Below are 138,064 nucleotides of genomic sequence, written 5' to 3'. Positions count from 1 at the left end.
GCCCCAACACTGTGCTGTTTGTCCGTCACATTAGAAAATCCTCTCTCTCAGTCCTCCGAGGCAACATGAAGTTAAAAATGTTTTTTTATTATTATAAAATGTTTTGTTTTTTTCTCTCTGCTCAGGGACGTCAGGTTGTGGTTCCTGTCACACAATGAGTGTGTGACACAGAGAGAGCCTCTTACGATGGTCGTAGAACGTTTTTGATGATCGTGATTATTTGGTTAAATTATAGAAAAACCTGTAGCGAAAAAAATGTGCCGTGTTTTGTAAAGAACAATGAAACTTTTTCCATAATAAAAAAACTTGATTTTTGCTCTCAGCTGGGTGATGTCATTCAATGTTATTTCAATACTTCCAGATAAACTAATTATAATGTGTAAATTTGAATGAAATAACATCTAATGAGCGAGGACCCTAAGCTTAACCTTAACCTTACCTTAAAACATGTCTTTATCTTAAAATGTAATGATTTACGTTATTAGGATTTACTTTGTTGTGACCATATTGTTACTGTATATATGTTTTTTACACACACAGACACACAGTGCTCCACAAATTAGACTTTACACACTCTAGACTTAAATATTTCAAAGTAGAACTCAGCGAACATCTACCGAGACATATACAATTACGTAATAATAATAATAACCGATTCAAAGCTGTGTTTGTTATGCACAGAAATCTCTGAAACTCTTTAAACACCATCTGCTCGATTCATCACTGAATCTGTCCATCTCACCCTCAGGAGCAATTAAATCATCCGAAATAGTTTACTGAGAGATGATGGCCTGGATCTGGAAAACAGCTCAGTCTGAAATGAAAATACCAATATCAGAGCAATAAAAATAAAACAAATTAGCCCACATAGTATGTGTGTGTGTGTGTGTGCTGAAGTCATCTGGGATGGAGGGATGCTAATGTCGGGGATGCAAACTCATCAGGGATGAAAGAAAGACGAGAGTGGAGGGAGGGCAAGAAAAATGAATGTGGTTAATGTCGTTTTTGCCCTTGACATATTGTCACATCTGCAAAGACTAGAATGGCACCATTATGGTTAATGGTTTGTATTTATATATGTATATTCATACAATGCATGTTTGGGCAGCACTTTTTTCTAAGAGGCGCAATTTGGGGCATCTTGCCCAACGATACTGGGATCGAACCGCCAACCTTCTGGTAGGAGGACAACCGACCTACCCCTCAGCCACAGCCACCTCTCAGGGTCTCTGCAGGCTTTAACAACCAAGGGTTTAATTTCAATTCTCTCTTCATGTCAAATAAAATCCTCTCCAAATGGACTTTTTGACTAAATATGTGTCATGTAAGATTTCTAACAGAAAATGTATTTCTAATTTATATGTCACTTTAGGTTTTCATTACAGTAACATGCATACGGCTTGAATGAGTGAAGTATTAATAATGCTGGTAAAGAGACGAGCTGAGTTTCTGAAAACCTGATCCCGATGAGCTGCAGTCGCACTCTGCAGGAGGCTTATGCAGGAATAACGACAAAAACCTGCCTTTGGATTGAAAAAGCCCTTCACACGATGTGGAGCAGCCACAGCTGACCAGGAGGTCGACTGCTGTTCCTCATCTGTTACACGTGTGAACAGGGACCTCTGGTGGATTCATCCCTGAAGCACAGTTCCTACGTTTCCTTCATTTGATAAATTTGAACAAGAACTGTTTTTGTAATTTCATACGATACAAATATAACTTTTAAATTGTATCTTGTTAATGATATTAATATCAGTGGTGGGACATGACAAAGTACATTTACTTCATTAGTGTACTTCAGTATATTTTTCATGTATCTTTTCTATACTAAAGTAGATTTATTTTCAGGTACTTTTCAATTTTAATCCCCTATGTATATTTGCACGTTATACTACTATACTTATTTTTATATATTTATAAAGTAATCCATAACAAGGTAAGTGGTGAAGCAAACAATGAGGAAGTTGTACATTAAGTACTTTTAACACTTACTTTCACTTTTAAGTACTTCATTTAACCCAAGTAGAGAAGTTAATGCGATACTTCCTTTTACTTGAGTATATTTTTGTTATTTGTGCTTTTACATTCTTAAGTAACACACCATAGTGAGTGTAAAATAATCTATCTGCTTTTAAACACGAGCATGTGGCACTAGGTCGTCTCTGGAAAAAATGTCCACAAGAAATAAATCAGTTTTGCTTTAATGCTGAAAAGTTTATTAGTTCAAACATGTGCAAATTACAGACACACATGTAGCCTCACGCACACAGCTTTAAGTGTAAAGACTTAAGATGTCACTTTCCTGCAATTACAATAAGGAAATGCTGTAGCTTTTCTCAAACTGTTTCAGTAAACGCACAATCTGAATCTGTTTATTGTTCCAGCTGTTCGACAGCTCACACAATCATACAAAGTGCTCAACAAATACACAGAGCAAAGCAACATTACATTGTGTGGTTATTTTTCTTTAGAGTACTATACATGTGCTGGCTGTGGTATCTTTTCTTAAATACATTTACACAGGGTGCAAAGATTTCTTGCTCGTCCCTCAAAGAAAGATGATGATGTCACACAACGCGATGCGAAAAACTGATCTCGGGAACTTGTCTTTTTTACCATATTCAATCGTCACTGGCACTTGTTGAGAGAAGAGGACAACGAGTGTGCATGACATCACAACTTTATGTCATTGTGACACAATTACAAAAACCTTTCATGGAAAGGGGGGAAAGTGCACTGATGCATGGGTAAAAAAAAAAAGAATCAAGAGGTAGAAGTGTTTTTATGACTAAAAACAAAGTAAAAATAGATCTGTGTGTACGTAATACTCTGTACTAGCAACACACAGATGTCGATGACACGCAACAATGTTACAAGAGTGAGCAGGAACGTGTTGTAGGTTTTGGTTTGGTCATTTGGAATCATGTCTACATGAATACGCTCATATGTGGCACTGTGGATGTAATGGAAGGGCTGTAGCCGGCGGCAGGACGTCACCTCTAACCAACAGGCTGCCTCTCTTACTTTAAACAACAGATATTTGCACAAGCGGAGCACAGATTCTGCCTTTTAGTTAAAAAAAACAAACAATTGCCATAAACACTGACCTTAACTTTTCATTCTTTTTTTTTATGTCACAGAAAAGTTCTATCAACTAGGTACTGTCTTATCTTAGACTGTTCAGTATACAAACTGTACACAAAGTCTTTATTGTCTCTGCAGTTTCTCCCAAAGGCACTTTAATAGATGACTCATGCTCCAGTCAGGCACTGGATCCGACTGAAAGAAAAAGTAAAACGTCCTTTAAACTGCTTCTTTTTTCCTGTTTCATCTCGTCGTCCAGACTCTGTGTCGTATATATTTTGATGATTTGAGATCCAGCCTCTGTAAAATCAAATGAACGGGTTCGGTGTCAGTAGAACTCAATCAGGTACTCCGGGTAAATCTGATTGCTGTCGAAAATGACATAAATCTTTGGGTTGGCCATGTCGTCCACGCAGCTGTCGAAAAAGTTGGTGAAGCAGGCGTCCTTGGAGGGCGGCCTGCAGTACATGGGATGGCCGACCGTGTACTCGCCCACAAGCACTCTGGCCAGGAACATGGTCTTGTAGGCCGGCTCGCTCGCGAATATCGGCGGGGCGAATCCATGCCTCTTCAGGATGTTGTTGTGCGTCACCGTGGTGTGACAGTACTTACTGGAGTATTTGGCATGCCGTGCAAAATAGCTCCCTGGAGGAGAGACGAGTGAGGAAAAATGTTAGATTCTGACACAAAAAAACAAGCGTGTGTTAAATTATTTCATGATGCTACATCACAGCAGAGTCGTTTACCTTTGCCGTAGACGTCGCCGTGGCTTCCTGTCAGCCGCCAGTCGAAGTTGAACTTGCATATCGCTTGTACGTTGCTGCGTCCGGTGCCGTGAAACAACATTTGCTCCTCGATATCCAGCGTACGTTTGACCTTTCGCAACTGCGTTTTCTTCCTTCGGGGGGGGGGGGACAAATTATAGACAACAACGGTTTATTGTCCCAAAACAGATTGCTTGTACTCTTTAAGTCCATCAAAGCTCAACACTCTGGACACTGTGCGGCACACAACAACACAACCATTGTGTACCTGCAGAAGAACTCCCACAGGTCCAGGTTCTGAATCCTCTGGATGGATTTGATTGGATGGTCCATTGTCTTTTCGTACAATCTGGCGACTTCTTTGAACTCATACGTGTCTCTGCCGAGCTGGATGAGCTGTGGACACACAATCAATCGTGAGTTAAACAGTCAAAGCTTGGTGCGAAATTTTAAATCAAAACCAGTAAACAACTAAAAAAGATTTGATTGTTAATATAAAATCCATGATGTTGTAGCTCCTGTCACATATTGCAGAACTTCTGTATCAGTTGTGTAAAAGCTACAAACCCATAACCAACATTGTGTGTGTGAACCAAACAAATAGTGTACGTGACAGTAATGTGCGTTACTTCACTCACCTGATAGGGCTCGTCTGTGTTTATTCTCTCCCAGTGACAGGGGACAGGCAAAGCAAGATTATCACAAATAAACCTGAGAGAATAAGGGACAGATTGTTACAACAAAACAAAGGCAGTGTGTATTTGTGTTATGTCATTTAATCAGTGTCATTCAAGAAAAGTTTATTCTAAGATGTGTGCTTTTGGTGAAGAAATCCATCTTTGCTTTTTAGAGACTTAAACTGAGGGTCAGCAGCAGGGAAGCTCCCTGTGGAGCACTTGGCAGTTTAGGGTCAAATTTTAATGTATTTTGAGGGCGAGCAGATGTTTGAACCCTGACCTTTCATGTCAAGCATCCCGACCTCATCCCGCTCCCTACAGACGTCTCTCTCTTTTGTGGAGGATCAAGACGTTCACTTTAACCACCATATCTTACCTGAAGCCAGTCGCAGAGTGGAGGGAGCGTTTGATTGGCCGCTGCTTCCCTGTTGTCACATTGATCTGTCGCATCACTGGTGGGGAATTTAATTACGATTAGCGCAGCTTCTTCAACAGGATGAACTCAAACACAAGTTATCCTTTTATCTATCTTTTTTACCAACATTAAACCTCATATTGTGCGTCTGATTTAGTTTTGACTGTGCAGTGTCAGGCAGAGAAGTTGGATCTGTCATCACCATACCTGCAAAGTCCAGTCTGTAGGTGTACTTGGCCGTGTAGAACTCCATCACACCGCGTTGGTTCCTGCTGTAGCACTGCTCAATCTGAGCACTGGTCACAGAGCACGCCGCACTGGGGTCAACCTGACAGGAAGAGGGAGGAACATCTGTAAAAGTCTATTTGGAGAAGATATATATTTATTTGATTGATAACGGAGTGAACGGACAAAATAAATGAATACACAAGTGAATAGATTAGATTATTCATTATCCAACCAAAAAAGGTAAACATTAGTTTGTCCGAGCTGCTTTGATTAGTTTTACGTGATTATAAATTGCATTTCTTCCTATTTTGGTCTTTTTTCAAATACAATCCACAACATTAAGTGCAATTAATTTTAATTATTAGTTGCAGTAGTCTAACATTTAGGGCAGGAACAAATTATTATTTTTGTCTATAAAATAATCTAAAAAAAAATAAATCACAATGTCCTGAAGCACATGGACACTTCATCTTTATCCTTAAAATGTAACCAAAAAATATTAAACATCAATTTCCAAATGAACTGGAAGCCAACGAAGCGGAGCTACAATCAGAGTCACTTGATGTGTTTCAGCAGATTGGATGAGGAGACTGGCTGCTGCCTTTTGGACGAGCTGTGGTTTGTGCAGGCAGGTGAACAGAGAACCAGATAATCACCTAATTGATCATAATCAGATCATTATGAGGCGGTGGACTAGTGGCAGAAACTTGGACTACTGGCAGAAAAAGGTCTCTGGTTCGACTCCACGGTTCGACTCCACGGAGTTTCAACAAAAACTTACCTGGATAGAATCACAACATAAAGACGAACCTGGATCTGTCCAAAAGATCAAAAGACTATTCTCCCTACCCTGTCTAGTGCCCCTGAGCAAGGCACCTTACTCCCCCAACATCTGCTCCCCGCTCTACATGGCTGCCCACTGCTCTGCTCTGTGTGTCTGTCCAAAGATCACACCAGATGGGATAAATGCAGAGGACAAATGTCCCCATTGCATGAGTGTGTCTGTGCATGTGTGTGGGATAAATAAAGTGTATCTTCTTCTTCTTCTTCTAATCAATCTGCTGGTGTTCAGTGAGGTGTTGGAAACGCACTTCCTTGTTTTCACAGCAGTTATCCTTCTACAGTCAAACACAACTGATCTGCTTTTGACTCTATGTGCTTTAATAAAGTTGTCTTGACAGAAAGTGAGCGCTGGTGCTGCCGGGTGCTGTGTCCCTCGTCCCGTCCCGTCCCCTGAACCGTACCTCGAACATGTGCCACACGCCACACTCCGCCAGGTAAAACCAGCACCAGTTGGGCTCCGAGGTGTCCATCTCCTCCATCTCCACGGACTCCTCCTCTGAAGCCCGGATGGCTAACATGGCTACATCTGAAACAACAACAGGAGCACACTCTTTAGACCGGGGACGTGCAGGTGTGAGGACCGGGGACAGGTGGCTGGTGGGGGACATGGGGGACAGGGGGGGGTGTTGGGGTGTTATTCGTCGCACACACCTAATGTCAGGGTGAAGTTTTTAAGCCATGGCCGTGAGGACATTTCACCCTGTAAACAAAAGCAGGGAAGTGATCACATCCAGCTAGCTTATCATGAGCGGCCGCCGCAGCCAGACTGTCCCCGGCGCTACAGGGGTCTTACCGGGGTCCCGCCGGCCTCCTGCTGGGTCCCTGTCCTTACCGGGGGACGGAGCCTTCAGGCATTTTCTAACAAAGCACCAGAGAAGCCACGGACTCGGGACGAGGGAGGATGACTAACGCTGCCTGACATTTTCACTTCCCTATCCGTTGTTTACTTTTACTTCCTGCTTGGTCACGCGCCGTACGTCAATGCGTCACTGGGACGTACGGTGCGTGGTGGGGATTTGGCGGGCTGCCCTCAGTTTGTTCTGTCAGGCATAGAGCGGGTCCACACATCACTCACATAATCAGCTTATGATTATTAATAGTAATAGTACAACTAGCAAATACAAACAGCCAGCAAAACTACAAACACAAATAGTAGAAAACGCAAAAGGCTAAAGATAAATCTGAGTGGCTTGTATGGCTGTCTCCAGACTGCCATGTGGCCCGGTCAGTATTCAGCCGAAATCCCTCTTCGCCTGTCATAATTCATATCAGATGTATTTTCCTGGTCTAACACAGTGGAAAAGAGAAAGCTACACTCTAGAAAAGCCCCTCGAACAACGTCCGATTGGTCAAAAACCATAAGTTCCGAACTTCCTTCCACCTGTGAAATAAATACACAGTGAGAATCCGAGACTTTGCCAAACCCACAGATATATTTCTTATATTACTATTATATACTGAAATGCATTGAGACACACATAAATTACATACAGTGAATGTAGTGGTTAGTACTTTATTTATAGAAGAATGTATTGTAATGGAAATATCCACTGACCAGTGTCTAAGGTAGTGGAAATCTCCTGACCAGGTGTCTCCCTGCTGTGAAACTGTCTACCTGACAGGATGGAACCCTTATTTGGTGATGTTTTCTGGTACCGCGAACGGACGGACACAGCAGATATAGATGACATAGATGATGATGATCTCATGTCTTTCATGTCTTTGATGTCTTCTTTTTTTAATATCATCTCTTATCTAACGCCTCTTTGTATAAGTTCTGGCTTTTGTGAACTTGCAGCCAGTTGTTCCATTTTGAGCATCCGTGCTTGTTGTATAAACTCTGCAGAGCTTATTTATGATAAAGACTCAAAAGCAACTCAAGTCTGAGAATTTCATTATTTCAAATCTCAAGATAAATTATTATCAAAGTATTTTTTTAAATGACAGTAAACAACATGTCCAACATGTAAATGTGTCAGATGTAACCATGAAATCCTTGCACATAAACAAACATGAGGGTTGGGCATTTAGTTTTGTGAGCGTGTGTGTGTGTATATATAAAAGATGTGCGTGTAATTATCAGCAGATATTTGCTACCTGCAAAAAATAATAAAGACAATGCTAGAAAACTACAGATTAATCGCATTTATGTCATATTTAACTCGCCATTAATCGCAAATTTGTATCTATTCTAAATGTCCCTTCATTTATTTTTTTTCCATCATTTTCTTTTCGTTTTAATGCTCTTATCAACGTGGAAAAGTGGATTGGCTTGCTTTACGCAAATGTTTTATTTTATTGAAAAACAACATTGCCAAACAGGGCGGTACAAAATAAAATTATGAAGTGCACATTTCAGGTAAACAAGGACTCAGCCTATAGTGCAGTTAAACCATGGCTTAATATTAAAAAAATGTCAAGTTTGCTGTGAACATAGCAGTCAGGCCTCTTATTTCAGAAACAATGAACCATAACAGTTAGGTTACCAATAAAAGGTAAGCCTACTACTTCTTTGCTTTCAGCCAGCTACTCAAACAGACAAGCAACAAAATAACAAACAAACAAAATACACAGGTAAGGGTCGGCCTACTTTGAAATAAATTAAACACAGAACTTTGTAGGGCTATTTGAGTCCTCCCCATATTTGTGGAAAATGTATGAAATAAGAAGTACCCTATTTTTAAATAAATAAAACCATATAGCTGCAGCTACTAGTGTAACGGACTGGGTTTATGTTTATGTTTGGTTTTGACGTATGTTCAGTAAAACACTGTGTTGAAGGAGCGTTCTGATGTCTGAGGGTCAGTGAAGGGGTCGAACATGTGACTGTTTGGACCAATAGGATGGTTGTTCGGGGATCTGAGCTCAATGAGGAAATGAAGTGTTGTGTGCGAGTGACAGAGTGCACATGTCCGTGTAGAGGATAATAAAAGCTACTAAACCACGGAGAAGTTCCGTGTCCTGTGTAAGCGGGGACGCTACAATAGCTTAAAAATATATATTTTAGCTGGCGAAATATTAAAACAAAAAGCGAGAGCAGGTCAGACTGGATCCGAACACAGATACTGAAGCTGCAGCTGCAGCTTTACTTTAACTCGCCTTAAAAAAATTGATGGCGTTAAAATGGGTTTGCGTTAACGCCGTTAATAACGCGTTAAACTGACAGCTCTAATATATATATATATATAAATGTAACAAAACCACCAGCCTACTGTACTTTCCGGACTATAGATCGCACATGTAGGCTATATAGGCCGCACCTGCTAATTTTTAAAAGAAATTGTACATAAATAAGCCGCACTTCTCTATAAGCCGCAGGTGTCCCCGTTGAAACATGAGATATTAAGGCGGCAAGATGTTACAGGAAATATTTTTTAAAACTTTTACATCCACAACTACATATATAACGCAAATGCTTTTTTTCAGAACAGTGCTTTTAACAGAGCTAAAGTTGTCTTCTTCAGTATCGGAATTGAACAGCCTGAAGGTATGTCATTACTTTACACATTTTCTTGGCGAAAATATAGAACCTGCCAGCAAAAGTCACTGATCACTCTCGCCATCGTCCTCCTGTGCACTTAAACCATTGAAGTCCTCTTCTTCAGTGCTCCACGCTGTTAGGATCCACTGGCAGACTTGAGAAAAAGTTGCTCTTAGCATGCAACATGTAGCGCCCTACCCACAATTCTCAGGTGCACTACGTCACACACACAACATATTTCTTAAAGGGGCAGGCCATACCTGCAACACTATGAAATTATGGTATTCAACGTGATGCCCTGGAATCCTTACACATCAATGCATCTGTATTAATAATCTAATGACAATAATCCACGGAACTGAGAACGTCTATTTTGCATTATTTCATTCTGAGAATTGTTCCTCATTCTGAGTTCATTCTGAGGAACAGTTCTCAGAATGAAATAATGCAGAATAGACGTTCCCAGTTCCCTATTAGAGCGGATGTTTGTGGGAGAGAGAGAGAGATAGAGTGTGTGTGTGTGTGTGTGTGTGTGTGTGTGTGTGTGTGTGTGTCACAGACGGCAGGACACTCCCTCTTAACAAATCTTTTCTTTTCTTTTTTCAAAGTTCAGTCAGTTGAATTTCATTGAGGGAGCACGCTGCAAGCTGCAAGGGTGAGTCCTTCTTCTTTTTGTTTCAGAGGCTAGACATGTTTCTAATAATGTATAACAATGTATAAGCAGTGAATTGCATGTTGCAGCTTGGTTGGTGTTGTCACAGCCTCATTCTTCTGGAGCTGATTCAACCAGATTCCATGTTGTGTGAACTCCTGTGATAACTATGAGCACCACCGGAAATGCTTCTGTAAATAAAGTGCACGGGTATAAGAGAGCTGCAAAGACTCTGGGAGACCTGGCTTGCATTTTCACTCCAGTGTTTATTATGTGTGCATGCAACAGAGTGAGAGACCATGACCGAGGAAAAAGCCAGGGAACCTACTGCTGCAGGAGTGGGTCCAGATGATGGGCCACGTGAAGAGGGGGCTCCTCCGAGGGGGAAGTGGGCCAACAACCAGGAGTATCTACTCTCCATGACTGGGGGAATCATTGGCGTTGGGAACTTGTGGCTATTTCCTTTTTCGTGCTACAGGCATGGAGGAGGTGAGACGCAGGTTTGGTTTTTTTTGCCAGCTGAGGGTGGTGTAATAGCTTTGCATACATAACATGCAAACTAACTAACAAACAATGGACAAACAGACCAAAAACATAACACCCTTAGCGAATGGATTTACCTCCAGAGTTTCCATTGTTGTCATCATAGTCAACATTTCATCAGTTCACATTTTAGTTGGATTCTTCTCTAAAGATTCCGCTCCCCCTATACACAGTGTTTGTTTATATTAAGTACATTGCAAATTATATAATATAACTGTAACTCTATTCAATGCAGAATTAGCAGTTATTCCAACGATTCCCTAATGTTATATAACATGTACAGGAATTGTGGCTTAATATGTGATTTATTCCATGCTGGTGTTTGTGGAACCCCTTCCTCACAAGTCTACATCTTTTGTCTCCCTCCAGCTGCTTTTCTCATCCCTTACTTTCTGTGCCTCCTCTTCATCGGCGGCCCTCTCTTCTTACTGGAGACGGCGTTGGGCCAGTACACCAACGAGGGTGCAGTCACGGCTTGGAGGAAGATATGTCCCATGTTCGAGGGTAAAAACCATGCTCGGACGCATTTCTGGGGGATTGCACAATTAGTCCATTGATACAACAGGAAATGGATGGTTTTCATTGTTTTTAAAATTGGTTTTGGAGCTGTGTGAAGGCCTTCCACGCTCTTAAAGATTACGTGTTACTTTTCCATGAACCAACAATATAGAGATCACAGTTATATTTTCGAGTATTTAAACCCTGCGGAGCTGTTTTCTGAGGAAAGTGTAGGAGCCCGTCTTTGAGTTTATTCAGTGGGCTGCTCTTAGATCCTCTGCAGGAGTTCAGCAGCAGCTCAACCCTCAACAATAGCTGACTTGTACATCCTCAGTCATGCTTGCGTCAGGCTAAGTTGCTAAGGACAGAGGATTCACTAATCTTGAGTGTAAGGGAACATTTCATTGATTGTGCAAACGTCCATTGGTTAATTGTACACATCAAATGCCTGTGATGTCCAACCCAAGTGAACCAGAGAACACATGTGTGCACCAGTGTTGGAGAACTGGGATCTAAACCACCAGCCCTAAGGAGCTACGAGTGTTGCATAACACGGCAGAAGAGGGCCGCCACAGAGACTTTCACTAACTACGTGAAAACCAATTGTGTCCTGCAGGGGTTGGGATAGCGTCCCAAGTCACCACATTCTATATGAACACCTACTTCATCGTCGTTTTGGCCTGGAACATCTTCTACCTGATTTACTCCTTCAAAATCCCTTTGCCCTGGTCTAGTTGTGACAACGAGTGGAACTCTGGTAAGACGCCATCGCCAACGCATGCTGCCTTGTTTATGCACATCTGTATTTGATCAGCAGCATGGAATTCAACACACATACAGACTAAATCTCAATTTATTGCAGACCTCGGTGGACATGCACGATAAAACCTCCAGCATACTTTGGCGTTTTGACTTACGCACTATTCGTCTCAATGTAATCTCTCTCTCCTTTGTAGAGTTATGTCACAATCCAGTCAACATGATCGCAAACCCCCACCTGTTTTCCACCAACACCAGCTGGTCGTTCCTAAACAACATCTCCTTGCCTGATGACTTTGAGTACGCACCGTACTTGTAAGTTGCATCTTAGTAGTGGGAATTCATCATGTTGATGTGATACATAAGAAAATTGTATGATATATGAGATGAGTCTTGGCCTCCATAGTTCAAACTGCTGCGGGAAACACACCGACTTTTATGAGTTCGGAGCAGTAGGTTCTTGTATCTGTTTCTCTAATAGAAACAAATGCTATTAATTGCAGTCTTGGACTGTTTTGGGTTAAAAGGTTTGCACAATAAATATAGAAAAAACAAATAAGGTGCCACATTGTAGAGTCTTTTTAGTTCGGTACATGTCCCATCCACCCACATGGAGGAGGCAACCTATACTGCTGCCAGCCACCAGCTGTCAAAGGTATCTTGGCGAGAAAAAATTCAAGTGTCAGAGTCAGGATTGTTCCTTTTGCTAAATCAATTACTGTTATGAAACGTGTATTGTTATCTGATTATTTTTGAGTGTGTCTTCTCATCTATCTATTGGCATTTCCTGTAATGTTAAATCATTTAAAACATGGGCTGCAATGGAGATGAACCTGAATGGTTTTTAGCATTTAAAAAATTACTATTCATATTACTGTGATTTCAACTCACTTTTACAGCAATCAAACGGACGAATTACAGTTGGACCCTACACCGGAGGAGGAGTTCTGGAGGTGAGAGAGACATCGGCTAGAACACTTATCTACTTCTGCATGACCTGAAAACAACAGTAAAATCCTTGCCCTCAGTGAGCTTCTCTTTAGGCCAAACATTCTTCAGCAATCAGCTCCTCATGTTTCCCTGATACTGAGAGGCCATCTTTACTCTTGGGCTGCTGAGTGAGTGTGACGTAAATGATGAAATGTCAGGGTGAACCTATAGCTCTATGACTATACAGCAGGAAAATGTGCCGGGGAGTACACGCGTTGATCATGGTTTCCAACAAGCGTCATATATCAGGACGAAAAAGAGGAGCCATACACGTTAAAAGATGCCTTTGAAGATCTCAACTTGAAAAGAGGATGAGATTCGAGAGCTTTTGGGGATAAGGGCCGACGCTCAACTCTGGGAAATGTTGGAACTCACTGTTGTTTCCTCCTTCTCATTTTTAGACGTTTCTAAACACAGCTGCTCTCCACATGTTAATCTCGTGATTTAGTGTGAGAACAGATACTGTGAAATCAATCCCAACATACTATTGCTCCTCATAATGGGAACAATGCATGCTCTTCTCCCTGCAGCCCTCTTCAATATAAATTAAAGCCATCCAAGTAAATCTGAGAGCGATTATATCATCTGGATTTCACAAGAAAATATTTGCTTTTGTGTATTCACTTGTTACCGGTGTGATTGACAGGAATCGTGTGTTAAGAATGTCTGACGAGCTCTTGGGTAAGGTGCACTGGGACCTGGCTCTGTGTCTCCTGCTGGCCTGGATCATATGTTACTTCTGCACGTGGAAGGGAATCAAATCCATTGGAAAGGTGAGTTTTTGTGAATCTCTGCTGTAACTTCCGGGACAAACAACATATGACGAAAGAAAAACAAGTCAAACCTTTTACTTCTTTCTTAATTTAGAAATCAAGTGAGTTAAACCAAATTTATATAATGTGCCAACACTAAATGGCACATGGACAAAGTTAGCGAGCAGCTAATTAGCTTAGTAGAGTGTGTGCATTATAAGAGCCAGGTGTTTATTCAAGATTGAGTCGGTGGAGACCAAAAACGGAGACAAAAGTGTGAAACCTTAATGCGAAAGTTGGGCTGACTCGTATATACTATCTTTATAAAGTGGGGTGCGGAACAAATAACCTTGGTCTTATTTTGTGTTTTTGTAGGTGGTTTACTTTACAGCTACAGTCCCCTACCTGCTGCTGCTCATCCTCTTCTTCCGTGCAGTGACGCTCCCAGGAGCAGGACAGGGCCTGTGCTACTACCTCTGTCCAGATTTTAGAAGACTCGCCGACCCATTTGTAAGATGATGACTTTCAAAAAAATTCTCAGTAAAGCCATTTGGCTGCCATCTGAAATTCAGCAAGTGGCTCTCAAATAAATAAATGCTGTAGAGTGTTGGGCTGTGTAATTGCAACTCTCTCGGCTTCCTGCTCATCTCTCAGTTAGATTCCTCTGTTCTAACAGGATGAATATACAGCCCCACTCCCCCCCTCCTGTTTCTGATCCCAAGACGGGGACTTAACAATAAAAGCAAACAGAGGCCCTTTCTCTGTGAGAAGCTTGGCAAATAAATCAAACATTAACATCATCACTTGGGCAGGGACAAAATACCCTAACAGCAATATACGATTATCTATTTGATATTATCTATATCAAATATCGATATTTAATTCTATAGTTTGAACTTTTGCCAGTTTATGGTTATTTTACACTGGAATGATGTCATTTGAAGACACTGACATGTTAGTGTATTTGTTGCAACTAAGAAGACACTAAGATGCACTTTTTGTGTAATGTTTTCCCTCAAGCTCTGGGAAAATGACACCTAATCTCAGCAAATCCTGCTCTTTTAGCTCTTTAGGGTTGTTTTGTATTCTTCTTCAGTTAAAAAGATATCGGGAAATAACGTTATGATTGTATTGCAATATATCAATTATCCCTGTATCATGATATTATCATTATCAAGGGGCCTTTATTGCGTATTGTATTGCATCGTGAGTTCCCCTGTGATTCTAGACCCCTAGAAAAAGGTGGGGAGGTCTTTCTCCCACAAACTGAATCATTAGAGCCGTCCGCAGCCTCCTCCCCCATCCTGCCTGCTGCTTCTCTCTCTTTTTCTCAACTCTCAGCGTCTGGGGTGTAAAGCTATCATCCGAGGGTTAAGCCTGCGGAATTTGTCTTTGGGGGGGGGGGGGGGGGGGGTTATTTCCTCTTCCCATGCAGCCATGTTTTGCATACAAGCACACACATGTGTATATAAGGATTCCTGTAAGAAGTGTGTGCATGAAATAAATTAGATTTTTACGTTGGCAGTTTCTTTCCCAGACACGTTTAACTGGATTTCTTTTTGTTTTGGCTGCAATCGCGGTCAGAAGACAAGCTGTGGCTTGTGAACTATCGGGAGAATCTTATTCCGTAACCATGGAAGCGAGCAAAAGGGAACAGCTCATTATTTCTGAATGTTGAAAGCCGGTGAAAGCAGTTATGAGCAGACTTGCACAATGCGAGATTGGTCTTAAAAAGCAGATCTGTCTCTTATAGCGTGCGTGAGCTCAGCGGACAGGCATCTGTTTTTTTCTTGAGCTGCAGAGGAAATCACAATGGAGCTCTGGCCCACATCTGTGGTCTGTGTCATGTGTGAATGTGTCTGCTTTTATCCATGTGTGAATATGTATATGCAGAGCAGCCAACCAAGGCTTTGAAATATAGCACATGCTTCTAAGGGCGCAATAGTCTCCTCTTTGTCCAGTGTCGGAAGCGAAGGTCCTTAGCCTCAGACCGAGGCCTCCATCCCTGACCCGGGGTTGGTTGTGAGTCAGACCCCTCGCAGGGAGAGTAAGACGAGCTGTGTGTTGCTTTGGAGCCTTTCCAATTTGTGTAGCGGGAAGTGTTCTGTCTCGTAGTACGACTCTCAGCGCTGTGGTGCCTCTAATGTTAACCAGATGCTGTCAGCACCAGTGCCTGAAGACAGACAGTCGTGTAAACAATGCCGCCTACACACACAGAACTGAATGAACAAATGCAAATGTGGTTCACACACGTAGTTGTTAAAAACTGGTGACTTTTGTTTAATTTTGATGAGTTACATTTTCCGTTGCTTTGTTCCGTTGCTTGTTTCCGGCTGTCTGTCCGTCCCATTCTTGTGAACATGATTGTTTTTATCACCTAAAGAGTTGTCATGTTCTGTGACTGTGAGTTACAAATAAAGTGATTCAAATCCAAAGTCAATTTCACGGCTTCTCCAGGCATGGGAGGCTGCAGTGATGTGTGTGATGTACACCTACGCCACGTGTCAAGGGGTCCTGACCACTCTGGGAAGCTACAACAAGTACAACCGCAACTGCTACAGGTCGGGGGAGATTTACTCGCGCACGTCCTCACATTCGCAATCTTTCGTCAGTGGGCTTTTTGAGACTTTTCTTGTTCTGTTGCAGGGATTGCATTGCACTGTGCTGCCTGAGCTGTGCGACTGGCATCTTTGCGGGTTTCATCGTGTTCTCAGTGTTGGGATTCCTGGCTTACGTGCAGGGTTTGGAGATGTATGATGTTGCCTCTTTTGGTGAGTTAACGCTGCAATCCCCAAACAGTTGCAACAATGCATTGGAAAGCTGGCAGTGTTGCCAACTACCTCCACTGTCCACAAGATGGCATCTTGTATTTAGAAACAGCTGAAAGGGTGTTTCACTTCAGCCACCTTGGCAAAGGATTTTCTCAGGCATTGAAAATGTCGACCTTCTATGACGTTTTCTTATATTTTAATGCTTTTTTTTTTTACATTAATGTTTTTTAATTGTTTGTTCTACTTTTTTCCCCCTTTTAACGGTTTAGGAAAAAACATAATGTATCTATAGAATGTTGCTATTCATCTTATATGCTATATAACTCAGGATCAAGGATATCTTGAGTAAAGAAATCTGTATCCACACAAACTCAGCTGCACATTGGAGATGGAGAATATAAATGCAATATAAAAAACATAAAATAAGTTAAAATCACAGATTATTAACCAAGGCCAATAGCAGCTGAGACGAATTATTACCTGCATGCAGACAAACTGTATCTGCAGCCGGACAGAAACGATATTCTTGACATTTTCCAGAGTTCATGTCTGAAAACCGCTTCAGTAGAGTAAAATAACCACAGATATTTTTGCTTTTGTAGGTCCGGCTTTGATCTTCAAGGCCTTTCCTTTGGCCCTGTCGGTGCTGCCTGGCTCCAGTTTCTGGGCTGTGCTCTTCTTCCTCACCGTCTTCCTCCTGGCTGTCGACACTCAAGTCTGTAATGCCCAATACAAAATACAGTATCCCTGGATCATAGTCACAAAAATCTAATCATGAGGTTATGTGCTCACAGTTTATGTTTATGGAGAGTCTAGCCACAGCCATCACAGACATGTTCCCACGTCACCTGAGGAGGCCTGGAGCGAGGGAGGTCCTGGTCCTGGTCATTGCTATCGTTTGCTTCCTACTGGGACTGCCGTTCATCACTGAGGTAAAGTGTGAGGGCGATTTGGGGTCCCCAGCTAAACGGGACCAGGGGAGCCCCACTCCCAACCAACACATCATATACGTTCTAGCCTTTAACAAAGCCTCTAGAATCACACAGCTTTTGGCAGAAAGCTAGGGGCAAGGGGCTTTCTGACTATGGTGTCGTCGCACTTCACCTTAGAAAGCCAATCACACAATTAAAAGGCGTCCTCACAAAATGTTCATTGCCGTGGATCAGCCGTTCCAGCTTAGGCCGCAAACTGAGTCATAATTAAAAAGCTAGTGATTAAAATAGAGGCATGCTAACATGATGAGTTCTGATGGTCAACACTGTCAACATTATCAGCTTCATATCGTTAGCATTGTCATTGTGAGCATGCTAGCATGCTGATATTAGCATTCAGCTCAAAGCCTTGGCTTCACTTAAGAAGTTGCCAGATTCCAGGAGAAAACCGAAACTGCAGAAAATGAAAGATTATTGTTCGGACAGTGATGCAGAAGATGCTCTTTCTTGTACTTGCTGTGACCTTTTGCCTTTTCCTATATTTTTCTTTCCTCCTCGTGCTTCAGGGAGGGATAATCCCCTTTGAAATTGTTGACAGTTATGGAGCCAATGGGAGCATTCTCCTCTTCATTTCCTGTTTGGAGACCGTCATCATCGGCTGGGTGTATGGTAAGTCAGGTGATCGGCTACAAAAAGCTATTTTGTTTCTTGCTCTACAGTTTCTATCGCACAGTCATTACAAACTTTTATTTATGTTGAACTTTTGCAATAGAATGGAACACTTGGGAAGTTGCAACTGACCCCAACCCAGGGGGCAACATGTTAGAAATACAAATTAACTTTTTCCGGAAATGGTAACACGCAATCCTGTGCAAACAAGGTACATGAAAATAATAGGCAAAATTGTACTGTGAAATTTCATTAACAATTGAATATTATTTGAATTTCTTAAACAATGAGGAATGAAAATCAAATAGGAATATTTGGGAAGATTGAGCAGCCCTGGTGGTTTTATATGCCACTGTCCATATCTTCATTCAGCCCTGGGACGAGTCCTCCACCTGCTGGACTAAACCTGTATCAGCACCTTGTGTGATGGTTAAACGTGGAGCAGGCCTCATCTCTCCCACATGAGCAGAGTAACACAGAAATACACTGAAATCGATGAATGTTTTGTCAGGATTTCTTCTCTTTTAATTACCCATATATTACAAACATTTTTCTTTCCTATCCCAATTGTCCGCCATCATTATTGTTAAAGATTTCTGGCTGACTTACATGTCGGAGAATAATTCCTCTGATATCCTTATTTGTCTTTCCATATTAACTCTCACCTCTCGGTTTGCTGCTTTCTTCATCTCCCCTCTGACTCTTCTTCTCCTCATTAGACCACAATTGGTGTTTAACCTCTATTTGTGTGTATGTAAACAGGGAAAAACAAGCTATAACTGTAGTTTCTAAATAAATGAAGCCAGGTACAATGTAAATGTTGTCCACTTATTATAAAGGAGCATAAAATGGAAAATCTAAATCGGATTCCCCTTCTCTTTGGATATATTCCCTGGGAAAACCACAATCTTGTTCCCTTTTCGTTTTTTGACCAACACCTCCTGTCCAATGCTGAAATTCAGGAGCGGACCGTTTCTACGACAACATTGAGGACATGATCGGGTATCGACCGAACCCCGTGATCAAGTACTGCTGGATGTTCATCACGCCGTTCATCTCTGTTGTGAGTAGTATTAGTAGGTGCAAAACAACGGACGCACACATGTCATACAAAAGTCCTTCGTCTGCTCCTTGAATAACAACGTGAAACCAAAACTAATGCAATCAAATGTTAATAATAAAGACATGAAACTACATCGTATAGACAAGTACTTCTTTGCTAGTTGGAAGAACAATTGGTCCCTCACTCTACAAAGCAGACCACACTTTTTATTTTTTTAACAGCTACACCTTCTAACTCTCCCCTTTTCTGTCCCCTAGCTCTTGCTTGTGTTTAGACTGTTAAGTCATTCCTCTTACTTGGAACACGGCTCCAGACTTCAACCTGTGGACTCCATAGTCGGCGCTTTACTTTTCGTCACTCCGCTGATGTGCATCCCAGTGTTCATTTTTGTGGCACTGTGGAGGGTGAGTGAATTAAAAACTCTTGCTATTATTGTGCGATAGATGTGCGTTTGGGATGAGGTTTTAAAATTGCGTTTATTTTCCTCCATTTTTAAACCAGAACCCCAAAAACATAACCTCTCCGTCCAGCGACCTGCGCCAGGCACGGCCCCACAAGCCTGTGCTCACGCTGTGTAAACGCGTCATCTTCAAGGCACAGGGGCCGCCTGTCGGGACCACGGCCGAGAGACACGAGAAGATAATGATGGAGGAGCCCATCGGGGTGTGATGGTTGTTGATGGCGCTTGTAGACCCGCAGGAAGTGATTGTGCATATAGGTGGTTTTGATGACTTTTACCAGTATGTGACAGGTAAACGACACATTAATCATTCCTAAAAGACATATATACATCTAAATGTATAAATTACTCCACGTATAATCAAACACACTGTATTCATACTTATCCTTCTAATAACTGTAGAAATGTGTTTTTAGTTTATATTTGTCAACAAGAAGAGAATGGGAATTCGGAAGCTGTTGGAGCCACTTGCACCTTAATTTCCCCTAATTAATGCAGAAACGGCGGCGTGAACCTGTAAAATGCCACCCCCCCCCCCCATTTTGTACATTGCCGGCCCTGTCATGATATTAGCAGTTGCCTCGTTTAGAGTTTTACATATTTTTGTTGGTTTATTTAATCAAAATACTGTCATATTGATCCAGTAAGATACAATTAGCCCAGGATTCAACTCTGAATTCTTACAAATGTATTAAACAGCAAATTCATATCACATTTAAAACTGCAATCAATCCTGTATAAGTCTTATAAACAGCTAGTGACATGTACTGTTTAACAAGAGCTAGAGTGTAGTTCAACAATTTTCCACCTCATTGTGTTAATTTGGGGAAATAACAGAAATATAAGAAAATAACACCTCTTGTATGAAGAAATGTAAAAGTTGCAGTGTTTAAACTTTCTTTGCGCATTTGTCCGACATTGTATCGCTCAGCGTTGAATTTATTGCCGTCGCTACCGGCCCTTCTGTCTTCATCTATGTTTAACGAAGCCTTTCATTGTTGCATTAATGCCCCAATGAAACATCAGATTCATGCACGAGGCGAAACCATAAAGGAAGAAGCTTCTTTTATCGGAAGTTCTTCATCTTTCAGCTCTAGAACAATCCTCCTCGGTTTCCTGCAACCATTTCCACGTGTATATATATGTATACTGTGACACATAAACTCTTCCCATCTTTAATCTCGGCAACCTCTTTATTCTGCCCCCCCCCCATTATCAGTAGATATCTGCTACCTACACCCCTTGTCAAAGTTTTAACTAAATTGTGCAAAAAAATAATAAAGATAATACTAGAACACAAAAGTTTTCCGTACATTTATTTATTTTCCATTGCATTTAATTCTCTTTTTTTCAATGAGTAACATATTGGGCTTTTCTCAATCGCAAAATTATAAATAAAAACTAAATAACAAAACCACCAGCCTATTCAATCTGATGCCCTGGAATCCTTACACATCAATGCATCTGTATCAATAATCTAATGACAATAATCCACGGAGCTGAGAACGTCTATTCTGCATTATTTCATTCTGAGGAACAGTTCTCATCAGAGCTGATGTTTGTGGGAGACAGGCACGTGCACAGACATTTTGGGGGGCAGGTGCTCAAACCACCTGGTTGGTTGGGGGGACTTCAAGAACTCAAATAAATGCCCCGTCAGATATCAAAACACATTGGGGGGAATTGATGAAAGAGAGAGTAATTTTTATTCTTAATTACTGATGAATGAGGAAAAAATTGGGCTCCAGCAGAAAGGGCACTTTTCTCATCCAGGGCAAAAGGGCTGGTGCTTGAGCACCACTAGGGGTCTATCTGTGCACTAGCCTGGTGGGAGAGAGAGAGTGTGTGTGTGTGTGTGTGTGTGTGTGTGTGTCTTTGTGTGTGTGTGTTTGTGTCACAGACTGCAGGACACTCCCTCTTTACAAATCTTTTCTTTTTTCCCCCCCAAAGTTCACTCCCTCGCATTCCATTGAGGAAGCTGCACGGGTGAGTCCTTCTTCTCTTTGTTTCAGAGGCTAGACATGTTTCTAATAATGTATTACAATGTATTGGCAGTGAATTGCATGTTGCAGCTTGGTTGGTTTTGTCACAACCTCTTTCTTCTGGAGCTGATTCAACCAGACTCCGTGCTGTGTGAACGGCTGTGATAACTATGAGCACCACGGGAAATGCTTCTGTAAATAAAGTGCACGGGTATAAGAGAGCTGCAAAGACTCTGGGAGACCTGGCTTGCATTTTCACTCCAGTGTTTATTTTGTGTGCATGCAACAGAGTGAGAGACCATGACCGAGGAAAAAGCCAGGGAACCTACTGCTGCAGGAGTGGGTCCAGATGATGGGCCACGTGAAGAGGGGGCTCCTCCGAGGGGGAAGTGGGCCAACAACAAGGAGTATCTACTCTCCATGACTGGGGGAATCATTGGCGTTGGGAACTTGTGTCTATTTCCTTGTTCGTGCTACCAACATGGAGGAGGTGAGACGCAGGTTATTTTTTTTTTCTGGCTGAGGTTAGTGTAATAGCTTTGCATGGATTTAACATGCATATAAGCTTCGGATTGCACTGCAACAATAATTATCGCAATATAATTTTCATCAATAGCAATATAACACAAATTCACTATATATGGGGAAGTAATGCTCATGCAATGGGTACAACAAATACCTCCACATGATCTAGTAGGTTATGTTTTCACTTCTATCCGTTCGTTCGTTTGTTGTTTGTTTGATTGTAACCAGGATTACGCAAAAACTACAAAACTAATTTCCATTCTATACACAGTGTTTGTTTATATTAAGTACATTGCAAATTATATAATATCAATGTAACTCTATTCAATGCAGAATTATCAGTTATCAGTTATTCTAACCATTCCCTAATCTTATATAACATGTAGGGAAAATGTGGCTTAATATGTGATTTATTCCATGCCGGTGTTTGTGGAACCCCTTCCTCACAAGTCTACATCTTTTGTCTCCCTCCAGCTGCTTTTCTCATCCCTTACTTTCTGTGCCTCCTCTTCATCGGCGGCCCTCTCTTCTTACTGGAGACGGCGTTGGGCCAGTTCACCAACGAGGGTGCAGTCACGGCTTGGAGGAAGATATGTCCCATGTTCGAGGGTAAAAACCATGCTCGGACGCATTTCTGGGGGATTGCACAATTAGTCCATTGTTACAACAGGAAATGGATGGTTTTCATTGTTTTCAAAATTCATTTTGGAGCTGTGTGAAGGCCTTGCACGCTCTTAAAGATTACGTGTTACTTTTTCATGAACCAACAATATAGAGATCACAGTTATATTTTCGAGTATTTAAACCCTTCGGAGCTGTTTTCTGAGGAAAGTGTAGGAACCCGTCTTTGAGTTTATTCAGTGGTCTGCTTTTAGATCCTCTGCAGGAGTTCAGCAGCAGCTCAACCCTCAACAATAGCTGACTTGTACATCCTCAGTCATGCTTGCGTCAGGCTAAGTTGCTAAGGACAGAGGATTCACTAATCTTGAGTGTAAGGGAACATTTCATTGATTGTGCAAACGTCCATTGGTTAATTGTACACATCAAATGCCTGTGATGTCCAACCCAAGTGAACCAGAGAACACATGTGTGCACCAGTGTTGGAGAACTGGGATCTAAACCACCAGCCCTAAGGAGCTACGAGTGTTGCATAACACGGCAGAAGAGGGCCGCCACAGAGACTTTCACTAACTACGTGAAAACCAATTGTGTCCTGCAGGGGTTGGGATAGCGTCCCAAGTCACCACATTCTATATGAACACCTACTTCATCGTCGTTTTGGCCTGGAACATCTTCTACCTGATTTACTCCTTCAAAATCCCTTTGCCCTGGTCTAGTTGTGACAACGAGTGGAACTCTGGTAAGACGCCATCGCCAACGCATGCTGCCTTGTTTATGCACATCTGTATTTGATCAGCAGCATGGAATTCAACACACATACAGACTAAATCTCAATTTGTTGCAGACCTCGTAGGAAATGCAAGATAAAACCTCCAGCATACTTTAGCGTTTTGACTTACGCACTATTCGTCTCAATGTGATCTCGCTCTCCTTTGTAGAGTTATGTCACAATCCAGTCAACATGATCGCAAACCCCCACCTGTTTTCCTCCAACACCAGCCTGTCGTTCCTAAACAACCATACCCTGCCTGATGACTTTGAGTCCATACCGTACTTGTAAGTTGCATCTTTACCATTGAGCTGTTTGTGGCACAGGCTGAATTCGTAGTGGGAATTCATCATGTTGATGTGATACATAAGAAAATTGTAAGGTATATGAGATGAGTCTTGGCCTCCAAAGTTTAAACTGCTGCGGGAAACACACCGACTGTTATGAGTTCAGAGCAGGAGGTTCTTGTATCTGTTTCTCTAATAGAACTAATGCTAACTTAACTTGGGTTAACACGTTCGCACAATAAATAGAAAAAAAACAAATAAGGTGTCCGGTTGTAGAGTCTTTTTAGTTCAGTACATGTCCCATCCACCCACATGGAGGAGGCAACCTATACTGCTGCCAGCCACCAGGGGCTAATATCACATCATCTATCTTTTAATAAGATGTCAAAGGTATCTTGGCGAGAAAAAATTTAAGTATCCGAGTCAAGATTGTTTTCTTTTGCTAAATCAATTAAACAGTTATTAAAGGTGTATTGTTATGTGATTACTTTAACTTACAAATATCAATATTTGTACCCGCTTCATAAAAGCAGTATCACTCCTGTGTGTGCCCTCTCATCTATCTATTGGCATTTCTTGTAATGTTAAAAAAATATATATTTAAATAATGCGCTGCAATTGAGATGAGCCTGAATAGTTTTTAGCATTTCAAAAATTTATAGTTATATCACTGTTACTTCAACTAACTTTTACAGCACGGAAGGATCAGAGTCGGACAGCACACCGGTGGAGGAGTTCTGGAGGTGAGAGAGACATCGGCTAGAACACTTATCTACTTCTGCATGACCTAAAAACAACAGTAAAATCCTTGCCCTCAGTGAGCTTCTCTTTAGGCCAAACATTCTTCAGCAATCAGCTCCTCATGTTTCCCTGATACTGAGAGGCCATCTTTACTCTTGGGCTGCTGAGTGAGTGTGAGGTAAATGATGAAATGTCAGGGTGAACCTATAACTCTATGACTATACAGCAGGAAAATGTGCCGGCGAGTACACGCATTGATCATGATTTCTAACAAGCGTCATATATCACGATGAAAAATAGGAGCCATACACGTTAAAAGATGCCTCTGAAGATCTCAACTTGAAAAGACTACGAGATTAGAGAGCTTTTGGGGATAAGGGCCGACACTCATCTCTGGGGAATGTTGGAACTCACTGTTGTTTCCTCCTTCTCATTTTTAGACGTTTCTAAACACAGCTGCTCTCCACATGTTAATCTTGTGATTTAGTGTGAGAACAGATACTGTGAAATCAATCCCAACGTACTATTGCTCCTCATAATGGGAACAATGCATGCTCTTCTCCCTGCAGCCCTCTTCAATATAAATTAAAGCCATCCAAGTAAATCTGAGAGCGATTATATCATCTGTACTGTATTTCACCAGAAAATATTTGCATTTGTGTATTCACTTGTTACCGGTGTGATTGACAGGAATCGTGTGTTAAGAATGTCTGACGAGCTCTTGGGTAAGGTGCACTGGGACCTGGCTCTGTGTCTCCTGCTGGCCTGGGTCATATGTTACTTCTGCACGTGGAAGGGAATCAAATCCATTGGAAAGGTGAGTGTTTGTTAATCTCTGCTGTAACTTCCGGGACAAACAACATATGACGAAAGAAAAACAAGTCAAACCTTTTACTTCTGTCTTTTAATTTAGAAATCAAGTGAGTTAAACCCAATTTACATAATGTGCCAACACTAAATGGCACATGGACAAAGTTAGCGATCAGCTTATAAGCTTAGTAGAGTGTGGGCAATGTGGTAAATTCATATGAATAGATCCCTGTAACCTGGGTATGAACCAGAATCACATGTTTAAGCATGCAGCCCTCATCTTAAGATTCTCAGTAATTCCTCATTGTGTTTTTAGTTAGTTCTCTCCCCTAGAGAATGATCTCTGACCTGTTAATGGATAAGCATAGAACATGGGTCTTTGTCCTTCTGCACGAGGCATGTTTTTATGGATACACCATTTCATTTACATTATATGCTTAGACACATGCAGTCATGTCCTGCTAAACCACGAGATTTGGGATGTTGTTTTGCCTTGGGTCGCAACCTCTCTATATAATGTATGCTCAACTCCTGCAAAGGCAGGCTTCCATTATTGGCGTGTGGATATCTCCGGATCTCGAGAGTCCGTCCTGACCTGTAAGACTTTTGTGTAATAAGCTTTAAACTATACAAGCAAGTTTTGGGTCCGCGTAGAATTCTTCCTTCAACATCAACTTCACCATCATCGACACCTTGCGGCTGCTCAAAATAGACGATAGCAATAAAAGAGCCAGATCTCTACCCAACCATTGAGTTGGTAGAGACCAAAAATGGAGCAAAAAGACTCGTATATACCATCTTTATAAAGTGGTGTACAGAACCAATAACCTTGGTCTTATTTTGTTTTTTTGTAGGTAGTCTACTTCACAGCTACAGTCCCCTACCTGCTTCTGCTCATCCTCTTCTTCCGTGCAGTGACGCTCCCAGGAGCAGGACAGGGCCTGTGCTTCTACCTCTGTCCAGATTTTGGAAGACTCTCCAACCCATATGTAAGATGATGACCTTTTAAAAATTCTCAGAAAAGCCATTTGGCTGCCATCTGAAATTCAGCAAGTGGCTATCAAATAAATAAATGGTGTAGAGTGTTGGGCTGTGTAATTGCAACTCTCTCGGCTTCCTGCTCATCTCTCTGTTAGATTCCTCTGTTCTAACAGGATGAATATAGCCCTGTGATTCTAGACCCCTAATATTCAGTCCTCTCCAGTGGGATTTTCGAAAACACATTGTGAGAGTGTCCTTGCATAAAAAGTCATCATAACAAGATTGAAGCTGAAACTGAAGTTGGCAATTCGCCATTGTTGCAAAAGTTTGAACCTTTTTTTACATTCATAAAAAAAAACAACACAGGACATTGCATTCTTTCAAAAGAACAGGGGGGATTAGACTAGAGACTAGACTAGAGAGACTAGAGGGAGATGCTGCTTGCACAATGACTGCGTCTGTTGTATCCAGCAATAGCAGCATAAAAAGGTGGGGAGGTCCTTCTCCCACAAACTGGATCATTAAAGCCTTCCGCAGCCTCCTCCCCCATCCTGCCTGCTGCTTCTCTCTCTTTTTCTCACAACACAACTCTCAGCTTCTGGGCTGCGAGGCTATCATTGGAGGGTTAAGCCTGCGGAATTTTGTCTTTGGGGGCCAGGCAGGGGGGGCATTTCCTCTTCCCATGCAGCCATGTTTTGCATACGAGCACACACATTCCTGTAAGAAGTGTGTGCATGAAATAAATTCGATTTTTACATCACCAGTTTCTTTCCCAGAAAGTTTTGGCTGTAATCGCGGTCAGAATACAAGCTGTGGCTGCGCTTATCGGACGGTGTATAAAAAAGCTTTTCATAAAACTCTGAGCTATCGGGAGAATCTTATTCAGTAACCATGGAAGCAAGCAAGAGGGAAAAGCTAATTTTTGTTGAATGTTGAAAACAGGTGAAAGCGGTTATGAGCAGAGTTGCACAATGCGAGATTGGTCTAAAAAAGCAGATCTGTCTCTTATAGCATGCGTGAGCTCAGCGGACAGGCATCTGTTTTTTCTTGAGCTGCAGAGGAAATCACAATGGAGCTCTGGCCCACATCTGTGGTCTGTGTCATGTGTGAATGTGTCTGCTTTTATCCATGTGTGATTATGTATATGCAGAGCAGCCAACCAAGGCTTTGAAATAAAGCACATGCTTATAAGGGGCGCAATAGTCTCCTCTTTGTCCAGTGTCGGAAGCGAAGGTCCTTAGCCTCAGACCGAGGCCTCCATCCCTGACCCGGGGTTGGTTATGAGTCAGACCCGTCGCAGGGACAGTACGAAGAGCTGTGTGTTGCTTTGGAGCCTTTCCAATTTGTGTAGCGGGAAGTGTTCTTTCTCGTATAGTAAGACTCTCAGCGCTGTGGTGCCTCTAATGTTAACCAGATGCTGTCAGCACCAGTGCCTGAAGACAGACAGTCATGTAAACAATGCCGCCTACACACACAGACCTGAATGAACAAATGCAAATGTGGTTCACACACGTAGTTGTTAAAAACTGGTGAGTTCCGTTTAATTCTGATGAGTTACATTTTCCGTTGCTTTGTTACGTTGCTTAAAACATTTTTTATGCCTCAGCCAACAGTCAGTGGCAAGAGGCATTAGGTTTCCGGGTTGTCTGTCCGTCCCATACTTGTGAACATGATTGTTTTTATCACTTAAAGAGTTGTCATGTTCTGTGACTGTGTTTTACAAATAAAGTGATTCAAATCCAAAGTCAATTTCACGGCTTCTCCAGGCATGGGAGGCTGCAGTGATGTGTGTGATGTACAACTACGCCACGTGTCAAGGGGTCCTGACCACTCTGGGAAGCTACAACAAGTACAACCGCAACTGCTACAGGTCGGGGGGGCTTTACTCGCGCACGTCCTCACATTCGCCATCTTTCATCAGTGGGCTTTTTGAGACTTTTCTTGTTCTGTTGCAGGGATAGCATGGCACTGTGCTGCCTGAGCTGTGTGACTGGCATCTTTGCGGGTTTCATCGTGTTCTCAGTGTTGGGATTCCTGGCTCACGTGCAGGGTTTGGAGGTGAATGATGTTGCCTCTTTTGGTGAGTTAACGCTGAAATCCCAAAACAGTTGCTATGCTTATAACAATGCATAGGAAAGCTGGCAGTGTAGCCAACTACCTCCACTGTCCACAAGATGGCATCTTGTATTTAGAAACAGCTTAAAAGTTGTTTCACTTCAGTCACTGTGGCCAAAGGATTTTCTCAGGCATTGAAAATGATGTCGACCTTCTATGACGTTTTCTTATATTTTAATGCTTTTTTTTATATAAATGCTTTTTAATTGTTTTTCGCCTTGTAACGGTTTAGGAGAGCACCTCATGTATCTTTATAGAATGTTGCTAAACATTAATCAGTTTATATGCTATATAACTCAGGATCAAGGATATCTGGAGTACAGAAATCTGTATCCACACACCTCAGCTGCACATTAGAGATTAAGAATATAAATGCAATATAAAAATCATAAAATAAGTTAAAATCATAGATGATTAACCAAGGCCAATAGCAGCTGAGACGAATTATTACCTGCATGCAGACAAACTGTATCTGCAGCTGGACAGAAACGATATTCTTGACATTTTCCAGAGTTCATGTCTGAAAACCGCTTCAGTAGAGTAAAGTAACCACAGACATTTTTGCTTTCATAGGTCCTGCTTTGATCTTCAAGGCCTTTCCTTTGGCCCTGTCGGTTCTGCCTGGCTCCAGTTTCTGGGCTGTGCTCTTCTTCCTCACCGTCTTCCTCCTGGCCGTCGACTCTCAAGTCTGTAATGCCCAATACAAAATACAGTATCCCTGGATCATAGTCACAAAAATCTAATCATGAGGTTATGTGCTCACAGTTTATGTTTATGGAGAGTCTAGCCACAGCCATCACAGACATGTTCCCACGTCACCTGAGGAGGCCTGGAGCGAGGGAGGTCCTGGTCCTGGTCATTGCTGTCGTTTGCTTCCTACTTGGGCTGACGTTCATCACTGAGATAAAGTGTGAGGGCGATTCGGGGTCCCCAGCTAAACGGGACCAGGGGAGCCCCACTCCCAACCAACACATCATATACGTTCTAGCCTTTAACCAAGCCTCTAGAATTACACAGTTTTTGGCAGAAAGCTAGGGGCAAGGGGCTTTCTGACTATGGTGTCGTCGCACTTCACCTTAGAAAGCCAATCACACAATTAAAAGGCGTCCTCACAAAATGTTCATTGCCGTGGGTCAGCCGTTCCAGCTTAGGCCGCAAACTGAGTCATAATTAAAAAGCTAGTGATTAAAATAGAGGCATGCTAACATGATGAGTTCTGATGGTCAACACTGTCAACATTATCAGCTTCATATCGTTAGCATTGTCATTGTGAGCATGCTAGCATGCTGATATTAGCATTCAGCTCAAATCCTTGGCTTCACTTAAGAAGTTGCCAGATTCCAGGAGAAAACCGAAACTGCAGAAAATGAAAGATTATTGTTCGGACAGTGATGCAGAAGATGCTCTTTCTTGTACTTGCTGTGACCTTTTGCCTTTTCCTATATTTTTCTTTCCTCCTTGTGTTTCAGGGAGGGATAATCCCCTTTAAAATTGTTGACAGTTATGGAGCCAATGGGAGCATTCTCCTCTTCATTTCCTGTTTGGAGACCGTCGTCATCGGCTGGGTGTACGGTACGTCAGGTCATCTTACTCTACAGTTTCTATCGCACAGTCATGTTGTGCAATAATGCTTTAAAAGTGATACCATAAAATGCAGTAACACCCATAAGTGAAAGATGATAACATCATTCAGAATATTCAATTAAATGGAACACGTCAGATGTTGCAACTCACCCAAACCCAGGGGGCAACATGTTAGAAATACAAATTAACTTTTTCTGGCAATGGTAACTAGACAATCCTTTGTAAACAAGGTACATGGCAATAATAGGCGAAATTGTATTGTAAAATGTCATTAACAATTGAATATTATTCGAGTTTCTTAAACAATGAGGGATGAAAATCAAATGGGATTATTGGGGAAGATTGAGCAGCCCTGGTGGTTTAATATGCCACTGTCCATATCTTCATTCAGCCCTGGGACGAGTCCTCCACCTACTGGACTAAACCTGTATCAGCATCTTGTGTGTTGGTTAAACATGGAGCAGGCCTCATCTCTCCCACATGAGCAGAGTAACAAAGAAGTACACTGAAATCGATGAATGTTTTGTGCTCTCTTTAAATGTGTCGGGATTTCTTTTTTTTTAATAACCCATATATTCCGCAGCGGCTTCCTTTTCCCCCTCTTTCAGCTGTTTAGCCGTTCGTTCGGCCCCTTCAGGGCGAGTCTGATTTGTAAGTGCAGATGCGTCTTCACCCAAATTTAAATGAGGCCGTTCACTTCGGTGCTCCGCAGAGATGGAGCTAGTTTACAGGGGTTGATTCACTGCATCATTTAACCCTTTGATACACAACATGGGTCAAAAGTGACCCGATGGAGTTTTAATTGTAAATATCTTTGCAATAAATGTATTTCATCATTCAGAATTCCAGGAATTCCTCAATTAACTTGTTTTTGATCATTACACACTCTTATTGTTATTTGTCCTTATTTACTTTTTTAATAAAAATCATTTTTGTATCACTACCCCTCTAAGGCACAACATGGGTCAAAAATGACCCGTATTCATTTCACATGTTATTTCATGCATGGCTGTGCTTCTTTGCTATAACTTTTAAAATCTATTTATTTAATCATTTAATGTTACAAAGTATTAATTAAAATATCTTGTTTTTGATTACCACAAATCATTATTTTCATTTTCTCTGTCTTAATTTTTGAACTAAAATGTTTTTTTGTATTACTACATCAAGTTTACACACATGGGTAAAAAATGACCCATGTATGCAAGTCTGAATTTGATAGGAACCTTTGATTTGTAAATGTTTGTAGTTAGGAACGTGTTTACTGTGGAAAACTTTTCACATGCCACACTTGTCAGAACTACTTGTCAGAACTAAACAGGCTGCTTTTTCACATCTGATTCATGTAAGTCTTATTTTACAATGGTTTTACCTAAGAAAATATTTGATATCTTGTGAAAAGATAACTTCACATAACATTTGAACATTATTTCCCTCTACTGGTGGGAAAGATAAATATGTCCAATATTATTAGCTAGCTGTTAACATATTCTCTTTTAGCTAGCTAATGTTAGCTTATGTAAGCTAGGTAAATACTAGCTAACGATAGCTAGGTCAACATGATTTAGTTCTGACAAGTAGTTTTGACAAGTGTGGCATGTGAAAAGTTGTCCACAGTAAACATGTTCCTAACTACAAACATTTACAAATCAAAGGTTCCTATCAAATTCACACTTGCATACATGGGTCATTTTTTACCCATGTGTGTAAACGTGATGAAGTAATACAAAAACTATTTTAGTTCAAAAATTAAGACAGAGAAAATGAAAATAATGATTTGTGGTATCAAAACCAAGATATTTTAATGAATACTTTGAAATATTAAATGATTAAATTAATAGATTTTAAAAGATATAGCAAAGAAGCACAGCCATGCATGAAATAACATGTGAAATGAATACGGGTCATTTTTGACCCATGGAAGGGTAGTGATACAAAAATGTTTTTTATTAAAAACGTAGAAAAGGACAAATGAAAATAAGAATTTGTGATGATCAAAAACAAGTTAATTGAGGAATTACTGAAATTCTGAATGATGAAATACATTTATTGCAAAGATATTTACAATTTAAACTCCATCGGGTCATTTTTGACCCATGTGTGTAAACTTGATTTAAAAATACAAAAACTATTTTAGTTCATAAATTATGAAAGATAAAATGAAAATAATGATTTGTGGTAATCAAAAACAAGATATTTAATGAATACTTTGAATATTAAATGATGAAATAATTAGATTTCCAAAAATATAGCAAAGAAACACTCAGCCGTGCATGAAATAATATTGAAAGTCAATACGGGTCATTTTTGACCCATGTTGTGCCTTAGAGGGGGTTTGCAAACAGGCTCGATGCTGGTTATTCACTTCATCAATCTCACGCCAGGTTTCACTTCTCCTCCCGTTCCTGTCTTGAGCAGCTGAAGATGAACAACTTTCTTCATCTCCCCTCTGACTCCTCTTCTCCTCATTAGCCCACGACTGGTGTTTAACCTCTATTTGTGTGTCTGTAATCGGGGAAAACAAGCTATAACTGTAGTTTCCAAATAAATGAAGCCAGGTACAATGTAAATGTTGTCCACTTATTATGAAGGAGCATAATATGGAAAATCTAAATCTGCTTCCCCTTCTCTTTGGATATATTCCCTGTGAAAACAACAATCTTGTTCCCTTTTTTGTTTTTTTGACCAACACCTCCTGTCCATTGCTGAAATTTAGGAGCAGACCGTTTCTACGACAACATTGAGGACATGATCGGGTATCGACCGAACCCCGTGATCAAGTACTGCTGGATGTTCATCACGCCGTTCATCTCTGTTGTGAGTAGTATTAGTAGGTGCAAAAAAACGGACGCACACATGTCATACAAAAGTCCTTCGTCTGCTCCTTGAATAACAACGTGAAACCAAAACTAACCCAATCAAATGTTAATAATAAAGACATGAAAGTACATCATATCCACAAGTATTTTTCTTTGCTAGTTGGAAGAACAACTGGTCCCTCACTCTAGAAAGCAGACCACACTTTAAATTTTTTTCACAGCTACACCTTCTAACTCGCCCCTTTTCTGTCCCCTAGCTCTTGCTGATGTTTAGAATGAAAAGTCATTCCTCTTACTTGGAACACGGCTCCAGACTTCAACCTTGGGACTCCATAGTCGGCGCTTTACTTTTCGTCACTCCGCTGATGTGCATCCCAGTGTTCATTTTTGTGGCACTGTGCAGGGTGAGTGAATTCAAAATTCTTGCTATTATTGTGCGATAGATGTGCGTGTGGGATGAGGTTTTAAAATTGCCTTTATTTTCCTCAATTTTTAAACCAGAACCCCGAAAACATGACCTCTCCGTCCAGCGACCTGCGTCAGGCGCGGCCCCACAAGCCTGTGCTCACGCTGTGTAAACGCATCATCTTCAAGGCACAGGGGCCGCCTGTCGGGACCACGGCCGAGAGACACGAGAAGATAATGATGGAGGAGCCAATCGGGGTGTGAGGGTTGTTGACGGCGCTTGTAGACCCGCAGGAAGTGATTGTTTATATAGATGGTTTTGATGGCTTTTACCAGTATGTGACAGGTAAACGACACATTAATCATTTGTAAAAGACGGGTACATTAAAGTGTAAAAAAATATCTAAATGTATATATTACTCCACGTATAATCGAACACGCTGTATTCATACTTATCCTTCTAATAACTGTAGAAATCTGTTTTTCTGACGGTACTCGACGCAGCAGGAGATTCTCCTCTCAGAAGCGTGAGGGGGCGGAGCAGCAGGAAGAGGCGGGGCGTGACATTAATCCTGCTTTTTCCTTTTCCTGGCTTCTGCATTTTGTGAAATCCACCTACTCATTCACTAACCCCTCCTCCCTGTATAGGGACGTCTATGTAGAGGAATATATATCGTGAGCTCCTCGATGAAAGAAAGAAGCCGAAAACTTTTTCAAATACCAAATTTATTGATTATGGTGTAAAACAACGTCTGCTGGTGAAATGTCCCATAATAACTGCATAGTCTATTAAAAATGTCGCTCTACATTTGGACGGCATCACGATATGGCAAACTGACTATAGTGTGGACTGCATCACTCCTCTCTAACTCCACCCTCCCTGATCTGATTATTTTCTAAACCATTAGCTCTACCTCCTTTAAATCACTCATTACCTCATGTATCAGACACATTAGTTATTGCAACATTTTATTTGTAATTAAATGTGTTTTTTTTAAAATCGAATCAAAGCAGCTAAAACTACAATGTTTCTCTCTGTTAATGCAAAATCTGCAGGTTTGTTGGGGTTCAGGTGTCGAAATTGAAGTAATGTGAGTGATGGAGTGAACAAAATGTTTCGGTTACTTTTGAATTCTCTTTTGTAGAAGACCAAAAACAGATTTTTTGATACTTTGATAATTTGCATAAAATCTTCACTTCATTGTCTGTGTGTGCAGATGGTGATGAACTCTTTGCATCTCATTAAATATCTGTTGGTTAAATATCCTGGTGCTATGTGACTCTGTCAATATTGATTTCTGAAGAGGGAGGATCAACAATCGATAACAGTCCAGTTCAGTGACGGGATCTCGTGTTTCCTGCTTTCTGGTAGTTAAACCCAAATTCCCAATTTTATTTGTCGCATAAAATAAATATATGAATCCTGCGTGAAGGTGAAGAGGGAAACGAGCTGTAAATGTGAGTGATGTCACAGGATATGTGTGGTTTGGCGAACATGACGTTGCTCCCATCATATTGCCAAGCTCAGTCATGTGTGTGTGATCCAACCCGGCATTCAATTAACAGCCAGTTCCGCCTGGTAGCCTCCCACCTCTTCTCACCCCCCAACTCATCCTCACTGACCCCGTAGCTTGGAGAACGTCTGAGTTTAAAAATAAAAAGGGTCAAGTATGGGATTAAAATTGACAGTTTATAGTTTATATATGATCTCAACAAGAAGAGAATAGGAATTCTGAAGCTGTTGGAGCCACTTGCACCTTAATTTCCCTCAATTGATGCAGAAACGGCGGCGGGAACCTGTAAAGTGATCCCCCCCCCCCTCCCCTCCCACAGACGGCCCTGTGCTGATATTAGCAGCTGCCTCGGGGTGGATGTAGAACTATAGGTTTACAAGTGGTGCAACACTTCCACTGTTTATAATTAGAGCTTGTATCCGTCAGCCTTTACATAACCAGCCACAGTCGGGAGATACGTTAATGGAAAAAATCCAAAATCCAAACGATTACACAAAAAGTAATAAACCACTTAACTTTAAGGTTCGTGCTGATCCAGGGATTTATGTTATCACTTTATAAACGTTGTTGCAAAAGGCATTTTCAGACTTATTTAATTTAATCAGGAAATAATATATGTATCTTGAAATCAGACAAATCTATGGCATTAAGTTCTCTAACTTTGAGTTTTACATTTTATCCTTTTACATGTACTGTTTAACAAGAGCTGAATGTAGTACAACAACTTTTGCCACCTCATTGTGTTAATTTGGGGAAATAACAGAAATATAAGAAAATAACACCTCTTGTCTGAAGAAATGTAAAAGTTGCAGTGTTTAAACTTTCTTCGCGCCTTTGTCCGACACTGTATCGCTCGGTGTTGAATTTATTGCCATCGCTACCGGCCCTTCTATCTTCATCAAGGTTTAACGAAGCCTCTCATTGTTCGCTGCGCTTTGCAAAAAAAACTAAAAAACATCGGTCACGAGGTGAGAGAGTAAAGAAAGATGTCTGACCTCGTTGTTCAGCCGAGCGCTTGATGGAAATCACCAGGATGAAGGTGACGCTGAACGCATCGCAGCTCCTCGGCAGGCCGGTTGATTCTAATGGTGACAGTGCGTTTTATTCCGTTTATTCTGGGGCGCGTTAACCTCGGTGAATTCACAAGGTCACAAGGATTTGCGGTGATAAAACATGTGTTAGGGGTAATGGAAGGAGAGCAGAGTGAAATGGAGAACGAGGATATTGATGCTGCAGATACTGGGGGGAGGATTAATGCCCCAATGAAACCCCAGATTCATGCACGAGGCAAAATCATAAAGGAAGAAGTGTCAATGCCCTCTGTCACTTTTTTTATCGGACGTTCTCCATCTTTCAGCTCTGGAACAATCTTCCTCGGTTTCCTGCAGCCATTTCCAAGTGTACTATCTCTTCATCTCATTTCCCTTCTCCTCTGGAACTACAGTGACACATAACTCTTCCCATCTTTTATCTTGGCAATCTCTTTATTCTGCCTCCCGACTCATTTCTACGTTACCCCTCCCCCCCCGTCTTCCCATTCGTCGCAGTGATTTTCTCGGCCCCTTCCTCCCTTGTCGTCTTTTCATCTTTTCACTTCCTCCCTCTCATTAACACAGTGGCGCTCCCTCTGATGTGCACCTCGCCCCATGTTTTGTCCTCAACCTGGGGAAATGTATGCACCGTGCAATTTCCCTATAATGCATTACTGGATGAAGCTGTTGGTAATACCCGGCGCCTGTATACGCATCCCAATCACCTGGCCTTCCTCTTTTTACGGTTTATAGGCGAGTGGTCGCAGATGTCAAGGTGCATTACTGCCATCTACCGCTGTACCTCTCTTTTCCTTTTCATGAGTGTATTACCGTTTTTTGTCAAATTTCGACCCGCACTGGTCCTGGAGGCCGTTCCTTGTTTCATAACAACATCCCCACTGATTCAGGGGCCACGACATGTGCTCTAAATCAAGGGAACAGTTTTATTTGAATTCCAAATTATTTTCTATGTTTTATAGATGTTATTGAGGAATATTTCTCTGAAGGAGGCCGGTGGGCAGAGCCAAGAGGAAGTAGACTCGGTACATGGAGATATTTGACTTGATAAGTGTAAACTTGAACCTGATGCTGATGCTGGGTCAAAGATCAGAGGGTCGCCAAAGTCATTCGGAGTTGTAGAGATCCAGGTGGGGGAAAGTTCCCACTCGCTTAAAGGTTCAGTGGGTAAGTTTTAGTGACATTTAGTGGTGAAGTTTCATGTTGCAGCTGAATACCTCTAACTTCACCCTCCAATGCAGGCTATCTTTTTATTTATATATATTTTATATAATATATATAGATATTTCTGCATGTCAGGTAAGAGCTATCACTTTTCAGCTAAGTCGTGGATATGCTGACCAATTGTTGTGTTTTTCTCGTTAGATTCTTCTAGAACGAAACATTTGCTGAGTCATTTATTATATGATGTCATAATGCAACTCTCAAACTAATTTAATGCATCATCCCCGGTCTTCCTCTGTGGTAACAGGATTTCTGCAGAACGAGGCTTTCCCCATTATACGTTTGCCAACATCGGAATCAACTTACGGCATCATGAAGACAAATATTAAGACGGAGTAAATCGCACTCGCATTATTCAGCGAGCACAATATATCTAATGCAACACGGGTTCTTTTGGAGACGCAGGGAATATTGATAATTGACGGACTTTACCACTTTCAAAATTGCACACATTCATTATTTGAAATATGAGCCATTAATCCGGTTTTCTTGAGGGATCATTTTTTGCTGCTACAGAAAAGCTCATTAAGCAGCGACAGGACCGGAGCTCATGCATACAAATGACTGTTCCACCCAAGGTTTTATCTCTGTGCTCTACGCCAGCTCAGCAAATCTCACGAGTACCACAACGAGTTAGGCAGTTGTTCCGAAGTAAAGAAAACAAGGGATTACAATAGATCTAACGCAACACATCGCACAATCAGAGCGACAAGGGTTTTTATGCAGCAAATTAGTACTTTGTATTACGAAGATACATGTAGGAGCAGCTTCAAAATCATCCACTAGAGGGCAGCGCAGAGTTGAGAGTTTATGTAAACAAATGATAAGTACAAGGTTTCAAAGCAACGAGCAAAGTCTCTCCTCAAAAAAGTTCTGCCAATGTTGAAGTTTTTCCCCGTATTCTATAGTTGTCTCGCTTAACTGTTAGCTACGCCGGGGATCATGGGTAATATCCACCAGTATATTGTGTTTCAGTTTAATGAGTGGGCCGAGGCAGTCAGAGCTCTCTGCAGGGGGCGCTGTGGCTCAGTCGAAGCTAAAAGGTGTTGCTTTAAACCTGAGATCCTCAATTCTGACCATGTTTAAATGAGCATTTCCTCTTTTTCTGTTCACAATAAATATGTAAATTTACATTTTTCTTGAAAGGAAAAAGGCTATGGACCAACCAAACACATTTTTGACATGATCTTAATAACTTTGGCGGATTTAACTTTTACTTCTATAACATTCTGCCTCTGTCAACGACATAATTGCTGTTATTCTTTCCCACGGACGCTCTGGATTCGTAATCATGCTGCTGTGATCTTGGGGAAGGATGTAAACATATTGATGAAATCCAGCCTTGACGACTCCGATTCCACCGCAGCTACCACCACCGGGCTCCACACGGACAATACAATACCTCACCAGAGATTGAACTGAATCTGCTTTCGATACGAGTGACTCACTACGGCTGTAATTAAGCTTCCAATATGATTTAATCTCTCACGTTCGAAACTTCCATATCTGCCGTCCGTCCAACCTATCAGCAGACCTACGGGCGACGAGGGGGGTGCTGCCGGCGGCATTCAGGGAATGTTCATTAGTCTTTCTAATTGGCTGCTGATAGAATATCTGCGGCAGATATTCACGTTGGGAGGTCACCTGCCACCAGCAACACAAAGGCCTTGTGTCTCATATCTGATCACATTAATATTAAAGAAGCCAGCGCATTGTTTAAGATAACGCTACTGAATCCACTCTGGGTGCTAATTTAGTACGTCAGGATATTAGTGTTAAAACTTCTATGTTACATGGTTGCGTGGTGTATGATTAAATGTATAATATGTACAAAAAATGCATTTAAATGCCGGGATCTATGTTTTATGTTTTGTGTACTTAAATTATCCAAAAATGTTCAAACCCAGAGAAATCCTCAATTTTAATCAATTTTATTCAACAGTTTCAAAATTCAAAATTAACTTCTGTTTTTCATCAGTTTTACCAACAGGGGTAAATATTTACCGCAGCTTTGGCCAAATTTAAACAAGATATAGCCTGACAGCACCATTTTAAAAAAACACACTACCACCTTCACCTTAATCGTGGATTTAACAGATAAATCAGAGGAATGTATATGGCCTCACTCGTTTTCAGAGTGAGGCCATATACATTCCTCTTTCAGCTTAGATCCACAGCCGCATTGTCATTACAGGCAGAAGTAGTGCGGCCCTGAGTTCACGATGACTCATCAAACAGTTGAAAGAGTTCCATAGGAAGAGAAATGTAAAAATAGAATGATATTGTGTTTTTCTTTTACATATGTAAATTAGATAAATTAATTATGAATCCAGGGACAAAGGATTAAAACTGGGGAAAACTATTCGTCATTTCTCTGGGCCTTTTTTAAAAACAAACCTGAACTTTTATGCCCCATCGCTTTGCTTTTACTGGGGTTACGCAGCAAACTGGTTCTCGCTCGGTTGCAGTGACGTCAGAGTCTCTATGAGAGAAACGAGGAAGTTTCAGGAAACATAAAATGCATATCCCCCAAAAATGTGGATAATTTTGACCATTTTGCAGAGAGATTTGAAGACAGATCATGTTTTGCTTGCAGAGGCCACTGAGGATGAATATCAGGTCACTTTATGTGTCGATTGAATCTTTTATTTAATCGTCAGTCTCCTCCGGGCATTGGTCGCATTTGTGCTCATGCATTTCCACAGTCTTGGCCAACAGTAACTGCTCTCTTCATTTTTCCAAAGCTCCACGAGCTCTTTCACTGATCAGGCCCTTCTCTATTGGAAAAAACCATGGCAACGTAGCTGGCAGGAGCCAACCTCAACTATCACAACAAACACACAACACACAACACACACACACACATATGTACGCACACACACTCTGCTGCCGTCCCTGGAGTTCTCCACCAGAACTGGGCGATTGACATACTGCATCCCCCGCGGCCCCGGGGCCTGGCTGGTCAGAACTGAGCTGTAATCGAAGCAGACACACAGATCGAACTTTATTATCAACCACCCGATACCGAGAGCAGCAACGGTCACAAGTCCTGCAAAAATACAGCGTGCCGGGTAGAGTTGCAAAATCAGAAGCAGGTTTTCAAAGGAGCAGGAACATTACGGCTTCCTCTGGGCCTGGAGAGTTGGCTTCTTAGCTTCTCACACTTTTTATTTGCATCTGTTTTTTGGATTCTTTTTTGGCTGTGTGATGTCGGTGTGTTGAAGTGAAGCTGATGTCCTGACGGAGGACTTTGAAAACTATCAGGTAGGATGCACCTCGTTTTATCCTCCTCCTTCCTTATGGTTTAAACTCTGTCGTTTATGAAGTTGGCTTCTGTCAGTGACGTTAAAATATGTCCACAGAAAAAGCCCTTTGGTTTCAAAAGTCCTGCCACAGACCCTAATTATTAATTTAAAAGTCATCCTTCTAGTTTATTTATAAGAATGACACACTTTGATCAACAGTTCTGTTAATGTGCCAGTCTTGGCCAGCTGACAGATTTTCAACTGCTTTTGAGCCATTTAGATGAGAAAATAAGATTTGGGTGATTTATTACCTGCATAAGGTTTTTATTGAAAGTAAATATTTTAACTGTCGGTAAAAACTTTCCAAAAAACTCTCTTGTATATGAAAAACATTGAAAAAAAATCTGAGTGACTTTGATTTAGCTCAGACCATAATTTACAATATTTTATAATAAATTAAACGGAACAATTCATAGCATGGGAATTTAGAAATGGTTAAATGGTGTGATTGTAGTGGCCTTATTAATAATATGTGTACACAGAGTACTATAATTTATCAGTAAGCATCAAAGACCAGTAGGTTCAAATGATTCATCTATTAAAAGGTTTATGAAAAAGGCTTTTTATCATAAGAGACTGCAGTCAAACATCAATATGTGTTTATATTTTCACATGCCTGTATACACAGTGAGTGAGAATGGAACAGAAACAGAAAGAAAGCACAGAAATATAAGTTTGAGCTGTTCAAGAAAAAGAAAAGTCTGAACTCAACCTCGAGCATTTGCACAGAGCGATTCAGACGTTTTCTGGGTCAATCGATGTTGACCCGAACAACTTCCTCTCGATTCTCTCACTTCCTGAACATGTCATGCCAGTGATGTCAGTTTATTTCCTCTTCTGCCCTGTGGAACATACACAGATCCTAAGGTCAAATTTTGTCACATTCAACAAATCAGTAGAAAAAAATCTGCAATTATTCACAAACACTGTCCCTGGTTCCAGGTTCTCAAACGAGAGGACAGCTGCTTCTCTCAATTTCAAATAAATCCAAAAGCTTTGACATCTTGCTTGATAATTCCAGCTTTAACAGAATCCGTGTCTCTCTCAACAGCTTCTCTGCACAGCCGGTGTCCGCCCATTGTCCCGAATCTGTCCGGCCGACATCTGAACCCAGTGTGAGAGACTGCCCATCACAGGCCATCAGGAGCGGGAGCTTTTCCTTTCACAACCCCGTTGGTCTGTGGTGTTCCCGCGATGGGGAAGACCGGCGAGAGCACGGTGGCCTTGAACTCCCCGACAGAGGTCAAACAAGCGGTGCCCTTTGAGGAACTGGATCCTGTGGCGCCCCCTGATGACAAGACGAAGAAGACAGAGGAGCCGCCCGACAGGGGGAGCTGGAAGGGCAAGTTTGATTTCCTGCTGTCGTGTGTGGGATACGCCATCGGATTAGGAAACGTCTGGAGGTTCCCTTATCTCTGCGGCAAGAACGGAGGAGGTGAGTGACAGGAACAAAGATAACACCGTTTAAAATCTATAGTGATGATAACATTTCGATATTCTAAAATATAATGCAATAAGAAAGCTTGGTTTTATTCAAATTTTTTTTGTTTCCATGCAACTTCCTTGTCCAGGCCGCTCTTGGAAAAGAGTTTATTCTGCAGCTCGAGAAAGGAAAATTAAAAGTTTAGTGTTTTACTGCTCTATAACAGATAGGGAATCTTCTTTATGGATTTCTGCTTTAATGATGACACGCTCGTGGTAACTCATTGATATTTCTTACGACACAATAAAATATTTCCCCTCTCACCAAAAGCTGTGCCAGTCGGAGGTTCATTTGTTTCATTCGATTGAAATCTACGTGATATGTGCAGTTTATAGGAGTAAAATCTCGGACAACACATTGGCTTTTATGAAAACTTCACTTTTTTAATGGAAACTTCTCGTGTTAAACTTCTTTTATGTGCAAGGATTATATGGAAGATTTGTCTCTTTGGTGTTCAATATCTGAAACTAGACGGCCCTCTAGGATTTCACATAAAATGCTGATAATAAAAAAGATGGTTTGCAGGAGAACGGGATATTTGACAGTTCAAAACGAAGAAAAATAAACCTAATTTGCTCAAATGGAAATTTTAGTTTCTAAAAAGTGAAATTACGAGCTGTCAGTCCAATTTACAACTTGAAATTATCATAAAATTGAACATCTATAGTAATCAAACCTCCTGAAGACACACTAAACCAAATTTAAATGTATTTCCACATGTTTTTAAATGTAAAACATAACATAATAAATTCTTAAAGTCTTAAAACTCCAGAAAGGGATGGAGCAGAGCTGTTGTCATGACATGAAAATGTGAAAAACCTGTTTTTACTTGACACGTCTATTCTATCATGTTTCTTGTCCATCTCCTCTGTGGTGGTGCACCAGGAGCGTTCCTGATCCCGTACTTCCTGACGCTGGTGTTTGCTGGGATCCCGCTCTTCTTCCTGGAGACGTCTCTTGGACAGTTCACCTCAGTGGGAGGACTGGGAGTGTGGAGACTCATGCCTATGATGAAAGGTACCGTGGGGATCTAACAGGAAGATAAAGATGTTTTAGATAGGGGTGTGTTGCTCCTGTGAAGTTACATGTCTAAACTGAAACAGTCAAGGGCGCGAAACTCTGGGACTCAGAAACACAACAGAATCTTCTTCTGCTCTGACGCTCGGTCCATGGCAGCAATAACACCTCGGCTCCGTGCTCAAGAGCAGGAGTGGAGAACATTTGATCTCTATCCAGTGATTGAAACTGTGGTTCTGAGCCGAGTGACACTCAAATACAAGGACGAGTAAACTTGAGAAACAGCCGAATAGCAATGATGATGAGGATGATGATGATGAAGATGCTGAGTGACACCGGGTTTCTTCTTCACTGTTAAACCTGCTCTGGAGTCAGATTGTAGTTTACCAGAGCGTTTCAGCTGACCTGTGTACATGTGTCTCCTCCAGGTGTCGGCCTGGCTTCAGTCGTTCTGTCCTTCTGGCTCAACATCTACTACATCATCATAATAGCCTGGGCGCTCTACTACCTATTCAACTCCTTCGGTTCGGTACGTTACATCGTCGGCAGAATTCCAGAAATGTTGGTGTAGCTTTGGTTAGTGTGTGTGTGTGTTAGTTTTTCCTTTTTGACTGTCAATCAGAACCACAGCAAACTCTCTTTTGTTTGGTTGTATCTTCATTAAATTCCCAGGGACTTTCTAGGAAACACATTTGAACTTGTACTGTGTAAATATGACCTCTGCCAAGGAGGTTATGTCTTCGTTTGTCTGTTTGTTTGCGAGTTTGTTGGGATTACGCAAAAACTACTGTACCGATTTCAATGAAATGTTGTGGAGTATTGGGGCGTGACCCAAGGAAAAACTGTTTCAGTTTCTAACCAATCTGGATGATAAAAATCAGACATGATAAATATGAGTGTGTGCAATTTGGTGCTGATCCATGTAATTAATCTAATAATTTTGACTAGAGTTCAAACTATTCACCCTATAAGCAGTTTACAGACACAAACAATGGAGACTTCCTGGGTACTGGTGTTTGGTGATGTTAGCTTATCACAATATTCTTAAACATTTGGCTATGCAGCATTTTTATAGTGTTTTCTTATTGTGGAAACTGTTTCTCAAACTTCCTTCCTGCCTTGAGATAACGTAAATGTTTTAGCTGCTGATGAAAATTCATTACAGAGGTTGGAATGAGGCATTTAAGACTCATTCAAGAAGGTTCTGGGTTTGAACCTCATGGCTTTTCTGTGCAGTGGCTACTATTCTTGTCATTCCCGCAGAATGATCTACAGAGATGTCGGACTGATGGTTGTAATTAGGCACCAGTCACAGAAGAAAGACACCATTTAATGCCGATCCCAATGTACATCCCTTCTCAACGTCTTTTTCCCTCTTTGCCTTTCTTCCACTCTGCGTGACCGGCCTGCTCAAAGACGCAACAGCAGTGTAAAGACTATGCAGACATTGTGCCCGGGGCTATTGTGGTGGGGAAATGGAGGATTGAGAAGCAGCCATCAAAAGACTTTGAAGAGAAAATCCAACGTTCATTGTTGTTCAGTGTTTTTATCTGAGACCAAAAAAAAAACCGAAAACCCCCTAACATCACGGGTCTATTAGATGTAATGTTCACTGTTGAATGGGTTTTGTGTCTGTGTCTTTTATTCTGAGGAGTCTTTTTAATGTTTGACGGACTCAGTCGACTGCAGATAGTCAAGAGGACGCTCGATAGAAGTGTCTTTATGTCTATTAAGAAACACACGCACACACACACACACACACACACACACACACACACACACACACACCCACATATCCTTTATTTCTATTGTAACTGTTGGTTTGTCTTCTTGTAATAATAATACAGCTCTTGAACCTAATAACTTGGTTTTCGGCTGAAATAGACAAAACAAAACTGAGGGAGATTTCATCATATCGATTTTTTCGCTCTCTGTGTGTGTGTTTCTCTGTTTGTGTGTGTGTGTTTGTGTGTGTGTGTGTTTGTGTGTGTATGTGTTTGTGTGTGCAGGAGCTGCCGTGGCAAAGTTGTGATAACCCCTGGAACACGGAGAATTGTTTTTGTAACTACAGTCTGACAGACACCACCAACCTGACCAGCGCTGTCACCGAGTTCTGGGAGTAAGTCCACGAGACATGTTCTGTATATCAATGTGTACGCAAGTGTGTCTGATTGTGTGTGTGTGTGTGTGTGTGTGTAGGCGTAACATGCACCAGATGTCCAGTGGTCTGGAGGAGCCTGGAGAGCTGCGCTGGCCCCTGGTGGGCACTCTGGCTCTGGCCTGGATCCTCGTCTACTTCTCGATCTGGAAAGGAGTGGAGTGGACGGGGAAGGTCAGACTCAAGTTTTTCATAAATTTTCCCTTCTGTAAATTCTCTCTCTGCTTAATCTTCACCTCTTCACCCTCCTCTCGCATGCTTAAACTTTAAATCGTGCAAACGTGTCGAGACAAAGCTGCTCTGGAGGGAACTGTTGCTCATAGACCATATTTACCGTTATAAAAGGAATAAGAAAGAAATCACATGAATTTCTCAAAGCTTAGAAATTAGAATTTCCAATAACTTGTTTCCAACACGATAAACCAAGATGGTGGACATGTGCAGTTGTTGCCATGGCAGCACTGTGATTGATGTGATTAATTTCCTATGACGCGTAGTTAGGGCGGCTTTTATCCCCGAAGCCATTAGTCCGGCGGTCCGTCCCAAACACCGACAGGAATACTGAGCTCCTATTGGTTCTGTGTTGTTACTCGAGTTCCTCCTCATATCAGAAGAAAATACAATCTCCGGCTTGATGAGTGAACGTTCTCCATTTCCAGCCTCCTGCTCCCCCTCAGTTTCTGCTGGTTTTTATATTTATCGATCCAGAGCAGCATTGAGTCACGGCTCCTGAATTATACCTCAGCTGGACGTGTGTTTGTGATGTTACTCCATAAGTCCTGAATTTAAACAAATAAGGCGAGGGCGTCATTGATTGATGTCAAACTCTAATTGACCAGAAAGCTCTGGGAAGAGTTTTCCATTGAGTGATGATTAAGCTGAAGCCCTTAACCCACATTACATACATTTATAATATATTGAGATTTCAGATTAATTCGGATTTATGAACTGAACATTTTAGCTGATAACAAAAGTATATTGACGACTTGGTCTGTTCCACTCTTTTCAATGTCAACTAATTATTTCAGTTATTATTCTTTCCTGATTGTCTTTTTTTTATTACTGTATTGATTTTTATTCACACTGGTTTCAAAAGATATTAAATACCAACTTTATTCTTTAGCCTCAAAACCGAATAGTGGTTGTTTGTCGTTAAATTCAACAGAGATATATTCTAGTATTTATTTATTCTTCTCAGATGATGACTTGCATGTATCTGCTCATTCTGCTGCTGGCACCCAATCACAGTCTCAACATTTCACTGAAGTAGAAAAGTAGAAAAAGTTTCAAAGGTATTATTTCAATCCCAAACTGCAAAAACGATTCAGAGGTGATAGAAAAAATAAAAAATATAAAAAATATCAGTTTGTTAATGTGGATTTTTAAATTACAGCCAAGTCAAAGCGACTTATGTGAGCAGAAACATATTCACACATTCCCGGCCGGGGGTAATTGGATTTTAATTGGAGAAACAAATCTTTCAAACATGGAAAATGCTCTTTGAGCTACAAACCTAATCTGAATTCTTAAAAATAGCCTCTTGTTCTTCTCTTTCTCTCAGGTGGTGTATTTCTCCGCCACTTATCCCTACTTCATGCTGTTCATCCTGTTCTTCCGAGGGGTCACTCTGCCCGGAGCCATCGACGGAATCCGCTTCTACATTACACCGGACTTCAATAAACTCGTCCGCTCCGAGGTAGGGGGAAAACTATGAGGCCAGTAGTATTTGTGCGTGTGCTGAAGGTTGTGTAACTGTTTCTCAATCAGTAATCAGATTTGTAAAAGAATATCACAAATATGTGCAAATGTATAAATCTAGATACTGACATCAGTTACAACTCCGTCAGGCCGCAAAACTGTTTTACTGCCCCTAATATCTATGTATTATTTATCTACACAATCACAGATCTATGCACAAACTTTCAAATTTGTCTACACATGCACAACTCTCATTACACACATAAAGATATTTCACACGATTACAAATCTGTTTAATCACACATGGATCGAGACACAGGGACACAACTCTTCATGCACGCTCACAAATAATACTGCTACACAACCAATCACACAGACCAGTTCAGACACAAACGTGTGCACGTGTCGTCTCTCAGGTGTGGCTGGACGCCGCGACTCAGATCTTCTTCTCCTACGGCCTGGGCCTGGGCTCGCTCATCGCACTGGGGAGCTACAACTCTTTCAACAACGACGTCTACAAGTAGGGACATGAAATCACGGCGCTTTACGATTCACGCGCTTCCCCCTTCCACTCAGAACTGTTCACGTTGCTCCTCTCGCTTCAGGGACTCCCTTATAGTCTGCTGCGTCAACTCCTGTACGAGCATGTTCGCTGGATTTGTCATCTTTTCCATCGTAGGCTTCATGTCCCACATCACCAAGAAACCCGTGCAGGAATTAGCAGCGTCAGGTATGGTGCTATCGTCTAATGATAAAGTGTACACATAATTTGGAGTTTAATGATAATTTTTGTTGTTTTTGTCATTTAATTCAACACCAAAATAGGAAAAAGCAAAGTAAATGCTAGATACATGCTGCTTATACGTGTTCTACATGTAAACATGAGACATTAAGTCACTGAATTCTCTTTAATATGAGTCTCGGTTGTGGATTTTAGGTCCAGGTTTGGCGTTTTTGGCGTATCCTCAGGCCGTCACCCAGCTGCCCATGTCCTCGCTATGGGCCATCCTCTTCTTCTCCATGCTCATGATGCTGGGCCTGGACAGTCAGGTATGAACACACACTAACTGTTGCTGGGCAGATTACCCTCACCCATAGTTACTTTGCAGAATAAAATATGTATGTGACACTGAAAAAACTAATCTTTAAAGCTATGTGTTCTGAAAGAATCTGCTTCTCTCCTAAGAAAGGACAATAAGACCAAAATATCAGCACTTGTGTTTCCTCTTTTAATAACCTGCTCACAGCACATTCTGACCTGTGTGTCTTCATAATGTATTTCATGTACTAGTTCTGCACAGTTGAAGGCTTCATCACCGCTCTGATGGATGAATACCCCATGGTGCTGAGGAAGAGGAAGAAGGTCTTCATCCTCATCGTCTGCCTCATCTCCTTCATCATCGGCTTCTCCAACATCACACAGGTGTGACATGCACCTTTTCTTTTGTAGATTTTAATCTCTTATACCCTGTTGATGGTCGGTAATGCATAAAAAAACAGTTGTACAGTATCAGGTGTGTGTTTTAGCTGAAGGATGAGTCTGTTTGTAACTGGTGTTATAAGAAGAAGCCCCTCCTGCATTAAACATAATGACAAACAATCGCACAACAACATGCGATGTATCCATTCATCATGCATATTTTATTCAATATTAATATTCAGCCTCTAAAGCAGATCTGTGTGTTGGAATCTCCCAGGGTGGTCTCTACGTGTTCAAGCTGTTTGATTACTACTCCGCCAGTGGGATGTGTCTTCTCTTCCTGGTCTTCTTCGAAACCGTCTCCATATCCTGGTTTTATGGTAGGACCAAACTAACCAACCAACCAACCAACCAACCAACCAACCAACCAACCAACCAACCAATCAACCAATCAACCAATCAATTAACAAACAAACATGAATGCATGGAACTGTGCGGCCAATTGTGAATATCATGCTGTTGGACTTTTATGTTTTGCAATTGCAACTCTGGTGCAATTGGTTTTAGTTGAAAAAGAAATTAATGAAAGACAAGAAACCTGAATAGCAGAGACACGACGGTATATCGAGCCAAGTCACTGAATGAATCATGCATGTAGATTTCCTATGCAGCTGTCCAACAGGAAATTACATCTAGCGACTCCACTTTTTGCGATAACACTCTCTGCCTTCTCCATCTCTCTGGCTTTTGTTGTTGCAGTTATCACTTCTCCTTCTTTGTCCTTCTCTCTTTATGCCTCAGGAGCTGACAGGTTTTACAAGAACATTGAAGAAATGATCGGCTATCGGCCGTGTGTCTGGTGGAAGCTTTGCTGGAAGTACTTCACGCCAATGATCTGCCTGGTAGGCACCGGGGGAATCATTATCAATTTCACCTCCCTGATGTTGTTTCTTTCGAAGTCGATCTCTGACATGTGTTTCCTCCTCCCTCGCGGAGAAGTGGTTTCCTCTGCCGTGTGGTGATTTGTACTCATCTTATGGACTGTGAGGCCCCCTGGGTAATCAATGCAAAGTCTATGTCTCCTGTAGTGTCGTGATGGAGGAAGTGTGATGTTGAAGGAAGCTATTTAAATGGAGAGTTAAGGGTGATCTGCCAAAATGACGGAGTGCACTCCACTCCCAGTAAATTGGAGTTAAAGTAATTTGATGGTTTGCACGTCAGAAATCATTGACTGTTTATTAAGATGGACGACATTTCTGCTCCCCAAAACTGAAGCCAGAGCACCTAGGTTGCCCCCTGGTGGTTGGCTGCAGCATAGGTCATAAACCCTGCCTGTTACATGTTAGTGGATCCGAAACTATGAGGTCTGACTGTCTGCATGGACGGTAAATTATGTGATATAAATCCCTGCTCACCGGCCTCATTCTGTAACTGACACCAGATCAACTGGATTGTTTTGAACTTACTTGTATCTTGTAGGGGGTGTTTACCTTCAGCGCCATCGAGATGACCCCTCTGACCTTGGGGAAGTATGTGTACCCGCTGTGGGGCCAAGTGATTGGCTGGTTCATGGCGATGTCGTCTATGATCCTGATCCCAGGCTACGTCATCTACATGTTCTGCACCAGCAAGGGCAGCTTCAAACAGGTACTGACATCGCTGATTTTAACGTAACGACAACAACAACAACAACACGTCTGCCAATGATTAAGATGAAAAGCACATCAAATGAATCTGACCGTGATATAACTCTCTGTGCTTGACCAGCGTTGGCGGAAGATGACAACTGCCCGGGAGGATAAAAAGCCATCGGGGCATGAGGAATTTACACACACAGGGAGCGTGGGCGAAGCTTCGGTCTAGCCAGGATTGTTCAGCTCAAAATAACCTCACCCCCCCCCCCCCCCCTCGTCTGCCAGGGACTGTATGCGGTCGACGCTGAAATGTGACAATCGAGCAGATGGAGTCCTGTGTAGCGTTTTAGTGTGATGTTTTCCTTCGTCTGAAATTGTGCCGAAAAACCAGGAAGATAAAGAATGAAGATGAGAAACTTAGAGAATAAAATGTTTATGGGGGGGGTAAAATCAAATTGCATGAAAGATTCACCGTGAACCGACACTTGTAAATTTTCTCTACCACAACTAAATCAGTGTCTTCAGACTTACCACAAATTCGAAGAATGTGGTTGTACAGAGAAATTAACCAATAAATCCAAACTTGAAATCTGTGACGCAGCCGTAATAATTTCAAAACAAATATCAAATTTGACCATTAAATATGTTTGAACCGTATTGTTATATTTGTTGTTTTTGGTGATCCATGCATACAGAATTGAAAATAAAACCAGGAACTATACTATGACTGTGATTGAATGTTCTGTAATCTCAAGTATTAGCGTTTATGTAAAATCCAAATATTAGAGAGCTGTAAATATAATGGCGTCTCTACATGTAATGTTTTTTAATAAATTGAACAGTAAAAAAAGTGTTTTTCATACAGTGAACGATGAGAAAGTGTATTTGTGGGAATATGAAAAATTATGCGTTTGTAAGATCTGCCCAGAAATTACTCAGTTTCATGTCAATAAAGACAAATACACGTTAACAATAGACTTCATTCTTCTTCAGAGTCATGTAACAAGTTATTCAGATCAACAAAGTCACGGATAATAACTTATTTTTCTCTCAAATTACTTCCTAAAAGCCGTTTATTATGTGTATGCCCGCTGCTCTCCATAGACTAGGTGAAGCTCGACAACATGACGCCTCCCTAAATGGAAAGGCAAAGCATCTTGTTCGCCCCCTGGTGGCTAGTTGCAGTCATAAACCCCGGCTCCTGCATTTACCGGCAAAAAAATACTATTATATAAATATTTACATGTTTAATTCAATGTGTTGTAGCTACTTCAGCTAAAAGTTTGAGAAAGTGATGGTATATGAGGCATTATAAAATATATCAATGCGTAACATGTCATTTAAAAAACAACAACATTTCATAGTATAGACTTAAGGCTCATTTATGCTTAACGTAAGATACCCACAGGGAAACAGACGGAGCCTTCTTCCCGTACGTAAAGTCGGCATAAATGAGCCCATTGCAGATTAAATCCAAGACCCGGAGCACATCACTGAGGTGAGTAGACTTAAATCATCTTTAATAGCATGTTGATATACAGGTAGAGAAGGATTGAACTGAGGGAAGAGACTGATCATATCTGTTACACTCAGTTTCCACCTGTCTGTCCCTTCGAATGTCCACTTTTCTGTAATTGTCCTAACTAGTATGAGCAAAACACAGTGTTGCAGAGCCGGACTGTAAGATCCACATGTCACTCCTGAAGCAGTGCACTGGTATGGCAGAGCCCTTTAGTCAGTTTCGTTATGAAAGTCCGTCACTACTTCACTTGGGAGTCACATCACTCTGCGCTCCAGAAATGCTACATTTGTTTCCTCTCAAAACACAGACCTGTGGTTTTAAATGTGTCCCGCATGTTTGTTTATTGCACACGCAGCACGTCTTGTCTCCCAAAATGCATCGACGGGAAAAACTGTGCAATCATACAAAGGGTAGTGAAGGACAGGGCAACAGAAATGGCCATGTTTGGACAAAAGAGGAGTTATTTAGAGCCACAGAAAAACGTATTTTCTGCTTAAAGTCGTGTTCATTTTTTTCTAAATCATAAAATTTCATATTTTCTTTTCAAAATTGTCATATTTTGGTATCTTCATCTCTGATCACAGCAAATCCATGCACAAAAAAACCAAGACTTTTGCGACTTTAAAAGGTCAAAAGGCCTCAAAACAGACGTCATGCAGGGAATAAAAAGAACAATTTCATATCTTAAAGTTGATTCAAACAAATAAATAAGCAATCGTCATCGATCAATGTAAGAAAAGTCCATAATATTCAAACTGTTATCAGGATTTGACGTAACCTTTAAGTTTGTTTATAGCTAGTAAAAATATGAAAATTATCATAAAAGCTCTTCATTCGTTTTTGAAAGCACTAATTCGTCTTATTTTGTAACGTAATAACAAGAAAAGCAATTACTGAGATGAGAAGAGGAGGGGTCTGATTTGTTTGTGGGGGGAATTAGGATTCTGTTGACACACACACACACATACACACACACACACACACACACACACAAAACTCTACCCCCCCTAACAACAGTCCTTTCACCGGGTGGGATCGTAAGTTGGAAAGGACAGAACGATGAGATAGAGACGTCCCTGATGTGGCTCCGTGATTATAAATCAACAAGTGGGACAGATGGGAGCAGAGTTAACCGCACATCCATTCCGCAGCACCTGGCGGGGCTTAATGTTTAAAAGATGGCGCCGCCGCTGACCTATTTCAGAATGGGGGACGTGTGTCGGGGGGGCAGTAGCATTTCGAAAGGGGCCAAAGGTGCAGCTCGCTTGTCCTTTCCCCGAAGCCGCTCGCATGTGGTATTTACAATCCAAGCTTGGGTGGACACAGAGCAGATCAGATAATGCATTTGTCTTTTTTTGTCCCATTCTTATTTAAAGCAGCAGCAATACCATTAATGCCAGCGTTTTGCCTTTTTGAAAATGCCAGTCTGAAAGGTTAGGAGGAGGAAACAGTCACAGGGAGCGGAAAACAAAAACCTGGGAGTTGTACCGACACGGGGAGACGTTGTCTGGGGGTCTCGCGGGAGGAGGGCTCAGTCCTGCAGTTAAACACACACACAAGCGGAAATATGCCTCACAATTGAAAATAAACACAGATCTTGACATTTAACGTTTTTTCGCAGCGGGGAGCCTCTTCACGGGAAACTCAATGGCGATTTTCCTGAAAGAAAGTGAAGAAGCACAAATTTTCCACAAACGACAGATGAATGCACAGTGTGTTGTTACGTATAGTATAATATACACACGGGGGGGGTTCGGGATCGTGGTGGCTTTTAGAAAAAGTCAGAGAGCAGTTTCGACATTTAAAAAAAAAAAGAAGAAAAAATGAAGTTCTTCCTCCGTTAGATAAACGTGGCGAGAATTTCTCTGGGAAGCGGTAACAACATTTAACATGGACGGGAAAAGACAAACGACAGAAATTCAGAACCATCCTGTGGTCAGACTTTTTGGTTTGGCGACAGTCTACGTGATTTGTTGCCTTCGCTTCCAGTCATCCTTCACTTTAGCGTGACAATCGAGCGGGAGTGTTTTCTGATGATGGAGAGCCGCTGCGCGACCGAGGAGCAGATGAGAAACGTCGCTTATCGGAACGACGTTGCCTCTTTTTTTGTTTTGCCTTTTTAATCCAGGGGAGCAGAAAAGAAGAAGAAGAAGAGGACAGAAGGCTCTTCATCCCATAAATAAATCAGAAAGAGTGAAAATAGGGAAATAGCTTCTTTTGTTTTATTTTTGAAATATGAAATATCAGTTTTGTTATTCATGCTCCTTGAGGGAGATGGGTGAAAAGGACTATTTTTCTCTTTTCGTCCAGCCCTAGCGTTTAGTCAAGTGCAAAGAAGTGTTAAGTGGAGGCGTGTGTATTTTTGCACATGATTTCTTTTAAGTTTAAGTGTCAGCTATGCCCGCATGCGCACATACAGCGCAGGAGGCATGAGCTGTGGGATGTTGAAAGCGAAAACAGAAGGTCCTCAGAGTGGGTCCGTCCCAGGAAGAGTCTGAGGGATTCACATTTTTCTGTGGTTTTTGTTGTTTGTGAACACTGGAGTTAAAAGGAATCCATCCAGAAACTGAACATCTGAGAGTTTTTCTTTTAAAACTGACAAAAACGTTATAGAAATTTGTTAAAACTACGTAATATTTCAAAATACATGTGGAATCAAGTAAAACTTTATATATGCACTCTATTTCCTTATCTCTTTTAAAACCTTGATTTTTCTTTTAGTTTATTTTTAAATATATGCATATAAGTGTGATTTCATTTTTTTCACTATAGCTCTTTCTTCAGTATGTATATATGTACATTATGTACTTTTAAATAGATAGAGAGCGGGTGAGGATTGATGGAAGTGTGGTTGTGTGTGTTTTGGGGAAGTGATGCTAGTTTATCTATTTACACCATGCTCTGAGAGTCACTTGGGGTCCGGTGTAGACTGAGTCGTGGGTCGGGGGGTATATACTGGTGCGGGTGGTTATAAGGCGGAGGTGGGGGAGGTAACGGGGGCTGGTGGCCGTCACCGTCGCCGCCGTGGTAGCCGTCCGGCGAGCGGACCGGGGTGGACATGGCCGAGTGGCTGAGCTGGCGATGGCTGTGGTGGTGGTAGAGGTGGTGGGTGGGCGTTTGGCTGAGGAAGGCCTCGACGCGTCCGTGCCCACTGTGGTCGAGCATGATGACCTTGACGATCTGTTGACACTGGATGAGCGTCTCGGGCCGCAGGTCGGACATGCTGACGGCGGTCTGGCGTTGCTGCTGGAGGTGGAGGTGGTGGACGGGGGTGCTAGCTGCTGCCTGCAGCTGCGGGTGCTGAGGTGGAGGCCCCTGAATTAGCCCCTGGGGCGCCTGCTGGAAAAGCAGCTCCCCCCGGTGGTTAAGAAGGGCCACGCTCTCGGGACTCCGAGCCGAGCTGCTGCTGCTGAGCTGGTACGTCTGAAGCCTGTTGTGAATTGACACCTAGTTTAGAAAACAGCCAAGAGAACAGCATCAAATGTTATAAACTGGTTCCTCCTCTACAATCCGTCAAGCCCTCTTTTTCTTTTTTGGGGGGGTGGGGGTGGTGAACGCACAGCACACACACACAGGGCATGCGTGGGGGCTCAGGTGTTGGGGGGTCAGTGGGGGTGCAAAGTTATCGTGACCACTGTACACTCCCCTCCCTCCACTCCAACTAAGGTGGGGACACCGGTGCGTGACAAGGGTCGGGGGGGACAGTGGTGGGAAAAATTAGGGGGCCGGTGGTTCCAAAGGGGACACTGAGGGCCCCTGTGTCTCCCTTCCAAACCACTGTGTGGCGCTATGGTGACAGCAGACACAAGGAGGCTTGGGGGGGTGGGGGTGGTGGGGTGTGGGGTGTGGGGGGGTCGGGATAACCAGAACATAGACGGAGGTCATATGTAGAAGAGGGAGAAGTGGAAGAAGAGGAGGAGTGGAGGTGAGCAGACTGACAACCACAGACATCCACAGGCAACACATCAGAATGCAAACCTCCAGTTCACACATTTATTACATCACTTTATTTGATCTTTCTCTTAATCTCAATGTTTCCCTTTATCTCATCTGTACCTTAAATCTTGCTTTAAAGCCTCGTCTACATTGGCTCACACTGGATTTCTCAAAAGGGAAATGCATATAGAGTGTAGTGTGTAGTGGAAAGAAATTAGATGAACTTTGTGTGAACTTGTGAACCGGTCGTTCTCACGTTTGCAGCCACGTTTGACCAAAATCCCAGAAAACAAGCTTACAAATTGTTTTAAATCCTCTTGTCTTCATTTCGTTTCAAGAGAAAAAACATAAGAATTATGGCTATGTGGAAAATATAAGGTATTTTTTGCAACTAGCTCATCTGTTAGCCGCTATACAAAGTTTGTGAGTCCCGTTTGCACGCTGCTTCTCAGACTGCTGAGTTTTATTTGACCACTTCATCTTCTGTACAGTGAGTGTGTCAATAAGAAAACTGTTGCCCACTCAAACTTTTCCAAACGAAAACTGTGTGAAAAAGGTCACCGGTAATTCTCCTGCCTTATAATTAAACGTGATGTATCTGAGGTAAGATCGCAGCGTTTTGTCTCTCCTTCTCTCACAGGAGCCGGTGTGATGCTTGTGTGAAAAGACTCCATTAACATTTGCTCCCATTCAATCTGCCAGACATTATTTCTCCTTGACAACTCTGGCACAAAAGCTCAGATACGGTATCACTGAGCTCTGAAGCACTTAAGAGGGAGAAAGACTTTCTGTCTGCTGCCTTTCAAACCTTTGATTTCTAAATTGGAGAGAATGACTTTGTTCCACAGATGAACAGAAGAATTTCAGTTTAAGACTGAGTAGTTTGTCAGGTATTAATTATTTAGCTTCTGAAATTCAGCAGAAAATTCGCCTGATTTGGTTTAATTTGAATGAGATAAATTCTAGGGTCATATAAAATAGAATTGTCTAAGAATGCCATGCTAATCAATAAGCAGATCATTAGCTCTGGATCAGTTCAGTTACTTGAGACTACAGAAGCACAAGTACTGTCCTTAATAACAATTAAAAATTAATTTCCTTGTTGATCATTCTAACAATCATTTTAGAAAATATCAATGAATAGCAAAAATAAATCATATTTCACTTGAGCTCAAAGCAAAAACTTAAGATGTCTTGTTTTGTCTAAAAGACAGAAAAAATACAAAAATGTATCTGCAGATACTTTGACAATAAATTCAGAAATGTATTCACATTTCAGGCCGAAAATAAACTGGTTGCAGTTTCTTAAGGTAGTGATTTACTCAGATATGATTCCAGAGGTTCTGGACTATTGATAGTAAAAGCAGAGATGGTGAATTAGAAATTATGATATTTGATAAAGTTTACTATTCCCTGAAACTTGTAAACGAGAATATAAAGTGTATAATATATTCAAACTCATGTGAAAATCACTATCAATATGTCTCATTCAGCATAAAGTCAATAGCTGCAAAATTGGTGTCCATAGAAACACATTCACTGACAATAAAAGCTACTTCCCTTTCAGACTATGAATCTGACTGTGACACCACATCCTCAACACTTTACTCATCAAATCGTTACAGCTTCAGAAATGCCCCTGTACTCATGTCCCCGGTTTGAGCAGCATTTCTCTGAGTGACCTTCCTGGTCTCAAAGATAAATGTTCTTTCAGCAGCCACTGGCATTTACTGGTGAGGACTAACCTGAGGTGCAAACATAAGGGAGAGGGGCAGACCTTAAGTCAGCCTCATATTAGAGAGGGGTAAACATCTTCTGCATAACAATAGATTGGAGTTTCACTGCAGGAAATAAAAAAATAACATTTTTATTTTATTCTTGCTTTAATGGGTTCTCTCTCGCCTGTGTGGTTAATTTCCATTAACATCTATAAAACCTCAGATATTATTGCACAATATAAGTGGCTATCAAGCTCTCTCAAATTAAAGTTGATCATTGTGTCCAATTATCAGCTTCCGAAGCCTGCTACAGAAGAGTATGCATCAACATGTTCAAACACACAATAAAAATATCATTTTATTTTAATGTCTTTAAATGTCTCTTGTGCGGCAACACTGGCGTGTTTTCCTCTGCAGTAATTATTGCTATACAGGCATTTATGCTTATGAAAATCAAATGATTGTGAAAGCTTTCAGTTTGAAGTGTGTGTGTAATCACTTCTTCCCTAACAACCTCCTGAGTGAAGATTGACATGCTTTATATCAATAAGCTGTGTGGAATTGAATGTCAATCGGACCCTGCGCATATTTGGATTTACACTATTGATTCCACTGCTGCACATGAGGCCTATCTGGATGGTAATTGCAAAGCCCCATGGGTAGTGTAGTTCAGCTTGTTCTCTCGCTCGCACAAAAAGTCCCCCCTCCCCCCACCCACCCGGAGGTCTGGTGAGGTGAAGACACTGGGTCAAACAAGCGTTAAATTTATCCGCCTGCAAGTTGCTGTGTTAATTAAGGTCTTGAATTTGGATGTGTGCACACACACACACACACACACAGTATATGCATTCCACTTGTGTCCTCAGCTACTTTTAGCGACGGCTAAAGTCCCTGAAGGAGTCACAATTTCTGCCTGAGCCTGTGAAACTAATTACAACCTGTTCCTTTTTGAGCGTGCACGTAATATTTAAGCCTCTGCGTCTGTTGCAGATCCAAAGAGCAGGAACCTGTCCTGTTGTTATTCATTTCCCCCAAGCATTTTACGGGTATTATTTTTCACTTGCGTCTTTATCCAAGAGTGTGGTCTTTCCATTTGATAGCAAGACTTTCAGGTTCGGATTTTGTGACCCTCTCGCTCAAAACCCTGCGCTCACACTCAAATATACCTGGCTTGTGCTCAGATTTGCTCTGTTCCAGCTTCAGCTCTTCTCCAAGGACTGTAATTTTTGTATGATTTATATTATATTTCTTTCCCTCCTGTATTTTTGAGAACGGAACAAACAGCAAAGGCAACCAAAAAGAGGGCGGGGGCAATTTCATGCATCATAACTACACCTCACATTCTATTGGTCGGGGAATTATGACGGACTTGTTGCTCAAATCTGAGGGCAGACTTTTCACACATGGCAGAAGAGCTGAAACTGGAGCAGAGTAGGCAGAGAATATTTGAGTGCAAGCGGGGCGTTAATAGTAAAAGCCTTTGAAAATCTGAAATCAATAAGTCGTAAGATCACTGAGTTCAAGACCACCCTCTTGACTAAAGATAGGTTTAAAAAAAACACACACACACATTTAAACCCATTTAGTTCGGTTGGGTTTCTTCAGTTTCCTCACTCTTCACTCACTCCTACTTGTCTTCTCTAGCCCTGAAGTCCTGGGGATCTCTATCTCCTCCTACGTTCCGTGATGACAAGCTGCACTGACTCCTAAGGCTCTGACTTACCTGTCGTTCGGGACACGGCCCTATCACTAGGCACTTACCTCCACTGCATTGTGTGGGCTTCTGTCGTCTACCTCCTGGTTTCCTGAAGGCAGGGAATATAAAAGAGAGAGTGGCGGCAATATGTCCGTGTTAAACCGTCATTTCCTCTTTTACTGCGTCTTAAAAATAAACCTTTTTTTTATGAATTGAAAACAGTTTAAATATAGGCACCAATTTAAAATGTTCGTTCTCAACAGCAGGCACATTAATGCGAGAGCGGGAACAAGGCCTCGGTGGTGGGGTTTGAAATTAGGGAAGCGACAGTGCAAACACACTCACACACACCTGATGTGGAGCCCGGCTTGCCACGCAGCTCGAGCTGTGTGCCGTTGTTCTTCACCGAGTGCGTCTTGGCTCCCTGCTGCTTCTCCAGCTCCCCTGTGGAGAGGAGAAAACAAGAAGGATCCAGAATAATCACCCTGACAGAGAGCAAAGGGGGTCGATGGGAAGGTGTGACAACATTAACAGGAATATCTTTTGTCTTTCAAAAATGTACGTACACACACACACACAATTTCTGGTGCCTTCCTCTCCAGCTCTCTCCTCAAAGAACCTCCCTAATTAAAGTTCACACTCTACGGTAATTACCTGTCATTTCCAATCATAGTGACTTAATGTTGTTTGTGCACTAACTTTGACACTTAACCTCAAAACTGCCGGGTGAAATTCGTCAATTCGACATAAACAGTGTGAAGAATATATTTTCAATAAAGTTGTTATTAAATAAAACTTATACGTTAAATGGAAACCCTTGAACTCTTAAAATATATCATCTTCACATCAGCTGAGACGGGATCAGAAACGCTCTGAGATGCTGGAAGTGCAAACACAAGTGAGCGTGCTTCAGGAATGTTTACTACAATAAAAAAGTCCTGGGAGGCGAAAGGAAGTTGTGCTGTTTCTGTTCCATATTATGCCTTTTTTTCGTCTGTGTCCCAACATGCATTCTTGTTCATGTGCGTGCTTTGGTTCGCGTGTGTGTTTGTTTTGGAGCTCGTCTCGTTACTCGACTCCAGAGAGAGAAATAACTTCCATCTGTCAACCCCTGCCCGTCTCCATATGTTGTTGGCTGCTCTCCCCCCGGCTGCGGACCCTCCCTCTCCGCGAAAGGCTAATGCAGTTGCGTCAAATCCCAGCGGAGTGCTCTCTTTGATGCCCACTGGCAGGATCCAGACCGTGGAAGCTCAGGTTTCTCCATGTGTGTGAGTGTGTCTTAAGTATGTGTCTTTCTTGTTGTCTGGAGGACTTTCAGATGCACACAAAAAACAAACTCTATTCACCTCCCTTCTGGAATCTGTTTGAGCTGCAGAGGTGAAATGCAAATGTCTGACCCCAAACAAACATGACACAATGAGGATGCTGACGAAAGGACGACTGTCTTAACTGAAAGATCTACTCATATCCACACAGAGTACACAGAGTACTTTCCAAGGTATGTACAGAGATGTCTCACAAAAGCGGCAGCACAACTGCAAAAGCCACACAGTGGAAACACAACCACAACTGAAGTGAACGACTTGTTGCTGTCAAATGAGCCCTGTTTGTGAAAACCCGGTCAATCCAGCAGCCGTTCTCTAAATTTGATGCTTGTCTATTTGAGGTGTTACGGTACAGGTCCATTGGAACACCCAATACTTCATATAATAACTATTATATGAAGTATTATTACTAATTGAATAATTATTTTCACTTTTAAGGTCAGATGCATTGTGGAGTATTTTCCAGCATCATAAAAATCTGTGCTGTATTTTAGAAGGGTACGGTGTGAGAATAGTCCAGCGGGTTGTAGAGTTTTTCATTGTATTATAAAGGTGAAAATAGAAAATGTCAGGGCTCGCACTCACATTCAATACGTATCTGCTCCATCTCCGACACCTCCGCGATTGATTCCTTCAGGTCCTCGATGAATTTGAGCAGGTCCTCTGCACTTTGGGCGCAGAAGTTAAGAATCTGCTTCTTGTCCGATCCGAAGGGCGAGAGGATGGTGATGCCGTGAGGGTAGTCTGAGGTCAACAGAGACAGAAGAATAAGCTCTGAAAAATGTATCCTTTATATTCAGACCAAAGGTTGGGGTGTTAACTTGGGAGTGTGCTGTGGTTTTCTTCATGTCGCTGTGACTTACACTCGTTTTCAAACAGGTGGAACTGCATGCCCAGCAGGCCCATGGCTTTGCAGAACGTGTAGGCTGCAGGACTCTTCTTCTTTGGACAAAGCTTCAAGATCTGCAGACAACGAGAAAATAGTGAGAGTTATATTGAGTTAGTAAGTAAGTTCAGTTTATGTAAAAGTTAAAAACAGAATACAGAATCCATTAAAGTACATAAGAGACAGGCCTGGTTCACAAGAATTACCTGGAAGCCTGTTTAAACAGCATTAGCAGCTTCCATATGATTCCAGAGATTCAGCAAATGTTAGAGGTGGAGGTGGAGTATTTAAAAAAGATATAAAGTAGATTAAAGTTACTAGATATGTCATGATTCCATGGCAGAGTATTAGTGTCACTTAGAGAGGTAAATTTCTTGAGTTTTCAAGAATTAAGTCATTATATTCCAAGTATAACGTTGTAATTTAATCAGAAGCTGATTCTCGAAATCTCAGAATAATTTTTTTTAAACTTCCTGTTGTATGGACTTTTAATTTGTCATAAAACTTTTGAGTTGCACTAATTTTGGACTTTAAATCTCCTTGTGTTTGAACTTTCTTTTACATTTTTTTAATATATATTCAGAGTTTTAGATTAATATCTTTATTTGCACTTTGATATCTTTATTTTCAGATATTTCATTTACTTTAATTTGAATGTATGGCATCATAATGCAAAATCTTTCTAGATGAATAAGCATGTGTGTTCCCTGATATATTATTTTTGTGAGTAAGAGAAAAGAGAAAGAGGTAAATAGTGCACGTGGTAATTTAGTGACATAGGTCCTGCCCTGGAGTTTGTTCTTGTTTTTGCTCCCTGCGTTGCTGGTTTGTTTCCTTTTGCTTCTTGACTCCTAGTTTGCTTTTTTGAGTAGAATTACACTCCTTGCTTTTGATTCAGCCAGAAACACTTAATGTGACAATGAGAGCAGTAGGAGCAGTAACAACCCTGGATGACAGCAGTGCCCAATAAAAGATTTGGGATTATCCCTGAGATCTACAGATCACAGAACAGCCTCAAAGGAAGCTCGGCGAGAACAACTGATTTAAAACGCATTAAAAAAGCAAATTGAGTCAATATTGATGTACACTGCGATTTTCGAAGGTTCTGCTGCTGTAATTTGTATGGAAAACCTCTTCGAGCTTCTATCAGGATGGATTAGAGATGTTGCGGAGCTTTTTCATTCAATGACCTTCACAGATATAGAGAAAGATGAGGCGAATCTATTTCGCAGCCCCACTGGGGAACATAATTTACAAAGCAAGGTGTATTAAACCAATACATCACATCGGCACTTTAAATACTCCTTGACGTGTTTAAGCTGCAAGAACGGGGGGCCAAGTTTTAAGAAAAAGTCCCCATCGCTTAAACTCCATAGTAAACAAAATCTTTCAAAGACAATTTCTCCTTCGCTGTCCAAACTATCTGGATTAAAAAGTAAACATCGCACCGCTCGCTTTTCCGTCTGAATGGAGAGAATTCCCCTGTGATGGTGGGAGATAACTTTGTTTTCACCTCCTACCTGAAAATCAGCTTCTCCCTGCAGCTACTTATTGCATATCATACGCAGCATATTGCTTTTTCTTTCGCTGGCGTGAGATCAACATATTTGACGTAAATGCCAAACAAGGACATATATATATACTGAAGTGGATCTTACACCCTAAAGGACCCTGTAGGGACAGTTCTTTTTCTCATGAGCTTACTACAACTCTGCATCTGTTATTAAAAGACGGGGCTGGATGGGCCTGAGTTGTGAAACGACACAAGGGAAGAGAGGGGGCCTCGAGAGATGGCTCACAGTCAAAGTAAGTGATGGTGCGTTGATGCTGTCACAACAAAATAAGCAGCTTTACAGCTTGAGCATGTGCAGCAGCAGCAGCAACAACATTTGAGGGCTGGTTTTAAAAGGAACACACGTGAAAACCGCAAACAGCAAATGTGAATCATTTCAGAGGAGGTGTGTGTCTTTCTGATTTACTCACCACAATTAGATCGTTGAAGAGGAAGACTTCTCTCTGGTGCGCCGCCTGCTTCTGGGCCTTGTTGACATCTGTCACCTCGAAAAGTCTACTGCAGCAGACCAATCTTCTGTGAGGGACAGAGAGAACCTGCGTAGACACACACACACACACACACACACACACACACACACACACACACACACACACACACACACACACACACACACACACACACACACACACACACACACACAGGTGAGTCTTCACTCGCCCAGATTAAATGACTTGGAGGCTTAGAAAAGAAAAATCTATCAATGCCAGATGAAGACTTTACCACTGGAGCTACACTTTAAATATGACGGACTCTGGCAACAGTACTAAAGTACACATTAATAACTGTGGTTAAGGGCTGAAGTATTATTAAAAAACCCAATTAAACTCAACAGGCTGGAACAAACTATTGACATAAACTGGGATCTAACAGATCTTACAACAGATCATAAAATGCTATTCAACGATAGATAAGAGTAAGTCTTAGTGCTCTCTCTATATCTTACAGGTATCTATTGTCTTTCCCTATATAAAACAGATATTTGAGTTTTTTTTTTTAATTTTAGAACATGTAAAATGTACCTAATCAATTATTTTGGTCATATCAGACATTGTTCTTATGCAAATAGAAACATATGTGTGACACCGTGTCTGGAGAAGATATTTAAAGCCACACTAAATAAGTTTTACTGAGCAACGGTGCCCCCTGCAGCGACACATGGTGATTATGTCAGTGGTTTTCCCACTACTGAACAGTGGCTATTACCCATGATCTCCAGATTCCTGAACCAGAAAGTTTCTTCGCTGAATATCTGAGATTAACTAATCTACAATTCGGCAATATACTCTTGAACTTGCTGGGTCTGACTATGGATAAAATATAAGGATGGATAATTACAATAATAATTATAATTTAGTGTTTTGGATAGATAGTAAGTAAGTATGTAAGTGTGAAGGAGAGCGATATATATTTCTTTTGCTTTTCGTCTCATGCCGTCATCCTCTGTACAAACCGTTCCCCGTCAGTATCTGATCAGAAGAAGTGTTTTCTACTTGAACATTGAATGATTATGCCTTTCTCCAGTTGTGTCCCTTGAAGCCTCAAGCTTCTCTTTCTGGACTTAAGTGCTTTTCCAAGTTTAAGCAGATTACAGGGATGGGGGGGGGCTCATGCCTTCAGAGAGTGATCTAATCATGTTCTTGTCTCATCCGGCTCTTTGACTTCGATTGCTGCAGAAATCCCAACACTGGCTGAAAGGCAGCTGTTAGATCCAAGTACACACGATATGCGTTCTTCACTACTTTCAGATTTTTGTTTTATCCCCCACCCGAGCCTGTGTGCTATTTGCAATGCAGTGAATGCACACAGCCTCTTTCTCTCCGGCTCTACCATCACTCATCACTGCAGGGTTTACAGCCTGCAGCAGCCAGTCAGCCTGCTTTCTCATTACACTAATGTCAGAAACATGTAAAGACATCATTAGCCTGAAATGCCTCCAACTCACGCTGGCAAAAAAAAAACAACAGTCCTTTTACTGACAGGATTAAGAAACAGTTTGACATGAGAGTTTTCCAACGTGTTGCGTTAACTAAACTGCTACAGCTTTAAATTCAAGAAGGGTTGTTATTTGGCTTTAATCACAATATCAAATATTTACGTCAAACCAAACTCCTATTATGGAGAAACTCATTAAGCCAAAATTATCCTGTGTGCAACTCCCGTGTAGCATAATATGTTCATAATCTACAATGCAAGGACTTTGACACCTTCAGGGATGGATTTGTATTTTATTTACTATTTTTCGGTAGAGAGTTCGTATGAGCAGCAATAATCACTTCCTGTCCCAACAATCCATGATTGTTAACTCTACTCCTATGATGACTGATCTATCACCGAGAGAGACACTTGAAGGTTTACGGCTGTGTTTCCACCAAAGTTCCTCAATATCGAGGATGTACAGGAAGCGGCGTGTGACAAACCGATAAACGAGATGTAGAGTTACGACGTTGAGCGGGTTTGTGATGTGTGTTTGTAGAAAGAAGCTAAGTTCTTGAAAATAACGAGATTACATTAGTTAGCTGTTATTATTCTCCAAAATCTCTTCAGTACACATCTTAATGAACATCTCAGCTCACACAGGAAATGAAAGTGTCATGAAGGGACGACAGTGGGTCCTAACTCAACCCTTGTAAACTATGTGTACTTTGAGAAACCCTGAATAGTCTAGGATCAGAGGTCACTAATGGTCGGACTGGATGTTTTGAGGAAATCTTTAAAACCAGCTCTTGAGTGTGGATACAATATAAACGTCTATGTGAGATGAGAGAAAGAAACTTGGCAACTTTTATCTCTATTTCATTAAGGATTGGAACGCCTTGCACCAATAAGATTCAATCAGAATTCCCAGAACTGTTTAAGTATTTAAAACAAAAAAAGAAGCCTTTCAGTGTTGTGAGTGGAGAACACTTTCCCCCCTGATTCAGAGTTATCAGTCAATTATCAAGCTGACTACTTCTGCCTGTGTGTCTGAATCAACTTACAGACCTGCAACGAACTCCGCACATTCTCCTGAAATCCTCCGGAAGCGCTGCGTGTGAGACGCAAACGTCCGAGTCAGCTGCTCTTCGAACAGTTAAGGGGAGTCTTAATGACGGCAGTGGTTAACGATGTATCTTGCAGGAGTAATGACCTGAGGTAATGATCGCGCTGCTGATGAGACATTTAATGGCTAATAAATGTGCTCCGTCAAGGCTACTAAGGCTAGGTGGTAGTGACGAGGCCTTGAATAATGAGTGAGTCACTCTGCACTGTGTGTGAAGTCAAAGTGGTCAACTCTGCCTGTTTATTCAACAAAACTCATTAAATACAGGAAGTGTGATCAGTGTGTGTCTCCTGAGATTGTGCTGTAATAACAACTTTGGTGTGTGATGACGGAACAATGGGCCACTAGAGGTATTACAACTGCTGGTCGAAGCTGTGGCTCATTGATATGAAACAACAGGGCGAAGGCTGTACAGAGTTTTAGATAAAACATTATCAAGGCGTGCCTGAACATAATCATTTTGGTTCCATCTTCAGGACATTAACATGCTTATGGAGAGCAGAGCCTGCTCCTAATGAGGCAAAACTTAATTTCCGGGTCCTGGTTGAGGTAAGGGGGAAAGATTTTGGTTAGGATGTCCACAATGAATGGCAGTTAATGCAAAGTCCTAATAAGCGATGATTTCAAACTTTCACCTCGATCACGATTAATGAACGATCATTCTCACAAACTGACGATCACATTGATTTAGTTATTTATCAATAATGTTAGTGTTTATTGTTAACTTGTAATGTGAGATCAGTGGGTGAGCGAGGAGGAAGGACACCCAACGATTTGTTAATGCAAACTTTGAGTAACGTATTAACTGAATTAAACAACATGAGCAAAATTAGAGGTTATCCATGTCTGTTTTGATACATTTTCAGTTAATTGCCCAGCCCTCGTGTGTGTGTGTGTGTGTGTACTGTTATTCCTGTCTCTTGTATATTTATGAGGATATGTGGAGTCGTCCTTGCTTCTTCAAAAGGCTAATTGGGGGTTTAGACCTGGTTTCACTGCAGGGTTAAAGCTGCTCTAATCCACATTCCTAATATTAACAGAGGATTAAATTATTATGTGAAACCTGAAAGGGATCAGTCGTAGTGACAAAACCAATAGAAAACAAACAGCTCCCTGAGGAGGAAGCGAATCTCAGCCTCACACTCATCAGGCAGCTGTAACCACAACTGTAAATGAATGATAGAGTTGGGTTAACAACTGGTTGTGCTGCCCTCAATGGTCGAAGACGTCCAGTTTAACAGGTTAAAGGGTTATTATTAAGTTGGTTGCTGTTAAGGGCTAATGTTGTGCGCTTACCGTCTTCATGCCCACAATAGACTGCTCCACCTTGGAGACGTAGGTGACGTGGTCTTCATTGGAGCGTAACTCCCTCAGCTGTATTCTCTCGTAGATTCCCACCACCATGTCTCTGGGGATATCCGCTCCATCATCCACACCTGAGATGAGAAAATAGTCCAATTACACACCAGTACTCACACATCGCAGGGTGGCTTCTTTTCATTTTTCCCCGACAGTCTCCCTCCTCTGGCTGAGTTCCTTTTTTAATTTTCTGCCATTCACTGTTGCCATTCAGTAACGACAGAGGGACATTTCCCGTCTGGAACCACGGCGCTGTTCAAGCCCATTTCCTCGCAGGTTGAGCTCCCGGTTATGTCCACACAGCTGTACGCCATGTGGTGTGGTACATTGAGTTTTCAATGGGGCAGGGTGTGTTTGGATAGCGGGGCTCCCTGGGACACTGCGGAGAAATGGGTGCCAATTATGTATGCAGGGGCTGTGAATGTAAGAAAATGGCCTTACATAATACTTCATTACATATGATAGCAGTGTGATATGGGTTTGCCATGTGAGTATTATATAACTGTGAGATCATATTGTGGGCGGCTGTGGCTCAGGAGGTAGAGCGGGTTGTCCACTAACCAATCGGTTGGTGGTTCAATCCCCATCTCCCCCACTCCAACTGCCGAAGGGTCCTCAAGCAAGATACTGTAGCTCTAACTGCTTTGCCGTCAATGTACGACTGATGTACGACAGAAAATGGTTGGATGGGCTTGTGATCTTTTCAAATTTCTTTAACATTGTGAGGTAACAACAAATTTAAGTGAATTAAATTTGGTTTTCATAGGGGACTCTTGGGCTTGTATCACTCCTCCCATTTTCACCTTCGCCAAGGAGTTTTCATTCTGTTTGTTCGTCTATTGGTTGATTTGTTGGCAGGATTATACAAAAACTATTGACTCGGTGGAGGACGTGGCCAGGACCTTTTTTTTTATGACAAATAAACCATTTAGGTTATCAGAGCACTTCCATCTTTCTTTTATATTTCAACCATAAGCACTAGACTAGCATTGTTTGAGCTTGGCGGAGGTATACGCTCGATTGAGTGCTATTCATCACTGCAGAATCTTGTTTTACCCAGATTTTCCATGTAGATATATTCTTCTTTTTCACTGTTCACAAATTTTCACTGTTATGCGGATGACACCCAGTTATATTTGTCAATAAAACCTGATCAAAGTAATCAATTAACTAAACTTCGAGCATGTCTCAAGGACATAAAAACCTGGATGACCCGCAATTTTCTCTTATTAAACTCAGATAAAACAGAGGTTATAATACTCGGCCCTAAACACCTTAGAGATACATTATCTAATGATATAGCTGCGCTAGATGACATTGCCCTTGCTTCCAATGACACAGTCAGGAACTTGGGAGTGATCTTCGATCCTGATTTGTCCTTTAATAGTCACTTAAAAGTAATTTCTAGGACCGCGTTTTTCCACTTGCGTAATATCTCAAAAATCAGACATGTCCTTTCGCAAAAAGATGCAGAAAAACTAGTCCACGCCTTTGTTACATCGAGACTGGACTATTGTAATTCATTATTATCAGGCTCCAGCAGCAAGTCGTTAAAGACTATGCAGCTGGTCCAAAATGCCGCAGCACGTGTCCTGACGAGAACTAAGAAAAGAGAGCACATTTCTCCAGTATTAGCATCGCTACACTGGCTTCCTGTTAAATCTAGAATAGAATTTAAAATTCTCCTCCTCACCTTCAAGGCCCTTAATGATATGGCACCTCTTTACCTTAAAGAGATGTTAGTTCCATATCAACCTACTAGAGCACTCCGATCCCAGAACTCAGGTTTACTTGTTGTCCCTAAAGTCTCTAAAAGTAGAGTAGGAGCCAGAGCTTTTAGCCATCAAGCCCCACTGCTGTGGAATAATCTCTCACTTTCAGTTAGGGAGGCAGACACGCTCTGTTCGTTTAAAAGTAGACTCAAAACCTTCCTTTTTTATAAAGCTTATAGTTAGAGCTAATTTGTGCGATGTTCCAAATTTGATTGAATGGCAAAAACCCCTGATGATGCTAAGACGCACAGGGAATTTATGACACAAGACACACGGAGCTTCTCTTTCCTGCTTCTCCTTCCTTTTCTCCATATTTATCACATCAAGATAATTCTTATCTGATCAGTACATGTTACTAACTTGACCCCTTTTCCCGGAGTTTCTGTGCCTTAGCGCCCGCGGATGCAGGGCCACAGCTGTGGCCGCACCATGGATTATGATTGTGGATCGCGTGTCGGAGGTCGCAATGGTGGATCCAGTTCGGTGGATTCTGTATCGTGCCAGCTGATCGTCGTTGTAATGGAGGATCCTTTGTCGCGTTGGCATCGGATGATGAGGGACCACGACCGAGGCGGCAGCTGATAATGGATTCTAACTGGCGGCGGTGGACAATGACTGTGGATTATAGTGGATCCCATCCTGATGCTGGATCGTGGTCTTGCTGCTGGCCAGAGACTGTGATTGCAGCGGGACTGCCTGACACATAGTATTGAAAAATGTTTAGCCTAATGGATGCTGCTAAAAATCCTGATGATGTTTTCTTACACCTGACATCTATTGCACTTCTGTCCGTCCTGAGAGAGGGATCCCTCACATGTGGCTCTCTCTGAGGTTTCTACATATTTTTACCTGTGAAAAGGGTTTTTAGTAGTTTTTCCTTACTCTTGTTGAGGGTTAAGGACAGAGGATGTCACACAATGTTAAAGCCCCATGAGACGAATTGTTATTTGTGAATGTGGGCTATACAAATAAAACTTGATTGATTGATTGATTGATTCTTTGAAAGGGAGGTGAACTCCTTGTGCAACACTGACACATCTTCCCAAATAGAAATAAAAAAATCATAAATAACACAGTACAGATGTCAGTTTTCAGTGGGCTAGTGCACCAGATAAATTGGAAGCTGGTCTGTGTTATGTTGAACCAGTGTGCAGCAGCTCTGACTCTTCACTTCTGTTTTAATTGAGATAATGAATGCTCTTCGGTTCTTCATTACTATTGGTTTCTGGTGTATAATTGCATTTCACCTCAGCCAATTAGCTGAGTGAACTATTCTTCTGTGGAAGAGACGTGAGAGAGGAGAAACGGAGGGAGAGAACAGACGAGGGACAGCGGCTGAATAAACAGACAGCGCAATATTGTGACGGAGAAAAAACAGATAAGATAACGGATACACAGATAGAGAGAGAGAGAGAAAACAGTGAGCTGAGCAGAAAACAAATGTAAAGTCGGGGAGAGAGCGACATGTTTTAATTCACATGAGATACCGGAATTGATTTTCCAACGTAATTTAATTGCGGGCGGGAAAAGTCTGCATGCATTTATTAAACTTGCTCTGCAGCGACCTCGGTGTTTCCCGGCTGATTTCACAGAGGGAGAGAAAAACCTGTCTCTACCTCGGCGCTCGGTGAACGAGCATCTGTTTGACGAGAACAACAGGCGTCTCCGGTCTGTCGCTGTGACCTGTGATTGTGTAAAGAACAACGGGCGGGGGGGAATGTAATCATTTATCATTTAGATCAGTGCAGGGAGGTTTGCCACCACAGGACATATTCCTCAGGGAACGCTTTACTTCTTAAATTATCCAAAGAAAACCAATTTCATTCAATCAGTCATATAAACAGTGAGCAATTTCTAGTATTGAATGCCATATAGTAAATAAAAAAATTTAAGACCCATCTACGATTATGGGATATTTGTAGGCATTTGGGATATTTTTTAATTTTTGGTCTTCGTTTAAGGGGCCAATGAGTTGACAATCTGTCAATGTAAAAAAAATATTTTCTTATAGGCAATGTTGTTCTGAAAATAGATATCAGGCATTGGCACGTATAAACCCTCTTTAATGTGGCGTATAAAAGCTAAATTAAAAGCATTACAAAATGGCAAAAACACCCCAGGTCTCTTCAGGGTTAATGCATTTAATTGAGTTTTATTTGTCGTATGCAAGTTAACACAAGGTCAATGCTAGAGCGAAAAATGTTGTAAGAGAAGAAAGGGTAACAAGCATTAAGCAGTAAGAGCTTTTCCTGTCGCCGCTCCGTCGTGCACACGATCCATATCGCTCGGTTATTGACCTTCGGTTGTACAACATTTGTCATGATGCATTGTGGGAAACAATGAGTAGTCATTAAACATTCAGACTCTACTACAAAATGTTGAACTCACTATATGATGCGATTAAACCTGAGCTCAACTATCCAACCTGCTTTATTGTGATAGTCTTTGTGCTGTTCTTTACCTGAGATTGGTGTCGGCAGTACTTTTTCATATTTGCTGAGTCGGCTTCCTGTGTGCATGTTGTTAGCATCTACTTACTGAGTGAACTATTTAGCTCAAACATCCCTTCTCAGGTGACAGCACATGCACATACGCTCCTAGAAGACTAACCTTCCAGCTTGAGCTAGTTACAGCCACTAATTTCTGTCACTCTGACTTAATCTTCTTCTACACACACAGACACACACACAGACACACACACAGAGGCAGATTGCAATGCTGTCTTACCTCGCAGGTTGCGTATGAAGTCCTCCAGCAGCATCTTGCGATCGGGCTTGATGTTGGGGCTGTACATGTCGGTGTTGAGCAGAATGATGGCGAAGGCCAGGATGAAGATGGTGTCCGGGTTGTGAAACTGCTGCACCACGTCAGGGTTGCACATGCAGTAGCGCTGGCTGTTGGTTTAAAGGAGGGAAATGACAATACATTTTTTTAAATGTAAGGAACCAAAGGTGTATGAAGAAGAGAAGAACACAGGTGGAAGGTAAAAAAGTTGGAAATGCCAGGGATGAATTGAAGGAGTAATAGATGTGGGTTATGGCCATCGACTGTGTTTATCGATTGAGGCTGCAGCTCTTCTTTGTGTTTTACAAAAATGAAGCCAGTATATCATGGATACACGAGCTGCCATCTTGTGCTGTTGACGTATTTCAGAGCCACTGTCTGGCAGAGATTGTGATGTGGAGCCAAAACATGCTCTTGACCAATCGTGAGGCGGCAGTGGTTGACCATATGACCATAAAGGACATGAGGAAGAAAGTACGAGTTGGTAAATTAGACCGAGTTTACAAGACATCTGCTTTTGCCTTCTCTACCGTCGACATGTTTGTTTTCGTAAGAAACTTTCAACTCCGCACCGCCCTCTAGTGGATTTATTGCTTAACATTCAGGCCGATAAAGGACGCATGGTGACGGTTGCATCGTTTGAGACAGAGCCACTAGGGGGCGATATAGACGATTGGGCTTCACTTGAGAAAAAGCTGTGTTGTCTTGAGTCGTGACGGCAGACGTAAACATGGAGGAATGACAGAAGTAGAGCAAGGGACCGAGTAGTTAGAGGAGATGGTAAGTACAGAGTGAGATGAATTAGGGACACATAAAGGACAGGAAGACTAGGAGAGAAGAGAAGGGGTAACAGATGGAAGACAAGTCGTACATAATTTGTTATTCTCAGCCTCTACAGGCATCCCTCACTGCACAACATGCTCGTAAAATGCCTCAACACAAGCTGAGTGTGAGTGTACACCAAAATAGGAGTTATGGATTTAATCTTGCTTGTGGCTTCATTGGATGCAGTTAGCCGCCCCTCAGCAGCAATGAACCCCTCAGCAGGTGCTGGGCTCAAACACCGTCTCTCTGTATAAACACATTCATCCCAGTGGACCAGGTGCTTACACGGATCGCTGTGAAATACGTGTGGGTGCAACAAAAAAGAGCAAAGGACTATCTTCTGTGATTTACCCCCGCCTACGAATCGTTTTGTTAACGAAATAAAATAATAAAGATCCATCCTTCTGTTGTTTATTTGCTGGCACTACACAAACACTGACAAGGTCCACCGAGTCCTTAGCCATAATTAAACACTCTGCAACATTTATGGGCCAGGGTGCCGGATTTACGCAGGTAGTTACTGCGCTGGAGAGAAGAAATGTGATGTTTGAAATCCCTGATGTGGCTTCTTTTTTTCCTGCAAAAGGACACAACAGAGGATCCGTTTAATCCCTGAAATAACTACATATCAGAGGTGGAGAACGGACATGTGTGTCGTTGTGTGGTTATGGAAGCCGGGAATCGAACAGTTTTGCAGACACATGCATTGGGTGTTTGCATACGTAGTGCCCTGATGGTAGAGAGAGAGAAATTGGTTCCATCTCTGTTAAGTGCACGAATACTTCCTGGTTAGCGGATGGATAAACAACAGTACATCTAGATATAATCATATTTATGTTTATACAGTGTAAAGGGGAATGAGGCGATGTGTGTTTTTGTGGATCCTGTGCGTCGGAGTGTATGATTGTTACTTTAATCAGTCATTTCCACGCAGAACCTTTTTGCAGAACCATTGAGCTGCATGATTGGACTCTAATGTCTGTGGCTGAGTAAAGAAACGTGTATTAATATGCATGCAGTAGGCTGACACCTGTGAGCCTTGCATGACAACGCTTGAGGTTGCGTGTTTATGCTTGTTTCTATAAAGGCCTTTCATTCATTAAAGCTGTTTTCAAACATGGAGTTTTACACATGAGGAATACAGCAGGAGAACGTCGGGACGCGTTCACAACTCCAGTCAAATCATCTTTACCTGTATCTTCCACGTGTATCAGTTGAAATCAAGAACATAGGGGTCATGCATTATTATGGAAACAATGATTTTAATTAAAATGATTGATTTCAATGAGGAGAATAAGATTCATATTCATTGTGTGTTGGTGGCGCGCTCCTCAGACAGTATTTGTTTCAGCATGATAATCACAGGGCTGTGCACAGATGCTTATTCACATCTCAGCGGATTGGAAATCGTGACTCGGCAGCAACCAGTGATTATGTGCTTGTCTTTGAATCATGCAGTGCAGCAACACACAGTGAAAAACCCTTCACGGAAAGACACACACAATAACGAGGGTGAGATGTGGGCTTCTCTCTGAATGGATTTTGACATTTGCGGTCGCGACAACTTTTCACTCAGATGGTGCAACACGACACGAATTCCTGCATGTTGCATGAAAACCGTGATATATGGCGCAAACGGGAAAATGTATGCGAGTGCAGGATGAGTAAATACGAGGATCCTGTTACTACGCTGTGATTCAGAGATGAAAACACACGCCGCATGTATCCGCAGCATCGGGACTCTGGCTCATATTTGCTCATTCATTAGCACACTGACGCAGCAGATACCGAGGCTGCTGGCTGCTTTTCACTTTTCCACCCCTCACTCTCGTTCGCTGCTGCTTCAAATCCCCTTCACTTGCTTCAGAGATGCGTGCGTGCGTGTGTGTGCATGTGTGTGCGTGTGTGCGTGTGTGTGTTTGGAGTCATATCAAAGCCCAGGAGCAGAGGAGGCAGCAGCGGTTATGCAATGCCAGTTATTTATAAACCCTCCTCGCTCGTCCCCCCCCTTCCCACCTTCCTTCCTTCTTCCCTTTCCCAGTTCATGGACCTTCCCCTCCCTCACCCTTTCTTCCAACTAATACCACACATGGACGCAGGTTGATATCCAAACAGTACCAGTGCCAAACCTTTCTGCCCACTGACTCCGATAACGGCACCATTTGTTTCCCTCCTCGTCGGGGCACCTCCACATCTGTGACAGGTGGTTGTTGCGACGACACGGAAAAAAACAGGCGCCGTTACCACGCGGTGCCACAGATGCACTTTGTCTCCCTGTCACAAAACTGGCTGCCAGAAATTACACGGCGGTTTCTGCTTTTCACACGAGGGCTTTTTTGTCGACATCTAATTGTAGCCGAGCAGAGGGGGAAAGGAGAGTGTGTGTTTGGCAGCGCGTCTCAACCCCTCACATCAGAACTGTTACAGAGATTCATGCATATTCATGGGAGTCCATGCTTTCTCCATTACTCCTGAGAAATGTGTAGTGCATCTCATTCTGCGTGCATGGCTGACTGTCGTTATTTTTTATTTAATTTTGTCATACAAGCATGTTTTCCTGCCTGTAAAAATGTATTATTCGCTCACATCCTTATCTCTAGAAACCTGATTTTGTGCAGCACTGCAGGAGAAGTGTGTCCCAGAAGTGATTATCTGAGTGGCAGTTTTTTATTTCACCATTTAACACCCACTGAATATCAACACAGCCAGCTTTACTTTACCACAGGATCTAAATGAGACCAGCAGGCCAAATTAGGGTTATTCTGATGATAAATACTCCTACGAGCTATTTTATTCTCCTTCTTCTATTTTCTCTGCACATGAATGTTTCTGAACATTAGTACATGTTTGCGGACATGGATTTTTGTGTTGCTTGGTGTTAAATTGCGATTTGTTCAGGTAAAATGGTTGTTATGGGCGTTTAGCCAAGCTTCTTAGCACTAGCCACGTGTTTCGGTTACATATGCATCTCCCATGCATGTGAAAATAGACACGAGATCTGTTTCTGACACAAACAAACAGTGAGTCAATTCACTAAGCTTTTCTTCATTGAGTCATTGAAAATGTTCTGGGCTCCTCCCATCTATAAGCTTAGTGAAAAAATGGCCTGTTTTGGAACTGGAAAAACTCTGTAATCTTTCCCCTAAACGTTAAAGACTGATTACAACAAGAAAGAAAACCAAACTTAGTTTTTTAAATTCGATAGCGTCTGCAGCCGATCTGCTCTCTGTACAGTACCAGTGAGAATACATGTCAGATAAACTGCTTTTCCAATTACCTGAAGGCCTCGATAAGACGTTCCACCTTCTGGGCTTCTCCCTGGACACGAATGTGGGCCTGAAACTTCCTCAGCGCTTCGTCCAGCTCCATCCCCGAGAAGTCCATCTCATCCACAACACAGCTGTGGAGAACACAGAGGAGGAAGAGAGAGAGAGTAGTTGAATTTAAAACCGTCATATAGTACAGCCTTATAGTCACTGTATATGTATCAAGATGATATAAGTCGCTTTATTGTGGTGGGATGTGTCAAAACTGTGGATAAACTGTCAAGATCTATTCTCATCTGTATCTTACTGAGGTACTCTGCTGGCTGCAGGTATTAGCCACGCACGGACACCAGGGATAAGACCGGGCCTGGGCTATCTTCTCTGAGCCACAGCTGCCGAGACTCGCACACATCCAGGTGCCAACCTACACACATGCGATCCCTCTGGGCTTAGGATCCCCCTGTTACCTGACAAGTCCGACTTAATTACTTTAATTAAAAAAAGGCGAAAATACCCCGGACGGTGAGTTCGGGGGGGATAAACGTGGCCAATCTGGAGGTGAAATTAGCTTTTGAAGTGAAAGGTGACTTTGGAAACAAGTTGGGAGTTTTTTGGTTTCATTTAAGTTTCTTTCGCTTTCATGTGCGATTTGCTCTAGAGAGCGGAATAAAAAAAAAGTGGAATAATAATCAAAGTGACATTTTTACACTCGTCCGGCTTTCAAGTGGAACTCCAAACAATCTATACCACTACTACTACTGCTACTACTGCTACCTTTACTTATACTACAGTAATATTTTACTTCAGCTTCTTCTGCCAAGCAAAGCCTTCCTATTGTATTTTTGTAACTATAGTACTACTACAGCCCTTCTGCTTTATCTGAGTGGGGTACATGCAAGTGGACACACAGGTCTGCACACTTATCCTTATTTAGACTTTGCATTGACGTCCATTCATGGTGGACAGCCTAAACAAAACCTTAACTACATTGCAATATTATCGCTAAGCTTAACCAGGACCTCAGACATTACGTTTTGTCTCATTAACAGGACCAATCTTTGGTCCCCATTAGGTCTACTGGTCCTGACATGGTCAATGTTCATCCTGGAAAAGGTCCTTAAGAGGTAATAAAAACGAGTACACACACTCGCACAGTAAATTAAGATGGATTTACTGTGAACAAAGCGAGTTAATGAGTTGAGTACTTGACTGTGACACATGCTGCTCCAGCAGAAAGATAGCTGAGTCCACAGTACCGTCTGACGCATCACGTCCCAGCACAGACCACAGCAAAGCAGCTCAGAATAAGAATACCACCCTGCACAAGCATTGTACCAATATCACAAGAAATACTTCTACATCTCCTGCTGATATGTCCATTACAGCAACTCAGTACCATTAAAAATGGTTAGACTACTCGCATTTACTGCAGTTACTGCCTCCTGATTTTTTTTTTAGCTACACTACTACTACCACAGGAATGTTTGTGACTTTGAGAAGCCTCATCATGCTTTTGGAATTGACGGCGCTGGCGTTGTCGGGGGTGTAGGGCTGTCGTGCCTCTCTGATCGCCCTCCTCATGATTCCGTGGCCCTCTTCTCCTCTCCTCTCTCCTTTCTTCCCTGGCTGTCACTCCTCGTTCATGCAGCGTCAGACGAGATGCTCTCCAGCCGAGTTACATCAGCTCCCTCTTTCCCTTCTCGTCTCTTCCACACACGTATGTTATCACACGTAGACTTTGCCGATCTGTGATGTCTGAAAGAAGGTTTTTGATTGTATGTTTGCAAAGACGTGATAAAGTGAATTATCAGTCCAGATGGAACCATATTTTACGCAGCCGCTGAGAAGATGACAGATTGAAAACAGATTTCGTTTTCCCTGCTCAACAAGTTTGCTGTATTATCAGTAAATGAGTCCTCAGGGTGCTGCATCTCTCTGAGCCCAAATCCATAACCACTATTTGGCTTAATAGACTTGAGACGTTTTAACTATTGTTGTTTATGCGTGAAGAAATGTGATGAGAACGAGGTGCCATTAGCTCAATAAGGAAAGGAGGAAGATTCATGGATACAGAGACTGACACACACACACACACACACACACACACACACACACACACACACACACACACACACACACACACACACACACACACACACACACACACACACACACACTTAGGCCCAGTAATTCACCTGTGAGTGACTTTCACATTAGACTCCAAACCCCTCACCCACTCTCATGTGACTATCCAAAGCGCTTCCACAGACACTTTACACACTCCCAACATGCCCCTCTTCAACATCACTTCTGCGCTGAGTGCTGCGGCGTGACAAGCTCTTTAGAAAATAAAGAAAACATACATTTATCCAAATCTGTGCTGTGAATTAGAGTTTGAAGCCTTAAAAGCATAATAGTGTTAATACTCATGGCCGTGTCTGTTTAAGCAGATATGGATATGAGATGAGGCACTGAACTTGGTGGAGTGCTGTGTTGTGTTTCATGTGACCTTGCAAAGGCTGAAAGTGTGTTCTTGGTTTGATAACGTCAAGAGAGGATACAAGAAAGATGTGCTGGGTTTCCTCCGGTTGATATGCAAATGTTGAAGTAAGTGGTGAATAGGAGGGACGTAATAGAATAAAAAAGACAATTACTGAGATAAAGGAAGGAGGGTTTTACAAAAGAAGGAAATAAGAGTAGAAAGAAAGAGACAGTGTGTGTGTCTGTGTGTGTGTGTGGAGCGGACCTCTGCAGTTTCAAAGCAAATAAAACGCAATCAGTGTAATGACCTTGAAAGAAAAACACAGGGTGAAGTGAATCGTGTGTGTGTGTGTGTGTGTGTGTGTGTGTGTGTGAGTGTGTGTGTGTGTGTGTGTGTGTGTGTGTGTGTGTGTGTGTGTGTGTGTGTGAGAGTGTAAACACATTGTTTGATGACTAACACTACAAGGTGGCATCTGTCCTTGTTCTCTCAGCCCCCTGGGTTCATCCGCTTTTATTTCTGTCACTTTATTTTTATCCTGTTGTTATATATATATGTTTTATGTGTGTCATGCTTCTTTCAGAATATTTTTTTAGTTGCTAAAAGTTTGAAAGCATTAATAATATGAATGACTTCTAGGAATATTATAAATAACTTGTTAAATGTATAATATACTACAATATATATTATATACAATATTCTATATCATAAATTTGTTGTATCCATGTATATAAAGTTGTGTATTTTCTCTGAGATAAATCCAGCTGTCAGATCCAGTCCCTTACTCCTGATCTCCCAGAAAATAGAGGGATCACTGAGGAGAATCGGCAGAGAAACGGCTCCAGGAGAAAACGGGTGGTGCTGTACTCACTCTAGAACGTCTCTGTTGAAGGGCTTCTTGCTGTTGCCGAGGAACTCCCCGATCATCTGCCGACTCAGGCCCTTCCTCTGCAGCAGGAAGTGCGCCACACCGATGGGCGTGTCGGGGATGAAGCCTCGTGAGATGAGGAACTGAAGGCCTTTGTCAGGGTTTCTGAGACAAACGAGAAAAGACAGAGTGCAATGAACGAAAGGAAGTGTTTTCTGTGGCCTAGCCGGTGGTATTGTGACAGTGACAGTTGATTTGCCCTATTTATGGTACTGTGGCGATAAGGAACCTGCACAGTGTAGTTTGGAGTCTACTAAACACCCTAAAAGACACAGCAGTACCTTATTCGTATTCCCTCCCATGCTGAATTTCAACATTCACTAACGACTACAAAACAGCTCGACACGATGTTAAATTCAGAGCATACACCCTGAATCGTAATGGCTGATTGGGGCCGCGGCTCTGAGTCCCTGCCGCTGCGCGCAGACTGAGCTCAGGCCTCCAGTCGCGTCGTTCGACCGACACAGGGCGAAGATTAGCTTGAGGCGAACTTTGAAACGGTGATGGATTACCTATGCCAAGTCTCTCTGGTTGATTTTGACCAGTGCACCAGAATTAATAGAAACCAGCGGCAGCCCTGAGGACTGTACAAGCTTTAATTTTATTTTGAAAAAATATGTGAGAAGAAAATTACATTCCCCCTCTTTAAGTTTAATTAACAGTTTGTGATTGTACTGTGATCATACTTGATGCTGTAATGTAAAATGGACGACATAATAGTTCCACAACAGTGAAGCCAAACCGTCTTGATCCCCCCCTGGTGGCTGGCTGCAGTCACGTCGTGAACGCAGCCTCCTCCATGTTAAAAAATGAGACGTATCACTTTTGCCAAGGAAATCGTGTCTTCATTACAGTTTATCTGTTTGTTTGGCATTCAGCAATATGATGCAAAAACGTCTGAAGCCAATCTCCTGAATTTGGTGGAATTGTTGGATATGGGCCAAGAAAGAGCTCATTAACTTTTGGAGCAGATTCGATTTAAAAGGTAGATCCAGGATGTTTTTTTTTTACATTGCGACGACTGATATCTTTACACTGTGGTGCAGCTTAATTGAATTGAAGTGGACAGTTGGGCCTTCATGGAGGTGCGCGCTCTGCTGAGTGCCGTTAGGAATGTGATTAGCAGTGCATCTACACTCTCTGCAACCGAGCTGAGAGCAGAAGAAGCTCCTTCAACAAGATAAAGCCATTAGTAGGATCCTTTATGTACACTGAGTCCTACAACCTCTTTGTGGGAGCAACAGGGTTTATTTTCAGGCTCGTGCTTTCAGAAAACCGCTTCCATGAATCATTGTTTTCAAAAAGCATCTCGCTTCCCATCAGTAGACTCGCTGTAGTTGGTTATGTTTGGATAAAGGAGAAATATCGTAACTATTTATAACCCTATTAGACACGGTGTGTGGTTGCTCTGGGGAGGACACTGCTGTCCCTCTCCTGTCTATACACAAACCACAACATTTATGTAACAGAGCTAAGTGTGTGTGTGGTTGTGGAACCACAGCTAATGGGTTTAGTAAAGCGAGGGGTGGGACAAAGAGGAGGGGAGGATAAAGGCAAGATAGAATGGGGGGGCGCTGGACGAGGACCAGACGGAACAGATGTGCAGGAAGGGGAGTGTGAGGACGGAGGGCGAGGACGATGAGCACAGGCTCGACTGCCTGGCAGCATCTGTTGTGACGGCCTGGACGCTCTCCCAGCTTCTCGCTCGCCCTCTCAGCCCAAGGTGCTGTCTCGCCAAGCGATGTTGGCAGATATCGCTCATTCGGTGTTTGCCCAAAAACAGATGGCGGCTATTATTTGTAATTAGAAGTGGACCGAGGAGTGAAAGTGGAAATGGAAAAGGGAGGGGAATGATGCAGGAGATATAGGATAGACAGGTTTAGATGCTTAGTGCAGGACACATCTGTCCTTATCAGACAATCATATGTAATAAAGCATTGGTGGTTATTTGACATCTATTTCAGTGGCAGCGGACAGATGTGCAATGTCCGTGCCTTAGAGCTGTGTTTTATGGCTCTTACAGGAGCCTCACAGTCGGCACTGCGTGTTGCCTATATCTCCAGATGCACACGTTTCTGTTTACATAGCTAACCAGTGAAAGATTGATGGGCGGTTAGCGGCCCCTGTGTGTTTCTTCTGAGAGGAAACACGATTGTGTGGTGTAGCTGTGGACGCTTCAAAACCCCGAATCATTACACTGATGTGAAGTCGCTGTTGCAAAGCGCTTCTCTTGTCCATCAACTACGCTCAGTTCTGCTGAGAAAGCAACTGAGAGGAGAATTTAATGATCTGGCCCCTTCTTTTAGGTTTTTACTTTAGAGCAGTGGTTCCCCAACCTTTGTTTTCAGAAATATGTCCAGAGCTCAACATTAATTTATTTCTTCTCCTCCCAGTTGCAATACATAGCATTCGGATGTTACACCTTACTCTCTCAAGTTTATTAATAAAGCACATTTTAAACTACCAAAGTGCAGTCCAATGAAAGATGACAGAAACCAGTCAGTTTGGTCCATGTCCCATTGGCTAACATGGAGGAGACTGGGTTATTGCTCATCTTTTTATTTTCAGTCTGTGGTTCATATACCATAATAAATGCATCATCTCACCATCTGTATTCTGTAACTAACAAACACAGATGTGGATAAAAAAAAGGCTGTGAGACTAGGAATGCTTCCTCTGTTTGCCATCTGGCTTTCAGAGTTTGTAATTATGGACTGGGTCATTTAGCACCGAGAGCAGAATGTGAATACAGAGAAGGTGTGTGTGTGTGTGTGTGTGTGTGTGTGTGTGTGTGTGTGTGTGTGCACAAACAAGCACACACTCGTATGAGTTCTTTAAAGAGCGCTCTCCTCCTGACGTCAGGTTGTCCTTCTCGAGGAGCTCAGCGGGCTTTGTTGATCCACTCTGTTAATTGGCCTCCCTTGACACACAGTGTGTACTCCGATTTCTCAGTGTGAAGACTTATATCATCACCTATGCATCTCTTATGCCACATTCTCTTTCATTCAAAAAAGCTCTGATCCTGCTTCGTTTCCACGCATGTTCGGGGAACTCCATGAGTTGTTCTGATGTTTACTCCGTGCATTCACTCAGATAGAAATCCAAGGAAGGGAGTGAGAATAAGGGAATATGTAAAAAAAAAAAAAAGGAAAGAGTCTACTCGGGTTCCCTGTTGAAAGTTCATACCTAGAAACACTCCATCCTAACATATGTGTCCCAATTTGGCCGTCGAGACTGTGCAGACCATGTAGGCCTCCTCGTCACCAGCGTGTGGCGTAGCTGCGACGCCCTTATTAATGTGATATTTAAACATCGGACGTTTTGGTCTCGTTGCTTTAAAGGCTGTTTTGTTACCGAAGGAATCCTGGGGTTGGTTGGCGAGAGGAGGAGCCACCCATCGAAGCCTCGGGACCAATTTGTTCGGCTGCATTTGAATGAGCCTTCGAAATGGGTCGGCTTAGTCGCAACGCTGTGACACAAAGGGTTCTCAACTTCAGCCTCCAAAGGAAGCAGCCCCTGAATCGAGATGCAGCTATTGTCATTCCAGACACACTCCAGGTGGAAACTCTATCAACCTCTGACCCCTCACACCCGTCCTTTCTCTGTCTCTTTCAGTTCCTCTCCCTTGCTTTTGCACTCACTGTTCTACTTTTCCTTTCTTGCACACACACACACACACACACACACACACACACACACACACACACACACACACACACACACACACACACACACACACACACACACACACACACACACACACACATTTCTAACTTTTCCTGTCTTTATTCTACTTTCTCCTCTTCCTCTCTCATTCCTGGTGCACAGACCACCTGCTGCACAACACAGTCACACACACTGTAATACCTGAGAGAGAGAGAGAGAGAGAGAGAGAGAGAGAGAGAGAGAGAGAGAGAGAGAGAGCTCTTTTATCTGCATGATCAAGCAATAGCCAAGTTTTAGCCCAAAGCAAACAGCCCTGTTTAAGATGCAAAGGATACAACAGCGCAGGTATTAGAGGGAGGATATGAACTGGTGGAACTAATAAGCCTCAAGCTCCATAGCCCACTCTCTCTCTCTCTCTCTCTTTTTTTCTATCTCTCTCTATCTCTCTCTCAGTCTTTTTTTTTCCTGCTCTCCCTTAGTCATTCTATCTCTCCCTTCCCTTGTAGCCAATTTAATAAAAGTCAGCTTATCTTTCAAGGTGTTTGATCAGGGGAATGAGAAGAGGGGATTGCAAATAGACAGGAAAGGCAATTAAACCTGTCAAAAAAAAAATGTCACTTAAAAGTAACGGACCCTCATCATCAGACGTCGAGCTCTCATCAAACAGTCATTATGAATGTGTAAAGTCTTCACTTCCTCTCGAGACATATCAAGGAAAACTGCAGTGTTTTAAATGCAATGTGAACAAACAGATAAACGTTAGATCTGCTGTAAAGACTGACACCATAGACAGTAGCGATTGGAGGACGGCGTCTCGACCAATCACAAGTCAGTCTTATCTGTCAGTCCTGATGGTTCACCCCCATTTTATGGCATCAAATATCTTTCTAAAACCAAAGTTTTATGAAAAATTTAATACATTTTTAGGGGGGGTTTATATTTTGGTCCATGTCCCAGCTATTAACATGGGGGAGGCGTGATTTAAGACCTATGCTGCAGCCGTCCAACAGGTGGTGATAGAGATACGTTAACTGCTTTCATGTCGTCCGTCTTTACTGTCTATGACTGACACTATCAAAGTGGTCATATTTATGATGACCAATACAATTTTCAGGAAATATGTTAAATACTGTTATTATTGCAACTTCCAGACAAGTTAACGGTCTTCAGGATTATTCCTTCTTTGGAAGAGACTATTGATGAGGCTTGCAAAACTTTTATAATTATAGACTTTATTTTCCTTGTATTTCTTCCTTTCTTTCCTTTTGACAACTCTTTTTTTACATCTTTAACGTTAATCTTTAATTCTTCTATATTCTCTACGTTGCCAATTTCCGATTGTGATTATTTTCTCTGCATCCTCCCTCCACCCCATGAACAGCTTGTTCCTGCTTCCCCTTGTTTTCAGTGTCACGCTCCAGCATTGAGTCAAAGTTAATCGGCTTTATCGTGCATTGTTACAGCGCTGCAGAGCTTGGCAGTGAGCGTAAAGATCATTTGTGTTTATGAGCTCCGGCTTCCCAAATTTGAGTGAAATGGCTTAATTGGAGCCTTATCTTAACAGAAAATCTTGTCATTGTTCTGAACCTAATGGAATGCAATGTATCTGCCCTCACTCCAAGATTATTTTGGAAAGCAAAGGCGGCTTTCACCCAAATGGTTGATGTGTGTAAAAAGAACGGAAACTTGCTTGGATTGAAATGCTCACATATTTTTCCTCCCAGTTCCCAAGGTGCCGGCTCACACGCTGCATTTTAATTACATTCACGACTCGCAGCAGACTGACTAATGAGAATTTTAGGCCTTCTGGATCATTGTCATTATTATATTTTTTAGATTTACCCCTAATGTATTCTGACTAATTGATGCCGAACCAGTCCAGCAGTGGTTGAGCTCAACTTGTGATGTATCTGAGTGAGTCTGGTTCATTTATTTGAGTATGTGGGGTGTTCATGTCCTTCAGGGTATGCTCTGGGTGAAAAGCTAATAGAGCAAATGGTAAATATCTCTATTTAATAATTCCATTTATTTCTGCCATTGGCCGCGCAGCTCTGTGTTTACACTCAAAAAGATATTTAGCCTGTGTTTGACAGACAAACATAAAAATAAATGAAATATTATAACATTTGCTAATTTATATTAAAACCTTGCAATCAAAATTCAATTAAAATACAAAGAGGCTGTGAGTGTAAGAAGGGTTATTCAGGGTTTGGGTAAATATAAGACATGTGAGAAAATGTTTTAAAGTTCTTCTCTACATCTATAATTGATTATGTCAATGAAGAACTTACTGGAGGTCATAAATCAAAACCAATATATCTGCCTCAATACTTTGAAACATCTCTAGGATTCAAAGTCCGTCTAAGAAAAAAATCATCAGATTCAGTCGGCACTGGCCTCGGCCGCTGCTGTCACCATGGCAACCCGGTCTCTTGCCTCTTGCTGCCTTGTAACCACCAGTCACCTGTCTGGAGAGTGTCTCGGGGAAGCTAACTGATGCATTCTTGAAACCCAGAGGAAAACGCAGCGGCAGCCGGAGCAGCGGTTGGAATGCAAGAGTTGCTTGTTTCAGTTTTACATCAAGAAGTTGACATTTGAGTCGACAATAGAGACATGACCCCCTGACACAAATGTCAAATGTACTGTTGAGTTCTCATTAAAATGTTTATCCAAGCTGAGCAGCTATAGTTACACATGCAGAACGTGTTGAGCTGTTGTCCTTTTGTGTGCTGCTAAAATAGTTCCAGCTTTCTGTAGCATATAGACTGTGAAGGTGTCCAATTGTATCTTGTAGCAAACGTTACCAGCAGATCCTTTGCCCTGTAGGTTGCAAGATGGAATTGCATATATCCGACTTGTTCAGGTCCCTTACCAGACTTTGACGTATTTGATACAAGAACATTAATTTCAACCTCTTTAAAGTTCTGTTGTTTGACTCTAGCGTCGCAAACCTGCCTTTATTATCATTGTCCTGCATTAAAAAGCTCAACAGGTGTTGCATTAGGCCGTAACTGTCATTTCCACCATTGACTGGGAGTGTAACTGCCCATATTAGGTTATCATGATCCCTCTTGCTCTCAGCCGGGTAACATTTCCTTCATTTTATCCCTTTCCTCCTCACTCGGTCCCCCTGTCTCAATGATTCATCGTCTTTTAGCTTCTGTGCTGATTTGTCTTTCTGAGAAAAAAGAAGACACCTTAGATTTACAGATAGGGACCCTGGCTTCATTCTGATTGTTTTTTCCGCACATTTGGGACGTGTGGGGAAAGTGCTTTTCTTTGCTCTTTTGAGCCTATTGGGCCCTGTAAAAACTTTAGTTGCACCTAGAGGATATAGCTTGAGGTACTGACAGTGTCATACATCACATTAGACAAACAGTATTCTGTTCATTCTAATATATACATGGTCTTTCAACTTGAGTGTTCAGCAAAACTGTATTTCTAAATCTGGGTCTGGAAGGAGAGATATGGATTTGTTCAATTTCATAGCCAGTTAACAGTGTTTCAGTACTGATGACAAAAAACAGAATGGTTTCAATCAGAATCGTATAAACACAAAAGAATGAAAATGCAGTGGCCACTCACACATTGAAGAGGTTGAGGCCGATGCGGTAGAGGCGTTTCCGCATGACGTCAGTGGACAACGTGGGCGATTTACAGCTGGCAGGGTTCTCACAGTGGTAGCGTGGCAGGCTGAGGATCATCGCCTGCAGGGCCTCCTTGGATGAGGCTTCTGATGTGGAGCGTGCCTCTGTGGACGTGCTGCTGCTACTCATCTGCTCCGAGCTGTTATCTGCCATCTCGGAGCCACATCTATTGACCCCAAGAGGCTCCAACACAGGGGAGCTCTGTGGTGGAGGGGCTCGAGGGGATTCTCTGGTTGGTGGGGACACCACCACAATATTCTCCGGCCTGTGCGCGGCGGCCATCTTTTCGAGAGGGGTAAGGGGAAGTAGCTCATCCTCCCCTAGCTCCTCCTCACTCGGAGGAGGAGCAGGGAATTCAATATCCTGCTCGCCTACTTCTGTCTCTGATTCTGGGGGTGGTGGGGGTTCTTGGGGGGGCGGTGGGGGATCTATAGGCTCAGCTGGGACCTCTGCAGGAGGAGGAGGGGGTTCTTGAGGGAGACCAGAGACTGGTGTGGAGTTTGTTGTTGTGGAAGCGGTTGTGACAGTGGTGAAGTTTCCTTCCTGCTGGACGCAGCTGCCCACTGTGACAGAAGTGGACGATTCCATCACTGAAGATGAAACGCTGAAGTTCTGGCTGTCGATTTTCACTGTCACATCTCGGAATGCCATCATCAGCTTGCTTGCACTTCTCGACAGGTCACTTGGGTCCACAGGGACTTGATGAATCTCTGGCTGTCCGACACCACCTCCTTCTCCCACACCTCCCACCCCTGCAGCAGCAGCTGCTGCTGCTCTAGTGAAAGAGTCGGCAGTGAATTGATAGGTGCCGCCTTCCTGCAGTGAACACATGGTCTTCAGGCTCCAGTTGCTGAGTGCATCATCAATGGACTTTGCCAGTGACTGGACTTGTTCAGTGAAGGAGTCTTCCAGGTCAGTCAGGGTGCCACCAACTGTGGCAGGCAGAGATGGGGAGCGCACCAATGGGATGCCTGCCAAGTTGCAGCCTTCTGCCAGGGCCCGTTCAGCAGAGAAACCCTCCGTGTTTTGCACACGGACCTTGCGCAGGGAGATTCGTCGAGGAAGGCGACTTTCCAGCAGTGAGTTGCGGATCTTCTCGAAGTTCTTGCTGAGCTGGTACTGGCGGAAGGCAGTCTGGATCTTGCAGGCGGCACGGCGGGAGATGAGGTGTCCACCGTATTTGTGCTCTAACATTTCGATCTAGAAAATACAGAACAGAAGCACATGAAGGAAATTAGTGAAATTGATGGAATTTACAAAAAAGAGATAACAGCCTATAATCTTTAAAGGCATTTTGCGATTACTGTTAAAAATATTTACTTTTTGGACTCAATCATATCTGACAGGTCTGACTGTGTATTGATAAGAGATTTCAGAACAAACACAAGATACACAAATATGGATTATAAAAAATTCCCATGGTCACGGATCTCTTTGCTTGTGACTCCAATAAAAACCTGCATAAACTAGAGTTTTGCTCATGTCGGTTAATCCCTGCTGCATGTCCTCCCTCCCCACTCCCCCGCTGACCTGCGCTCATATTACACGTTAACAATAAACACTAATCAGAAGTTATGAGGACACATAGGCGACAGGACGCAAAGTTTACTTTGTGTTTGTCTCATTCGCTCCCACACAGCTCACACACAACACGAGATGAGATGAGAAGTCATATATCGCCCAGCCCTACTGTGGGTTATATGTTTTAAAGGGGCTCATGCATGCCATGTATATTCTCTTGTCCATACCTGGGGTGCGTGAAAAATGAACATCATGTATGAGTGGAATAGCAGCGTAGGTGGAATGAATGGGGTTAATATGAAATGGGATAATTGTTGTGGAAAGGAGAAAACAATTGCAGTTTAAAGGAGATGGAGGCGTTTGTAAAATCCAATTTTCGCAAGGAGCAGGCCCAGTTCAGATATTAAAGTCCACAAACTCAACTAACAATATTCTCAGATGGATCTATAATTGTATTTTACAAGTTTGTCTTGTGATGTTTGTACTGGAACTATATACAGTCTGGTCAATGCCACAGTTTAAAAGAGGGAGCACAGTAGTAAAGGCTGACTCATGGCATTTGGACAAACTTTTCCTTTCCTCTGCAAATAGAACTCATAATCTCTGTGAATTCCACGGAGAGCTCCTCCACGCAACTTGAAATCGTCTGAAACTGAACAAGCCATTAATCTTGCCTGTGAAAAATTGCTTGAATGCTGTGGGAAACAGATAGAGGTGTAATATAGCCGTCCTCATCTGGCTGCAGCTCAAACACGAGATGAAACCTCATTCAGCTTCCCAGAACAATCAGGGTGTGGGTATCTTTGGAAGTGCCCAGAAAGCGCTTATCTCCTCTAGTCACTTTGAAATCCTTTTCATTCGCGCTAAATCAATGAATACAATTCGGGTTCTGTTATAACTCTATCAAGGGCACAAGTGTGGAGGAGGTTTGAGCTCCGAAAGAATAGAGGTATCCCGTTCTGTCATTTCACCGACATGAAAAGAGGTACATGTTCTAAATATGCTGCTCGGGAATGCAAATTAAAAATAGCGTGCCAAATTCGAGGAAATAGAAAATCCTTGCTGCTCCCCTCCCTCTGTGTTCACTTAAGAATTTGAGCTGGCTCCTTGTGTCAGGGTGAAGTGTACACGAGGATTAATTTGGTCCAAGTAAAATACCCGTCCTGTGTATTCAAAAGCAATTGAGCGAATGGTTCCTGGGCCCACGGAGGATCAAAATGTGACTTTCAAACCGCTAATCTTCTTTCAGTTTAGTCTCGGACAAAGTCACCCAGCCACCTCAGACGGACTTCTGCAGAGAGCCACTGATAGGCCGTAATGCCATTTGTGATAAGCTGCGACTTCAACAAGATTCCGTCCCTCTGATTGTCATTAGAGGAATGAAATCACATGCAAAGCTCTTTGGAAAAGTGGAACGACACTGAATATCTATCTTATCTGCTCCATTTACATTTCACTGCAGAGCCCCTGTGAGCAAAGTGAGACATACTGAGAATATTAAGGTAGTTTCCCTGAATAGAGGAGCCCTGGTTTGGAGATGTACTGTATCTGCTGGTGGCCACTTCTCAGCAGACTGATCGAACTCTGTGTGAGTATCCATTACTCTTAAAACTGGATTGTTCTGTGGCTTCACCGTGTGTACTCTTGAAACGTCAAGGTTAGCCCGACTGCTGCACCCAAATCAACTTTGTTTTTAGCTTTCTAGTCTTTTAAAGGCGGGCAAAAAAGGTAATGTGATTGTCCTCATTCCTCAGAAAGGTGTCCCTCTTCATCAAAACAAATTCGACAAAGGGTTTCGCTGCAGAGGTGCCCTTGGACGCAGGAAAGGGTCGTCAGCGAGGCAGCGTTTGATTAAATGTGGCGGGTGAGCTCGTTTCGGCTTTTGTGTAAGGCGGGTCAGGGAGGATGAATAAAGCATTTGGGTCACGTTGCTTTTTTTATCGGAGTGTGTATCTGATACACTTTGCCGTTCAGGTGGAATTGCGGCCACCGTTACGAGCTGGGGCATGACGGACATAAAAAGAAAGTAAGGAAAGTAAACAGGATTTGTAGCCAGGCTATCAGGGACTGTGGTGGAGCAGGAGTTGTGTGGTAGTTAAACATCCGAATGGTAACAGTGACAGCTTCTAATGTTGTCATTATTCATCATTACTGTCCATTTTCACGTTTTTACATTATTTTAACTATTAATGCAACAAAAAAGTTTTGGGGGCCATGTGGGGTCAGTGGAAATAAAATAATAACACAAAAGTTAGATTTGATGGTGTCTTATGTTCATATAGAGCAACATTACTATTCATTTAACTGTATTTCCAGCCACCAGGCAAATGTAAGTCCAGTATTGTGCCTACGTTTTTGACAACTGTATGAAAAGGGAAGGACAAACAAATACCAAAAACTTGGATCAGCAGAGCACTGAAGAAAAACAAGACGATTTAACTCTGTGGGGATGCAAGTCCATGCCTAGAGTGGCAGCCCCCCATTAGCCAACTGTCACTTCGAACATTGATTACTTCACTAAGTGCTGATGGAGCAAGATTATTCCAGAGACACAGTGGTTTGACAGAGACACCGTGATGGCAAGGCTCTGTTCCACCAGGGTCTCTAAATCGAGTTTGACAGGCAGATTAGCCCCACACTGACCTCCCCATGTTCCCCTTTTGAATGAGGGAAGGGAGCTGGGAAATAAACCACACCAGTCTCTAAACCCCATGAAGTCAATGGGAGTTATTTTACGAAAATTTGAGGTAATAATTCTATAATACTAGAGGTGAAGCTCTTAATTTCACCTCCTCTAATACATTCTGATTTAGAACATTTAAGTATTTCTCTATTTACGAGCTACAAGTTTATTTGACGACTTTGTAACTAAGTCAAACAGCAACGTGTGGAACTACAATTTAACGGATGGGAGGATGGGAAGATCCATACCTCTCACTCAATAATAAAACAGCTATTTCAGCTAGTTAGCTTAGCTCTGTCCGGAAGTCATGGGACTGGTTAAAACAGCCATATTGAGATTAATTTGCACTATTTGCAATTAATAGATCCAGATTAAAATCCTGATTCATGGGGTTTCCACCTCTTTAAAATGTGCAGCACGGTAAAAAAAGCAAATCTCTCATGCTGCAGAAACACGGGGGCAAGATGCAAAGCTGCAATTATCAGCGTTCATGCTCGTGCACACTTTCTCACTGCACAGAAACATCTGCATGATTAATGAGATGATTATATAAGAGCAAAACTGGGACACGACTAACGCTGACTGTATTACAAAATGAGGAGGACAATTGCAGATCCGTTCAGCCGATGCATCCGTGACCAAAGTCAGTGACCGTGAAGGGTCAGTGGTTGGTTGAAGACGGATTCTGACGCAGAAGGAAATTGTATTTATGAAAGAAAATATAATTATAAAGAGTGATGTCATTCAAACAAACAGAAAAATAAAGATTTTTACTGTTTTCAGGAGCAACCCACAGAACAATGTCATGAAATCTGCTAATTTGTGCCTTTTCTTTTGTATCAGCAGTTTTAAAACGAGCGACTTAAACACATTGAGCCTCTGAATGTGTCAGAGAAACACAGATCTGACCCTGATCCGTTCCCTGTTTGGTATCTCTCGCACGTCACTCGCACATTTCAGTGTAATTATGGGTAAATTCAAGCTGCCAGATTTAACTTTTCACTGCTGAGGAGAAAGATGCCCTTTGATTCACGGGCATCTAAACTATTCAAGCAGAGATTAGTGGCAATTACAGCGCGACTGATGAAGAACAAATTTGTGGGTGTTACATAAACGGGGAAAACACAAACTGATGTGCTGCTTGGGTTGTGAGAGTTTAAATCAAATTGCAGATAGAAAATAAGTCTGTGAAACACTGATCAATTTAAGTAGGAACTTGAGGAATCATTGAGCTGAGCAGGTCCACAGCACTTTATATTTTGTATGTAATATTTGTTAGTTGCCACAGGTCAGTTTTTACACCATTTTATGCAATGTTTTCTATTTTTCTAAAATCTTATTCTGTGTAAAGTCTTGGGCCTTGTTAGAACAATACATTTTCGGATCTTGAGCATACTAATAAAGTTCTGACCAGGGATCAGAGAAATAAATGTTTCAGACGTTTTATTCATTAGTGTGTTTCTTCTGATTTCATGTTTAATTATTTGAAATTATAAGCAGGCAACTAGTCCCTGCTGTATATAATGCAACACTTTTACATCCAACAATATGGAGGTTGAGCAGAAGTGTTTTAATAGGATTTATTGTTATTGTATTATAATTATGATTATTATATTCCTCTAAGACTGTGTCATGGCCGTTTTACACAGTTCACAAGTTAAAACGAGGAGGCGGCTCCTTCTACAGGAAGGAGAAGAACCTAAACATCTTTGCTGTGACAGCGTTAATGCATTCAGCTGAACTCTAGAAATGCAGAAATACATATTCATGTTATGTAAAACACTTTCCCTGCAGCACAAGGGCGAAAAACGTGAATGCAAAGATTCACCAGCTTTCTGCTTTAAAACGTTATTTAAAACTTAACAATTATCTCAATTTTAAACCAAGTCGAAGCGAGTTCGAGCCGAAGCTCTTCGTCATGAGGTCCTCGCCCAGCAATCAAGGTATCGTCCCGCGGATCCAATTACCCTGACATTGATCTGTAGATCCATCAAGACCCTGCATCCCCAGCTGTTCGGACAGATGATCAATCTAGGTGATTGTGTATCTCCAGAATCGTTGACAGGGAGATGGTGAACGAGTGAGGAAGGGGGGGGGCTTTTAGACTTGAGATTAAAAGAGTGTAAATGGAGGTGAGAGGGAGCTGAGGTTAAAATAAGTCAAACCTGAGCAATACTGGATGTGACGCGTTGATATAAAACAACCACCTCACTCGTACATAAACCTGGAAGGTTAGACGCTCGGAAGATGGATCCTCGTAAATATCAACGATAAAACTTCTGCACTTTTCTGTTTTCTTCTCATTTACTGGATTTAAAGCAATATAGACAAATATATTATATTTACAATTGCATTTATTAACTGTCATAAAAGAGTGCAAACTTTCAAACTCAATTGGTTTGTCCAAAAAACAAACTTTATTCTACATATTTAATTTGCAGCCTTTCAAAACAGACAAATCAATAAAGTTGAGGAGCTGCAAAGGTTTCGCATTGGACCTTGGGGAAATTAATCTTAGAGTCTTATTGCTGCTGTTTCATAAAAGTGTGGAACTCAAAATCGAAGCACCAGAGGCAGATCATGGACTGTATATAAATCTGCTGGACACGTCTCCACTTATTCCCACTATTCAGAAATGAAGCCAAACTTCCAGATACGAACATCGCCATCTCGCACATTTGAAGCCAGAGTCTGTGCAGAGGGAATCAGAGGACAGAGCAGTGGTAGCAGGGTCCTGTTGATGCACGCTCTCGACCAATCACAAGTCGGTCTACGCTGTCAATTATTTGTCATCTTTACCTAATTTTGTGGAATCTAATAACACTTGAACAAACATCAGTGTGAAAAGAACTACCTAAAGTGACAATTTTGGGGGAAAAAACCTATACTTGTTTTTATGTCCATTTTCCATCCACTAATGCACCCCCCTTGTGATGAGATAAGTGTAATGAAAGTGTAAATTCACTGCACTGCCCCTTTAAACCAGTGATCTAATCTAGTACATGACATTTAACCTTCGTAAAAGTCTTAGTTACAGTCCCGGTAACCTGACCACTGGGCCCGGCACGTTGGACTCAGGCTCTGCTGCCTTACCTGGTCGCCGATCCACGGACTGGAGGATGTCAGTTAAATGGATGACAATGAAAATGGATGGCGAATGGTGAATGGTTCTCGGTGTGGAGACCACAATGCAATGCAGATGATTTCCGAGCCCCTGATGAAGAACACAGACGTGAGAACATGGGAGACACGTGTACACAATACAGTCACGGGTCGTGGGACACATCAGTTTCAGACAAAGTAAACAGTCACATGCGTTTACGGAAGAGTTTCATTGCCAGCAGCAAAGAAAAGACATGCAGATACAGAAGCAGTTTGTTTGTACAGTGTCTTCATATGATGAGTATACGTGTAAATATGCATCATCGCTAAAACAGAATCCTGATGAACACGAGTTTCTCTCATCTCAGAAAAAATTGCAGCACACCAATTTAAATTAAGTCGCCGAACACGCACATTCACAATCCAACTTAATGAAAGACGAAACCAGGTGAAGATGTTGATGAAATGGTCACATGGCAGTTATGATAATGCTGGTTAATGATGATGATGAAAAGGAATTACACCGTTTGGGTCGTCAGAAAGAGCCAATAAGGATCAATACTACTACAAAAAAAGAATCATCAGCAATTTTTCCTCCAAACCACACCTCCTCCTCGGACACAGATCTGAACGCACACGTCAGACCACAAGACGAACAAAACACACAAGCCAAGTAACTGTACACTCCGCCCCTCCCCCAGCCCCCAACACAACCCTACCTGCTTATTTTTGAGGTCAAGCGAGAGCTCATAGTCCGAGGTGGCTGTGTGCGAGCCGGCGCCATTGCGCTGCAACCTCATGGGCGAGGCCGTGTGGTGCAGGCTGGCCCTCCTGGCCGCCACGCCTCCTTTAGCGCCTCCCCCTTCCTCCTCCTCTTGCTCCTGAGCTGCCTCGCCCTCACGCCACTCGGCCTCGGCCTCTGCCTCTTGCTTTCTCTTCGCTTCGGCAAAGTCTTCCAACTTCTGGTCCTCTTGCTCCTCCGCTGGCTGCACCTCTCCGCACGGCGAAGGGGATTCAGGTGCATCCCGCACGGCTTCTTTGATCGGAGTCTCAACTTGAGGCTCAGGCTCCGGTTCGGGATGCGGTACTGGTTCGGGTTGAGGCTGAGGTTTGATTTCGGGTTGGGGCTGGGGCTGTGGCTGTGGCTCTGGTTCTGGCTCCTGCTCTGGCTCTGGCTCTGGCTCTGGCTCTGGCTCTGGCTCTGGCTCTGGCTCTGGCTCTGGCTCTGGCTCTGGCTCTGGCTCTGGTTCTGGCCGTGGCTGTGGCTCTGGTTCAGGCTCTGGTTCTGGCTGTGGCTCTGGTTCTGGCTCTGGTTCTGGTTCTGGTTCTGGTTCTGGCTCTTGCTCTGACTGCGGCTGTGGCTGTGGCGGTGGAGTCTGTGGCCGAGTCTCTTGCTGCTGTAGCTGTGGTTGTGGTTGTGGTTGTGGGTGTGGTTGTGGTTCCGGTGCTGGTTCTGGCTGTGAATGGGCCTCACTCTGCAGCTCCCCCTCTCCTCCCTTCCCTTCCTCCCCCATAGACGATCCTGGAGGAAGGTCATCGCTGCAGAAAGGAGGAGAAAATGCAGAGTGAGGTTGCTGCTGCATCCGTGGTGAGCTCTGACCTCTTCTCCACGCTGCTCTGGGTTAGTGGTCAGAAGTGGACCCTGTGTAATGTCTCACTCTGTGTGCAGGCCCAGTTCACCTGTCTACCTGCTCTGCCCTGTCTGCCTCTCTCGTCTGTCTGCACACTGACGGACAATGGAAACGAGGGAAATGCACAGCACACAGGACAGCGGACAGCAAAACCACAGTGTGCGAGAGCGAGGACAATAAAAATGAAAGATCAAAAACGATTATTTATTTCAGCAGAATCTTCAGAAGGGAAAATGAGAAAAAACAAGAAGGTTGAGAGCCCATTGTGACACACACACACACACACACACACACACACATGGGGGACGGTCATGCACTAATACAATAAGTCTTTCAGACCATATGTGCTCTTGTGTTGCGGTGAATGGTGGCTGTATGAGTGTTAGTGTGGGAGGTGGCAGCAATACAAGGTGCAACCTGACACAAGGAGGGAAGGTGGTGTTGCAGCGTGTTAGCTTGATGGGATCCTAAAGACCAGCTAGAGACTTGTTATTCTTCTCCTGTCTCGCTCTTCACTTTCTTTTCTTGTGTTTTTTCAGTGCGAAAAGATGCTTGAATCCCACCTGTCTTTATCTCTTCCAGTGTCTCATTCGTGTCTCCCATTAAAAAATGAGGCAGTGACAAATTAGAGCAAACTCATCTGTGCATATTTCATGCAATGCTTCATGTACTATATATATATACATGAAGTGCATATGTTAGCCCTTCACTGTGCATTTATTACGCAAGAGCGTTTAGTGTGAAACAACCAAAATCTTAAGAGATAATAAATGTCAGCGGTTTGTTTGGGAGCATCCTGATCAATTGACTTGTTTACTGCATTGTCCTCTCTAGTTTGACAGCGTATTCCGACCCAAACAATACGATTATTTCAAAGTTTATGGACCAAACCCATGAGCCCAAGGTCCTATATCCACTCTAGTGCAACAGTGATTAAGTAAGCAGGGTTTGTTTCTCAAGATTTCTTTTCTAATGGACTATTTCTGTCACTTTCGTTAAATGACTTTGAGGATCTACCTTCTAGAATATCCTCATATTCACTGTCTCTCTCAGAGACAGTGCCCTCCTTGGCCCCACCCCTGGTCTCAATGTTCACTTATAAGGCCTGAGCCAAGTCCACCTCCTGTTTCTGTACATTCTGTCCCCCAGTCGTGTTTTGCAGATGTTATTAAGGGCAACAAGTCTCCACTTCCTGAAAGATCCTTTGAATTTACAGCAGGTTTTACAGACTCGGCATGTTATTACCCAGATTAAGCTTTTGGTTTACGATGATAAGACTGGAGTCAGCGAGCACAAAATCAGGGCATCCACTCAGCCATAGAGTGCTGCGGTGGAAAATCAGCTTGATTCTCCCCAGAGCAGCAGGAGGAGGCTTCACATCGAGGACAAACTTTTAGTCTAAACAGCATAAATCTGCGTGTTTGCCAAAGTTGCAGAGACAAGTGAAAAAGTCAACACAAAGGGGAGGGGGTGGAGGGGATGTAACCTCTATAGATACCCGCCCAATTATGTGTGTATGCGGCTAAAAACGAGCTGTATTTTATAAAAGAGTGTGTCAATCTATGCATCTGCTTATATCCTGTTCTAGCTCCTGTGTGTGTGTGTGTGTGTGTGTGTGTGTGTGTGTGTGTGTGTGTGTGTGTGTGTGTTCACAGCTTTAAATCTGATTCAAACAGATTTGACCACAGGAGGCTGACTTCTCATATTCATCGCACATGGCAGCACATTTGAGGAGAAAGTATCTTTAGCTGGGGTATAGCCGGGTCTGCTCCATCTAAAATAGAGCTCGCGCGAGCAATGAATAATGAATGGGGAAATAAAGTCTGCTGCCTCGACACTCAGTTTGCAGGTGAGCTGCTTTTCCTTGTGCGAAAAATAGACCTGCGTGGAAAAACAGAAGACTTCGATTAGGGAAGAGGAGTCGCTCCGCGGCGAGGCGTCTCTCTTTGCGGTGTTCTCCGCTCCATGTTGCAAAATCTGAATGTAGCGCGTCACGCCTGTTAGCGTTTTTTTGCTGGAGCACTTATAGTGAGAGATAATCTGACAAGCAAGAGGCTGGATTTCAGTCAAATTCTGATAAAGGAGAATAAAAACGTTCTGCACACTCTGGATAAACTGTTCAAAGGGGATTATTTGCAAGGACACGTAAATAAATAAGCATATAAGGTGAATGCAGTAACTGATAACGTAATGCACTCATGTATGTATATGTGTGTACACCGATATATGTGCATTAGCTCCAGGTATGAGCTTTACTTTCCTCCAACGCCACCATTTCTCTCATCCATTTTGACACACACTCACACACACACTCACCCTCCCTGCCACCCTGTCCTCCACCGGCTCTCAGGAGATTGAGTGGTTCCAGGTGACAACGTGATTGACGAGGAGGAGACGAGCCTTGGACGCTGCCTCCCTCCCTCCTCACTCCTCACAATTTTTTTTTTTTTTTTTTTTTACATATGTCAGTTCTGAGGATGGATGAGCACAGCAGCTTCCATGGATTCCATCCTTCCAGAATATAATTACGGTGTCTGTTTACGTCTCCTGCTCTTTCTTGCATGATTGCTAACAGGCTCCTAGTAAAGCATGACATGAGTCCAAGTCCGTTAGCGTGTGTGTAGGTTTTATTTAGATTGTTAATCAGCTGGACAACTTACAATACAAATTGCCATATGAGTAAACTGAAATTAAGCAACATTTCCTTTCGACTGCAAAGGAGACACTACACATATAGAGACAGGGGAAATACAGCGAAATTAAATTTAATTAAGATGCATGAGAGAATAGGATTAATTCTGCTTGTTGCAATACAGAATTTCCATCCATGCATCCTTCGAATCTCATCGAATCATATATGTTATTTAGCAGCATTGCAGGGATGTTACACATGTGCTGAAGTACTGAATGAATATGTGCTCATATACAATTTTTGATCTGCTGTCTTTGTATTCACTGTTTGTTTGGCCTGTGGTGATACTGGTTGCAGCTTTTCTTTCTCAAACTGTAAATGTGACCTGCAGGAATTAAGGCGCGGCGAGTAAAGACCGGCTACAGGCCTCGTGACTGTCTCAGTTTCTCACTCAAAGCCTGAGTGGCTCAGCAGCAGCCGTGTGCTCCATTTTTGAGTCCCAGCAAAACAACACGAAGGAGAAGCATCTTGAAGATGCTGCGTCCTCATCACTCTCATCCATTACCCCTGCTGCTGCAGACAGGTGCAGCTGGACAGCGGCAGCAACGTCTGACTGAGACATCAACTCCTAGCTTCTCACATGAAGCATCAAAGACTGAAGACAACATGCACGTAGCATCTCTACTGTCACTCACTGGGGTTTTTAAGTGATGCTTTGAAGTCTGGGGTAGACGTTTACTATTCAGACATTTTGGACATTTGGATCTACAAGTTTAAAAAAAGGGAGCAAAACTAGCACAAACATTTCTTTTGATATGGTTAGAAACAATTTTGACTGGCTCATAAAAAAATAAATGAAAAGTAGAGACGAATTTAGAGTCAAGTTAGGAGCCACGAAATCCTGGATGGAGAAATATCAATACGTTTTTTCTCAGCCGTGAAAGTGGACGAAAAGCAGAAGCGAGGGTAAAACACTGATAAGATCCAGTCCCATGGCTGACTGCAGCCACTGAGCATCAAACGTGAAGACCACTATCTTTTATAAAGGCGATTCACTGATTAGAGCGTTCAGTGTGAACTCGGCCACCGCGGGCCCGCTTCGACTTTAATTAACCTTGAGCTTCTGCTGCATCATCAGCGAGGTGGTGTGCAGCCGCGGTGATGAACCCCACCGACTGACCACTGGGGTTCAAGGGGTCTATACTCTGGTGGACCACAGCCTAGGATGTGCTGACGACGGCGTTGTGTGAGGATGTGAGGATGACTGCATCAGCACAAGTCATAGATCCCCGGAGACGCTGATCCCTGCTATTATATCTTGTTTGCCTATTATTCCAATGTTGGACACGGATCTTGTGTTTTATTGGAATATCTCTGACCGAGAAGCTTTGAATGCTTAACCATTCCTCTTTCAAACCAAGCAGGAATCGGTCTTCTTATCACTTGCGCTAAATCCCTCTTCCCCCCCTATATCTGCTCCTCATAGCCCTCATTGAGAAGGATTCAGTTCATCAGGCAGAACACAAGGGCCGGCGGCAGAGCACAGGCTTCTGCATAAATGAGCAGATTTCATTCTTCCCGATGCATGGGGATGGTGATGTATGGGCTAGGTTCTTTTCTCATTGCATCACCCGAGTGTATTTGAAATACATCAGTGTCTGTAGAAGAGGGAAAACTTGACTCTCACACAGAGGAGGATTCAGAGAGAAAAAAGATGTCAGATTGCAAACAGAAGTTTCGAATACCCCTGTGTGATTTCTTTTCTGTAACCCTGATGTAACCCTGCGTTGTTTCTCCTGATCCCTCTTGAATAGAAAGTCATAGGTAAAGAAACCTCCGCATTTGAGGTAATTCACTTGAATCTCTCTCTGCTGAATTTCATATACAATAAAACTCTGCTGCCCCGACAATGGTTTCTGTTCCAGGCGGCAATTTTCTTTACAGTTCATTTCGAAAGTTCTCACTCCTGAATGATACAGCTATTCAAATGCACAATGTTAGCCTCGGGAAAATTAGCATCAAAAAGGGACCGGCTCTCCCTAATCACCGGGTCAAGTTGAGTCATTTTTCTTCATTGTTAGCGATCAGAAAAGAGTGTGTACAATAATGCCTCCTCCTCTCTCCCCCTCTGTCTCTAATCTACCACTTCACCCTTTTTAACCTCCCTGTAAACATGCATTTATGGCAGCTCAGGAAGAAACTCGAAATACAATATGACATTGAGCGGTCACGACTGCTGTAAGAGTCCCGGAGTGTGAGTTGAATTAATAGTTTACAATTCCAATGTTTAGCAGGTGCATGTTAAGTTTGCTATCTATCTATCTATCTATCTATCTATCTATCTATCTATCTATCTATCTATCTATCTATCTATCTATCTATCTATCTATCTATCTATCTATCTATCTATCTATCTATCTATCTATCTATCTATCTATCTATCTATCTATCTATCTATCTATCTATCTATCTATCTATCTATCTATCTATCTATCTATCTATCTATCTATCTATCTATCTATCTATCTATCTATCTATCTATCTATCTATCTATCTATCTATCTATCTATCTATCTATCTATCTATCTATCTATCTATCTATCTATCTATCTATATATCTATATATATATCTATCTATCTATCTCCTTTTTTTTAAGCAGTTGTGTGTCCTGAGTTGGAAACTGATTGGTTGTTGTCTGTAAGAGGATCGTGCCAGCACCGGGTTCATGGTCGGTCATAGTCAATCGTTAAAGCTGCGTGTACATGTGAGTGCTCTGTAAATCCTAAGGGGGGGACTAACGTGTGTACCAACTTTCACGGTAATCCATTAAATATTTGTTGAGACATTTCATGCACAAAACCGTGCAAATCAACCTTGTGGTGACTTTAGAGAAGATCACCAGAATCAATAGGGGGTCATCCTTCGGGAACAGGTGAGTGCCTGCACCCGTTTCTGCCCAGTCGAGACCAGAGTGGCCCCACCAGCGCGAGAACATTGCTATCTTTAAATCCATGCTGCGATCACATTTTTCTATCAAACACAGTGAAGTATAAATTATTCTCCAAGTAACACACACTCTGACCAGCTACTTCAAATTTGACATACAAGATACAGGGAGTCTTTGTATAATAATGACAGCTACGTGGGAGTTCTAGGCTACTTTTAAAACCAAACCACGTATTTCCTGTACTCTAAAAAGCTCACATTGAGAGGTCTGTGTGATGTAGTGCACAGGAAACTGTAAATAATCGAGCTGTGGAATTACGTCAAAAAATATAAATCAAATACTAAAATATATCTCTTCAAACGCCCTCATTCATCAACAGGTGAAAATCAATTTGTCTCGTCTGAGTCCCCACGATCAAGGTCAAATGGAAACGTGAATCAGCTGCACACACACACGTGGCCCCATCGCTCCCATAAGAGACGTGGTTTCGAGGCAGAGACCATAGAAATCCACAAAAAGGCTCAGAGGAGCCATTTTCACATTGCTTTGTTCATATTGTCTCCGGAGAGCCGCAGAGCAGCAGCCACATCAGCAGAAGCTTTAGGGTAGAAAGATCAACAAATATAGCCATGACATGTTTAAGTCATGAGATGGGCACTGGAGGAGTCACGTGTTGTTGTTTTCATTCCTGGAGGTGAAAAATTGAAGGCTTTCTACTCTATATGTTACTTAAAGCATGCAAGTGGAAGGGGGGTTTTGAAATATTTATAAAAATGATCTGTCTGTGGGTACGGGTTAGAAACGATTGATCCTTTCTTATGTTGAAAAAGTCCTGTTTTAAATTGGCCACACTATGCAATTCCCCTCGTGTAGACACGCAGTGATGTGTGGTGGGTAACATCCTCTCTCTGCTTTCTGCTCGCCACATGCGATCAATCTTAAAATAATAGGTAGGTAACGGAGAAGCCAGTCAATACTGCGGTCACCGGGGTGCGATGATATAGCACAATAGGAAGACGAGGAGAGGAGCAGAAACTCGGAGTAGCAGCTTATTCTATATTTATATTCCAAGCACAAGGAGTGAACTGAAGAGGACTCGAGTTCGACGTCGACTGGGCTAAGCAGAGAATCAGGCTCTTGCTAAAATCTCACGCAGGCAGTATGTTATTTTATGGGAGGCCAGTGATCGGTACCACAGGGTGAACAGGTTCAAGAGAAACTACAAAACAAAACAAGGGTCGGTGTTTATTTATGGTGTTGAATTTGGAACAAGGATATTCACCCAAAAAACGGTTCAGGGACAAGCTGCTCGCACATACAGTATTTCAAGTCTATACACACAGACCAGTATAACCACAGGCAGTCCCCACCGTATGTATATGAAACATCTTTACAGCAACAAAAGAGAACGGGGCATGAAAAAAAACAGGTTGGGCTCGTGAAATATGCAAGACAGGATTTCAAATTGAATCTCTTCAAAAGCCGTTGCCCTGGGTTGTGGGTAAAATAAAGAGTGAGGCGGCAAGAGACGGAGAGAAAAGGAGAGAGAGCATCAGGGAAAAAGGGTTGCGTAGATGTATAGGTGAGGACTTCATCCCACTATCAAGAACTGATTGATTGCCGATTCGATATTTGGAGTCTCAAGCATCGGTTGTTAAGACCAAATTGTTACGCCCCCCCTCAATCCATCTTTTAGGTTTTACGTTTTAATAAGTCAGGGGATCACCAAAGTCGTGAGGACCATGACTGCTTACAAATCATTCATCTTGAAACGTGTAAAAGATGTTGGAGTATTTCAATTTGGACCCAACTGTTACACCTGGTTTATAAGAACCATGCTGCTATTACAGAGCTGACGATGACAAGGTGTACCATTACATGATATAACTGTGACAATATAACAGTTATAATTTGAATGATTTTCTTTTTTGCAAGATGTTCTTCCATCTCATTCCAGTTTGATAATCCCAGGTATTCTCTGTTGTCTGTCTGCTGGTGCAGCGTCAAATGCTCCACTCCCTTCCAATGTGATTGACAGCTTGAAAAGGAAGAGTTGCTTGGCCGCACACTTTATTTATATCTTGGGGATGATTTCGAGTCATCAAAATCAAGTCCGAAAGTCTGGAAACCGAGTAAAGTCACAACTCATTGCTGTCAAACTCCGGTCTCCGGTCGCATTTGATTTTGGTCAAATCCCAAGTCGACAGATTCATGAATTCAGGTCCCGCTCGTGTGACCAGTCGGCAGCACCGAGTACTGAAACAATAAAAGAGGAGTCTGGCATTGGTTGGTTCGGCTATGCTGAGGATATATTATGACAGCTCATCTGTCATATCTGCAGTACTAGGACGTTAATTTAACTTTATTTGAAACCCTGAACTGACAATCTGGGAAGCAGACTTCGTAGTGATTGACTTTCTTCCTGCTGAGAAAAACCTCACGCTGCCACGTACAGCGTGTCCACTTCCTGAAAGCCTAACTCTGATTGTCATTTACCTTCATCCATTTGACGAGTACTTCCCTGCTTCTCATTCACATCTTGTTATGCGTAAGAGTGACGAAGCTATTTTTATACCTCGTGGCAGCCTGACAGAGGGAGAGAGGAAAGGTTGTGTTCAAGAACAATGTCTAGATAAAGGATTCAGCAGCTGCCTCGCCTCGTTGAGACTGGAACTAACAATGAGCTGCCCCCCCCCCCATACCCTTATGATTTACCAAGCCAATTTCCTATTATCTGACCCGAAAGGGGAAAAAAACTGTGTTTCCTTCTTATTCGGCTCTCTTCCTTTATCACTTCTTACATAAAAATATCCTAAGGCAGCATCCCGATGAACAAGCTGCTCTTTGAATTCGGCTCTTCTAAGCAACGTGTGACTCTTATCTAAAGAAAGGCTCATATTCTTTAATATAGGCTTATATGTAAAAGGTCTACGAAGTTTTTTATTAAAATCACAAAGTCCATAGCAAAGGACTCGCTCCCAAGGAGAAGACATCGCTTCAGAGGCTCCAGGAAGTGTCTCGTCGGAAGTCCAGCCAATACGTTCACGACATTGTGATGTCATGTGACTAGTTTTGCTCGTCCCCCCCCACAAATTTCCTTTCACATGTTGGAGCTGATCAACCAGGTGCAATAAAAAGGTCCCTCCTTTGTCAAACTGAATCTGCAGAGACAGAACACCTAGTGTTCCCCGTCACCACCGTGCTAATCTTTGGAGGGTAATATAATATAAGTGTCAGCGTCGGATGATTCAGCAAAGTGTAATATTTGATTTGTCGTAATTCACAGCGCCGCGGCTATGATCAAAGTGCAGGATGTCAGCTTCACTTTGACGGCTCTGTCGGCTGCACGCTCAAGAGGATTAGAACAGGAACACTTAAGTGAAACAAAAGAGTGGAGAAAGCCACTGCTGTGAGTGTGTAAGTCTGAGATCGCTCACGACAAGTTAAGGGAATCATTAATCGTCCTATATGAGAGCAAGAGGAAGCCTGGTATAAGATAGTTGTGCGTTTCATTTTTGTAACTCTAATTTAATACAACCTGATTATTTTTTTTTGTGTGTGTGTTGTGACATGCCCCACAGTCAGCTTCTGAGCTTTCCACCGAAGCCGTCCTTGTTACTCATACACTCATTAACTGGGAGAGGACGAGTCACCCATAGCACCCACGGTGATCTGGAACCTCCTGGGAGCTGATTCAGGTCATGTGGGCGAGCGTGCACAGATATTACACTTTCAAATGTAATGACACTTCACTTGGAATCAGTGAGTTTGTTCTGACGGGCCGTTTGTGTCAGCCATATTTGTCTGCTTGAGCTCACAGTAATATTATTTGAATTAAAGCATCATTTAAGATGTGTTTTTTTTTAGCCTGGAGGCCGAAGTGTTTCTGTCACGATTCTGTCCCTGGCATGAACTCTTGAAAGCCCCTTGTGAAGGAAATATACAGATGTTGGATTTTTTTGACTTGTTGGACCTGTTGTAAAATAGTGCCAATGTAAAGGATATTGAAAACATCAATCCACTCTCCTACACTGCAATTCACCTTCAACATCCTTAAAAGCCTGCTGATGATCACTCACTCTCTCTCTCTCACACACACACACACACACACACACACACACACACACACACACACACACTCTTTCTGTCAGTGAAGCAAGTGTATTTATATGTCAGGGTGAGAGCTATCCTTTACATACAGGCGGATCTGTTTGATCCACGTTTGAAGAGATAAAGGGACAAGATGTGGCATCTGATAAAACACATTGTAAGCACTTCAGGGTATCACAGTGATGAGTGGGCTTCTGTGCCTGTAAACACACACACACACACACACACACACACACACACACACACACTATTACACAGATTCAGCAAAGCGTAGCCGGATAATTAACGCAGCTAAACACAGTGGGGGCTAAAGACCAACAAGCACATGCTTTGATAAACTATACATGTAACACACATTAACAGCCTCTACATATAAGGCTATATAGCAATAAGCCTCAGTGCAATTTCATTATTGTTGTCTGCAACCATTACAAAAAAATCGTGTTACGATCATCTTTAGACAAATTGGAATAAAACTCCTGCAAAGTTTCCCAATCTATTTTATATCAATTATATGTGTGTCTAGACTTTCTGCAAGAACAACGATTGTTCCTCTTTTTTTTTTTTTTTTACCTTAACCTTTCTGCTGCACTGCTGTCTGCTCACAACGATTTACCTCCTTTCCACTAACCGAGCCTCCCATGATAAATACCGTATGTGAGTGTGTTTCACCAAATGAATGAATGTCGTGTATCCCAGGCTTTGTCGGGGGATTTTTGAGCTTTAGCCGAGTCTGCATCAAGCTTACAAAGATTTGTTCCCGAGAACATAGGTTCCACTTCAGGGTGTATAATTGTTCTAAGAGGTGAAACGTTGACGTGTGTGTGTGTGTCCTGGCTGAACTGTGCAACACACGGTTAAAGGAAGTTTTGAGGAAATTAGAATTATTGCAGGGAGCTAATTGAGAGGATTTCTCTCTACTCTAATGTCTGTGTACGATAATACATTTTGAAGGCGCAGGCAAGTGAAGGTTAATCTGCTTTTCCTACACCTCGAGAGCTCAAGAAATAATATGTCACACTGCATCCAGGGAATTTAATCCTTACAAGACCAACGAGCAGAAACCTGTTGTCGCTGAGATGTTGCCAGAAATGATCCTGCAAATAAACTCTGCATGAACCACATGTTTTCTGCTTGATATTTCATCAGGCTAGATGTCTCCCACTGTTTCAATACTCATTTCTGTCTGTGCAATTCAAGGCCTTGTGTGCAATCCTCTGTTTATATTGCATGTTTTTCAAAATTTTACAGGATTATCTTATCTTTCCATCCGTTGTGCTGAGCTAAGCTAACCAGTTGCTAGCTCTCATATTTAATGTATCTACCTCGATTTTTCAGAATGATTTTCAAAATCCCATTCACATCAAAAGCTGGTGAAATAGGAGTTCTTAGTAGCCAGAAGCAATGCAATTTGTTTTGCAGTGAGCAATCATCATCGAAAATATGCATCATCGAAAACAGCTGAAAAAAGACATGATGCAAATCCCCGTCTAGTAGTGATCAAATCAACCTTATTAAGATACAGATACATTAAGATTAAGATACATTTATTTGTCCCACACACATGCACAGACATGCACAAGCACACTCATGCAAGGAGGGAAATTTAACCTCTGCTTTTAACCCATCTGGCGCAGGACACACAGAGCAGTGGGCAGCCATGTACGGCGCCGGGGAGCAGATGTTGGGGGAGTAAGATGCCTTGCTCAGGGGCACTAGACAGGGTAGGGAGAATCCTCTTGGATTTTTGGACAGATCAATCCAGGTTCGTCTTTTTGTTGTTTCACCTTCAGCTTCCTAAATCTTTTATTTCACCGTCCTACTAGACGATCACACAACTACCCATCTTGGCAATAAATGAATGGGAACTCTGGTCATTTTAAACTGTTGGAACAACTAGCACAGTCCATTTTTCCGGAGGAGACAGTCTGCAGATTATGTGCACAGACGTACAGCGTGACGTTATTTATTCCCCTCGCTACAGGGTTTATTTGTCACCAACACTCGGTGCTACAGAGAGGAGAATGTTTATTGTGACGACTGAGCCGCGGCAGGAGAGGCACGGACTGCCATCAGCCTCTGTCAACGCTCTCAGAAACACACACACACACACACACACACACACACACACACACACACACTTATATATACTTCAGTCACCCCGTCATCTGTGAAATCGCCTTCAAGTGAAGGGTAAAAAGAAAACTGTTTCGCTGCGTTCACTCTCCTACAAAAAAAGAATCAAGTTAAAGCGAGGCGGTGTCCAGTGTTGTGTTCACTGGGTCTCCTGCAGAAAGTGGTGAGATGCTCTCCCAAACACGGTGGCTGATAAGAGCGGAGGGGAAATTCAATTAGATCTCAGCGAAATGTGAAAGGTTTTTTCTTCCTGAGTGAGAGCTCGTCCGTGACTGTGTGGACCTTCGTGTTTCCCTTCTTTTTCTCTCTCTCTGTGACATTGCTGATCTTTGGAGGTGATGTGAGCTAAAAACACTTGGCAATGTCAAAGCAGGTTTATCTTAACATGGGCTTAGCGGGCTGCCGTAGCAGAAAACTAATGGTGTGTTTTTTAAGGCCGCCAAATGAGCTGCAGGATTGCAATCAAGAAGGAGAAGGACACCGGGTCGGCAACAAGGGAGCAATAACAAAATTTGACTTCGCATAAATGTCCTTTGTATTAAATGTTCTGAGAGTGGAAGCGATGTTAACTTTGAATGAGAACTGATGAGTCACTGACACTTTCCTCAGCTTCTTTTTCTTTCTTCCCTCTTTTTCTCATCTGTCCATCCATCTATTATCAATAGCGCTTATTCTTTTGAGGGTCGCCCGTGGCTGCTGCCAATCACAGCGAGGATTGGACGAGGGGTCACCCTGCAAAGGTCATCAGTGTCTCACAGCGCCAACAACACAGCAACACACATTCACACAACTGGTCAGTTTAGGCCTCATCAAGGCTACTACACTCCTACTGCAGATATTTTTTTGAATAATAAAAAGATCTATAAAATTAACCTTCGTTTTACAAAAAATAACCTCTAAAAAAGCATGTAGGTGGCAATCAAGTCTCAACGATACATCAAATAGAAGAAGAGAATAACACTGTAGTCCAGGTAGACGCCTATCAGTGTAACGTGATGTTAACTTGAGCTGTGAGCTTGTAAACAGACCTGCAGTACTTACCACACACAGAGAAACCAGACAGCTGTGTTTGTAAATATATCTTCATTTTGTGGCTCTTGTTTACGTGCAGACCAGAGGCCCGGATACACAGTAAAAAAGATTGTTTAGCAAACTTTCAGTATTAGTGTGGACGGATCGTTAGGGTCTCCAATTAACCTTCTTTCAACCTGCATGTATTTTGGCTGTGGGCGGAAGCTGGAGTACCTGGAGAAAACTCACACACACACAACATGCAGACTCCAAACAGAGAGCGGGTTATTTTCAATGTAAAAGTGGACAATCTTGTGTCGGCCTGGCACCGCTGGTCGGCTTTAACAAGTAACGCATAGTGACCGCCCATCACCTCTTCAAAACAAAGCTCGAGATGACAAGCAGTGACACAGCCTGACACACACAGTGCAGGGATGACTCACCATGAGGAACACAAACACACAGACACACACACACACACACACTCACACTGCTGAAGTCATGGTAACAGCCTCACACTGAGAACAAAAGCATGACACAGTAAAAAGGAAACATTTGCCTTCATCAGCATTCAGTGGGTTTTTGGTAGGTCATTTATTTTCGTGTAATGACGAAACACAAAAGCCATTTTTAGTAGATATGAGTCATAGGCTGTTTATAAAGATGGACGACAGGCGGCTTCACTTCCTCCCAGTATATAAATTAAGCCAAAATATCCTGGCTGTGAATGATGCCATCTTGCCCCAAAAACATAATTTGGAGCAACCAATAACAAGTCGGTCTCAGCTGTCAGTCATGCTGTTTCATTTTTATGAAATCATACATCAAACTAAAACCTTAACTAAAGAATGAGCATTCGGACTGAAAATGACAGAAGCCTTCGCGAAAAATGTATTTAACGTATATATTTTGACATTTAGTTTGGTCCATGTCCCATCTGCTAACATGGAGGAGGCTGGGCTGAGGACATACAGCCAGCCACCAGGGGGCCATAGAGACGCTTTTGCTTCACTTTTAGGGGGCCATCATATTGTCCATCTTTATATAGAGTCTATGCCATAGATGTAAGTAAAATATAAATATATATGACACTTAGATAAAATCACTTTGGCCGGGTGGAAACATCGTCAAACCTCACCACTCCCTCCATCTTTCTTCTTCATGTAATCTAAACCTCGACCACGCTCCCGCCGTCTCCCCTTCACTCCCGCCTCCCCCCCACTCGCCTCGCAGCTCATTACTGTGAGCGAGGCGACAGCGGTGCAGGTCGCCTTGTCAGCACTTTTTCACGTCCTCCTCATGCTCCTCCACCACCGCCTCCTCTCCACTCATTTTTTTGGTTGATCTACCGCCGTGAGGCTGTCGGCGAGCTGTCAGAGCAAGGACTCCGCCCGGTGATGAACGCTGAGCCTGACAGTGTCACCCACGCCGGGGACACCTGATGTCCCTTCACAGGGAACAGTAGGGAACAACATGTCCCCGTTAGATCGCTACCTGGCTCAGCGTGCGCACGACTGGGAGGTGAGGCAGGTGTGCGAGATAAATGCGACACATTTCCCCTTTTCTCTCTTTTAATACCTGTCGCCGTGAATCTCCGACTCCCTCACGCTCCTGTTGCTCGTTGCGCGACTTAAGATAAATGCAGGAGGATGATCTGGTGCCGGCAGCAAACCCACATGTACTCTACGGCACCAAGCTGAGCACTGGCAGTACACAGCCATGGTTGTGTTTGAGAGGAGCTACGAGGTTTAATCGTCAAAGATTTGATGCACCAGCTGGAACGCTGTTATGAACCTGCTTTACTTTAAAGTGTGAAACCTCAGGGTTTTATTGCCTCCGCCAAGGAGGTTATGTTTTTCATTTTTACGATGGAGGCCATTTATTGTCCTGAAATAACATCAGAGTAAAACACTTATGAAACACAATATTAGGAATTTATTAAACCTGAAGGAAAACAAGCACCCAAGGCTAAAGCCACATATTTAATCAGTGAGGTGAAGGTTTAAGGAGAAACAGGCCTGTCTTAGCTACTAGAAACAGCTAAACTCTTTCAAGATGCAACTAAATCCAGCTCCCACCACCTCTAAAGCCCACAAATTAACAAATATATAATGTTTCTTAACCAGACGGAAGGAACTGTATATTGAAATAAAGATGGATGACATGGATCCACTTCCTTCCACTATCCAGAAATGAAGCCATAACATCCAGGAGAAGAATCTAGTCTCAGCTGTCCCTCATAATGTCTTACTAATCAAAGAAATGCTTATGTGGAAGTTAAAGGGATAGTTCACCGGAGTGTTCTCTGATCTCCTCCTCTGGATGTTTGAAGAAGGGGTCCCATTTACTTCCATTATATTGGATTTGGCTGCAACGCTGTTTACCCCTGAAACTCCCAAAGTGTTTTGTGGACTCACACACTTCCCCCGATCCTCCATCGGCACATTGGTGAGTAGATATAGAGTGAATTTTCATTTTTGGGTGAACTATCCATTTAAAGGGACTCTTACCTTTGTTGCATTTGAGAATTACAGCACATTCAAATCATCCCGTCTTCCTCCAATGCCCCACCCCCTCGTTCCCATCCCCGGTGTTTTTTTGAAGAAACTTTATTTACAAGCAGACTTACAATCTACTGCCTCCGCGCGCGCACGCACGTGAGTTTTTGTTTACCAAAGCAATGGATTCGGATTCAGAAGCACCGGTAAGTTATATACATTTACATTCACATATATATTTTTCAGTTCAATGGTTATTTGCACCATTTATTTGCGCCACAAGAAGCAGACGGAAAACCTGCATGTCCATGCAGCAAACAGACAGGTCTGTCGGCCAATAAGGTCCTTCGGTCCGAAGAATTTTATTGGTTGAAGTTTTCACTAAATATTATGAGAGTGAAATAATTGTTTGTTTTTACTCCTGGTGGGTCTGTCTTGCATTTTAGAGTGTCATTACCTTATTAATACCAATTTAACCTTATCCAAAAAAAGTGTAAAAATGCAACAAAGGTAAGAGTCCCTTTAAGGGTCATCGCGCTTGATTTTTAAAACTTCGGTCCCTGACTTTTTTAATATTTTAATAGGAGGAGTAAAAATAAATGGCTGGGTGGATGGAGAGAGGCTGGAAATAATGGTCGACTGCCAAAGTAAAAAGGTCAGGACAAAATGTGCAGCCAGCATGCGAAGAGACAGACGTCCCCAACTGCCACTGCTCCTCATTAGCACCCCCTTCTGTCCAGAGGGGACTCACTTTGTCCGTCTCTGAAGCTGCAGGCAGATTTTAAATGGAGGGAACACAAACACACATCCCTGGACATTATGCGCTTTCTTCTGTCTTGGCTGCACGCTCGCTCTCTCGCATACACAAACACTCACCTACACACGGGGGACATTTTATAGTGGCGCAGTCAGACAGGAATTGAGCAATCGACCAGCCTGCAGAACAGGACTGTGGGTATTCTGGGACCCCCTGAGATGATGGAGATTAATAAGATGGCAGGCCATTAAAGAAGGGAACGAAATATGGCTGCACTGTAAATCATTAAGCTCCACCACTGTACTCAATATCTTTATCATGCAGAACCCTGCGAGCTGCTCGTAGCCAGAGTACAGGATTCATCTGAGTCATTAGCAAATCAGGAGATCTGTATTCAGGCTGAGAACAAAGAGTATAATCAGTGTCGAACTCCGGTCGGTAATGATCGCCTGTTTTTTTTTTCTCAGAAAAATGGAAAACATTACAGAAAACTGTGCATTTACCGCTTTGCTACTTGCAGGAGCTCTGCCAGCACAGAGTGGTTATTACTGCATAATAAGCCTGCAGCATATTTCAGTGGGTGTTGTAAAAGTAGCTGTGTCTCCAGAGACAAAAAATGAGTTGGTTCCTAGAAATTACCGAATCCATTGTTTAACATAATGCAGCAATGGATAGGAAAATTATCAAAAGTCCCAGACGCATTGAGGAGGACGGCATGCGTTTACCATTTACGCATTTAATTTCACTGACTGCCTTAGCAGAAAATCAAGAATCAATGTAAAAAAAATCATATGCGAGAGGTCGCTAATCACAAAGAGAAATCTTGTTGTCCTAGGTTTGTACTCTCATAGTTGAATGCATTTAGTCGCTTTGGATAAAAGTGTCAGCTACGGGAAGTGTAATGTAATGGAAAATCTCAAATAGACGGAAAAAGACAAACTGACACAGTAGACAAACTGACTGAAGACTATAGGGATGATCGATTTATATACAATATACAGAAGTACTATCAGCTAAATGTACGATATTGATGGTAAATGTACTGGTTCTGCAGTAAAATGTGATCATTATAAAGTTTTATACGCAACATTTATTGTAAATACAGATGCAACCAAGTAAAACACAAATTATAGGTTATTTCCTTGTTAAAGATCCTCCAGCGTCACTATTCAGCAGTTTCTACACGGCTTGTAATCCGACCCTAGACATGTAAAATCTTTGAAATGGCCCTTTTTTAAAAACATGAATCTGTAAAGTTACTGTCAACAGCTCTTATTTTGCCATTTACAGCGGTTTTCATGTGTCAAAGAACATCTCAGACCAGGCCCTGACATTTATAGAGCCACTGAAGACACACACACACACAAACACACACACACACACACACACTCATTTGAAAGCGTCTCCACACAACAGATGCAGTACACAGAAGAGATGCTGCGGCAAAGTCATCAAAAAGTTGTGCTTTTATTAAATCTCCTCTGTAATAAAACCCTCCGCTCGCTTCACAATGCTGAGATAAGCTGCAGAACGGGGAGAGAAGGAGGAGGAGAAACTCTCAGATGTGAACGTTTGACGCACCACGAGAGAGGGGGAGACGGGCGGGGGGGAAACTGCAGGAATGCTGCAGAGCAACATATACAGTGGAGAGCGCTGTGGCTTTCTGTATGTTTATCACGTTGTGTCACATCAAGGTCGTATCAAGGTCGAACATAAAACATTAGGCACCTTGCGATGGTTGCAACCCGCCAATAAACCGAACGAAGAAAAAGAAGAAGATGAAGCGTCTGATTTTAACAGCTAGCCCGTTCTTAACCTTCTGGAGGTGTACTTTCCAAAATAAAAGCTTGATGGGAAGTACTGCAGCAATCTAACAAACTTTGTGCTCTTACTTTGAAGAAAAAATTGCTAAAAAGGAAGTAATTCTATGACCTTTGCTGCCATGTCAGAGATTAGCACCCGCGACACATGGGAACATCTGGGTCAGTCCGATATTGTGAATTAAAAGTCATCAAATTATCAAAATGTGGAGATTTTGACCCAGTTGCCAACCCCTTCTGTAGTTTACATGATGTAGTTTACATGAGGACATAGGAGAAGACATGTTCAGCGCCGCTGGTAGCTTGCTTATTCCTTTTTTTATCACTATTCAACCTAACATGGGTCCAAATCGCAACAAATTTGACACTGACCTTCACGTTCACACTAAGAATCCACCTGCCACGTGTGAAGCTGTTTACATGTAACGTTCTCGAGATATCCGAGCCACATACAGACATGTTCGTTAAATGAGTAGATAAAAAAACAACACATTCATACATGTGCGCTCAGACACTCCTGACACGGCGTCTGTGGATGTCGGGGCGTATTTTGCCGGTGTGCCCTCTGTTCCCATGACAACAGAACAGCAAGCCAACAAGGTCACTTTCCCCAGCTGAGGCAGCATCGTTGCACAATCACAGAGGGAGGAAGGAGAGAGAGAGAGAGAGAGAGAGAGAGAGAGAGAGAGAGAGAGAGAGAGAGAGGGGGGGGGGATGAGGACAGGTATTAAATCACCGGGTGAGGAGGTGAGAGAAAATTGCCGACCGAGGATCCCACATGTGTGAAATTTAATTTGTGGCGGAGCAGGTGAGACTAATGCCGGGTGTGAGGACAAAAGCAGAGGTGGCCTTGCACTTAAAATGAGTTCGGACCTCCACAGTGTGTGTGTGTGTGTGTGTGTGTGTGTGTGTGTGTGTGTGTGTGTGTGTGTTAGGTGGGTGGGGACGCTAAAAAAAGCTCTACTCTTTCAACATGTCCCTGAACGTCCTCCGACAAAACGGATCAATCATTCAATCAGCTCCTCCTCCGTTCGTCTTCTTCTGTGACTGCAAAGTATCTCCGTCCGCGTCCTCATTCGTCCCACGTCACCTTTCCATTCCACAGATAGCGTGACTCCACTAATTACTGCCGTTTTTTTTTTTTAATCATTATTCCAGTGATTAATTAGTGAAGAGCGCGTCTTGGCGAAACGACACAGCTGTCGACTTGTGCCGTGACCGGTTCTGAATTAATCCTCCGCAGAAACACCACAGCTCATCCCGCCGCCACATTTATAGACACTTTATTTATGTTTACAATCAAGGACATTCAGATAACAGCAATGAATCCAGCCTAAATCCTAAACTTGATCTGGCGACAACACAAATTTGTTGTGTCCTTCTTTTTCAAATATTACTCCGAAGTCGTATGCTCCACCAGGTGCACAGTGTTATCCCTCATCTCCTTTACTTTAGCTGTCTTTAAAGCCTAACATAAAGAAAACAAGGTTGTAAACTTTAATTACACTCCCAAGTTCAAAAGTGTACATCGCCCTTAATTTGCTTGGACTTGATTAGACGAGGCCAATTTAACATGGAGATTGTACTTTAAACCAGGTAGGATGAACACAATGTCAACAAACGTGACCCAGAGATGAGGCAGGCGCTTCACTGCCTTTTGATAAATATAGTTAGAATAAAACTTACTCTGACGGACGGAAAAAAAGAAGCAGCTCATGAGCTCGACAGCTAATTACATCTCTGACAACTGTAAATCATTCTTGCGGTGCTAATTAGCATAGCATACCTCATTAAGGCGCCGGCTTTTGTACGCGAGTGCAAGTCGTTTGTCGAGGGCACAGCAGGAGCTCGCTCATTTAAAGGGCGTTTCAGATCGTGGGCAGGATGTGAGCGTTGCCGTGCACGCTGCGAGCAGTCGGCTCGGCAGCTGAACCGCCGACGGGCTCCGGTATCGTGCCAACAAACGTATGCCGTCACCTGCCAAAGGCTCATATTTAACTCTGTGTCCAAACATGCGAGCCGTCCCATTGTTAAGTGTCCAGGATGACTCAGCCTTGAGAGGGGAGGGGGACTGTTTTGTTTGAGCCGTGTCGCTTCTTCATGGAGAAACAGCTTATTGTGATAAAAAAAGTTTGACAAAGTTAAATTTAAACAGCAAAGTATGAGGACTGAGCACAAGTGGTGTTTTTGTTTTTATGCAAATTCGGGATGTATTGCAGAAAAGCACACTGACACTCGCTTGAGACGGGAAAGTCTTTGATTAAAGACACTGTGCTGTTCTGTCTCCAGCGTCTCTGATGCCACTTCAGGAATGTGCTCCTATTTATACGGAACCCAGTTGTTGGTGATGTTCGCTGCAGCTCTATGTTTAGATGTAAAGCTTCTCATTCCGCAACATCACGACTCACTTAGCATCACACTCCTGTACATTTAGTAGGCTGCTGGTTTTTCCCTGAGATGAGCTGTTAAAGAAGTTTTATGCGATGACATTGATGCTGATGTGTCTCCCAACAAACACATCTGCTGGAATTTTATTTAACTTTTAACTCCCTGCAGGTGGCACAAGTTTTAAAATGCATCCGGTTCTCCTGCCATTGTCTGTAAATGGCACAGAGAGGCTTCATGGGTACATCTGCTAAAACCAATGCTGCTGCTACTTCCCATGTCTGTTAACACCAGAAAGTGGTGCAGCAAAATGAATCTGCACACTTCGGATCCGGGACACAGGTCAGCAGTGTCCAGCTGTTCTTGCAAGTAGAGGATTCGTGTGTCAAATTCCACTCAAGTTATCCTCAGTGCAAATATTTGTCTGGATTTATGCCCCTCGAGTGACAAATGAATGAATTTCTACGACCAGTCCTTTAAACGGCAGCACAGGTGTGACGAGAAGTTCATTGAAATTATTATCAGCACAGTGTCAAGATGGTGTCTCATTGCGTTTGCTGCAGCACGAGTGGAAGTTTACCCTGTGATATTTGAGAAATTACTTGGATGTGATTCCAAACACTCAAGTTTAAACTTCAGTCGAGTTCAGAGATGTGATTCATGTGTGTATGAGTGAATGTGTGTGTGTGTGAGAGAGAATCTTGGAGCTTATTCTACAAACAATGTTTTTAGTGTGTGTGTTTGTGCGTGTGCATGTGCGTGTGCGTGTGCGTGTGCGCGTGTGTGTGTGTGTCTGCGTGTGTGTTTACCATGGCATTTCTTTGTTTTGCTGCACATCAGAAATTTATAGCTAACGTCCTCTGTGGAACCGTTAAACCGACAACTGTACTACTCGGTGCATTTTTATTTGTTGCACACTGCAGCGGAGGATGGCTCAAACTACTAATTGAAAGGCTGCAGCCATCCTGAAATAATCCCACCTTTTCCCTGATTGATTATAGAACTGACATCGGGACCCTGGATACAACCCCCCCAGCCCCCTACCCCTGTTGTCCCTCTTAAACCTCAGGCGCCTCCTTAAAGCCCGGCAGCAGTGACCAGGGGCTGTCAGGGTGAGTTTTCAGCCCTCCGCAGGGTCCTCATTATATGTGAAAGTGGAATCCTAACTTCTCTTTGCACTTCACCACTTCAGACTTTATGCCCACTTAAATGACATTCGCTGTCTTATTAACTAGTTGTTGTCCCACTGCTACATAAATGATGGGTTGAAGCTCCTCAGGTGCAGACGGATAACATCGATAAGGGACATTTCGACAGGAAGCGAGGAGACTATTCTTACGCTCTGGATTCATGAGGGCGACCGACTCTAAATAACTCCGCCGCCCTTCAGGACAATTATGAAGGGTTTCTCAAAATATGGCCACCAGTCCTGGACATTCTTGACCCCTCTGCATTGGAGTTTGCCATAAATAATAAATCATATTGGCCCAGATTTGCCCCCCACACTGCCACACTGTCATCCGGCCCACATAACACGTGGAGTTATGGCACTTGGGCGGTCGGCTCCAATTTGCCATATCTACGATAATTTTGTGTTGCACTATCATCATACTTTAATACTTACATATTTCTTATATTCCTGCAGCACTGATTAACTCCTCTAATAATTCATATTTAAAAGAATATATGTTTTGCCTGTGTATAAAGAGAGAGAGAGAAAAACAAGCAATTCATCAGCTGTGGTAAAAGGTGATGTGACTCACTCATTTCTATGATTAAGGATTTCCCTGCCTGTGCACAGTTTTGTGTGTTTTCGTGGAGTATATGCAAATGATCTACTGTACGTTGTGTGTAAAGTGGTGACACACCAGCACACACACACACTCACACACACACACACACACACACACACACAAACACACACACACACACACAAACATTTACACACTCACACACGGAGAAAGACAGGGAGCTGTGTTCTGATCACTGCCAAGCCAAAGCATGCAACATGATAAGAACTTTTTCTTTTTTTTTCACATGAACACAGATGCATTACATGTGTCAACAAGGGGTGTCACCAGTTTCCAGCATGGGAAAGATCCTACAGTACACACATCAATGCATTATGGCAGTTTTTTACATTGCAGAATTACACTCTGGTTACATGGCAATACTCATACATGACTCTTTCAAACTTAACGTGACCACAGTGGAGAGACAAGCCTGAATGAAGTGAACATGAATATGAACGATGGATGCAATGGCTCGTGTGCTCATGTGGAGTTATGTCGCCGTGGTGTGATGCGATGTGCCGATGCCACGTGGGTAGAATGCTCAACGAGTCACTGACAACAATGCGGAAGTACAGAAAATCAACGACAACAGAATACGGGCTCTCGAGAAGAGAGGAGACGCCAACGAGGACAAAAGAAAGGGACAAAACCACAAGCTGCTTTCTGCCTCGGCCCCAGAGCGTCCTGTGTTGAAGTGGTTTGCTTCAGGGACAGGGAAGGGTGGGGCGGGGGGTTCTAGATGTAAGGGAGGAGGAAGGTGCACTGTGGGTGCAGCTTTAGCTAATGGTCATTGAACAAGCAAAGTTCAAACTCCAGCTTTAACCCTATTAAAGTCACTCCATCAGTCCTAACCACTGCGGCTCTGCACTTGTATTTAAAGGAGACGCATTTGCCCATTATCATTTATATTCTATAATTATTTGTACGATTCCTTTAATCAGTTTTTCTTCCCTCTCGTGTGTTATAGATATTGTATCTCGGCCAAGGAGGTTGTGTTTTCTCACCGGCCTGTTTGTTTGTTAGTTGAACGGACTGGAAGCTGTCGACCAATCAGAGTGGTCTCTGCTTTATCGGGAGGCTTAAAGAGACAGGTGCTAAAACCCAGTTTATCCGACAGAGGCTGAATAGAGGAGCTGCATCGACGGACAGTCTTAGGAATGTGATGTGTTTGCTTAGAGCATGTAAACCTTTTTAAGTGGTCACACAAAAATTAAAGTTATGAATCTGAGCATGAGCAGAATGTCTCTTTCAAAACGAATGCTGTTAAAGTCGGTTTTGGAGTCGTCACTTCCTCGTTTGACAATATGTTTGAGTCTATAGAAAGTTCTTCAAAGTGGCAAACAGAGCCGATGATTGATGTGCCCTTTCCTCTCTTCCTCCTATCTCTCCATGATTTAAGCCTCTGAGCTGTTTAAAGTCTGATTGTCGGAGAGGCTTGTTGTTGGGGCTGCAGCTCCCCCCCCCTCGCGTTCTGCACTGTAGGGGCTATGATTTTCCATCAATACCACGTTTGCGTATCTGCTATTTTCTGCCGAGCTCAGGACGACGCAGCAAAACAATCCTGTGAAAAATGCAACCCCCCGCACCCCCAAGAAACAAGTCATTTTGGGGCGGACGGCTTAATTGCTATTGACGCGCCTTGGCCTGATGAACGCCGTAACTTTTAGTGAAACTGTCAGTTCGGCTTGAAAGGGGCAAATACAAAACCATATCAGAGCTTGTTTATTATTTCTTATTGTTCGTTTATCTATTCAACACTAAATATTATAAGTATTCTCCCTTGCATAGGTGCCTGGCAAGCTGGAAGGAATTAAAGTAAAGTTATTTCAGCAGCTATTTATTAGCTGTACTGTTTTCCATATTTCTCCGGACTGTGGCTAAAAAAATTTGCACATCAAACTAACACCGGAGCTTTTCAAGTGTCCGGCTTGAAGAGTTTTTATCGTAAAGTAGAAGAAGCTGTTTGTTGTTCATACACAAGTATTGGAAGTGGTGGATTTCAAGCTGGAAGCATCTGCTCTGTCACTGTCGTCTGCCGATCTGACACTAAGAGATAACGGCATCATCATCCAGCTTTGTCTTCTAAACTCGGTGTAATATTTTTCCACTTGCTCAAAGCTTGGCCAAGGACTCGACCAGGAGGAAATGGGATCTCGATCTGACTGATTCTGGAATCGTCTGATAAACCCGGTGCAGAAATGGCAAATTGCAGCGTCGTGATTCGTGATTTCACTGCTTCAATGAGATGCAGAACCCAAGCAGATGTGGCAAAACTGTGGAGTGACAACCTTTCCCTCACTGAGGTCACTTTCTTAAGATTACATGAGTCTAATATTAATATCGTGGAGGTGGAATAATTCAAATTGACCCTGAAGCCTTTACAACCACTTCAACTTAACACTGCTGGGGGAGTTTTGTTGCCTTGAGTGGCTACTGCAGCACTGTAGTAACAGGATGCATGATACGTGGCTGCAATCAGAATTTACAGAAAATAAAATAGTTCAAAGTGAAAATAAAAATAGAAATATTTGTGCAGGTGTGACAAGGATGCAGTGAATCTTACCTGGGGACACAGGCGGTCGATGTCTCCCCCTCTGGGACCTCGGGGGCTGGGCAGCAGAACTGGTGCAGCACTGTTTGGTTACTGAAAGAAAACAGAATGATAAGATGAATGATAATAAATAAAAGGACCAGAAGGGTCTTCACATTTTGTTCTGTTTACGTATCCATTTCTAGGTCAGTGCCCCTTGGAATTGACCAGATCCCTGAACCATCTTTGTCCAGACCTAGTTTAGCACAATCGGGACAGGTCTGTCGAGCTTTGGATAAATCCACATGCTGAAACTGTTGACACTTTTCCCCCTTCTCCAAAAACCCAACACAAAAACGTTGTTTGTTCACAACTCCATCAGTCGCCTTATTAGACTGGAGGACCAAACACACTAGGACCCCTTTTACATTGTTGTTGGTAGAGATGTTTTGATAACAGCGGTAAAGAACGTTTTTCATTATTGTGAATGAATCCTGCCCACAAACGAGACGGAGCATATATTGTTGTTATGTTCATTTTAGAGGCGCCAATTATGCCTATAATCAAATCTCAGGAGCGAGCACCTGCGTGAGAACAGGTGGAGTCCTTCAGACGGAGATGAACCATTTACTACAAGTATTCGCAGTTGAGAGAGTTTGATTAATCCAACTCAGAACAAAGAGATGCCAGACGGTTTATGCACAAGCAAAGTGAATATAACTTAATTCATCAGGTCACCCTTAACTATAGATCATGTCAATGTGAAGTTTGTTTGTGGGCTTTGAAGTGAACAGTGGGAACAGTGGTTTACGTTCGTATGAGGAGAGTTTTATTTAAGATGCAGATGAAGTGAACGACCTTGTTTAATATGATAATCCCTTTGTGATATGTTTGTCTCTGTTCAAAAAGGTGACTGATTTCCAGTGTTTCATCACCATGGAGACAGACACAGAAAGACATGGGATTGCTCTGTTTCAGCACCACGGACAGAGACAGGAGAGGAGACTGGGGCTATAGTTTGAAAACAGATTTCTATTTTCCACCAAAATCAGCAGGTATACGGAGGCTTTTAAATGTAGATTAACCCAACAACTCCTTTGCAGATACCAGTACAGTAGTTTGCCCTCTAGTTTCTTTTTTTTTCGCGCAGGTTAACCTTTCTGTGGAGAGTAAAAGAGACAGAAATGTAGTAGTTATTGTCTTTAACTGGTCGCTGTTAATTGGCCAAAATCTCGCATGAACCTTCAACTGCGAACAAAATACTCTTTGCCTGGATATCCTCTGTCTATACCCACAAAATATAGGACGTTGCCGTCAGTCCATTGCTGACGGGCTCCGCGGGAGATTGTAATTCGATAAAGTTGCGTTTAAAAAGAGGAGCTACTTTTGAGCCTTTTCTTCAAACCTTCCTGTCTTTCTCTTTCCAGTTACAATCCAAGATTTAGAGGCACTTTTACAAAGAATTCAAAGTAAAACTGCAAAATCCAATACCAATTTAGAAAAGCCTGATTTTGGCAGAAGAGAAATATACAGAGCAATTTACAAGACAGTGATGGTGCAGCTGCGGCAAGTCCACTAATAATGCATATTCCCATTTTACTAGCTACTAGTAACTGTAGATATATACAGTCACAGGTGAAGGTGATGCTGAAATGGAGCGAGAAGAGAGCAAGGATGTTAAAAAATTAATATACCAGAGACTTGAGTGCCTTTAGCTTTTCTCTCTCCATCACCATGTCCTCTCCTCCACTTGGACTCTGCTTCATCTATCTCGACCTTCAACATCCTCCCTTCCCCCGTACGACTCATCTCTTCTCCTGTCTTTCCTTTTCGACTGTTTCCCCCCCCCCGTTGCTCATATATACGACGTCCCATCCCCCTCTTCCGGGGTCCTGCAGGCACGTTGTGTTGTGCAATAGAGATATTTGCTCGATTACTCTTGCTGTCAGAAGATGTAGCCGGTAAAAGAGAGCTGCGGCTTTTCCCTACGTCCTACCCCTGGACAAGGGACAGGGAAATGGACGGAGGGGAACGTATTCCGAGCAGCAACCGGACCTTTCCGCCCTGTAGTCAATCTCCCGGCTGTCATGTCTTTCTTTCTGTCCCCTGGGTGAGGACAGACTGAACAAGTACATCTAAAAAACATCCTGAAGGAGCACGACTCCTCAAAAACACTTCAGTCTGTTCTTTCCTACACATCTGCTCTCTGCTGTGAAGTGCAATAGTTCACATGCTGCACAGGGATTTTTATCGAACCCCCAAATGCCTCACGCCTGACAGCAAAGATTGTTTTGTCTCTTTTATTTTGAAGGGGGAGCTGGGGACGTGTCTGCCGGCAATGGCAGACACACAAGGAGGGTGTGACGGCAAATGAATTCCCATTGTTAATGGGTCATCTAATTGAGTGCGCCACAACGTACATGACACCGCCGTGGTCGTTTTTTGTAAGTCGAGAACACTGCCGTTCTCCAAGGGGACGTTGATTACTGGGAGCACTGGGACAGCACAGCCTTTTGTTCACACAAATTAAGGGTGTGTACGTTTGGCAGGTCGGTAAAAAAAAACTAAAAAACAATCAGGTTGAAAGTCATTGGTTGTTACTGATCTAATTATGTTTACTTTCTGGGAATTTACAGCAAACGTGTCAAATAAGTGATCGATGATAATGGGAAAAACAAGTGGGACGCTTCAGTTTAACCTCCGACAACAACCAAAAACAGACTTTCTTTCTTATCACTCCAGGAGAAATGCTGCAGTACAGATCCTATATCACACCTCCACCATGTTAGTGATGGATGGTTGTGATGATAATGATGATGGTATTGAGACCTATCCACCGACCGAGATCGCTACTGTGCAAACTCGGATTCCAAATGATGCAATCAGCCAGAGATATTGTATCCGTGTTATATTGGCTTCCTTTCTGGATAGTTATATACAGTCTGTGGTTATTATAATTCAGATTAGTTCACTATATAAAAGCTAAAGCATCACAATCGTGTGTATAATCACTTGGTTTGTGTGCTGTCTCCTATTTGTATGAATAAAGACATCAGAACACTCCAAAAGTGCTGAGTCATCTCTCAACAACAACACGGAGGAGAAAAAAACAGCAGAGCTCATTTGAATTCAATCGCGGGGTTTTACTGGTGAGGAAGCAGCGTGTGCGGCAGAGTTAGTTACACATAAACACGCACCACACACACACACAGACACACACACACAGGACTGACATACACAGGACTGACATACCCACTGGCTCATGTCGAGGATATCTGAGTCGTTTCTTCCACCCTATTTGGGGAAAAGCACCTCACAGGAGAGCAGAGGATGGAAAGAAAATGAACTCTATCTTTTAAATCGCTGCTTAATTCATCCTAACCATCTACCTTTGTCTGCTTTGATCTCTGGTTTCTCGCAATTGTCTCTCCCATCGTTTTTTGCCCCCTCTCTTTGGAGGTTTACCATCTTTGCACTCAGAAAACAGCTTGCAAGCATTTTCACGACCATTTTTCGTTCATGAGAGGATCCTTTTTTTTAAAGAGCTCGAGGGGGCACACCCAGCATGAACTGCAAAAAAGGTCAACTATCATGTCACATATCGCAAGTCTGTGTGTGCTCCACACAGTGGGAGAACACTCGCAGCTATGATATCCTAATTAATCTCTGCTTTGCTTCCTCTCTCACAAACCCACACGCTCATTATGACGACAATCCCTCATCTCCATGTTCAGGATTACGCAAACATTTTCCCCCTCAAGACATCAGCAGGAGTTCTTCTCCACGCATTGGAAACTGAAAATTAACAAGGGGTACAAACCCTCCATTTTCAGAAACACATACAAACACACACACAAACACACAAACACGCACACACACACATACACACACACACACACACCTCCTTGAACAGTGTTTGATCAGAGCGGGCGCTGGAGATTAAACTGAACTCGCATGACCTGCGTTCTGATCTTCCAGAACAATGACTGAGTTCCCTCCGTGGCCTAAGCTCGCTAATACCACCTATAAAAAAAAACTACAAGCTCTTATAAGCTCTTCCGCACACTGGGCGTGTTTAAGGGCGAGGGTAATCTGCACACCACCGGTTCATTGTGTTTTGTTTCAACATCTCGTGTCTAATGTGTTTGTCGATGCGCTCCTCACGCCGTTGAACTCGGCTTCACTGTGTCAATAGCTCGCCGGTGGATTCAACTCGAGCTTGAGGCAGACAGACGTAAAAAAAATAACCGTGCACACAGAAGTGATGCACTTTGCAGCACGGGACTGAGAGAGAGAGAGAAAGAGAGGGAGAGGGGGAATCAAATCTCGCAATAATTGATGGATTAGTTTTCACAGACCATTTCCTCAGCAGTGAAGTGAGAAAAGCGGTGAACACGCTCGCCCAGCTTACTCAAATAACATAATATGCTGCATTAGAGTCTGCCCCTGAAGGCCAAACATGGTAAATACAAACACAGCTGACCTTGGAAGAGGCAAACGTATTCACATTACAGTGGAGAAGCTGTTAAGGTTGAATGGCTTGAAAAATACACTTTTTGGTTTTGTGGCCATTATTTGATTTCTATGTTTGGTTTGATTTATCTTTTTTGTTTTGGGAATAAATGCTTTTTAGAGTCAAGGTCAAAGTCAAATCATATCGCGGCTTTAGAAAGGAAAGAAACACATTTAATATGGGTTGAAAATGAATCCTGGGGCTAAATTAACCGTGTATTGATAAAATGTTTAAAACCAAGCAACTTAATTTCACACCTAGAAATACTTTATATTTATTCAGCTCATCTCATGGCAGTAGTATCAGACGCACCTTGAAATGTTGCTGTTATACAAAATATCCTTGAACTAAATCAACTAAATCTCCTGCGTTATAATTGCATTAATCTTCCACACAAACACAGAAACACAACTAGTTTTTCTGCCTCGAAATCTGACCATATCGGTGTCTTAACACACACGTACGCAGTGATATGAATATATATATATATATATATATAAATAAATAAAAGCTTTCTTAAAAGGTTTACGTCAGCGCGGACTCTCGGGCCGTCCCAAGCGGCTTAGCTCTCCTTCGGCAAGAGAAACCGAGAGAGAGCTGGAGATCGACGAGAGAAAGAGCAAGAGCACATTTCCCGAGAGAAGGCAAACAAAAGAGGAGACGGTAAAAAAATAAAAATCACTTCATCCTTGTATTGAAATAAAAAACCCTTTTGAATTCTGCGCCAGTGTCAGGAAAGCTGCAACATTTTAAGTTTATTCATTCAATCTTGTTTTGGCCCACTTGAATCCGCCATTTGGAACCATATGACACCATTTCTCTGTTATGCTGCATTGTGTCTGAACATAAATAAATCCCTCCCCTAGATCTTACTTATACAAAACCCTGTTCAAACATGAACTCTGGGTTTGGACCATATCCTGCTATGTTGTCACAAGGGCTCATTGGACATTATCCTGCATTCCTACGAGGGGGCTGGAGGCAGAGAAGCAGGGAAAACTCTGGAGATTGTGTGGAGATACAGCCCCTCCGGATAATTTCAGGAGTTCAGTGCATGCCTGAAAGCAGTTTATGTACACAGGAGGAAAAGTGGAAGATAAAGGAATGGTGGTGGGCGGTGTTTGTGTGGGTTTTGAGCAAATTTTAATATTTTGCTTGCGTGTATATCAGGGGAAATATCAAGAGTTTTAAGATCTTTGCAGAGGAGTTATAAAACTATAAAATACCAGTGGTAAACGTCAGGTTTGTATGTCTTTCCCCTCAAAAATCAAAGGAGTTCCCTCTGCATTTTACATTTTAGTTCCTTCAAGTCCAACTCCCAACCTTTGGTCCCCCTCCAACAAAACTTAAATAGATGATTTGGGTAAATAGATTTGGGTTGCGGAGGGAAAACGGGCAGAGAAGGATCGAGAGGAGCCTGGAGGAAGAGCAGGAGCAACCATTTCTGAGCGCTGGCTTGTCAGGGGGGGATCCATCAGCTGAGGGGGTTTCCCACTGACACCGAGCTGCATTTACTTCTGCTGGACGAGTTTGTGTTAGAAGTATTTGCAGCCAAATTCCGTGCAATAAAGTGACATCTCAGGATTTCTGGAGTTCAAAGAGCCTCTCGCCATCAAAGGGATCCAGATTTAGCCTGGAAACATCAACATTTGCAAACTTCGAGGGCCTGTTGCTTTTTATTGGAAATTCTAACATTCAAACTTATTGCATGTAACGTCAAAGTGTTATCACTACGAGCATAAATTAATCAGTGGATTTTTTTCTATATTTTAGCCACAGCAGTCCTGAATTGTTTCCTGGAGCTGATATCTCTATCAGCTTTCTCAGCTAAGCTACATGGCGTTAAAAGAAGAATGGAGGATAAAGCCGAACAAGTCATCAGTTGACTAACAATAACACCAACTCCTCTCTTTGATTGTTGTGAAAAACCAGAAATCACATCAGAGGGAAACGTATTTCATAAAATAAAATGAAATACCATGAATTTGATCAGTCAGTCTGAATGAATTAAGTAAACTGAAGTAATAATGCATTTTATTTACATGGTATTAACTTAACGGCTGGTTCCAGTGAGCAATCTCTCAGGCAGCTTTTCGATCCATGAGTCGATTTTCTGCCAAGTCGTGTGTGTGACAGGAAGTGGTATGTACGATTTGGTTATATTGAGGAGAAGGACGGTAAAAATAAATTTGTTTTTGTGTGTCTCTGAACTCCTGGAGAAGTTCTGAACTCGTCTGTGTTTCTCGACGAGAGTGAGTGAAATTGCAGGACGGACAGAGACGTAACGAAGGTTAGAAAATAAACGTTGTTGTTGTGCTACTCTTTATTCTGCTCTGTACTTTGTTCAAACTATCCACTCTGGTTTAGTCTGAGACAACAATTAAAAAAACATTTCAACAAAAGCTTCACCGCAGGAGCGGCGGACACATCGGCCATAATGGCCCAAGCTTCACTCAGGAATAAAAAAGGTAGAATCGCACAATTTCAACTGGTGTTAAAAAAAGCAGAACAAAACACAGTCAGTCATTTAGCCATGAAAGCATCGGTTTATCCTTCTGTTTCCACCCGGTCTCCAGCTGGTGCCTCCACTACTGAGCAGTTTTAGCAGCTCATATTGAGCATGGAGCTACACGGTGTTGCTGCAGGACCATCTGCTGAGGACTTGGCGGCGGGTCAAATTCCACAGACATTTTTCCATGCTTCACAATGATGCTTGACAATCATCACATTGACACGGTTGTCTCATATCAGCCTGAGTTTGGGGCTGATGAGGGAAATTCAGTCATCCAGGTCAGCAACATTATTTTCCATTTGTACATAAGGGGAGTGAGGTGCCAAGAGTCCTGAATGGAACCCATTGTTTGTGAATGATGGTCCTGGAAGGCAGGAGCACTGTGCGTCAGAATTAAAACAAAGGGAGAGAGGGTGTGTGGGACGGTGATTGGGCCGACGTGACAAATCATCCACGTCCATTAACGTCTTTACTCCAGTTCCCACACATGACTCATTCAGACAGTTCTGCTTATGTCATCTGCTTCTTCGCTCCGAACCCGAAATCTCCAATGTCATCGCCGATCAAATCATTGGCCCCTCCCCCCCGGCACTGTGTACCTGATGATGTAATCCTGGAGTTCAAGAGGTCGACAGACGGGGAGTTGATGACATAACCACAGTGCAGGGGGGGGGCGATCTGACTCCCGGAGGACTTTTCTACCGTCCAATCCCAAATGTCACAGAGAAACAATAACTTCATTGCGTGGGTTTCACAGACAACCGCTGGTTAGTCATTTTCTAACTGTGGCTCCAGGAAACAGATGAGTTCTGCATTCAAATGAGAATTTAATTCTATGCCACTCAAACCCCACAGAAACAAAAGGAAATGTGAAATTATGAGACCGAGGTGACTGCTCCATAGACGAAGCAGCGAGTGAGTAAATTAGTACCTGGATGCAGATTCTTTTATTTCCTCGTGCACGGTACAATGGGTCACGGCTGAGCCTTGGCTGCGTCTCTGTGCGATGCGTCGGGAAGACTAGGGAAAGCCGATTGGACATGCTGTGCCTGTTCCGATCAGCTCTGCTATGCCTAGAAGCCTAAGGTGGATTGTTTTGAACGTTACTCTGGGTCGTGTAGTTAACCGTACCTGACGTTTCCCCAGGCAAATGTGCGCCTGTGCACGTCTGTCTGTGTGTGTGCGCATGTGCACATGTGTGGGTCTGCCTCTCTTTTTAAAAGGCATGGTGATTATGTTAAATATAGAGAGCAACGTCCAATGAACCCAAATAATACCCGTACATGCTACATAACTAACATGCTTAATAATGCAAAAAGCAGTTAACTATAAATACACACATGAACTTAAGAACCTAAAGCTATTCCTGATTGAAAAATAAACTCGGGGAAAAACGACTGCTATTTAGTATATAAATATAGTGTTTTAAGCTTACATGTGAAACACAGATGTCTGAATTTTACAGTTCAACCTCAAAGCGCATCAAACGCTTTAAACTTTTCCTGTTTATAAAGCTCTGATTTGAGAAAAGCAGGATCCAAGGCCTCATCTGTTCTCTCAGTCCAAAAGGCTAAGGTCAAAGTTAGTTCAAGCAGCTAAACTATACATTTTAGGTCCCTGGGATTAGTTTGAGAAGTTAATGTTAAATGAATCTTTAACAGCTATATTACAAATTTAGGGGGTTACCAGAGAGCGTGATCGGGTGATGAAGCACCGCTGGATTGCTTCTGGCCGGGACAAAATAGAAAAGTGGCTGCAGTGGCCCAAATATCCCAAATCCAATGAGGGCTTTCTTTTGGCTGAGATAAGGTGCTCGCTGCAACATCTGGCAAACAGGAGCGTTGTCTAAGTGCCACTATTCACCCAGTGTGGGGCTGCATGAAGGTGCTGGGTGTGGGCCAGATCCATTTTGTTAAGGAGCTCACGACCAAAAAGCAGTTTGTCGTTATTACATCACTGACCAACAATGCAGCAGTCATCAATACTCACATCCAGCATCACTTAATCTGATTCAGATAATGTGTAAACAAAATGCCTTGCGGTATTGCTTGTCACAGTTATATAATACGCAGATGGCAACTGGACAAATGTTCTAATTTAATTTAAACTATCATTTTATATTACAACATTATTCACAGGATTTCTTTCTCTCTAATATGAGCTCATATTTAGAGTTGTTAATCTCATCGGCTGCACATGCGAGTCCACTCACAGACGCACACACTGGCGCACATGGTGCAAAAACAATTAGAATTGTCTGCTGAGGGATTTTCAGCGCTAAGCTCTCAGGAGGTGAAATCTCTGCGACAGATGGGTGGACATTTTTTTCCATAGCTGCACATTGTTCGTTCTCTCAAAGGATCTTTTTATTCCAGAAGCTCACTGATCAACATGAGTCATGCCAAAGCATCATCAGCCCTTTAGGAGTCCCACCATCTTAGCGTTGTCTTTTCATCCAGTTCAACCTTTACTTATACTCTTAAAGAAATCCCTGAAGGCATGAGCCCATTTAGTGAGGAAAAGATCATTTGAACACATCACATAATGAGGAAGTGAGGGTCCAACGCTAGAGGAGCACACGCTCACATGATGCATCATCTTCAAGGTATTTCTAAGTGTTTACACGATGGTCAACTCATCTGTTTTCTTTGCTAATTGCACTTTTTGTGTGGAAGATAAAACAGGTTGTGATGCATTAAGGAGCCAGTAAAGGAGCCAGATATGAGGGGGGGGGTTGTTATCAAGTGCCTCACTTGTCTCTGGGTGTTTTCTTACCACCGCGATGACAAACTGTGCAGTCGTTACATTTTAAATGTTGCTGAGCATCTGTCGAAGAGGCCTCACTTGTGTTTTCATCAATGCAAAGTTTAATTGGTTTTAATACCAATCTGACACATGTAGGCAGCTTTAAACAAAACAAAGCTGTATAATGTCATTATTTTACAATTATAATCAAAGGGACGGACAGGAAGTTGAGCTTTGATTATTCAATAAAATGATCATCTTGCATTATGCAATCAGAAGTGACGCCAGACGAAGACGCTGATGTAATTTCCATCTGCAACCAGGACTGAAAACATGTTGGATCATAATGACGCTGAGCCGATCGCTCATCAGAGGCTCATGTGTACGAAGAAATTAAATGCATCAATCAGACGAGTGAATATTTTAGCTCACAGAATAAAAACAATGTGGGTGACTTTATTACAGGGAGTGCTTGTTGCCCCGGACAACCTGTTTATCTCTCATCTAGATTGATCTCAAACGGATACAGGGGACACTGAAAATAAACTGTAGCCATGTTTTTAAGGAAAGTGGGTCAACATGTGGTCTCCTCGACCCTGTGGGACCTCTCTCTCACTGCGTTTTGTGCAGTTATTCAGTCCCTGCCCTGCTTTAATCTGTGTGGATGTTTTTAGCCCACACGTACATTCACAGTCAAAATCCATATTTGTTTTATTTTTAGTATATTTAAATTGAAACATTTAAAGTAATGGAGTTTGGTTCAAATATAACAACTGTGAATACCGGGGAAGGCCTCATGACTTTGGAATTTTTTTAATTTTAGAGATGGAGGTCTGAATTGTTTCTGTGCCTCTGCCACACACACACACACACACACACACACACACACACACACACACACACACACACACATATGTAAATGTCAGAGTCCCAAAACTATCCACTCCACCTCCTAACAACAGGCTTTATGTTCATTTAACGCAAAAACAAACCCAATCCTGGGAACACACACACGTGAACACACATCGCTGGATTAAAAGTAACTGGGGCTGTCATTAGCTTTGCTCAACTTGTGCATGAAAAAAAAAAAAAAAGAAGCTAATATTCCACCTGCAAGTCAGGAATCACCCAGCAGCTAGCTACATCCTCTGAGAAATGAAGCAATTTAAAAGCTCTACGCACCAAATGTGATATTCATGATTTGGATTCCAGCGGCAGCTCATAAGCAGACGTGACTCCCATTCAGAGGGGGGGAGGGGATGCAGAGGAAACAGCACGGGGCGGCTTGTGAGAGAGAGGAGATTCCACCGCATGTGATGGTGGGAGGGGAAAAAGAGAACAGGGGCAAGGAGAGATAGAGAGAAGTACAGAAAGAGGCGCCTGCACATGTTTAGAGGATACTGGGCTATAGATACACATCGTTTCATTGAATTTTTATATATAGAGTGGTGTTGTCTTTATATAGTAAGGTCGCTCATGAGCCAAAAACTTTGTTCAAACTAAGTCTAACATACAAAAAGGGTTTTATAATTCGGATATTTCCCTCATCTGTTGGTAGAGAACAACAAAAGAGCTTAAATATCAGAGAATATTGGACTTGAAACCAAAGTTCCTGATGTTTAAACAAGCATTTCTTTGCTAACTGCATCTACCACAAAACATTATATCATATATGATTTTGACCCTAACCCACACATATGTAAAAGTTCTCCAAATTTGAACTCCACGCTGCAGATTGGCTTCTCCACGGGAAGGAAATACTATTTTTGAGGTGAAGATTTGCCACCGCTCTATTCCTGTATTGTGTGACCTTGCCATAATACTGTAAGGACATTGAAATATTTGAAGGCAGCAAACAAGAAGAAATACTTGTAAACAAAGAAATTACCGATACTGACAATTTCTGGTGAGGAAGGTGAAGCAAATCTAATTCGTCAAGAGTTTCCTAGCTCCCAGCTAACACGGCTAAGTGTCGCTCTGAGGTTTTAACCTTGTGTTGGTCCCATATTGCTCCTATAAAGTCTGAATCACGTTCTTTCAAGAGAATAAAACAGGATGTATAGAATGGGAATACCTCGTGATGGAGGCCAGCATGACTCTTAAGGGCCGGCGGAGCAGGTGGAGCCTGCGCTGGCAAAGCTCCAGGCTCATTGATCTAAGAGCATCAGAACAAGGAGACACTGCAGCATCCAGCAGGCGCTCAGCGGGGCCACTGTGTAATGTATGCCTGGGTGTGCATGTGTGTGTGCACGTGTGTGTGCTGAGCTCCCCCATCTCTAAGTGCTACGTGCTTGTCCCACTTCAATCCTGAAGGAGACGGGGTGCAGGCACATAGGAGATGTATCCTGGTCTCCGGTTGGTTTCGAGGGGGCCGGTGGGAGGAAAACAAGGGCACAGCGGATGTAGGAAAACACGAGTTCTGCCTGGTGGCATGTAGCATGTTAGGGTTTGTGTGCTTTGTTCGTCAGAGCAGGGGCTTAGGATAACTGTGAGAGTATACAGGGGAGGGAGAAGCACCTGGAGCTGTATGAGAACCCCGGGATTTCCACCTCAGGCTATGGGATTGCTGCCGGTCAGACCCTCACGCACCTCTGCACACACACAAGCACATAACCTCACCTATAAACCTAGTGCATCTCCCTCGTGGAAACACGGCCACAACCTTCTCACGCTCTCTTATTTTAACACACAAACACGCACTTGGGCAGCCCCCCCTGAGCGTTTATAGCAAAGGACAGGGCGGACTGAAAGCTGCAGCCCAGCCGGGAGTTGTGTAGAGTGGTGGAGAGCGTGATGGTGAGAGGATGGGGCTGAATACTGATCCAGTCTGCAGAGGTGGCTACTGTAAGCATAAGCTGCTGATTAGAGGAGAAGAGAGGGGGATGCAGAGGAAAGCGGGGAAAAGAGAGGAAGGACCGTCACGGGGTAATGAGGCAGGTGGACAAAGATATAATTTGGAGGCTGCGAACAAAGAGGCGAAGATCGGGAGAGAAGTAGAGTTGGTACAATGGAAGCTGGAGGAGTGGGAGTCACAGAGAAAGTAGGAGGAAGAAAGAGGGGTAGCGAGGATCGCTGAGGGCTCCCCTCAGATCACACGGGCCCCTGAAGAATCCTCCTCAGTCTCACTAACACAGTCGCTTCACACTCTCCGGCGGAGAAGTCAGGGTTCGTGGCAGAAACAACCTTTTCAACCACATTCCTTCTCTGTGTGCGGAGCTGAAGACAGCTCCTTGATTTCTGCCTCTCAAACGATGCCACCGGAGGAGATGAGGGATGCGTGATACGAGTCAGCGAGCGTTTCATTTTTCATTCGGAGCTTTGCAATGGATCGTCTGCTCCTGTTTTTTAATCAAGTAAAGACACGTAGATGAGTTGGGGAAATGATGGTTGAGTTGGAAATCCAGTGCCTCCTGGGGAGTATGTTACTTGATACGTAGGTGAAGATGACAGGAAGTACATTTGTCATTTTTTGTCATCTTTAGTTTGCTCTATAAACTTCAAAGTGAAACCAAAACTAACCAGGTGACCTTCAACCAATGTAATAAGGAAAGAGCCTTTGTCTGGACCTTCAGGTGTGAAAATGCCCTTAAAGACTGACTTTTCATTTTAGATAAAAGACACAGGCATTTGCAAAAGGTTACAAATCTTCAGTGATAATCCCCCAAAATATTATTCAAGAGCAGAACAACGTAAAAAACAACTTGATTTCATTATTTATAGAAATCTATTTAGCGTAATTACCGAAATGTCAAACTTGTCCCTCGAGGGGTGACAGGTTGTCCTCTTACATAATTCATAACCCCCTGAATCTTAGAGACTGCTCTCTGCTAACTTGTGCCCATAGTTCCCACTGTATAGAAAGAACGTGGATAAAAAGACAGACAACATATTCGTTCAGATTGTTCCTGTCGTCTTCTCCTTATCAGAAACGCATCACTTCTCCCGCTGCACTGACATCACAGCGACACACCATTCTGTCTGACCAGGATCATCACTTTAAGTGGAAATGACAATGCTGCGTCACATCTCCCGCCTTTCATGTGTCACTGCTTCTAAATTAAAGACAGGCCTGTATACAGTATGCTCTCTCTCTCTCTCTCTGTCTCACTCTCGAGTTCTCCTGCTCTCCTCTTTCATTGTTCATCATTCTGCAGAACTGCCAGGAGGCATCCACTTGTTTAATCCGCACACTCACCCATTTATTTTGCGCAGCTAATATCTTTTGTGTTGTGTTTTCTCTCCGTGTCTGGGTGTCCACGTGACGGCCCTTGTGTTATTTCTAGTGTCCATGCTGATGTTCACCACTCCTGACCCGCACCTTTCGGGAATTACGTCTTGACGGTGTGATAAATCGACGAGGATTAACAGGAACAATGCAGACGCAGCCGAGTAGAACAGATGGGATGTGCGTTGTGTGCGTTTGTTTGTCAGTGTGTGTGTGTGTGTATGTGTGTGTGTGTGTGTGTGTGTGGCTCCTGCAGAGGATATGCATGTGACCTTGATGTTGTCGAGTAGAGAACATTCGACGCTGTGGACAGTGCCTATAAGTTTCCAGCGTTTTATTCTGTCACATCATTAAATCAAAGGGGGGGGGGGGGGTTTAATGATGTTATACTAAGGGAAAGAAAAGCTGCTGCTCTGTTGCAGCGGCACATGGACGGACAGGGAGAGTAATCGGATGCAGCAAACATGCAAGGAGATTCCGGAGGAAACCGCAGTCTGCAAGAAACCTGCAACAAGAACCGCAACTAGCAAGACAACGGCACAGGAGTCCAAACCAGAGCGAAGCAGGAATCATTTCACCAACAACAGTTAATGTCACTTTCTCGGTTTGAAGTCGATTAATTTGTGACTCTGTAGCTGCAGGTTTGCAAAGAAGAGTGTGGGGGGGGGGAAACAACTGCAGTGTGGAGGCGGTGAAAGACTTATGCAAATGTTTTTAATTGATTGAGACCTTTGTGTCGAGATTTGTTTTCACTTTGACAATTAAAAGTGTTTTGTTCCGAGTCAGAGAGCCAAATGGAATCTGCTGATTCAACATCATTACACCATTTCTTTACAGCCACTAAAAAACATACTAATGAGGATACCACCGTTGTTGCACTTTGAATTACTTCTGATTGAAAGGAATATATTAGTTGTGATATACTTTATAAAACCACATTGAATGAAACGAATGTTTTCTTGACATCACAGAAGACAACCGATTAAAGCTGCTCTATTCCCGATATTGGAGAGGATGCACAAACACTCCCATAATCACCATGGGGGAAATGTTTAATAGATGTTTTTATATTTGAAAGCTAGACCATTGATTTACGGGATTACATATGGGTTATTTAGTTATCCTCATGATTTTACCTCATGGTCTGCCTTTGCAGCCAACTGAGCCCCGGTTGAAAGATTATTTACTGTACGATTGAAAACTTCTGCCACTAGGGGGCTCTCAATCAAAACAATAATGAAAATACCTAGCAAACCATGGCTACAGATGATGTAATGTATTACAGTTTAATCCTTAAACGGCGATGAAAGATTACGTTACAAGGGACAGAACAGACAGAACAGCTGACTGGCTAACTGGCTAAATGGCTAGTGTGTTATTCCCTCGTCATACATCGTTTGCCCTGAAACTTACAGAGGAGAGGATCCAAACCACACGTGAAGCAGATATGTTTCAATAAATAACGTGAAACATCTCGATACCTTAACCAAAATGCAGGATTTCTCTGGGTTTAAACATTATTTGAAATATTTTCCAAACAATTTAAAGCATCTGGTCGTTTTTAGACATTTAAATGAAGAACTATCACATATTATATCTTTAAGGTGACTATGCAACTCATGAGAGTCAGTTTTCCATTAAAAGGACGATCACTTTGTGCAGGATGATCACAAAGTCCTGAGTCTGCAACAGCAGCTCTGCATGACGCTGACTCATGAAATGTCTTCACAGAGGAACACTCAAGCTTATCAAGTCTTATTAGCACCTCAACCATTAAAACGTATTTCCATCTCCGCTATTATTCCCCTCGGGTTGTGTCCCTCACATCTTTCTGCTGCTGTCTTAATGAGCGCCGAGCAGTCACATTCTGCACCTTGATCGGAGGTGTTTTTTTAATAAATGCGAAGATGTAAGAGAGCTGAGAGCCGGTGATGTGTCCCGAGGAGCCGGTGCCTCACTCGTCTTAAGATGTGTGTTTACACCGTCTCTCCACAGAGCTCTCAAGGCACCTGTGAAATCGCTGCATCAGCCCAGGCCCCAGAAACAGATGACACGCGCCATTATTTAACCAAACTTTCCTGCTTGAGTCGACCCAAAAAACACACTTCATCTCCAGGGTCCGATCCCACCCACTCGTGACAGCATCCCTTGGTGCAGAATTAATAAAGTGGCACCGTTAAAATGCCAGCCTGGCTCCTCCAAATCAATATCCATTAAGCATCCAATTGATTTAAGGGGTCAACGACTGACTGAATGATGTGAAAATACAGAAGGAGCGAAAATTACCTGTCAGAAAATTAAGCCTTAGCTAGTGAGGGGATGTGAGGTTAATCATGTGTGAGGACAAAACTCAAGACTTCATAGTACGATGATTTTTTGGGGTGATTATAACTGTAATTTCTAGAAAATAAATATATTTTTCAGTTTTTCTTTTCTTTTACCAGCTCCTCCTTGTGACCTTTCCCACATTTGCAGCTGACACTGTTACTCAGGTGGTGACAGTGCGGTGACATTATGTGTCCGGGCCCTTGAGGATATCACATCTTCTTTCTGGACAAACACGTTGGCTATTTTTAGATGAAGAAAATTGGATGCACTGCAAAACAAATAAAAAAATCCATATTTATTAAGGTCACTGGATTTAATATCGAGCCCCATTTGAACAAGCCTGATATCGAGGTGTCTTTTAGGTTGGTTCTAGTTATTTAATGAAAAGGATTATTTTGAATATGACCCTGACACAAAGGTGGATTAAGAAGATTTCCAAGTCAGGTTGCTGAGATCTGAACAGTTATAATGTACTGTTTTTCACTACTTACTCCGCTTTCCTGGCCAGTCCAACCGAGCGGCACAGGGTGGTGGGGGTCTGCGGAACCAGCGACTTGCAGCAGGGGCTTCGCTTGTCCTCCTCGCCGGAGTCCGGGCTGGCTTGGCTCGTTTTGGGCGACTGCGGCGAGGTGGGGACGAGCTGCAGCTGCTGCGGGTGGTGGGAGGATGGAGCAGCAGGTGACGGCTGCTGCTGCTGCTGCTGATGGTGGTGCTGAGGCTGAGGCTGGGCCGACAGACCGGGGATCTGCTGCTGCTGCTGCGGTGGTGGCTGGTGCTGATGCTGCTGCTGCGGAGGTGGAGGCTGGTGCTGATGCTGATGCTGATGCTGCTGCTGAAGCTGCGCCTGGTGCACCGCAGCCTTGTTGCTCCCCGGGTGCGGGTGATGGAGGTGGGCCGGCGCCTGGGGACTGACGCTGCGGTGGGTCGGGTGCTGCTGGTGGTGTTGGTGGGGGTGGTGGTGGTGCTGCTGCTGGTGCGGAGCCGGCTGCTGGACGTAGTGGTGCGGGTCGCGCAGCAGTCGGTTCTCGCCGATCAGGTCCTCCACCTTGCGCTCGAGCTCGTCGATGCGCTGGCGCTGCGTCTGGATCAGGCTCTGCTGGTTCTGGACGATGGTGGTGAGCTCCTTCAGGTACAGAACGGCTTTCATTGGATTATCCAGCAGGCTCTCCATCACTGACTGCGGCTGCGACCGTGTGCCCGGCTACGCTGACTTCTCCTTCAGCTGGTTCTGGAGCTTCTGGGGCCTCGGAACGGTGCGTAACCGGGATGCTCTGCACTCTGGAGGGGCTGGGTGTCTCTCCCTCTCTCTCGCTCCTGGGCTCCCTCTCTCGATCGATGCTGTGTGAGGAGACCAGAAATGGTGCTGATGCAAGAGGAGAGCAGCATCAGTGGAGTGAGGAGGCGGGGCTGTAGTGGACACGTGACGTCAACACGCAAGGAAACGCAGGAGTCACATGAGAGAATCCGTTTTGAACGTGTCTTTTGTGGGTTTCACCTCACTGAATCAGTCTTAATCAATCTTGAATAAATACATTTAAAAAATCCCACCATGAATAGAAATAAACAGCTCATTTGTCCACTTTAATGATTTAAGATGTGCAGATAACAAAACTTCAGGGACTGCTCTAGATATTTATTTAAATGATTCTCTGCTTTCCATGATGCATTGTAGGATACAATGAGTCACTATATAGGGCACAAACCTTTTGGTAAACATTCGGACAGCTCTGCAAAATGGCGTATTTACCGTATTACACTGTGAGTGATTTCAGACATAACCTCTGAGCTGACTCAATCTGTCGACTCATTCTCACCGACATTTGCTCCCTGATACTCGCTCCTGATGTCTGAGGTGTGACTTGAACGTACGACTCAGACGAGTTGAGACCCTGCTCTCCGTGTGCATGTGCCACGTGTTCAGAGGACCCGTCACTTACGGGGATCTTTTATGTCAACCAGCAGTCTTTATGTGCCGAGCATAACTCACTTCTCAGGACGTTGCCCTGCAGGTTTGGGAAAGGAAAGATCGTGGGGGAG

The 138,064-nt window shown here is 42.7% G+C and overlaps 4 protein-coding genes across 5 annotated transcripts; 2 read left to right on the top strand and 2 right to left on the bottom strand.

Annotated features, from left to right (window-relative positions):
- Nucleotides 1–2,199: 2,199 nt before the first annotated feature.
- On the bottom strand, nucleotides 2,200–6,946 carry LOC133012220 (protein mono-ADP-ribosyltransferase PARP11-like). 2 transcript variants are annotated; one of them, XM_061080203.1, is made up of 9 exons: nucleotides 6,805–6,946; nucleotides 6,663–6,711; nucleotides 6,413–6,537; nucleotides 5,148–5,268; nucleotides 4,902–4,977; nucleotides 4,487–4,559; nucleotides 4,117–4,244; nucleotides 3,831–3,982; nucleotides 2,200–3,729 (listed from the first exon to the last, which is right to left on the bottom strand). In XM_061080203.1, exons 2-9 carry the CDS (start codon nucleotides 6,703–6,705, stop codon nucleotides 3,413–3,415), a joined length of 1,035 nt encoding a protein of 344 aa, XP_060936186.1. In that variant the 5' UTR covers nucleotides 6,706–6,711; nucleotides 6,805–6,946; the 3' UTR covers nucleotides 2,200–3,412. The 2 variants fall into 2 exon arrangements, with proteins under 2 accessions (XP_060936186.1, XP_060936191.1); XM_061080208.1 differs by lacking the exon at nucleotides 6,663–6,711.
- A 3,162-nt stretch (nucleotides 6,947–10,108) lies between these two features.
- Nucleotides 10,109–34,486, top strand: LOC133009638 (uncharacterized). The gene is made up of 31 exons (XM_061077438.1): nucleotides 10,109–10,147; nucleotides 10,433–10,633; nucleotides 11,057–11,191; nucleotides 11,802–11,942; nucleotides 12,142–12,259; nucleotides 12,844–12,897; nucleotides 13,581–13,707; nucleotides 14,062–14,196; nucleotides 16,144–16,247; nucleotides 16,333–16,457; nucleotides 17,060–17,172; nucleotides 17,252–17,389; nucleotides 17,956–18,058; nucleotides 19,021–19,121; nucleotides 19,379–19,525; nucleotides 19,623–19,784; nucleotides 21,861–22,053; nucleotides 22,563–22,697; nucleotides 23,308–23,448; nucleotides 23,648–23,765; nucleotides 24,461–24,508; nucleotides 25,197–25,323; nucleotides 26,171–26,305; nucleotides 28,064–28,167; nucleotides 28,253–28,377; nucleotides 28,986–29,098; nucleotides 29,178–29,315; nucleotides 29,882–29,984; nucleotides 32,713–32,813; nucleotides 33,073–33,219; nucleotides 33,317–34,486. The coding sequence occupies exons 2-31, from the start codon at nucleotides 10,444–10,446 to the stop codon at nucleotides 33,482–33,484; spliced, it is 3,789 nt and encodes a 1,262-aa protein (XP_060933421.1). The 5' UTR covers nucleotides 10,109–10,147; nucleotides 10,433–10,443; the 3' UTR covers nucleotides 33,485–34,486.
- Nucleotides 34,487–41,506: 7,020 nt separating this feature from the next.
- On the top strand, nucleotides 41,507–49,951 carry LOC133012214 (sodium- and chloride-dependent GABA transporter 1-like). Its single transcript, XM_061080195.1, has 14 exons — nucleotides 41,507–41,747; nucleotides 42,681–42,812; nucleotides 43,241–43,341; nucleotides 44,822–44,931; nucleotides 45,012–45,144; nucleotides 46,532–46,666; nucleotides 47,085–47,188; nucleotides 47,274–47,398; nucleotides 47,606–47,718; nucleotides 47,960–48,091; nucleotides 48,366–48,468; nucleotides 48,890–48,990; nucleotides 49,568–49,735; nucleotides 49,856–49,951. The coding sequence occupies exons 1-14, from the start codon at nucleotides 41,507–41,509 to the stop codon at nucleotides 49,949–49,951; spliced, it is 1,794 nt and encodes a 597-aa protein (XP_060936178.1).
- Nucleotides 49,952–54,133: 4,182 nt separating this feature from the next.
- On the bottom strand, nucleotides 54,134–137,198 carry iqsec3a (IQ motif and Sec7 domain ArfGEF 3a). Its single transcript, XM_061080188.1, has 14 exons — nucleotides 136,519–137,198; nucleotides 119,738–119,818; nucleotides 94,173–94,992; nucleotides 86,086–87,347; nucleotides 78,778–78,939; nucleotides 75,439–75,561; nucleotides 71,280–71,446; nucleotides 66,718–66,857; nucleotides 62,789–62,914; nucleotides 60,783–60,882; nucleotides 60,505–60,663; nucleotides 58,946–59,038; nucleotides 58,660–58,703; nucleotides 54,134–54,691 (listed from the first exon to the last, which is right to left on the bottom strand). The coding sequence occupies exons 1-14, from the start codon at nucleotides 137,196–137,198 to the stop codon at nucleotides 54,134–54,136; spliced, it is 4,515 nt and encodes a 1,504-aa protein (XP_060936171.1).
- Between the last annotated feature and the right edge of the window lie 866 nt (nucleotides 137,199–138,064).

Source organism: Limanda limanda, chromosome 1 (genome assembly GCF_963576545.1).
Source record: "Limanda limanda chromosome 1, fLimLim1.1, whole genome shotgun sequence".
Taxonomy (NCBI): Eukaryota; Metazoa; Chordata; class Actinopteri; order Pleuronectiformes; family Pleuronectidae; genus Limanda; species Limanda limanda.
This window is presented reverse-complemented; position numbering and strand designations above follow the sequence as displayed.

Coding starts and splice junctions, on each gene's coding strand:
- LOC133012214 (XM_061080195.1), top strand. CDS start 41,507: ATGGGGAAGACCGGCGAGAGCACGGTGGCCTTGAACTCCCCGACAGAG. Junction 41,748..42,680: donor CTGCGGCAAGAACGGAGGAG/GTGAGTGACAGG, acceptor GTGGTGCACCAG/GAGCGTTCCTGATCCCGTAC. Junction 47,399..47,605: donor GCAGGAATTAGCAGCGTCAG/GTATGGTGCTAT, acceptor TGTGGATTTTAG/GTCCAGGTTTGGCGTTTTTG.
- iqsec3a (XM_061080188.1), bottom strand. CDS start 137,198: ATGGAGAGCCTGCTGGATAATCCAATGAAAGCCGTTCTGTACCTGAAG. Junction 94,993..119,737: donor TCGACCGCCTGTGTCCCCAG/GTAAGATTCACT, acceptor TCCTTTCTGCAG/CGATGACCTTCCTCCAGGAT. Junction 58,704..58,945: donor CAAGCCGGGCTCCACATCAG/GTGTGTGTGAGT, acceptor CCCTGCCTTCAG/GAAACCAGGAGGTAGACGAC.
- LOC133012220 (XM_061080203.1), bottom strand. CDS start 6,705: ATGTCCTCACGGCCATGGCTTAAAAACTTCACCCTGACATTAG. Junction 4,245..4,486: donor ACACAGACGAGCCCTATCAG/GTGAGTGAAGTA, acceptor GTGTGTCCACAG/CTCATCCAGCTCGGCAGAGA. Junction 3,983..4,116: donor CTGTGGGAGTTCTTCTGCAG/GTACACAATGGT, acceptor CCCCCCCCGAAG/GAAGAAAACGCAGTTGCGAA.
- LOC133009638 (XM_061077438.1), top strand. CDS start 10,444: ATGACCGAGGAAAAAGCCAGGGAACCTACTGCTGCAGGAGTGGGTCCA. Junction 19,526..19,622: donor TTTTTGTGGCACTGTGGAGG/GTGAGTGAATTA, acceptor TTTTTAAACCAG/AACCCCAAAAACATAACCTC. Junction 28,378..28,985: donor GAATGATGTTGCCTCTTTTG/GTGAGTTAACGC, acceptor TTGCTTTCATAG/GTCCTGCTTTGATCTTCAAG.